Source organism: Carcharodon carcharias, assembly GCF_017639515.1.
Source record: "Carcharodon carcharias isolate sCarCar2 chromosome 24 unlocalized genomic scaffold, sCarCar2.pri SUPER_24_unloc_2, whole genome shotgun sequence".
Classification (NCBI taxonomy): domain Eukaryota; kingdom Metazoa; phylum Chordata; class Chondrichthyes; order Lamniformes; family Lamnidae; genus Carcharodon; species Carcharodon carcharias.
Window position 1 is genome coordinate 1,237,358 of NW_024470595.1, and position 144,179 is coordinate 1,381,536.

Consider the following 144,179-nt stretch of genomic DNA (forward strand, 5'->3'; position numbering starts at 1 on the left):
ACTCTTTGAATTTCCCGCCAAATCGCCCCTTCCCTCGTCTCTCCACGTCTCGTCGGCCTTTCAAGATACTCGTTAGTTTCACTCTTTGACCAAGCTTTAAGCCACCGTCCTAAAAGCTCCCCACGTGTTCACTGCCTAGTTTGATTTTACGGCACTTCCACGAAAGCGCTATATAAATACTTGTTGTTTAGCTGTTGCTGTTTACACCCCATCTTTCCTTAATCGCACAGCTATGGAAGATATGTGCACTTTTTTGCAGTTTAATGGTGTTAAGCATGGAAAACAAATCATTGTAGAAAAATGACAGATAATTGACTGATCACTCATGTTTTACAATATCGTCCCAAGTCGGTAAACCTCCGCCACCACCCCAAAGTGAACCATCCCCCTCCCCCCGATGCACACCACGGCCCCAGCCCCCCGACCCCTGCCATGTGTTATCAGCGTCTGGGCCTCAATGTTGTGGACCGTTCTCTTTTACCAACCCCGTTCCTGAATCCGAACGAACCTGTTACTTCCTAAATGAAATATGTATGAGGTAATTGAGTCTTCAATGAATTACTTGATCCAAAAGAAATGTCGTCAATGCTGGCCGAATATTCTAAAAGGAAACCGTGTTCCGAATTGAAAGTAGCAACAAATCTGTACATTGCCCCACAAATTGTGACCGGAGATTTCTGAGTGCCACACCCAACCCCCAGACTTATTTAACTCTTCTTCCGCTTTCTTACAGTGAATCTTTTGACAATAGTGACCATCTGCAGAGGAAGGTGCCGTCTTTCCATAAGTATCTCCATTCATATGGTGGCCATGGCAGCAGTGGATCTACTGGCCATGCTCCTCTATAGAGTTGCTCATCAAATTCTCAGGGAACGTTTTCCATATTCATTCCTCTCCTACAATGTCATTTGCAAAATTATGCTGTACATGAATTCTACCAACGTCGGCTTGTCCGTGTGGTTTACAGTCTGCTTCACATTTGACCGGTTTGTAGCTATATGTTGTGAGAAACTGAAAAACAGGTATTGCACAGCGAGAACTGCGTCGATCGTCCTAATAATTGTTTCTGTACTTATGTGTTTAGAGAACATCCTTTTTGGTTTGCATTTGAACCTAAAATAATAATCAACAATATTCAGTGGGGTTTCAGCCCCAATGTGGCCTTTTTCAGATCGCCTGCAGGCGGAGCCTACTTCAGATTACAAAGTTTTCTACTTTCATTGGTTCCTTTTGCATTGATATTGCTGTGTAATTGTTTAACGGTCAGGCGCATTGTAGTAACCAATATTGCCCGCAGGAGACTCCGGACTCCCAGGGCTGGGAATCAGCGCGATCAAGAGATGGAGAACCGAAGGAAATCCATTATTTTTCTGTTCGCCGTGTCGGCCAATTTTATATTGTTGAGTCTGACATCGGTGGTGAGTCAGTGGACTGATGCCCTGGTCCTACGTATCCAACAAGAATATACAGTACCTGCATTTATTGCCAATGAGACCGGATATATGCTCACCCAGTTGAAGTCTTGTACAAACACCTGCATTTATGCAGCGACACAAAGAAAGTTCAGGGAAGAGCTCATTAATGTTGTGAAATCTCCTGGGAAATTTATTTTGTCATTGGGTAAAAATATGAAAATTAAAACCCAAACGACCTGCCCAAGTTAGAGCAGAATTACAGACAGTGATTCCGTATAGAATGGCCACCTTCCGTTTGGATCTAAGGGATTTGTTGTCATTGAAAATGAACAGGCATCAGAGAACATTTCCTGACCTTAGAGCGTATGTTTCATGTCTACTACTCCCGGAAACTGTGCAGCTCAATTTCCTGCTGAAACCTTCCACCTTTTACCCCGTATTCAAAGGGAACAGTCATACTCGGGGTTCAGATATGGAGTTGGCGCTTACTGCCTTCCAGTCCAGCAACAGAATTAATAGTCTCTGTTATATTAATTGATAGATTCCTTTAGAATAGAGGCAACGAAGTGGGTGTTGAAATCGTGCTTGTTTATAGTTTACCTGTAATATTCGTGTGAATGTTACAAACCCTCGTCCCCAATTAGGTTCCACTCTCCATTGTTTCCAGGGGGTAAGAGAAGAGCGTCATGTCTTCTGATCAGTATCTAATTATAACGGCAGCAAGTACATGACTCATCGTATTAACTTAAACTCTCAATTGGTCGTGAACATGTCAGTGTGTTATACAGAGCATTCCAAGCAGCCAAACCTTTTGGGCCTTTCCCCTCTAGTAATTTTACCCGCCTTCTATGAACATCACCTGCTTATTTTTTGGGACCAGCTTATTTATTTTCCTCTTTATTTTGGAATAATTTCTGAATCTGCGAATTCCACCATCTCCCAGTGCTCTACGTAAAGACATTTCTTCACCATCATTTCTAAATCGTTCTGACATTTAATATTTTATATCTGTCGTTTAGTTCTTGATCCCTCAACTGACGGGCGCTATCTGCATCTATTTATCTAGTCCTCCTGAATATAATCCACATGGTCACGACTCGACAAATAAAATCAACCTGATATCAATAACCAAACTAGTGAGTGTCTGGGAAGTGGAGTTAAGAGAGTTCATTCGTAGTTCTGTCTTATAGTTTGTTTTGATATTGGTTATACTGATTAATGTGAATATTAGCTTTGATAATTTGAAAATTCCCTAAACATCTGGGTAATGGAGGGCAAGATTCCAAACAAATGACTGCAGGCCATCACCAACACCCACCCATTCCCCCTCCCCTGCCCCCACCCCCACCCCCATATTCTCCTAGACAGCGAGTAAGGAGAGTATTTTCTGTATTGAATATTTTGATATCCATAATCTTGAGGCATCTATGGACGTGCAAAAGTGAAACTATGATCACGAAGCGCCAATGATGATTGAAATGTTCCAAAGAGCAGTTCCAATGTAAGACCATAACTACTAAATAAAATGCTTAACCTGGTTCTGAAGAGTGGAATTCACTAAAGGAGCGGAAGGAGGGCGCAGATATAATATAGGTCGTAGTAAGTATATGATCTTGAGGAGATCTAATTTAGTGTTGAATCTAAATACTTTAACCTCAATAACAGGCACTTAAACAAAAGACAGATGGGCAATAAATTCCTTCTTTCCTGGGACAGCAACATTCCATGAACGAATAAAGAAAACCTTTGCCCCCACCTCTTAAGTCCGGTAGCTGCAAGGCCACCGCCCCACCATCCCCCCCCCCCACCCCCCCACCCCCCCGCCACCCCCACCACCCGGCCTGAGACTCCCAAAACTTACCTGTTGCTGGAATTTTGGGATTTGGGCTCTGGGAGCTGCTTCCAGTCCCGGTCCTTTCCACTCCTGGAGCCTCAGGGACCAGAGACCGCTCGGCCAATCAGGATAGCCAGCAGCTCTCTGAGGCGAGAATTCCTCCCAGTGAGGGGCGGAAGTTTCGCCTGCAGCCAATTGACTCTCATCCCAGAGTGAAATGGCTGCGGGGCAGTGGGAGTTGGCGGGAATGTGCTCACCACCAACTCTTCGGATGGAGGGAAGGGAATCCTGGCCGTGATTACATGAAATAACGGAGCAGGCTGGACGGGCTGTGTGGTTTACTCCTGGTCCTATTTCCTCTGTTCTTGCGTCAAATTTGTCTGCAACCCTCCTGCAACTTGTGACATTTCACTTTGTTAAAAGCGCCCTATAAATGGAAGTTATTGTTGTTGCTGTAGTTATGTATCTTTTATATTTTAATTATGGTCGTTAATGATGAAGTGACGAGAGTGTCTGAACTGCCCTTGTGGATAACCATCAGGAAACGGCTGTTACTGGTCAGGGTCACTGATTCCTTCCTAACCTGGTTAATAATCATAGAGACCATGGGAAAGAGAGCAACAGTTCAGACCTTGTGAGTGTGACAATAAAATAGGATTAACAGGAACAGTCCCAATCAGACAGCTCACAGGCAAGAAAGGCACACTCCCGAACAATGAAGTTTACAGATTATAGAAGAACACAACACAATAATTGTTCACACTGTATTGGACTGGGGAAATTTGGGAATAATAGAGAAGATGATTAACTCTAGGTCCATTAAACAGGAGGCGCAACACAAAATAATTGTTCAGATCTGACAAAGAGAAAGCGCGGGTGTAGCACGTGTTTCTTACTGATCTCTATTGAGAAGGAGCTGGGCCGCTGTGCCATTTTCTTGTGGTCTCAGCTCTTTTAAGAGAGATGTGGTGATACTAACAAGCGCCTCCAAGCTCTGAATTTAGTAAGTTACATATTTTTATTTGCATCTTTTTGAGCATTGCTTGCTTTGCCTTTGCGATTTCGCATGGCCTTGACCCAACATGGGGGTTGGGGGAAGTGGTTGGTCTGGCAACAAATCACCCAAGACTCGTGTCTGCAGCCGCAGAAGGGCCGGCGGTCTCCCTGAACTACAGAATCCCCAATTATTGCACCTCCTCAACCTCGTACAGCTGAACAATCCGTGGTACCATGGGTTTGGCTCTGGCTGCATTCCTCAGTTGATTCGTCATTCTCACCAGTATTCAGGGCTGAATAAATGTTGTAGAGCGAGATGCACTGAGGGGATTAATGTACTACTGGCCTTGTCCTCCTTGACAGCCTGGCACTCATCCATTTCTAATTAGGAAAGACTGGATAGGCTGGGGTTGTTTTCTTTGGAACAGAGGAGACTAAGAGTCCATTTATTTGAGGTGTTGACAATTATGAGGGTAGAGCTGGAGTGGATCGGGAGGAACTATTCTGTATAGTTGCTGGTAGGGTCACACAGGAACATTAATTACACAATCAATAGGCAGGTAAGCAACACAATGAATGAGAGGCTGCCAGTTTAATCTATAGCATCAAAATGTATTCACTAGATCACTGATTATAAAATTATAGTTTAGATCAGGGTCTGAGATTGTTGCAGATTGGGGAGATTCGTTTATTATGAACCATTCAGGAATCTAATTCATCCATTCCGTAGTCTGTGCATATAATACTGTTGATTAGAGAATAGGTTTATCTTGGGATTTTGCCGATAATGGGGGATAGTCAATCGGCCGGACTTTTTGGACTCGGCCCAATACTCTTTTCCATTGTTTGCTGCTTTCCCCGATGAAGCGTTAATCCCTGGCGCTCGAATACAAGAAGATATGGGGAGCTCCCCGTTGCCTGCATGAACATTTATCCCCCAAATTGCTCCACTGGTGAGAAACTGGCATTAGAAATCAGCGGACTCCAGAAAACTTTCAATTTGCATTTCAAGGTTCTGAAATGTTTTACACCTAAGTGACAAGTTCCACCCACTTCCCAGTTGTGGCTGTTGCTGATGAATTCACTGTAATTGTCAACTCAAATTCCCCTGAGATGTCGCCTTTGGGGCATCTCCTTGAATGATCGATGCGACTGTGTGATACAACTAAGCGGAATACTCGGAAACTTCAGAGGCCGCAATCATGACAGTCAATCACATTGGAGAGTCTGGAGTCAGAGACAGGTCAGACCAGATAAGGACGGCACGTTTCCTTTACAAACACTCGGGCAGATTAATGATCAATGACAACAGTTTCTATTTAAAATCCAGCTTCTGTTAAATTGAATTAAAATTCTCAAACTGTCATCTGAACTCATATTCTCTGGCTTATCAGCAAAACCCCTGGATCGTTCGTCCAGCAACATAACCCAATACACAATCCTCCTCTGATAGTTGAAATCGACTCCATTAAATGGGCCACTTATCTCATTGCAATTTGTGGGTATGAGCGTCAATTGGGTGTCAGTGACAACATCACAAAAGCATGTAAAAACCTTTACAAAGTGTATTTTTTTGTATCTGTTACCTTTTCTTAACACTATATCGGTATTAATCTCTCATTACGGTAGGGTGATTATGTGGACATTTCTGAGTTGATTCCGACATGAAACCATAGCGTGGTTTCATATTTCAACTCTTTCTTGCACTCGAACTCAAGTTCTGTCGAAGGGTCATGAGGACTCGAAACGTCAACTCTTTTCTTCTCCGCCGATGTTGCCAGACCTGCTGAGTTTTTCCAGGTAATTCTGTTTTTGTTATGAAACCATAGAGTCTTATCGCTCTGTCCCTTGACCTGTCAGTCTGTGGCCCCAGGAGAAATCTAATACCAGATCATCTTTCTTGTGTGAACCTGTTGTTCGAATCTGGTCATGACTGATTACAAATTATTGGTTCCCATTCCTTGATTTATTGAAGCCTGATGAACACAGTGAAACTTCACCATTTATTGTACCAGAATGAGGGGAGAATAAACAAACTGTATATGATGGGGAATGTAAAATAAATCAGGAAATAATGGCATGTACAACAGGTCCATCAGTATCTGGAAAATTATATACATTCAACAAAGTTACATCTTAAGGAACCTGACCCAGAACATCAAACTATCTTTTCTCTGTTTAAATGCTGGCGATGCTGCTCTGTGTTTCGACCACAATCCATGCATTAGGCCCGCAGAGGTTCAGGCTGTGGGTCCCTACATGGATCCTGTCCATTTACTGCAGTGTAGTTTCCACTGGGTCACTTAACTTCCACAACTTGTTACTCTTTGAGCGGGTGGGTGAATTTACCAGGTCAAATTCTATATTTGACACACTCCAGTCCTCCTTGTCATTCCAGCTGTTTGGAAACTCGCCCTTCAGTGTGTAAATTGCAGCAATATCAATAGGGCAGAGTCTAAATTCAACACATTGTTTCAACAACTGATGCTTTCTTTCTTAGGGACGACAGCAAAGCATTGATACTTTCAGTCTCATCCCTCGCTTACAGAATCCGCTGAAACCTCCCCAATAGGATACTCTCTCTGGGACACCCCATGTAGTGGGTGTTTGTCTCTATTGGACAGTGGGATCTATCCCAGCTGAACAGACCCTGCACCCACCCTGAAGCCACACAGGTTCACTTCCCAGCAGGGTCACTGGGCGGGAGCCCTAGGGGCTTTATCCCCAAACCCAGGAATACTGAATGTAATTGTCAATGTCCCACTGCAGCCCAGACTGATCCCCACCTGGGCCCTCCCTGTCTGTACATTTCCCCAGTGCCCCATTGGGGAACATTTAGCCCCGGATATCCTGCAGAAGCTGCGCCTGTGGGGCCGGGCGGCTGATTCTCGTGACCCTGTTGCTGGGCCTCTGACGTCACAATGGGAGATGACGCTCACTCAGCTCGAGGTGGAAACTGGGAAACGGCCAATAGGATTAAAACCTGGAGCGCGGCCGGTTAAAGGGGAGGGACAGAAACTGGGTTAAAAATGTTCCTACAATGAGAACAGGAATGTTTATAAATCCAAAGGTTCATATTTCACACTCAGTCCAGATCTGGTTCCCTGCAGCGACTTCAGCTGATTTCCTCCATTGAAACTGAACTGATTGCTCCACAGCCTGAAACAGATGAAAGATTAAAGAGGAATAAACAGATTGAACAACAGTGTCAATAACAGGGAGACTGGAGTTAATGGGCCAAATCTCCTGCTCACTGGGTCATCAGAGACCTGACATATGGCTGAAGATGGGCAGAGTGTCCCTGTCATGTCCTGACTCGCGGACCTACGTGGGAATTGCCCCAGAGGTTTAAATTTCCACTGGGTAATACCCCTGCTGCCCGGGACCCTGTGTGAATGTCTCTGACACTGGGTTAGAATCGGAGACTTGGGACAAATCCACAGGACTTACCTGGGTAGTTACCCAGGAAATGTTAGACTGTAAAACCTGGTCTAATACCTGGGTAACTCCACAACCGAGTCCCCCAATCACCCACCCCCACCCCCACTGACCATCATACTGCACACACTATCCGATTAACCCCTCCAACCACCCCCGCCCAACCTGACTACCTCCTGACCCTCCCAACTCTGTCCTTGACCAAATCTGACTAAACCCCCGGCTTTACAGCCCGACCCAACAATGCCGCTGACCCAGCCCCATTAGCCGTCAACCTGACCGCATTAACCCCCCACCGACCCCGCCGTCCCCACTACTCTCCCCTGACCCGACTAGACTCTGCTCGGATGGAGATCCCCGGGGGAGTCACTGCTGAAGGTCCCGGGAGGAAAATGAAGCAGTTTCAGTTTGGGAGAATCTTGTTGAGCAGTGGCAATCCGCTTTTCATTGCTGCTGTTTGATAGATTCAGCACAATTTATATTTTAAAATCCCATTTATATTTTAATGATTACACTAAAAAATTAACACAAACACTCACTCGATCAGATTTAGAGTCCTGCAGGTCAGAATGAGCTGGCGGAGAGCGGGGACAGATTGGTCTGTGAAGCGGTTGAATCCCAGGTTCAGATCCGTCAGTGACCGGTTTGTACTGAAAGCGGAGGCGAGATCCTCGGCACAAGAATCAGTGAGACGGTTACCATATAGACTAAGGATCAGCGGGAGAAAAATAACAGGAATCAGGGTAAATCCACAGTGTTTTAACGAATACTATTAATAATAATATACAGTAAGAGGCATGCCAAAAGCAAAACATCCATTTATAAAGGAAAAAGAAAACACTATTAATGCTGCAAATTAAATATAAATATAATAGACTGCAAATACTCAGCAGATCAGGCAAGTATTTGTGAACAGAGAAACAGAGTTAAACATAGAAACATAGGAAATAGGAGCAGGAGTCGGCCATTCGGCTCTTCAAGCATGCTCCACCATTCATTGGCTGATCATCCAACTCAATAGCCTGCTCCCCCTTTCTCCCCCTATCCTTTGATCCCTTTCACCCCAAGAGCTATATCTAATTCCTTCTTCAAAACATACAAAGCCTTGGCCTCTACCACTTTCTGTGGTAGCGAATTCCACAGGCTCACCAGTCTCTGGGTGAAGAAATTTCTCATCTCAGTCCTAAATAGACTACCCCACAGTACCTAGATAAAAACAAAAAAACTGCGGATGCTGGAAATCCAAAACAAAAACAGAATTACCTGGAAAAACTCAGCAGGTCTGGCAGCATCGGCGGAGAAGAAAAGAGTTGACGTTTCGAGTCCTCATGACCCTTCGACAGAACTTGAGTTCGAGTCCAAGAAAGATTTGAAATATAAGCTGGTTTAAGGTGTTGGGGGGGGGGGGGGGGGGGGGGAGAGACAGAGAGAGAGAAAGAGAGAAGTGGAGGGGGTTGGTGTGGTTGTAGGCAAAAGCAGTGATAGAAGCAGATCATCAAAAGATGTCATAAACAACAGGACAAAAGAACACATAGGTGTTAAAGTTGGTGATATTATCTAAACGAATGAGCTAATTAAGAACGGATGGTACTGCACTCAAGGTATAGCTCTAGTGGGGGTGGGGGGAGCATAAAAGATTTAAAATATTTAAAAATAATGGAAATAGGTGGGAAAAGAAAAATCTATATAATTTATTGGAAAAAAAACAAAAGGAAAGGGGAAACAGAAAAGGGGTTGGGATGGAGGGGGGAGCTTAAGACCTAAAGTTGTTGAATTCAATATTCAGTCCAGAAGGCTGTTAAGTGCCGAGTCGGAAGATGAGGTGTTGTTCCTCCAGTTTGCGTTGGGCTTCACTGGAACAATGCAGCAAGCCAAGGACAGACATGTGGGCAAGAGAGCAAGGTGGAGTGTTAAAATGGCAAGCGACAGGGAGGTTTGGGTCATTCTTGCGGACAGACCTCAGGTGTTCTGCAAAGTGGTCGCCCAGTTTACGTTTGGTCTCTCCAATGTAGAGGAGACCACATTTGGAGCAACGAATGCAGTAGACTAAGTTGGGGGAGATGCAAGTGAAATGCTGCTTCACTTGAAAAGAGTGTTTGGGCTCTTGGACAGTGAGGAGAGAGGAAGTGAAGGGGCAGGTGTTGCATCTTTTGCGTGGGCATGGGGTGGTGCGATAGGAGGGCGTTGAGGAGTAGGGGGTAATGGAGGAGTGGACCAGGGTGTCCCAGAGGGAGCAATCCCTACGGAATGCCAAAGGGGGGGTGAAGGGAAATGTGTTTGGTGGTGGCATCATGCTGGAGTTGGCGGAAATGGGGGAGGATGATCCTTTGAATGCGGAGGCTGGTGGGGTGATAAGTGAGCACAGGGGGGACCCTATCATGTTTCTGGGAGGGAGGAGAAGGCGTGAGGGTGGATGCGCGGGAGATGGGCCGGACACAGTTGAGGGCCCTGTCAACAACCTTGGGTGGAAAACCTCGGTTAAGGAAGAAGGAGGACATGTCAGAGGAACTGTTTTTGAAGGTAGCATCATCGGAACAGATGCGACCGCGGTGAAGGAACTGAGAGAATGGGATGGAGTCCTCACAGGAAGCAGGGTGTGAGGAGCTGTAGTCGAGGTAGCTGTGGGAGTCGGTGGGTTTGTAATGGATATTGGTGGACAGTCTATCACCAGAGATTGAGACAGAGAGGTCAAGGAAGGGAAGGGAAGTGTCAGAGATGGACCATGTGAAAATGATGGAGGGGTGGAGATTGGAAGTAAAATTAATAAATTTTTCCAAGTCCCGCCGAGAGCACGAAGCAGCACCGAAGTAATCATCAATGTACCAGAGAAAGAGTTGTGGAAGGGGGCCGGAGTAGGACTGGAACAAGGAATGTTCCACATACCCCATAAAGAGACAGGCATAGCTGGGGCCCATGCCGGTACCCATAGCCACATCTTTTATTTGGAGGAAGTGAGAGGAGTTGAAGGAGAAATTGTTCAGTGTGAGAACAAGTTCAGCCAGACGGAGGAGAGTAGTGATGGATGGGGATTGTTCGGGCCTCTGTTCGAGGAAGAAGCTAAGGGCCCTCAGACCATCCTGGTGGGGGATGGAGGTGTAGAGGGATTGGACGTCCATGGTGAAGAGGAAGCGGTTGGGGTCAGGGAACTGGAAATTGTTGATGTGACGTAAGGTGTCAGAGGAATCACGGATGTAGGTGGGAAGGGACTGGACAAGGGGAGAGAGAAGGGAGTCAAGATAACAAGAAATGAGTTCTGTGGGGCAGGAGCAAGCTGAGATGATCGGTCTACCGGGGCAGTTCTGTTTGTGGATTTTGGGTAGGAGATAGAAGCGGGCCGTCCAAGGTTGGGTGACTATCAGGTTGCAAGCTGTGGGAGGAAGATTCCCAGAGTAGATGAGGTCAGTGACAGTCCTGGAAACAATGGCTTGATGTTCAGTGGTGGGGTCATGGTCCAGGGAGAGGTAGGAGGAAGTGTCTGAGAGTTGACGCTCAGCTTCCGTGAGGTAGAGGTCAGTGCGCCTGACATCAACAGCACCACCCTTGTCAGCGGGTTTGATGACAATATCAGGGTTGGACCTGAGAGAATGAAGTGCAGTAAGTTCAGAGAGAGAGAGATTAGAATGGTGAGATGAGCAGAGAAATTGAGACGACTAATGTTGCGCCGACAGTTCTCAATGAAAAGATCAAGAGAAGGTAAGAATCCAGAGGGAGGTGTCCAGGTGGAGGAAGAATATTGGAGGTTGGTGAAAGGATCCGTTGAATGGGGAGAGGACTCCTGCCCAAAAAAGTGACCCCGGAGACGAAGACAGCGGAAGAAGAGTTCAGCATCATGCCGAGCCCGAAATTCATTGAGGTGAGGGCGTAAGGGTATGAAACTAAGTCCTTTGCTGAGCACTGAACGTTCAACATCGGAGAGGGGAAGGTCAGGGGGTATGGTGAATACACGGCTGGGGCTGGGATTGGAAGTTGGGGTGGGGACGGAGGGACAGGCAGGGGTGGAGGGTCCTAGATGGGTGTTGGTGTTGATGAGTCATTGGAGCTTGCGTTCCTTAGCACTTGAGAGAAAGAGAAAAAGTTTCTTGTTGAGGCATCGGATGAGCCGAAGAATAAAATGAAACTGGGGGCATGCGCAGCTTTGATAAAGGGTATGGCGATGCTGCTGGAGGGAGAGGTCATGTGTGTTCATATGGCGGCGCATGGCACTGAGTGTGGCTTTCAGAATGTGACAGGAACAGCAGTCTGAGAAACGTTTTATGTCCCGGAGATACCTGTAATCCTGGGTGGGTTCGAAACACGAGGGGTGGAATTTCAGTTGAAATCCACGTGGGATAAGTCGGAGACGGAGACAGTCGCTGAGAAAGGAGATATGGCTGTGAAAGCGGGTTTTAGTAAACACCTTGTCAAACACCAGGAGGGAAATGGAAAGCAATGAAGTTGAGCAAGACAACAGAGAGATACGGAAATCTTGTCGCAGAGAAGAACAGAACTTCTTCAAGGAGGTAGGCATTTCTTGAAGAGCAGTGGCAGTCAATTAAACACAGAGATAAAAACAAAAAAACTGCGGATGCTGGAAATCCAAAACAAAAACAGAATTACCTGGAAAAACTCAGCAGGTCTGGCAGCATCGGCGGAGAAGAAAAGAGTTGACGTTTCGAGTCCTCATGACCCTTCGACAGAACTTGAGTTCGAGTCCAAGAAAGAGTTGAAATATAAGCTGGTTTAAGGTGTTGGACTCATCACTGGCCTTCTTTCCAGCTCTATCTGCCCCCCACCCCCACCCCCGCCACCTCCCCTCTATGGAAGGCCGTGGCCAGTGAGAGTTGACCCTGCTCTGCCGAGACTGAGTGGCCACATGCAGGAGGGTTCCCTGTGGTGACATGATGGACAGTCAGGCTGACATCAGCATAGACTAATGTGTATCTTTGATGGGTGAGTAACAATAGAAATGTATGTGCTTGTAGAAGAGAGCACATGATGTCAGGGAAGGAGCCACTAAGAGTGCTGGCGTCCAGATCTTGCCATCCATACATCAATGGAAATGAGGTGCTGCAGCTGGGAGGCCTGAAGGCAGGGCGGATAGTTGGTGCAGCTGAGAGGTCAAGTGGCTTAATGAACAAGCACAGGAGAGCCTCTGGGCTCCACAAAATAATGCTTCTCTATCCATCACTGGTGTCAGATTGTAGTCTGAAGAACATGTTGGAATATGAACAGAATAACTAGGAGCAGGAGTAGGCCATTCAGCCCCGAAGCCTTCTCCGTCATTTGATAAGATGATGGATGATCTGATTGTGGCTGATCTGATTCTGGCCTGAACTCTGCTTTTCTGTCGATTGGCCATAACCCTCGATTCTCTTGTCAAACAAAAACCTACCTTAACTCAGCCTTGAATATATTCAATGACCCAGCCTCCATTCGCCTCTTGGGAAGAGAATTCCACAGACTAACTAAATTTATTCTCATCTCAGTCTTAAATGGGTGACACTTATTTTTTTGAAGTGTCCCTTAGTTCTACTCCCACAAGAGGAAAGATCCTTTCAGAATACACCCTGTCAAGTCCCCTCAGGATCTGCCAAACTTTGGCCACTCTCTTATCCTCTCTAGATGCCCTTGAAGCATCTTTGCATCCTCCTCACAATTCACACTTCCACCTAATTTCCTGTCACCTGCAAACTTCTAAATATGACATTTAATCCCCACATCCAAATCATTGATATTGATTGTGAATAGCTGCGGCTGTGATCCTTGCGCTACTTCACTGTACCACATCCACGGGTCTCCCCTTATCTATTCTGCTGAATGTATCCTCAAAAAACCCCAACAGGTATGTTACACATGATTTCCCTTTCATAAATCCATGTTGCATCTGCCCAATTCTACCATTATTTTCTATGTGTTCTATTATCACATCCTATATTGCAGAATCTAGCATTTTCCCTGCAACTTATGACAGGCTAACAGATCTATCGTTCCCAGTTTTCTCTCTCCCTCCTTTCTTAAACAACAGGGTTATATTTTCCACCTTCCAATCTGCAGGAACCATTCCAGAGGCTACAGAATTTTGAAATATGATCACCAACGCATCTGCTATCTCTGTAGCCACTTCCTTCAACACTCTGGGATGAGATCATCAGGTTCAGGGAATTTATCTACTTTAAGCCCCATTAATTTATCTAATACTTGTTTTAACAAATATTAATATCTTGCAGTTCCTCGTTTACACTAGTCCCTTGATTCTCCTTTATTTCTGAGTGATATTTTAGTATTTTTCTCTGTGAAGACAGACACAAAATATTTGTTTAATTTCTCTGCCATTTCCTGATTCCACATTGTAAATTTTCATGACTTTGCTTGAAATGGACCCACATTTATTTTGCTAATATTTTCCTTTTTACATACCTACAGAAGCATTTACAATCAGTCTTTGTGTTTCTTGCTAGCTTACTCTCATATTCTATCTTTTCTTCCTTAATCCATTTCTATGTCCTCCTCTGCAGATTTCCAAAATGTTCCCAATTCTCAGGCTTTTCTTTTTTTGGCAACTTTATGCAGCTCTTCCCTTGAAATAATACAATTCTTGATTTCTCTCAGAGATAAAAACAAAAAAACTGTGGATGCTGGAAATCCAAAACAAAAACAGAATTACCTGGAAAAACTCAGCAGGTCTGGCAGTATCGGCGGAGAAGAACAAAGTTGATGTTTCGAGTCCTCATTACCCTTCAACAGAACTAAGTAAAAATAGGAGAGGGGTGAAATATAAGCTGGTTTAAGGTGGGGGTGGGGTGGGGGGAGAGAGGTGGGGGGTGGTGGTTGTAGGGACAAGCAAGCAGTGATAGGAGCAGATAATCAAAAGATGTCACAGACAAAAGAACAAAGAGGTGTTGAAGTTGGTGATATTATCTAAAAGAATGTGTTAATTAAGAATGGTTAGCAGGGACACGCAAGGTACAGCTCTAGTGGGGGTGGGGTGAAATAAGACTAAAAGAGCATAGAAGGAATAGATTTAAAAATAATGTATCCTTTGACAATCCTCTTCACTATCTGCAACTCCTCCAACCTTTTTGTCGTCTGCAAACTTACTAATTAGCCCAATTACATTTTCCTCCAAATCATTTATGTGTACTACAAACAGCAAAGGTCCCAGCACTGATCTCTGCAAACTCCACTAGTCACAGCTCTCCATTCAGAAAAGCAATCTTCCACAGCTACCCTCTGTCTTTTATAACCAAGCCAATTCTGTATCCATCTTGCCAACTCACCTCTGATCCCGTGCTGACTTTACCTTCTGTACCAGTCTGCCATGAGGGACCTTGTAAAAGGCCTTACTGAAATCCATGTATATAACATCCACTGCCCTTCCATCGTCGATCACCTTTGTCACTTCCTCGAAAAACTCAATCACGTTAGTGAGACACAACCTCCCCTTCACAAAACCATGCAGCCTCTCACTAATACGCCCATTTGCTTCCAAATGGTAGTAAATCCTGTCACGAAGAATCTTTTCCAGTAATTTCTCTACCACTGACATAAGGCTCACCTGCCTGTAATCTCCTGGATTATCCCTGCTACCCTTCTTAAACAGTGGAACAACATTGGCCATTCTCCTGTCCTATGGGACCTCACCTCTAGCCAGGGAGGATACCAAGATTTCTGTCAAGGCCCCAGCAATCTCCTCCCTTGCTTCCCTCAGTACTCTGGGGTAGATCCCATCTGGCCCTGGGGACTTAACCACCTTAATATTCTTCAAGACGCCAAACACCTCCTCTTTTTTGATCTTAACGTGATGCAGGCTATCTACACACTCTTCCCTAGACAAATCGACCGCTAAGTCCTTCTCTTTGGTGAATACTGATGAGAAATATTCATTTAGTATCTCTCCCATTTCTCCTGGCTCCACACACACATTACCACCTCTGTCCCTGAGTGGGCTTACCCTTTCCCTGGCTACCCTCTTGCTTTTTACACATGCATAAAAGACCTTGGGATTTTCCTTAATCCTGGTTGCCAGTGACTTTTCATGACCCCTTTTAGCCCTCCTGACTCCTTGCTTAAGTTTCTTCCTACTTTCTTTATATTCTCCATGGGCTTCATCTGTTCCCAGTCTTCTAGCCCTTACGAACGCTTCTCTTTTCTTTTTGACTAATCTCACAATATCCTTCATTATCCAAGGTTCCTGAAACTTGCCATACTTATCCTTCACCCTAGCAGGAACATGCCGGTCCTGAATTCTTATCAACTGACGCTTGAAAGCCCCCCACATGTCAGTTGTTGATTTGCCCTCAAATATCCGCCTCCAGTCTAGATTCCTCAGTTCCTGCCGATTTTGTTATAATTAGCCTTCCCCCAATTAAGCACCTTAACCCAAGGACTCCTGTTTTCCCTATCTACCAGTACCTTGAAACTTACTGAATTATGGTCACTTTTCCCGAAATGCTACCCTACTGAAATTTCAACCATGTGGCCGGGTTCATTCCCTAATACCAGGTCCAGTATTTCCCCTTCCCTAGTTGGACTATCTACATATTGTCTCAGAAGCCCTCCTGGATGCACCTTACAAATTCTGCACCATCCAAACCCCGAGCACTAAGTGATTCCCAGTCAATATAGGGAAAGTTAAAATCACCCACAGCAACCCTATTGCTTTTACATCTTTCCAATATCTGCCTACATAACTGTTCCTCAATCTCCCGCTGGCAATTGGGAGGCCTATAGTAAACCCCCAACATTGTGACTGCAGCCTTCCTAATCTGGAGTTCTACCCTTATTGCCTTGCTGCATGAGCCCAACGAGGTGTCCTCCTCGTGTGCAGCAGTGCAACTCCACCACCTCTTCTACATCCCTCTCTATCCTGCCTGAAACATCTAAATCCTGGAACGTTTATCTGCCAATCTGTCCATCATTCAACCAAGTCTTTGTAATAGCAATAACATCATTGTCTCAAGTACTAATCCAAGTTCTAAGCTCATCAACCTTGCCTGTTATACTTTTCGCATTGAAACAAATGGATTTCAGACCCCCAGTCCCACTGTGTTCCGTAATTTCTCCCTGCCCTTCCTCTTACTCCTACTGGCCATATTCCCTGGCTCCCAGTCATTTATTGCACCTGCTGACCTATTGGTCTGGTTCCCAGCCCCCGCCACACTAGTTTAAGCCCTCCCGAGTGACACTAGCAAACCTTGCAACCAGGATATTGGTGCGTCTCCAGTTTAGATGCAACCCGTCCTTCTTGTACAGGTCCGACCTGCCCCGGAAAAGATCCCACTGATCCAGATATCGGAAACCCTCCCTCCTACACCATCTGTTCAGCCACGTGTTCAGCTGCACTATCTTCCTATTTCTAGCCTCACTGGCACGTGGCACAGAGAGTAATCCTGAGATTACAACCCTAGAGGTCCTGTTTTTTAACATTCTGCCTAACTCCCTGAATCCCGCTGCAGGACCTCATCACTCTTCCTGCCTATGTTGTTAGTACCAATGTGTACCATGACCTCTGGCTGTTCTTCCACCCACTTCAGAATGTCCCAAACATTCTAAATGAACATCTAAATGCACTCAAGGGCTGCTGTGATTGGGGGACAGCCATCCAGAGACATCTTGGACCCTGGCACCAGGGAGGCAACATATCATCCTGGTGTCTCTTTCACGACCACAGAAGCGCCCATCTGAACCTCTGACTATACAGACCCCTATGACAATTGCTCTTCTGTGCTTTGACCCCCACTGAACAACAGAGATAGCCGTGGTGCCACTGCCCAGGCTACTGCTGTTGTTTTCCCCTAATAGGCCATCCCCCTCAACAGTATCCAAAATGGTATACCTGTTAGAGAGGGGGACAGCCACAGGGGATTTCTGCACTGACTGCCTGCCCCTTCTGGTGGTCACCCATCTATCTGTCTGTACCTTGGGTGTGACCACATCTGTAAAACTCATGTCAATGACGCTTTCCGCCACCTGAATGCTCCTAAGTGTATTCAACTGCTGCTCCAACTGATCCATGCGGTCTGTGAGGAGCTGCAGTTGGGTACACTTCCTGCAGATGTAGTTGTCCGGGACACTTGAAGCAACATAGGTTTCCCACATTCCACAGGGGAAGCACTTCAACCCAGCAGCTGCCATTTCTGCAGAGGAAATGCAGTTTCATTTTCATTAATAACATTATCACTGACATTAATAATAATGGACAATGTTTATTTATTTTTCTAATAACACTGCTGAAAATGCACTCAAGGGCTGCTGTGATTGGGGGACAGCCATCCACCTCTGAGGAGGAGGAGAGGACCTCTGGGTGCACCGTCACATTATTCCCCCACACCCTCGGCACAAAAATCTGCTGGACTGACATCCCATAGACTGGGGGTTAGAGAGAGAGAAATAACAGGAGGCAGAGGAAATGCAGTTTCATTTTCATTAATAACATTATTACTGACATTAATAATAATGGACAGTGTTTATTTAGTTTTCTAATAACACTGCTGAAAATGTACTGTTAGACATTCAGTTATTATCAACATAATCTCACAGTTTGGTACTGACCTCAGTGTCTGTATTTTACATTCCAAGTTCCTCAGAGCCACAGACAGTAGTTTCACTCCTGAGTCTCCCAGTCGATTACCACCCAGGTCCAGATCTGTCAGTGACTGGTTTGTACTGAGCACAGAGGCAAGATCCTTGGCACAAGAATCTGTGAGATTGTTATTCCTCAGACTGGAGATAAGGGAGAGAAAACCAGCAGGAATCAGGATAAATCTCCGGTGTCTGAGAGAACACTATTAATGACAATAGTAATGTACAGTGTGAGACACTCCATTATACAGAGGGACAATACTATTGATGATGAAAATCTGAAATATAAATAGAAAATGCTGGAAATACTCAGCAAGTCAGACACTATTTGTGAAGAAAGCATCAGAGATAACAGTTTGAATTTTTAAGCTCACCCGCCAGTGGGTTTTTAAGCAATGGGTGAGAGTAAAATTTTTCGGCTGGGCTTCCCACCAGCCGAGACCTCTCAGCAATTGATGCTGGGGCGGGCGGGGCCTCAGACGGGCCTCAGACCCGCCCTCGCCCCAGTTGAGGCCCTTAAGTGGCCAATTATTGATCACCTGAGGGCCCTTTCCCACCCGGCCTCAATTTTTAGGTTGGCGGGAGGAGTTCCTGGGTCTGGTGGAAGCCCAAAAATAACCGGATTCAGGCCTTTGGTGGAAGGGGCTGGGGGCAGGGAGGTGTCTCCATCAGAAGCCCCCTCTTAACTACGGGCATCCCCCATCCCCAATCCCCCCCGCCGCTAGCTGCCCCACCAAGGTCAAGTGACTGCAGGACCTCCCTCCAACCATCAGTCCCTCACACCCCAATTGCCTACTGTCCAGCCCCCAGGCCTCCCCTATCCTCCCCATCCTGAGACCCCCAAAACTTACCTTTTCCTGGACTCCCAGGACTTAGGATCTGGGGAATGTGTGCAGTCTCAGTCTTGTCCACAGCAGCTTCAGGCACTGCATGAAATAGAGAACTGCCAGCCAAACTGATAGTCTGGCAGGTCTCAGAGACAGGACTTCCTCCCAAGTGAGAAGTGGAAGTCCTGCCTGCAGCCAATTAACACTCATTGGAGTGTGAAATCTCCGTGGGACAGACAGTGTTGACAGAGATGCGTTCCCACCGAATCTTCAGATGGTGGGATGGGAAACATCACCATCCTAAAAACCCTAGCCCAGGTTTCAGTTTGTTGAGCCTTCATCAGAACTGGGAAAAAACAAGGACTTGACAGGTTTTAACCGACAGGGAAATGGGGGAGGGAGGTAAGAAAGGAACAAAATGGAAGTGCAAGAGTGATTAAATGACAAAGGGATGATGGTGCATGAAGGACAGCAATCATTAACTCCTGGTGTGAGACTTTACTTTTTGAGAGCCAAGTTGCAGCATGAAATGTTGTCAAACATCTGTTTCAGGTGAATATTAACACCTGAGTAGGAAAACTGGTTTAGCGTCTGCTAACATTATAATCAGACAGTGGAACAGATAAGCCTGTATGGGTCAACCATCAGCAAGAACTAGCTGGCCTTTGTGCCTCTTGATTAAAGATCGGAAACTGTTTAAAGTGAGTGAGAACATAAGCGAACAAGATCAGCCAACTTGGTCACCAGAGAAAGAGCAATCACCATTTTGTGCAAAGAGCTGTATAAGTATGAACTGAGATCTGCAGTATAATACACACACCTGCAGCCAGAGACAGTCACTGGAAGCAGGATCTACATTCTCATCAGAAGACCAGCCGAGGGGTGATTGTAAGTGTTATATTAGCAACTTTGTGAATAGGTAGCTCAAAGAGGGATAGTCTAGGGACTTGATGTCTCATATATATCACACGTGCGACTAAGTGTAAGCTTACTGTAAATGGAAGTAAAGTGGGAACAGTTCAGTACAGACTGAGAGTTGATTCTGAATCACACATTTGTGTTGTTCTGTTCGGTGTTGAACCACGTCATACTCACTGTAATTCTAGGGTCACAACCTCAAAGGGATAATTTCCCTGCTTGCAAGACTACACCACGGCATCCCCAACTCCTTGCCCGGGGTCGCTAGAGGACATGGAGCATCAGTGATCAGGGGATGGAGTTTGTGGTGGGGATGAGGGTAATGGCCGGGAATGCAGCACACAAGGTGAAGCTTACAGCTTCACTTCTGACTTATGATGAAAGTGAAATTGGTGGAAAGGTCATCCCCACCCAGTCACTGGCAATGCCCAGGCAGCAGCATTGGCTGTTAGAGACATGTCAGCCTCTCTGGAGGGCCCAGTCATTGTTGATTTGTGACGACCAAATGGCTCCATGCAGGACCCATCCCTGTGGTGTCATGATGGACAGTCAGGCTGCACCAGCTTAGGCTCAATCCGGACTTTGATGGAAGGTGAAGCGCTGGAGCTGGGAAGCCTAGAGGCTGGGCGGCAATCAATGATGGTGAGATGGGTTGTGGAGCTGAGAGAGAGAGTGGTCTAATGGATGGACACAGGAGAGCCTCTGGTGACCACAAAACATAGCCATCATGTGTCCATCACTGTTCACACACAGTAATCTGAAGGGTGTGTATTAATGTGCATTTCCCTCGAATCACTCTTCTTGCTCTCGCAAATCAAGGACTCTTGTGACTGGGGGACAGCCCACCTCTGAGGAGGAGGAGGGCACCTCAGAGGGTGCACCATCACTTTATTCCCCTGCACCCACAGCACAAACATCTGTGGGACTGACATCCCATAGATGGGATTAGAGACAGAAATTACAGGAATCAGAGTAAATGGAGATTTTTTTAAATTAATAACTTTATCACCGGCACTGATAAAATTGGACAGTGTTTATTTATTATACCAGTAACACTGCTGACATTGTTTTGTTTTCTATCCTGCTATTATAAACACAATCTCACACAGTCTGTACTTACCACAGTTTCTGTATTTTACAGTCCGGATCCCTCAGAGCCTCAGACAATAGTTTCACCCCTGAATCTCCCAGTTTATTAAGTCCAAGGTTCAGATCCGTCAGAGACCGGTTTGTACTGAGAGCAAAGTTGAGATCCTCGGCACAAGAACCTGTGAGATTGTTACCAAACAGGCTGAAGATCAGAGGGAGAAAGATAACAGGGATCAGGGTAAAGTCAGTGTTTCAAAGACCATTAATGACAATAATAATACATAGTGTGAGAAATTCAAGAAACAACTTCCATTTATCTAGAAGGTAAAATACTATCGTTGGTATAACTCTGAAATCTAAATAGAATATACTGGAAATACTCAGCAGGTCAGGCAATATCTGTTCAGAGAGAAAAAGAGTTAAATGTTTCTATCAAAGTGCTTTCATTGGAATTGAAAAAGAAATCAGCGAACCTACAGGTTTGAAGCAACAAGGAAATGGGGATGGGAGGCCGGCAAGGAAAGGACAATATGAAAAAGGATGATGATACAAAACAAAAGCACAGGTTTCCCATTTCCTTATCCGGGTTGCTAGGGAGGGGAATGGGATGGTCAATAGCTCGGGAATGGAGTTTGTGATGGGCCTGAAGATAATGATTGGAATTTTACCGGAGGCGGCGAAGGCCTGATCAGATTGTAAGTGGGTGTTTGGACGTAGGGTCAGGGTAGTCAGAGTTAACAATGCGATATTATCAGAGCTGACAGGTGGGTGGAGCCGTCCACTTCGGTGGTGCAGACAGGGGATGTCCCAACTCAGACATTGCTGGCGCCATCTGTAAAGGCAGCCAGCAGTACTTTCAAACACAGCAGCTCTGGAGGGACTAGCGAGGGAGCCCTGGTTACTGAATGAAGAGCTGAAATGGCAGAATACAGGTCAAGGGTTGCACGCTGATGAGTGCTGCATGCAGGAGACATGCATGTGGTGCCATGTGGGACAGTCAGGCTGCCACCAGTATAGGCTCGTGTGTCTCTTTGATGGGCGAGGTACATGAAGATTTCTATGCTTGCAGATGAAAACAGCTGTCGAGAGGGCGTGAGCCAACATGGGTCACTGTGTCCCAGACCTTCTCATCCTTACACCCATGGAAATTCAGACACATGAACTGGGAGATCTGGAGGCAGGGTGGGCAATCACTGATGTTGAGGTGGGTTGTCGAGCTGAGAGAATGAGTGCTCTAATGGATGGACACAGGAGACCCTCTGGCAAGCACAAAACAAACATTTCCATAGAAACACTATTTTTTCTTTCACAGATCGAGGGCTGTGACCGCATGACAGCCATCCATCTCTGAGGACGAGAAGGGGACCTCAGAGGGTGCAGTGTCACATTATTCCCCTCGCACCCTCCTCCAGTGCAGGTATTTTCACATCAGGAAAATAGTCGCATTCCATTAGTAAAGGAGTCACAATCTGGTGAACAGCACAGACACGCCCGAGCAGCTGATGGAGACAGTAATAGCCAAGGTCACTCACACTCGGAGGGCTATGGGAGGGAAAGGCAATGTCAAGCTTGAGGCTGATGACATGTCACCAGTATCTTCAACAGGGCAGCAGATGTTGGAACTGCAGCATGAGGTATGTTAACATAAAGAAACTGTGTGTAACCAGACAAAAGGATGTAGGAGTTAATCCAAGCTATGAGTATTGCTGTGTCCTGGGCATGAGTGCATTCTCTACTGAGAGATTGGTGACCTTGATGGACAGTCAATCCAGGAGAACAACGATTGGAGATACACACTGACCTGCATGTCATCACCACCTCCATGAGCAATGGCTGGGTGAGAGGGGGTGAGGTGACTGGAGTCACCACCAAGTCCTCAGACACCTCAGGTGAGCAGGGAGGGTCCAGTGTGCCCTGAAAGTGTATAGGAGTGACTGTCGGCAGCATTTGGTGGCTCTTCTCAAGGTGCTCCTGGATTTGGCAGTGGGTCCTCCACTGCTCTGACCAGAACACCAGCACCTCACAAACCCACGATAACAGAGCCAATTCCAGTATCTGTGCAGGAGGCCCTTGTTATGCTGGGGCCCTCCAAACCTCAGGGAACTAGAGAACAACCACCATGGTCATTGAAATCCTCGGAGGAGAAAAGTCAGCACCTGCCTCCACCTCAGCTGACAGCGCAGGGGGAGTGCAATGTAGGAGCCTCCATCATCACTTTAAAAGGTTCATCTCATTGCACTTGGGGTTCATAGGGTTATATTTTGTTGTGACATATCACCTTGCTGTGTATGTGTCTGCAATGAATTTTAAGATGATGCATCACAAAATTAATCTTTCACCATTATTTTAAAGAACATTACTGGGCCTTTAACAGTACAGTGCCTCCTGCAAAGGGTGACAATGGAAGGACAACACAGAATGAGTTCAACTCATTTGCAACGTTTTTGCCTCATGTGGTAACAGTTCCAGGCAAATGTTAAGGACATTCAAAGAAACAGCAACAGAGCTGCACAAGGTGGATGATTAATTATATTTAATGGATGTCTAAGTAAAGACTCATATGGAACACGTCTGTGTGTTGAATCTCAAGCTTCACTTGCACATTGTGTCCAGGTGACAGTGCAGGGGCGGTGATATAGTTCCAAGTCAGGATGGTGTGTGACTTCGAGGGACACTTGCAGTTTCTGATGCATCTGCTGACCTTCCCTTCCAGGTGGTAGAAGCCACGGTTTTGGAAGTTGCTGCTGAAGGAGTCTTGGTGTGTTGCTGCCGCCAATGTGGGTCGGTGGCGGAGGCAATGGATGATAAGTTGCTCAATGGGATTCTGTTCAAGCATGCTCATATGCTCTGGATGGTGTCGAGCTTCTTGATTCTTGTTAGAGCTGCACTGATCCAGGCAAGTGGAGAGCATTCCTTCATATTCCTGACTTGTGGCCTTCTAGATAGTTAAGAGATTTTGGGGTGTCAGGAGGTGAGTTAATCACTGCAGAATTCCCAGCCTCTATGGGTTGGGATGGGAGTGGTGCTGGTGGTGAGGTGAGATTCTCTCTTGGTGGAGACGGTAATTGCCTGGCTCTTGTGTGGTGCATTTGTTACTTGCCACTTATCAGGCCAAGCCTACGAATTCTCCAGGTCTTGCTGCACAAGAACAAAGAAACAGGAGCCGGAGTAGCCTGCTCAGACAATATGATCATGGATAACCTAGCGCTTCAATTCCACTTTCCCACACACTCCCTATGTTGCTCAATCCCATGAGGGACCAAAAACCTGTCTATCTCAGCCTTAGAATTACTTATTCAATGATGGGGATCCGCAACCCTCTGGGATAGCGGATTCCAAAGGTTCATAATCACTTAAGTGAAGCATCAGTCCTTAAAGCTCAGTAGCCTGTATTGAGACTGTTTCCCTGCAGACAGAAGTTAGGGAGCTAGGTAAGAAATTAGCAAGCGCGGCCTGAAAAGCAGTAATCTCTGGATAACTCCCCGTATCCTGCACAAGTGAAAACAGAACTAAGAGGATAAGCAGATGAATTAGTGGCTGGAAAGATGGTGCAGGGGAAAGGGATTTAGAATTGCTTGGGGCTTTGTAACCAGCTCTGAGGGAGGTAAGACCTCTACAGGCCAGATGGATTGCACCTAAACAGAGCTGGAACTGAGTTCCTGGTGATTTGCTCCTGGTATTGAGGAGGGTTTACACTAATTTGGCAGGAGTGTGGGAACCAGGAGATAATATCAGAGAGGAATACCAAGGAATACTGGGAGAAATTTTAGCGCTAGAGTCGGAAATAGTAATTTATTAAGTCTGTGCACAGTAAGGGAGAAAACAATATAGGGTTACAGAGCATGTTTGTGAATGCATGGAGTGTGGTAAATAAGATTACAGAGTTCCAGGTGTACTTGCCATATGGAAATATGGTGCTGTGTCAGTAATAGAGGCCTCACTCAGCGAATGACAGGGCTGGGTAATAATTGTTCCTGAATATAGAGTGTTCAGGAAAGATAGGAAAGAGAGAAAATGGAATGGGGTGGTTGGAATGATTAAGCAGAATATTTCAGTGCTGGAGAAAGGAGATGATCCAAAGAGGTCAAGGACAGAATTTATATGGCTAGATCGATGGAACAAAAAAGGTGCAATTGCTTTGCTAGTCTATAGGCTACCAACTAGGGGAAAGATGGAGAAGAACAAATTTGCAAGGAAATTCCAGAGAGGTGCAAGAATTACAGAGTAATTATAACGGGGAGCTTTAATTATCAAAATGTAGACTGGTATAGTATTAATGTGACAGGCCGAGAGGGGCAAGAATTCCTGGAGTGACCAGGAAATTGTTCTACAGCAGCTTGTTTTCAGTGTGAGAAAGGATGCACAGCTTGACATGATTCTTTGGAATGAGATAGGCCAAGTGGATCAAGTTTAAAGGACTGATCACTGTATCGTAAGGTTAAGGCTGATTATGGGATGAAACAAAGAACGGTCCAGAGTAAGAATAAGTAATATGGGGAAAGCCAACTTTAACGGTCTAAGAATGGGTCTGACCCAGTTAAATTGGACTGTTTGAGCCGATAATCGTCAGACGTGGCTGGTCTCCCCCATTGAGGATGGGAATATTGGTGGAGCCTTTTCCTCCAGTGAGCTGTTTAATCGCCCGTCACCATTCACAACTGGATGTGACAGGTGTACAAAACTTTGATCTTATCGATTGGTTGTGGGATCACGTGCTTCTCCCATTAGTTGGCCTGCAAGTTGTCCTGGGTTGTAGCTTCACCAGTTTGGCACCTCATTTTTAGCTGCACCCAAGTCTAAGTCATTAGCATATATCAAGAAATGTAATACTGCTCGTCCTGAAGCAACCGGTGTAGAGCTCCACTGTCTGCTTCCTCGAACTGAAAAACAACCATTAACAACTATTTTCTGTTTCCAGTCACTCAGGCAACTTTATATCCATGCTGTCACAGCCCCTTTTATTACTTGGGCTTTAACTTCGCTGCCAAGCTAATTATGTGCCTATTAATAAGTTTTATTTGAAATAACACTCTTCCCAATCCTAATAATAACATACAGTGTTTATGATTCCGATTATTAAATATGGAAATGATTGTCATTGGCAGTTGCACCTTGAGCTCTTCAGGCCCAAGCTTTGGATTCCCCTTCTTATTTCCTTCCACCTCTCTACCCCTCTCTTCTCCTTTAACACTCTTGTTAAAACCTACCTCCCTGACTTGGCTTTCAGTTCCTGTCCTAATATCTCATTTTCCTTGCTGCCCAAGTCTGTTCGATGACACTCCTGTGAAGTGTCTTGGGACAATTAACTATATTAAAGCTGCTATATGAATGAAAGTTTATGTTGTTGTTGATGACACCAAGATTGATACTAATGATACCGAACAGTGTTCGACATCCCGTTATCAGAAACAACATCTCACACAGTTTCTGAATTTTACTGTTGGGTTATTGGGAGCCACAGACTGTGATAGCTTATTCATTTTGATAGTTTATTAACTGCCTTACCAATATATTTATGGAAGTTTTACACTTTTATTACTAACTGAGAAGCTTTCAAGTTTAAAGATCTATAATGTGAATATCTAATTAACCTAAGCTAAAAATGTAAGAATACAATATGGGGCGGAATTTTACGGCATGGGAGGGGCTGTAAATTAGGATGGGTCGTTCACAATCCATTGACTTCGGCGGGGTCTGGAAAATCCCGCTGGCGAGAGGGGCCATAAAGTTCCACCATGGCAATTGTAGAAGCAATAATCGTTTTTTCCATTTTTAAATTATGATTCATGCTGTGAGATTGACATTAAATGATTTTTAAAGGTATTATTCCTGAATCTTGCAGTTTGTTGTAACTCAGGTCCAGACTCATCAGTGCCCAGTTTGTACTGAGAGGGGAGCTATGAATATGTGAGGCTGTTACTATCCAGATGGAGATCAGAGAGAGAAACATTTCATGAATCAGAGTAAATCCAGGGTGTTTATTAATAACACTAATACTTGCAGTAATGATAACGTGCAGTGTTTATTAGTGACACTATTACTGATACTCGTAATAATTTACAGCATCAGACATACAGTTATTATAAACACAATCTCACAATCTGGTACTTTGCTGGGAGTGGGCACGGAGCTGCGGGAGACAGTTAGGGTCCGAGGAGCATCTTTAAATGAAGACAAGGGATTTCAGAGCGGCAGACCTTGCTGGGAGTGGGAGCGGAGCTGCAGGGGGCAGTCGGGAGCTGAGGAATGCCTACAAATAAAGACCAGGGATTGCAGAGCGGCCGAATTTGCTGGGAGTGGGAGCGGAGCTGCAGGGGGCAGTCGGCAGCTGAGGAATGCCTACAGATAAAGACCAGGGATTGCAGAGAGGCCGACCATGCTGGGAGTGGGAGCGGATCTGCAGGGGGCAGGTGTGAGCTGAGGAATTCACCGTTTCAGTTGCTGTCGGGCAGCAGTGGGTGGTAAAGGCAATTGTGACGTCACAGGAAGCCAGTGCGTTGATTGGCCGGTAAGTGCCCAGTGGAAGGGACCGTGTGCGCGCTCAGACTGATGTGGGAGTTAATGCAGATCCATAAATAAAAATAACTGAGATTTTGAAATTAAATAACCCGAAACATTAAAACCGTAAAATTAAAATTTAAACATGCATTAAAAAATAATTAAAACAAACACCTAAAACACATACCTGTGCATTCAAGAAACATATAACATTTTAGTTGCCAGTGGTACTCACATTCAACAAGCACAGAAAATTGTAACATACATAGGGATAAAGTCATTCAGTTAAGTGAACTAAATAACATAGGTTAGAATGGCAGGACAGGTGTTACGTTGCAGCTGTGGGATGTGAGAACACGGGTGCCAAGGCAAGCCATGACAAACATGCCTGCAAAAACTGTAAGCAGCTAGAGGAATTCCTGACCAGGCTTATTGACCCGGAAACCAGGCTCTGCTCAACAAGGGAGAGGGAGAAATGACTGGGCACTTTGTTCCAGAAGATGGTCACACCTCTTAAACTAGGGTCACCTGTTTTGGTCAACAGTGAGGGACAGGATGACGTCACTGTGGGCAAAACAGGTAAAGGGACCAAGCATACAGCAGTGGAGGAGCCTCAGACTTTGCAATTATCAAACAGGTTTGAGGTGCTTACAACCTGTGTGGATGAAAGTGAGGTCTGCAAGGTGGATGAGCAGGCTGGTCATGGTATCATGGTACAGGAAGCCGTTCATGTGTGAGGGAGCAAACAGGAATGTACTTATGATAGGGCATAGTATAGTGAGGGGAATTGACACTCTTCCCTGTGGCAAGGAGTGAGGGTCCAGACAGCTGTGCTCCCTGCCACTGGAAAAATCAGATTGGCAGTGTAGCCTAGATGAGGATTCCTTACAATACTTTCGAGATAGTCTCTTAGAGCAGTATGTTCTGGAACCAACCAGGGAGCAGGTTATATTAGACTTGGTATTGTGTAATGTGACAGGATTAATTAGTGACCTGAAAGTGAAGGCACAACTAAGTAGCAGCGACCACAAAATGATTGAATTTTACATCCAGTTTGAAAGGGAGGAGAATGGGTCTGAGACTCGTACCTTAAATGTAAGTAAGGGCAACTATGTGGGCATGAAAGCTGAGCAAGCAGAAGTGAACTGGGACACTTAACTTTAGGATAAGTCAACAGAGAAACATTAAAGGGGATATTTCAGAATATTCAGAATAAGTATATTCCTACGATAAAGAAAAAAATCCTTAACTTATTTAGATAACCATCCGTGGTTAACTAAAGGAGTTTTGGTAAACATCAAACGTAAGGAAAATGCACATAACAGTGCAAAGATGAGTGGCAGGACAGATGAGCTGTGTTCAGAGCTGGAGAGGAACTTGCAGTGGGAGGGGGAGGATCCAATTGTCATAGAGCATGTAAGTACCAATGACATAGGCCGGAAAAGGAAAGAGGTTCTGCAAAGTCAGTGTGAAGGTCTCAGTACCAAATTCAGAAGCAGAGCGTCAAACGTACTACTTTCTGCGATATTAGCTGAGCCACGTGCAAATTGGCAACAGGCAAATGAAATTAGAGAGACAAATGCGTGGCTCAAAGACTGGTGTGGGAGGAATGGGTTCCAGGTTGTGGGGCACCAGCACCAGTACTGAGGAAAGTTGGGGCTGTACCATGGAACAGTCCACACCTGAACCATGCTGGGATGAGTGTTCCTGTCAATTCCGTAACGCGGGAAGTAGAGAGGGCCTTGAAATAAACAGGGTGCACAGGGAAGGGTTGGGGTTGGGGTGGGGGTGGTGAGTGAGGGATCAAACTTGGCTAGATGTAGCAAATCAAAGGGCAGAGTCAAGAAAGGAAAACAAAATAGTAATATGTGAAACGAGGGACAGAGAATGGCAGGAAAGGCCAAAGGGAAAGGACAGAGAATACACCAACAGTCAAAACGAGATGTTACAAAGATAACAAAGGCAAAACTATTGGCTTTGTATCTGAATGCATGGAGAATTCATAACAAAGTAAATGAATTGATAGAGCAACTGAAGTAAATAAATATGACCTGATAGACATTATGGAGAAGTGGCTGCAGGATGACAAGGATTCAGTCCTGAATACTGAGGGGTGCATGACATTGAAGAAGAATAGGAAGTTCGGTAAAGGTGGAGGGGTAGCACTGGTAATCAAATATAGCATTGGTGCAACAGTTAGAGATGACCTTCCTTTAGGAGATCAGGACATCGAATTGGTTTGAGTGGGAATGAGAAATAGTAGGGGAAAAAGTCACTAGTGGGACTGGTCAACAGGCCCCCTAACACTAACCACAATGGAGGACAAGAAGAAATGTTGGGTGGTTGTGTTAAAGGGACGGCAATAATCATGGGTGATTTTATTCTACATATAAACTGGAAAAATCAGATTGGCAGTGTAGCCTGGATGAGGAGCCCTTACAATGCTTTCGAGATAGTTTCTTGGAGCAGCCTGTTCTGGAACCAACCAGGGAACATGTTATATTAGACTTGGTATTGTGTAACGTGACAAGATTAATTAGCAACCTGAAAGTGAAGGCACAACTAAGTAACAGGGACCACAATATGATTGTATTTTACATCTAGCTTGAAAGGGAGGAGAATGGGTCTGAGCCTAGTACCTTACACTTAAATAAGGGCAACTATGTGGGCATGAAAGCTGAGCAAACAGAAGTGAACTGGGATACTTAGCTTTAGGATATGTCAATAGAGAAACATCAAAGGGGATATTTCAGGATATTCAGAATAAGTATATTCCTACGATAAAGAAAAAAATCCTTAACTTACTTAAATAACCATCCGTGGTTAACTAAAGGAGTTCAGGTAAGCATCAAATGTAAGGAAAATGCATATAACAGTGCAAAGATGAGTGGCAGGACAGATGATTGGTATATAAAGAATGACTAAAAGGTTAAACAGGAGAAATAAATTAGAGCATGAGTGGAAGCTAGCTAGAAATGTAAAAATGGACAACAAGAGTTTCTACAGCTACGTAAAAATGAAACGACTAAGTAAAGTGAGTGTTGGTCCTCTAGAGAGTGACAGTGGGGAGTTATTAGTAGATAATAAAGAAACGGCGAATGAAATGAAGAATATTATATTTCTGTGTCACTGCAGAGGATACAAAAAACATTCCAGTAATAGCTGCAAATCAGAAGGTGAAAGGGAGAGAGGAACTTGGTGAAAATTCAATCACTAAGGAAGTGGTACAGAGCAACCTGATGGAGCTGTGGGCTGACAAGTCTCCTCGCCCTGATGGACGACACCCTTGCATCTTAAAAGTGGTGTGGAACAAGGTATATGGTGTGTTGGTGCCAATTTTCCAAAATTCACTAGATTCTGGAAATGTTCCATCAGATTGGAAAGTTGCAAATATAACCTGTCTAGTGAAGAAGGGAGGGAGGCACAAAACAGGAAAGTATCAGTATTTGTGGTGGGGATAGTTGTCAAAATTGATCATTAAGGGGGTTATAGCTAAACACTGCGATAAACTCGGGTAATCAGGTAGAGTCAGCATGGTTTTGTGGAAGGAAAATCATGGACAGAAATGGATGGGGTTTGGGTGGGGTCGGGCGCAATCCCGATGGGTACCCCAGTTTGAGGCCATGCCACCAATTTACGTGGACGGGACAATTAAAGCTCAGCCAGTGTGACGCACACCCCCGAAACGCTGAACGCTCCCTGTGAGGGGAGTGGGGCTGGGGTTGGATTCCCTGAGTCAGGGCCTGCGCCCTTTCAGACATGCGCGGGTGAAAGAGGCAGAAACCTCCCTGAGGCATGGAGCGGCCTCACCGAGATTACATGCGGAATGAAAGTTTTTATTAATGATGCAAAAAAAAATTTAGACATGTCCCCTCGTGTGATAGCGTTTATCAAATGTTTAAAAATGTTTTATTTAATTAATTCACCCTTCATGAAACCTCATCCCACCCATGGATGGGGTTTCATGAAAAATGTGAAGGCCACCTGGACTCTTTGCCTGTCCTCCAACCTTAAGGTTGGACAGGCAGCATTCTGAACTACTTTAAACACTTTCTTAATGGCCTCAACAGGCTGCTCACCCACCAAACTGAAAATCTAAATAGCGGGCGGTGACGCTGAGACTCCCGTCCGATGTCACCGTGCGTCATTTTATGCATCGGCGACAGGCCCCACCCACGCTCACCAACCCGAAAAATCTGCCCATATTTAACCAGTTTATTGGGAATTATTTGAAGGAGTAATATGCACTGTGGATAAAGGGAGCTTGTAGATATACTGTACTTGAATTTCCAGAAGGTGTTTGATAAGGTGCCATGCCAAAGGTTACTGTGGAAATTAAATGCTTGTGGTGTAGAGGGTAACATATTAGCATGGATAGGAGATTGGTTGGCTGGCAGAAAGGAGAGTATGTATAAATGGGTCTTTTCTCTGAAAAGCAGGATGTCTCGAGTGGAGTCCAGCAGGGATCTGTGCTGGGGTCTCAGCCTTTTACAATTTGCATCAATGATTCACATGAAGGGAGTGATGGCATGGTCGCTAAATTTTCAGATGACGCAAATAATAGGTTGGAAAGTATGTTGTGAAGAGGATAGAAGGAGGTTGCAGATGGATATAGATAAGTTGAATGAGTGAGCAAAAATCTGGCAAACGGATTATAACGTGGGAAAATGTGAAATTGTTCATATTGGCAGGAATAATAAAAAAGTAGAGTATTAATTAAACAGAGAACGACTGCAGAATTCCGAGGTGCAGATGGATATAGGTGTTCTAGTACGAGTCATAAAAAGTTAGGATGCAGGTACAGCAAATAATTCAGAAGCCTAATGGAATGCTGTCCTTTATTAAAGGGGAATTGAACATAGAAGTAATTATGTTATAATTCAGTTACACGGGGCACTGGTAAGACCGTACCTTGAATAGTCTGTAGTTTTGGTCTCCTTATTTATGGAAGGATGTAAATGCATTGGAGACAGTTCATAGGAGGTTTCCTAGATTGATACCTGGAATGAGTGAGCTGTCTTATGGGGAAAGGTTGGACAGAGTGTGCTTGTTTCCACTGGAGTTTAAAATCGTGAGGGGTGATTTGATTTAAGTACATTAGATGCTGAATGGTGTTGATGAGGTGGACATGGAAAAGATTTTTCCTCCTGTGGGTGAGTCCAGAACTCGGGGTCACTGTTTTTAAAATTAAGGTTTTTCACTTCAGGAAAGATATGAGATTTTTTTTCTCTCAGAAAGTTGTGAGCCAGTGGAACTCTCTGCCTCAGAAGGTGGTGGAGGCGGAGTTATTGAATATTTTTAAGGCGGAGCTGGATAGATTCTTGTTAGGCAAGGGAATCAAAGATTATCAGCAGCAGATACGAATGTGAAATTCAAAACACAAGCAGATCAGCCATGATCTTATTGAATAGCAGAGCAGGCTCATGGATCCAAATGACCTACTCCTACTCCTAATCCTATTTCTTATGTTCTTACGTAGTTTCTGTATTTTACTATCTAGATTCCTCAGAGCTGCAGACAGTAGTTTCACTCCAGAATCTTTCAATTTATTATTACTTAGGTCCAGGTTCATCAGTGACTGTTTGTACTGACAGCGGAGGCAAGATCCTTAGCACAAGAATCTGTGAGAGCGTTGTTACAGAGTCTGGAGATCAGAGGGAGGGAAAACAGTGGAAATCTGGACAAAATACAGGCAGGGTGAAAATGGACATGTATGGAGTTACAGAATAGTCAGCACTGCATCGGTCATCTGTGATATGGGTCTACTTCAATAGACCTCAATATCAGTTGTTCCTATAGACACCAGATAATGTGATTTTACCTGTTTTACATCCCTGCCATTTCCATGTCCATTTTCACCCCACTGATTAATATTAATCCTGTTACTGATCCTCATATTAATGTACAGAGTGCCATTAATAACCTAATTCCTGATAATAATTATATACAGTGTCAGACATCCGGTTATTATAAACACAAACTCACACAGTCTGGTACTTACTCCAGTTCCTGTATTTTACAGCCTGGATTCCTCAGGGCCGCAGACAGTAGTTTCACTCCTGAATCTCCCAGATTAATAGAACTCAGTCTAAACAGAGAAGTGAGAACCAGATTAAAACAGGCTGAATTTTCACAATGCTGGTAAGGAACAGGAGCTGGGGTTATTTTGGGTCAGAAACCCACAACCGGTGGGAAAGTGATTAAAGGTATGATTTTTACATGGGGACGTCATTATTTGTCATGGAGTCAGATTTCCTGTTCACTTGGCAGCATCACTGAGGCTGCTGGTTGTCCTGAGGGAGAGATCAGGAGTTTGTACCAAAGCCTTCCACAGCACCAGAGGGAAGTGAGATGTCACAGGGAAGCCCGAGGCTTGGCACCCAGGGCAGGGAATCCCCTCACTTTATCGCTGCCAAACTGGAGGCCATGAGGGAGGGAGCAGGGGAAGCTCCTCTTCCCCGAGGGTGGCAGGAGGAAGCCACCTCATCATGCAGCAGGGGCTCCACTTTGTTCAGCGTCCTCTCCCTTCACCTCCTCTCTCGCTGTTCCCTCGATGAGCTGTGTCATCCCAGTGCCTCATTGTCCTCAAGGTCCACACCTCTCTGGAGAGCCATGTTATGGAGAATGCAGCAGGTTTCCACACTGACAGAGACACTTGCAAGAGGGGATTGGAGGTCCCCACCCGACTGGCCAAGGCACTGGAATCACATCTTCAGAAGCCTGATGTTCTGTTCAATGGTTGTCCAACCATTGTGCCTCTTTCTGGGACTCCCACAGAGAGCTCAGTAACATCACTTGGAGGAATATGCGTTATCCTCTAGGACACACATTTTGGAGGATGAAGTATCGTGGCAGCTGCCAGGAAAGTGAGTGCACACATGGAGGAAGTTTTTGTTGTGGTCACAGAGGAGCCATTGAGGGAGTGGAAGCCCTTCCTGTATGGATTTCCCTGACCAGTCACTGGGTGCCTTGATGGCCAATGGGTACAATCAGTGATACCCTGCTCCTGGGGGAATCCCTGGGTCCCTGCAAAGCCTCCCTGTTATTAAATGAATGCGCTGTCCAGCTCTGGCAAAAAGTGAATCCATGACCTGTGAGATGGCCTGGTGAGCAGCCACATGTGACATGTCTCTAAGGTCCACACCCGATCCTTGGAAGAAGCCAGATGTGAAGGAATTCAATGCCACAATAACCCTGACCAGTGCTGCGAGGTATTCAGCATTGAGGGCACAAATATATGTGGCCACTGCCTGAAGGGTCACAATATCCACCATCACTGGGCCTTGATAACTCCGTCTTCAGCAAGAGTTCCTGCATTGAATGTTTGGCCTCTGTCGCCTTCCTGCCCCTCTTTCCTCTCCCGTGCCCTTCTGATGCCTGGGGTTCTGCCCTCCCTGGGGAGGGTGTTGCCTCTCATCCAACATCTGACAGCTGGAGCCTTCCTTCTAGGAAGGTGTCCTCTCAATTGTTCTTGGCAGCCTTTCTCCCTCTTTTACCTCCGCACTGCTGGGAGTGCCAACTTCATTCAAATCCTGAGTTTCCCTCCGCACTGCTGGGAGTGCCAACCCCATTCAAATCCTGAGTTTCCCTCCGCACTGCTGCGAGTGCCAACCCCATTCAAATTCTGAGTTTCCCTCTGCACTGCTGGGACTGCCAACCCCATTCAAATCCTGAGTTTCCATGCTCCATGCCACCTCCACAGCACCAAGGAACCCCCTTACTAAGTGCCTGTCCCACTGACCTTCTATCGGGCTGTGACAGCCATGGCTGGTTTCCACTCTGTGCCCACTTTCCTTCAGATGAACAGGTAAACTGTCCGCTCCTTTAGAACACTAAATCTCAAACTTTATGATGGGCTTAACAAAGGTCTCAACTGTCTTACTTGAGATTCCTGTCCCAACCCGCCTACTCTTGGTGATTCATGATGAAATGAGCATCAGCATCTTGAAATTGACACACGGCCGGTGCCAGTGTTCTTGGCACTTTCACCTCCTCCCTCCGCTGCCTCTGTTTCCCTCCTTCGGGGAGCCCCGAAATGTAGTTACATTGAATAAAAACTCAGATCAGATTCAATTGTTTTGCCCAATATCACAGGAAACATGGAAGCGACATCAGAAATCAATGCAGAGATTTTACTGTGACTGTAAATTAAATCTATTGGGGGTAATTTGATCTTTTGTGGATAGTTAATGATGGGTGATATTGGATCACCCACCCATACTACAGCTCACCAGATTTTCCTTTCAATTGAACGGAAAAGGAAAGATTGAGCAGTGTAAACTGGTGAACAATTCACTATCACTAATTTGACTACTGGTGAATACCACTTTCACCCCTCTCAATGTTTAATAGATAGAGAGTTGTCTTTGTGCAGCCTCTAAATGTCCCCCAGTTTGGCCTCAATCCCTGATGATCAGAATTACTCTCCTGAAGCTCAGTGACTGGCCCGCCAAGTTTGAGGAAACTTGTTTCATTTCTGTTTTTCATTAATTCTGGTTTTTTATGAGAACGGCCCAATTTTCCAAGAATTAAAGGAGTGATTCCATGTCCTTCATAACTCTGTGTATTACATTGCTCTGTATAATACCTCGGAGTGAATTATATTGTGAAACTCTACTGACTGTTGCTTTAAAATCCATCCCTCTGGATTTTATACAACAAGGAAATGTTATTCTCTCCCCTTAACAAAATTGAAATGTACCTGTTCTCCTCGTTGACAGGGGAGGGGTCTCCCCCACTTTATTTACAATTAAACAGGCTTTACCTTTACTGCAGAAGAGACTATTGCTATAGTTCAGAGAAATTTCCGGGGGTTTCCTAATCCCTCCGAATCCCCACACATGGGGCTGAATAACACACTCCTGTAAGGCGGGGAAGGGGGAACTTGAGCAGAAAGTGGGCGGATCTCTGACACCACCATTCAAACTTGGTGTATGATCCGCTAATTGATCCAATTGCGAACGGAGGGCGGGTTTCAGGCCAACAGGGGGCAAGCATCTGTCCAATCAGTATTGGAGGGCGGCATATCCAGCCTTTGAGGTCATTGGCCTTGACCCGAAATGAAGTCAGTCAGTAATTTAATGGGCCCCCTGGAATGGGGCAGTGTCAGAGGACAGAACAAATGCTGGCATTGTTCACAGCTTGGAGGCTCACTTGGACTTCAGCTATTTCCAGGCTGTTAAGCTGAGTGTTTATTTATGAATCCTGCTGTCTCCATACTTTTCCACTGAGCAGAGCAGGCATTCTTTTTGAACTGTTGCATGGAGGATTTGTCTAGTTGCTGCATGTTTTCCTTCAGAGATGTCAGCGCCATTGGAGCGAGGGGAGAAACAGGGGAGAAGGGCCAAACCAGCCCCTCGATTTAATGAGGACTCACTCAGAGCCCTCGTACATGCAGTGTCCAACCAACATGAGCAGCTGATGCCATCTGGTGGGAAGAGGAAGAAGCCAAGCCAAACACGTGCTGCCTGGGAGCAGGAGCTGAAGAGGTCAGCAATGTTGGGCTTGTCAGGAGAACCTGGCCTCAATGCCAGAAGGGCCTCATTGATCTCATGAAGGTGGCCAGGGTGAGTAAGGCCTCAGTATGTGCAATCTTGTGCCAGTGTGCTGCAGGGCACAGTCATGAAGGCAGGAGGAAAGAGTTTGGCTGGGTCTCCAAGACAACATGATGAACAAAGGCTTCACTGCCATTGACAATGTCTGAGTGTCTTTAAAGCTTTGGTCCAGTAGGAGAGTGGGAGTTTGGTAGAATGTGAAGGTGAGAGATTTGCACAGTATCCAGGCTGCCATGCACTTTACTAATAGAGGGTCCAGCATGTCATTCAGTAATCTGAAATTGTTAACAAGTGGATATTACGCATTCAGGAGGTATGAGCCCACAATGCCCATTTCATAGCCCTATATGATGGACAACAAATAAATACAACACTCAGCAGAACACTAAGCAGACGAAAAAAATGATTCTAATTTATCTGGGTTTGAAATGGCACCTGCACTCCTTAAATTTAGCACTCCCAGCAGTTACTCGTCACATCCTGCCAATCAGAAAAAAGACCCAATGATGCATAGCCTCTGTTTTCTGAAAGCCAGCCAATCTTCTATCCATGCTAATAAGTTAATCCCTACACCATGGTCTTTATTTTATGCAATAACCTTTGATGTGGCACTTTATTAAATGCCTTTGGAAATCCAAGCACAGTATATCTACAGGTTTCCCTCTATCCACTGCACATGTCACTCCTTCAAAGAACTTCATTAAATTGGTTATATATGATTGCCCTTTCAGAAAACCATGTTTACTCTTCCCCATTATCTTGAGTTTCTCTAAGTGCCCAGCTATAACCCCCTTAACGATCGATTCTAACACCTTCCCCACATCAGACGTCAAGCTAGCTGGCTTATGGTTTCCTGCTTCCTGCCTCCCTCCCTACTTGAATAGAGGGGTTATATTTGCTACTTTCCAATCAGATGGAACCTTTCCGGAATCTTGCAAATATTGCAAAATTATCACCAGCGCATACATGACCTCTTTAGCCACCTCTTTTAAGACCCTAAGATGAAGCCCATCAGGACATGGAGTCTTGTCAGCCTGCAGCTCCATCAGTTCACTCAGCACTGCTTCCCTAGTGATTCTAATTTCACCAGGTTCCTCTCTCCCTTCCACGTCTTGATTTCCAGATATTACTGGATATCGTCAAAGTGTGCTAACTGCTGCTGTAAAATCTATCCGCTGGATTTCATGCAACAAGGAAAGTTTATTCTGTCCTGTTACAAAGTTGACATGTCCCTGTTCCCCGAGTTGATATAGGAGGTGTGTTTCCCATGTTGCACCCTATTAACTAACAGTGACATTTACTGCAGGTGCAGCTTTTATTATATTTCAAGGGAATTTCCGCGAGTTCCCTGCTTGCAGCAGTTTCCCAGATGTGGGGTGGATTATCAGAAAATCCTGTTGTAGCTGTTCAACTATCAGTTCTGCCAGAGACTGTCCACTCTGAGTAAGAACCAGTCAATGGTACAGATTCCTGAAATTACTCCCAGTTGTCCAGCGTGTTTCTGCATTCTGGGTATAAACGTGCAATGGGCGACTTCGAACTTATAGATCAGCAGCAGGTTTCTTCATTAAATGAACAGAATTGGGAGCAAATTTAAATAATCAGAATTCGAAAGGTCTTCTTTCGTAATTATCTAAATTTAAGATATTTCACCCTCCCACCAGAAACAATTTGATTAATGATGATGATATATAGGACTTATTTTCCCTTGTGATCAGCACAGCTTACAGTTGATATGGTTTATAATAGTTATTATTATTTAAGTTATTTTATCTCCACTGGTGTTTATTATCCTTAGACTATCTATAATCTGTTCCCTTTGTAAATAATTAGCACTATTTCTTATGATCAAAATCCCACGCTTAAACTATTTAATTGACCATTAAGTATCCCAACAATTTGTTCACAAAGGCATTATTCATATTTTCCAATTTGGAATTTTACACTCATCCTATTTTGTAAAGTTTTTTTCTGACTCGGCCTCTTTTTTCTTGAACTGGAAGTGATTTATTTTTTCATTTGTAAAATAGAAAAAAATACTTCAATAATGAAAATATGAGCCACAGGACCAAACAAGCAATTACCTCAACTTCTGGCATTTGTACAGAATGTTTTCCAGCCGCTGGAGTCCTTCACACTGAATGTTGCACTGGTTTAGATCGAGGCATTTTATTGTATCACAGAGTCCAAGGACATGAGACAGGACCACACAGTCAATCGGGGTCAGTCTCAATCCACTAAATGCAAGTGTTTCCACAGCTCCCAATGTGGCCTGAGCCAGTGCTTTATTCTGAGACTCAAACAGGTAGTGGAATGTATTCAGGAGGTTCCTTTTACCAGTTTCAGTAGCTGTGTTTCCAATCTGACCTTTAACCTTCTCCTTCACCCAGTCAATCACTCGACAGGTTGTTTGATGAAGAAATGGACTCAGAAACTCCTCCAGGGGCCAAGCTGACTGTGGGGAGGAGAGACCAGCAACAAAACGGAGAAATATCTCAAATCTCCCATCTTTTTCACTGTCTGCTTCACTGAGCAGTTTCTGGATGTCCTTGGGATTGGGAGTCAGGAATTGTGCGAGTGCACCTACAAACTCTTGGATGGTGAGGTGTGGGAACGTGTAAACCACATTCTGGGTAGAATCATCTCTCTCCAAAAGTTCCATCAGGAACCCAGACAGGAACTGGGAAGGTTGCAGATTGTACTTGATCAAATCTCCATTTCTAAACACAATCTTCTTCTCAGAGACTCCTGTGAAGGCCATCTCACCAAGCTTCAGGAACACATCACGGGGGCTTTCAATCTCTCGGCCATGGTTTTTCAGAATGTTGTAAATATAGTAGGAATACAGTTGGGTGATGGTCCTGGGAACTTGCTGCTGTTTCCTGTCTCTTTGTGTAAAGAAAGGACCCAGTGACAGACCGAGGATCCAGCAGTAGGAAGGGTTGTAGCACATGGTGTACAAGATCTCGTTCCCCTCCACGTGTTTGAAAACAGCTGCTGCCACCGTCTGATCTTCAAAAAACTTGTTGAAATATTCCTTCCGTTCATCACCAACAAATCCCAGGATTTCAGCCCAGACACTGATCTCAGCCTTTTCCAATAAATGTAATGCAGTGGGGCGGCTGGTCACTAGCACTGAACATCCTGGGAGCAGCTTGTGCTGTATTAAACTGGACACAATGTCAGACACTTCACACCAGCATTCAGGGTCTGTGCACATGAACTGAGGTTCTGTATTTCTCTGATTATCAGCAAAATCAATACTGTCCTTGAATTCATCCAAACCATCGAATATAAACAGCAATCCCTCTGGGTTCTTCCAGAGCTCTCCCAGAACATTCCCAAAGTAAGGATACTGATCCAGGATCAAATTCCTCAAATTTATTCTACTGTTAATATTGTTCAAATCCCGGAATTTAAAACTGAAAACAAATTGAAAGTCTGGAAATATTTTCCCAGTGGCCCAGTCATAAACAATCCTTTGTACCATTGTTGTTTTTCCAATCCCTGGGACTCCACTCACTGCTGCGGAGCTCCCAGATTCAGATTTTCTCAGGGAAAAACTGCTCTGGAATAATTGATCAGTTCGGATTTTTTCCAGTTCTCTCCGGAGATGTTTCTCTCTCCACTCTTCATGGTCCCGGCCTCTTGCCAGCAGTTCATGTTCTACAAGTGTCCGATCTCGAACATTAGAAATGATTGTTAGCTCAGCGTATCGATCAACCAGCTGGAAAATCTTAATCTTCTCCTTTATTAGGATAGTGTTCACTCTCAATGTTTCAGTTTGTACCCGGAGGATCTCCTTGTGTTTCTGCTGAACACCTTCAATTAGAGTAGACAGAAAATATTAGTTGTAGTAACATAAAAGGCTTCTCAATATGATCTTGCTGAATAGGTAGATTCATTTTATGGTTTCAATCGAAGTTTGTGCAGGAATTAAAGCTCAATTATTGGAAACCTCGCTTGAAAGTGAGCAATAGACATGTGAAATTTAAAGTCGTCACTTGGTTCTAATATTTACTGAACATGGAGATTTTATAAAGGCAATATTTTCTCTCTGAGGGTTAACACTTTCTGACCTGCCCTTGCTCTGGACACCTCATTACAAATCCACAAAGGCCCTGGTTATATGGTGGTAGGTGTTCTTGTCAATCAGTTTATGAAATCCTCAGCGAAGCCAATCTTCTGCAGCAATGGTAAATAGGACATTGGATAGGAGTGGGAGAGGGAGTGACTGTAATTGTTCAGGAGTCCCACTGTCATTGCAACCTGCCTTCAGCAAGTTATCTTTGACATCACTGTGCACTTGGAAAGCAAGAGTCCTTCTGGTATTCTGTCAGGCTGTGGGCAGGTTCTCTGAGATATTAGGGCTGATTGGCTCAGTTGACTGAACAGCCAGTGTGGATCAGGTTAGTGCCAACAGCATGGGGTTCGATTCCATTCCAGCTCAAGTGGATCTTGGACCTGCCTCCTTGCCCTACCATGGTTTAGCTGTGAGTTGGACCTGCCTTCGAACAGAGAACTCAAAAAGAATAAATCTTTTCCTGTTGTACTGCGTTTCAGAAACTGCTAACAATTTTTCAGGAGTTTTACACATGCATACATTGATTGTGTTTTTATAATAGTCCTGTCATCTTACTGATCAGAACTAGAAATAGAACTATTTCACTCCATGTAACATTAGAGCAGTAACATTCACAGTTCATTTGAACTGTTTACAAATAATTAGCTTTGCTTCTAGTTTCCCACAATTTAGTGTTTGGAAATTAAAAATATATTTATTCTAATTATTGCATTGGGTTCAAACACAACCCGTGAAATGTTGGATTACTCTTTGAGTAGAATAGTGAGCTCTCTTTCACCGCCATGAGGAAATGGGTCAGTAGATTCCCAGTCACCCTGAATATTCCCTTTCCTCACATTTCTCCATATCAATATTCTGTTGTGTGAATATCTGTAGATATTCTCATTTCAGATCAAAGACTTTCTGACCTCTCATTCTGTTCCGTGAAATAATAAAAATGCAATGTTTCAAATTTCTTTAACATTATCTGTACAATTTAAAAAGGGACAAATGGTGGAAGGGATAATAAGGAATGTTCTTTATGATCACTGGGAAAGGGAAGATGCCTTTAGAAATTCACAACACAACTTCAAATAAATTAGCTTGTGTCGAGAAAATTTGGTGGAGTTTATTGAGGAAGTCACTAGGATAAGGCATGGGAGAAATCTGGTGGACATTGTCACTCTAGACTTTCAGAAAGCCTTTGATAAGCATCCTCACACTAGGTTACTTCATTTGATGGAGTATGAGTTGAAATTTGTAACTCTGGTTTAGGAAGTCTCTTCAATCCCGAACCTCAAATTTAATTTGAAGATATGTTACAAGTGAGCTCTCCCGAGAGCTGGTCCTACACCCATGACTTTTGACAATCTGTAGTCATGAGCTGGACAAGGGTGAAAATATGAATCAGGAGCACAAGTAGTAGGGTGTTAGGAGTACAATATATACGTTTTCAGATGACAAAAACATTGATTTGAAGATTAAGATAGTAGAGGGTGATCAAATCCAATAAAACGTTTAGATGTGCTACAACTGTGGACACACATTGGCAAACAGTGTTCCATTCAGATAACTGTACCTCATACATATTGATTCAGCCAATATTGAATACAAGCATCATTTTCAGGGAACAATACTGAGACAGGGTGAGAGATAAAAAAGATCTTGGTGCTACTGTGTACAGATCACTTAAGGTTCATGATCAATGCAGAAAAACTGTAGTTAAAGCTAACAAAGTATTGAGTTTATATTAATTGAACCAATCAGTGTTAAACAAGGGCTATCACATTGCCTGTCCAGGTTCCCAGTCAGACCACATCTCAATAGTGTGCACAGTTTTGGTTACCCCTACGTGTTGGATAATATAATGCCATTGGAAAAGTTCCAAAGGAGAGCTGCAGGAATGATTCCCAGCTTAGAGAAGCTCAGCTACTCAGACAGGCTGAAGGATTTTAATTTGTTTAATTTCAAGCAGAAAAGATTTACACTAATTTACAGAGACCTAGTAAATACATGGATGCCTGGATAGAGTCCCGATTGATAGATTATGCTAGTTTATCAAATTGGGTAGGACTAGTTTAAACTATGTAAGTGTAGGAATGGACAGCATATTCAGTGTTTCTTTTCTCTGCCAGGAGAATTGTGAGCCTTTGGAATGAGTTTCCAGTTGCTATGGTCAGTGCTGACTCTGAAGAGGGAGCTGGACCAGTTCCTGACTTGGACAGAGATCGCATCATGTAGAAAGTAACTGGCTTATAGGTAACAACTGGACAACACGATTTCCTGAATTGGATTCGATCAACTGAGGAGGTCAGAGAAGAATACGAGGGAACGTTTTCCCACACTGGCTCTGGGCTTTTCTATTTTTGCCTCGACCAGGAGATTGCATGATCCTTGAGAGTGGCAGGGGTGGGGGAGTGGGAGGCAGCAGCAGGAAGAACTGTTTAGCCATCATTGTTGAGCCATTGTGGTGTGGAATTGGCTTGATGGACCTTCTGCGATCTTCCCGCTCAGCATTTGATTTGTTAATGATAGGAATGATTTCTTGGGTGCAGGGAACCCATAACATCTGGCTCAAGGCCCAGCTCTTCACTGTGAGCCCAGAGAATCAGTGCACACACCGGTTCGCATTCTGATTCACAGCATAGTGGGATTCTGGCAGGTGTGTATATAATATCAGAATAGCAAACAGCAGCTGGACTAAGTCAAGAAATGCAATGCCCACATATTTACAGAATACAACAGAAATCATTTCATATGAATTGTAAATTGAATATGTCCATAGTTGAGGATCAATGACAAATCCTCATCATGTTCAATCCTGTTTCCCAGCACTTGATTTTCTGATTTTCAGAATCTGAGAATCTCTAAAACAAAGGTTCCAATCATTCAGATTATCAGAAAGGAGGTGATGGTATTGTCGCTGAACTAGTAACCCAGAGACCCAGAGTACTGCTCTGGGAGCCTGGGTTCGAATCCCGCCATGGTGGATGGGAGAATTTGAATTCAATACAAATCTGGAATTAAAGGCCTAATGATGACCATGAAACCATTGTCGATTGTTGTAAAAACCCATCTGGTTCAACCCATCTGCCGTCCTTACCTGGTCTGGCCTACGTGCACCTTCAGACCCACAGCAATTAGCTCTTTGCAGTTAGCTCTGAAATGGCCTCACACGCAGTTGTAACACAAAATAGGAATGAAACCAGACACAGCACCCGGTATCGACCTAGGAAACTACAACAGCAATCACAGCCCTGTCGACCCTGTAAATTCCTCCTTATTGGGAGAGCTGCCTCACAGGCTGGTCAATCCTCATGGAGATAATGTCCCATATTATCGGATAATATCCATCCTTATCCCTGGGACTGGGATAATACAGGTGTCCTGTCAGCAGAGGTGGCGGCACAGTGGTATTTACCCTGGGTGTCCTCAACATCGACTCCAAGAATTCTCATTGCATCAGGTTAAACGTGGGCAAGGAAACCTCTTGCTGAGCACCATGTGCCGCTCTCCCTCAGCTGATTCCGTTCTCCTCTATGTTGAGTGAAGGAAGCACTGAGGGTGGCAACAGCACAGTACTCTGAGTGGGGGACTTCAATGTCCATCACCAAGAGTGGCTCGGTAGCACCATTACTCACCGAGCTGGCCGAGTCCTAAATGACATAGCTGCTAGATTGGGTCTGCAGCAGGCGGAGAGGGAACCAACAAGAGGGGAAAAACATACTTGACCTCATCCTCACCAACCTGCCTGCCGCTGATGCATCTGTCCATGACAGTATCGGTAGGAGTGATCATCGCACTGTCATTATGCAGACGAAGTCCCGCCTTCACATTGAGGATATCCTCCTTTGTGTTTTGTGGCACTACCACCGTGCTAAATGGGATAGATTTCAATCAGATCCAGCCAACTCAAGACTGGGCATCGATGTGGGCCATCAGCAGCAGCTGAATTGCACTCAAACACAAACTGTAACCTCATGGCCCGGCGTTTCCCCCACTCAACAAATACCATCAAGCCAGGGGTTCAAAGAAGAGTGCAGGAGGGCATGGTTAACAAGTAGCAAGTAACATTCACGCCACACAAGTGTCAGAAAATGACGATGTCCAACAAGAGGGAATTCAACCATCACCCTTTGATGTTCAATGGTAGTACCATCATTGAATCCCCCACTACCAACATCGCAGGGGTTACCATTGACCAGTAACTGAACTGGACTAGCCACAAAAATACTCTAGCTACAAGAGTAGGTCAGAGGCTAAGAATCGTGCAATAAGTAACTCACCTCCTGACTCCACAAAGCTGTCCACCATCTACAAGGCACAAGTCAGGAGTGTGATGGAATACTCCCCACTTGCCTGGATGAGTGCAGCTCCCACAACACAAGAAGCTGGACACCGTCCAGGACAAATCAGTCCGCTTGATTGGCACGACATCCACAAACATTCACTCCCTCCACCACTGACACACAGTAGCAGCAGTGTGTACCATCTACAAGGTGCACTGCAGGAATTCGCCAAGTCTCCAGAGACAGCATCTTCAAAACCCACGACCACTACCACCTATGAGGACCAGGGCAGCAGATAGATGGGAACACGACCACCTGGAGGTTACCCTCCAAGTCCCTCACCATCCTGACTTGGAAATATATTGCTGTTCCTTCACTGTCGCTAGGTCAAAATCCTGGAGCTCCCTTCCTAACAGCACTGTGAGTGTACCTACACCACATGGACTGCAGTGGCTCAAGAAGGCAGCTCACCCCCACCTTCTCAAGGGCAACTAGGGATGGGCAATAAATGCTAGCCCTGCCAGCGAAGCCCACATCCCATGAATGAATTTAAAAAAGTGAAATGGTTTTAAATGTCCATTTCATCTCTTACCTTTCAGGTGACTGGGTACTTCAGATAAGCCTCTTCCAATGTTCATGTAATCAAATGGATCAGAACCTGTTTAAAGCAATTAACATTCATGAAATCAGATTTGTGTCATGTTATAGCAAAATCTGCAATGTTTCAATCTGAAATTGAATTCACTGTGTGATTTTACCGTACCAAGTTCCTGTATTTCTTTTATTATTTTATTCAACTTTGGGACCCCATGATGCACTTTCAGAAAGGATTCCCACATCACCCTTCGGGCCCAAGAGCCTTTCTCCATCACCAGACTTAGGAGAAGCTTGGAACTCTCCGCCCAGTTTCCCTTATCCGTGAGCTCGGTGACTTTCTGCAAAGAATAATAATGAATATATTGAGGATCAGAGTGAAAGATAACCACCGAGAATGAGGAGGAAAGGATCTGCTCAGTGATGGCATTTCCAATTGTTTTGAGCACAATAAACAGTCACTGGGCCGAGAATTGATGCATAATGAACATTCACTAAAAATCATCTTCATCTCATTTCAGTCATTAACATCAAATAAATGTGAATAAACTAAGCCAGAAGTCTGAAATACATTTTGGGGAGAGTGAGGGATCATTGACAATCTGCAGTATTTTAATGTGATCAGTGTGATGAGTCTTATTTGTCAAATTATTGATTGACAATATGATCCACTTGTTTCCTCACACTGACTTCTTGCTGTCATAGTTTCTCATTTACTCAGCAAGAAAATAGCAGCAACTCAGATCTCTGGTGGAAGGGAAGGGACGATTCTGGTCATTAAGTTATATTAACAGAAGAATGGGAATCTTAAAATGAAAACTGGCAGAGAAATCACCATTGTCTGAACCAAACCAGTGCTGTTGATTTATCTGTCAGGAGAATCGACCAATAATAATGGTGAAAAATCCAATCAATCCGATCAATTTCCCCCTCAGTAACTGAAAGTTCAGAAGCTTGGTATTTTTGCAAATTTGCTACGAGTATGAAAACTTGGTAAGGAGTGGGAAGTGGATAGGTTTTGAGAGTGAGTGGGACCCAAGGTAACTGAACACTGTGGTGGTGTGAAGGAGTGACTGATCATAAGGCAAGAGTCAGAGCAATGGAGAATTCCAATGGGAGGTTTCAGGACTCGAGCAGCTTACAAGGAACGAAAGGGTCAAGGTCATTAACTTATTTAAACAGAAGAAGGGGAATTTTAAATTGAAGGCATCTGAGGACTGGGAGATATTATAGGTGAGCACACAAGTGATACCTGGGACCTGGAGTGGTACAGGGTACAGGTAGCAGAATCCAAGTAGCTTAACATTCCAGAGGTTGCAAGGTTACCTTGGTTACCTCCACACTCAACTGTTCCAAATACATGGATGAAGGTTCAGGAGAAGTGTTGCGATAGGGGTAGAGTCATGCAGTGTTTTGTGGAGAGAAGTAGGATATTATTGTGCTGGCAAGTTTGCAGCAAATTGAGTTCAGCTTGAAGGTGGACACTGAAATCACAGATAGCCTGGCTAAGCTTTAGTCAGTGACCAGGCGGACAAATAAAATCAAGTGGTGAGAAGATGGAGTTTGTGGCAGGGATAGCAGACAATGGGGTCAATTTTTCCAATGTCTAACAGTAGGAAAAGGGAGTTACGTTCCACACCAAGAGTATAGAGGCAGGAAATTACACAGTGAATGAACTCAATTACCTGACGTTCACACATGAGGGGTGACTGTCAGAGTGAGAAACAGGGACAGGAATTTTTAAATATTCTTTGACGAGATGTGGGCATCACTGGCTAAGTCAGCATTTGTTACTCATTCTTAAATACCCTAGAGAAGGCAGTGGTGAGCGACCTTCTTGAACTGTTGCAGTCCATCTGGTACCGGTACACCCACAGTGCTGCTGGGAAGGACATTCTCTTTTTGACCTAGTGACAGTGAGGGAACGGCGATAGAGTCCCAAGTCAGAATGGTTGGAGGGGAAGTTGCAGATTGAATGAGTTTAGTTTGCTGAAGCTCCTATGAGGAGTGATGGGTCACACCAGGAAGACAGAGAAAAATAATTTATTCCAGTTGTGTGCAGTTTTGGACACTCCATTATTGAATGAAATATAAACACTGAAGGAACTGTCCTGCAGATTCATCAGCATGTTACCAGGGATGAGGAGTTATTGTTAACGTGGGTATTTGAGAATTTAGGATTCAAGGTGAGCAGATGAAAGGATGAATTGATGAAAGTCTTCAAGCCTCCGAAGCATGAGATAAAATCACAGCATCGATGGGGGAAACGATTGTTTTTTTCTGACCCACAGCATTTCCCTTTGGCTTTCTTTCTTAGTTTGGGTTTTGCACATTTTCAACTCTCCATTGTTTTCAAATGTCTTTTGTTTAACCCACAGGCTTATTTCTGTCATCTACCGTTTCTCAATTTACTGTTTAGAAGTTTTCTGGTAACTCATTGCTTTCCCACTATACCCTCCCTGTTCCCTCCTTTTCCCAGCCTCATCAAACTCTTTCCTTTTATTGTCAGTCCACACCAGAGATAAACCTGAATCATTCCCCTATCATTTTACAGATAATGATGGATCTGCTGGGTGTTTCCAGTTTCATATCATTGTGTCAGATTCACAATATTTACAGTTCGATCCATTTTCCCATTTCTATTCTGTAAGATTTGGTGATTCCGTTATCTAATATGGGAACAATTCTCAGTGGCAGCATGGAAAGCAAATTAGGTGTTGGGGTGCATTAAGAAGGCAATATTGAGCCAAAAGTGAGGTAATTTGCAACTTGCTAAAAACATTGATGTGACCATACTTAGAATACGGTGTATAATCCTGATTGCCTCAGTACAACAAGGTTATGAGAGCAGAAACAGAAAAACAAATACCTGGAAAAACTCAGCATGTCTGGCAGCATCAGCTGAGAGGAGCACAGTTGACGTTTCGAGTCCTCATGACCCTTCAACAAAACGAAGTAAAAATAGTAAATGGGTGAAATATAAGCTGGTTTAAGGAGGTGGTACAAGTAGAGCTGGATAGTGGACCAGTGATAGGTGGAGATAACTAAACGATGTCACAGACAAAAGGACAAAGAGATGTTGAAGGTGGTGATATTATCTAAAGGAATGTGCTAATTAAGAGTAGACAGCAGGACAAACAAGGTACAGATAGACCTAGTGGGGGTGGGATGGGGGGATGGACTACTAAAAGGGCTAAAAGGTAGAGATAAACAACGGGTGGAAATACATTTAAAAATAATGGAAATAGGTGGTAAAAGAAAAATCTATATCAGTTATTGGAAAAAAAGGAGGTGGAAGAAACGGAAAGGGGGTGGGGATGGAGGAGAGAGTTCAAGATCTAAAATTGTTGAACTCAATATTCAGTCCGGAAGGCTGTAAAGTGCCCAGTCGGAAGATGAGGTGCTGTTCCTCCAGTTTGCGTTGAGTTCCACTGGAACAATTCAGCAGGCCAAGGACAGACATATGGGCATGAGAGCAGGGTGGAGTTTTGAAATGGCGAGCAACAGGAGGGTCTGGGTAATGCTTGCAGACAGACCGAAGGTGTTCTGAAAAACGGTCACCCAGTCTGTGTTTGGTCTCTCCAATGTTGAGGAAACCGCATTGGGAGCAACAAATGCAGTAGACTAAGTTGAGGGAAGTGCAAGTGAAATGCTGCTTCACTTGAAAGGAGTGTTTGGGCCCTTGGATGGTGAGGAGAGAGGAAGTGAAGGGGCCGGTGTTGCATCTTCTGCAGTTGCAAGGGAAGGTGCTGTGGGAGGGGGTTGAGGAGTAGGGAGTGATGGAGGAGTGGACCAGGGTATCACGGAGGGAACGATCCCTACAGAATGCTGCCAGGGGGGTGAAGGGAAGATGTGTTTGGTGGGGGCATCATGCTGGAGTTGGCGGAAATGGTGGAGGATGATCCTTTGAATGCGGAGGCTGGTGGGGTGATAAGTGAGGACAAGGAGGACCCTATCATGTTTCTGGGAGGGAGAAGAAGGTGTGAGGGTGGATGCGCGGGAGATGGGCTGGACATGGTTGAGGGCCCTGTCAACCACCGTGGGTGGAAAACCTAGGATAAGGAAGAAGGAAAACATGTCAGAGGAACTGTTTTTGAAAGTGGCAGTGCGACGGAGACAAAGGAACTGAGAGAATGGGATGGAGTCCTTACAGGAAGCGGGGTGTGAGGAGCTGTAGTCGAGGTAGCTGTGGGAGTCGGTGGGCTTGCAATGGATACTGGTGGACAGTCTATCACCAGAAATTGACTGACACTTCCCTTCCCTTCCTTGACCTCTCTGTCTCAATTTCTGGTGATAGACTGTCCAACAATATCCACTACAAGCCTACCGACTCCCACAGCTACCTCGACTTCAGCTCCTTACACCCCACTTATCACCCATTGTTTATCTCTAAGTTTTAGCCCTTTTAGTATTCCTTCACCCCACCCCACCCCCACTAGGTCTATCTGTACCTTGTTTGTCCTGCTGTCTACTCTTGATTAGCACATTCCTTTAGATAATATCACCACCTTCAACACATTTTTGACCTTTGTCTGTGACATCTTTTGGTTATCGCCACCTATTACTAAGCTTCTTGTCCCAACAACCACCCCCTCCCCCCACCACATCCCTTAAACCTTTTTTTCACCCCTTTCCTATTTTTACTTAGTTCCGTTGAAGGGTCATGAGGACTCGAAACGTCAACTGTGCTCCTCTCCGCCGATGCTGCCAGACCTGCTGAGTTTTTCCAGGTATTTCTGTTTCTGTTTTTGTTTTGGATTTCCAGCATCCACAGTTCTTTGCTTTTATCTAAGGTTATGAGAGCTACTGAAGAGAACAACTAGAGCGATTGAGAGGATGGAGGGGTTGGGCGAGGAGCTATTGTGTAAACTGGGCATGTCCTCACTGGAAAAAAAAGATTGAGAAGTAATATGATTGCTGTTTCCCATTGACTTCAATTTTGTGAGGACACCTTGATGCCACATTAGCTCAAATGCTGCCTTGATGTGAAGGGAAAGCACCATCACCTCTCCTTTGGAATTCTTTTGGCCATGTTTGAGCCAAAGCTGCGATTAAGTCTGGAGCAGAGTGGTCCTGGCAAAACCTAAACTGAGTTTTGGTGAGCAGGTTATTGCTGAGTAAGGGCCAGTTCAAAGCACTGTCAACGATACCTTCCATTGTTTTGCTGATGACTCGGAGTAGGCTGATAGAATTGCAATTGCTGACTTAGATTTGTCCTGCTTTTCATGGATAGGATATTCCCGTGCAATTTTACACATTGTCAGGGAGATGCCAGTGTTGCACTGAAACAACTTGACTAGAATTATGGCTAGTCCTGGAGCACTAATCTCCAGCATAACAGCTGGGATATTGTTGGGGACCTTGCATCCAGTGAGCTCGGTTGCTCCTTTTACATCATGTGGAGGGATTTAAATTGGCTGAAGACTTGTTTCAGTGAAGATGGGAACCAAAACCGAGTGGATGAATCATCCACTAAACACTTTGGACTGAAGGTAGTTGCAAAAGCTTCAGCCTTATCTTTTGCACTCGTGCTGGGCTCCCCATCATTGATTATGTGAATGTTTGTGGATTATTCTCCTCCATTTAGTTGTTTAGCTGTTCACCACGATATTACTGGTCTGGCAGGAATGCAAAGCTATATGCACTGATGGTTGTGGGATCACTTGCTTCTTATATCACAGAATCACAAAGTGCAGAAGAGGCCCTTCGTTCCATTGAGTCTGCATCCAAACGTGAGAAACACCTGCCCTACCTACCTAATCCCATTTACCAGCCCATAGCTTTGAATTTTATGACATGCCAAGTGCTCATCCAGGTACTTTTTACAGGGTGTGAGGCAACCCGCCTCCACCACCCTCCCAGGCAGCGCATTCCAGACCATCACCACCTTTTGGGAAAAAATGTGTTTTCTTACAGCCCCCACTAAACCTCCTGCCCCTCACCTTGAACTTGTGCCCTCTCATGACTAACCCTTCAACTAAGGGGAACAGCTGCTCCCTATCCATTCTGTCCATGCCCTTCATAATCTCCTGCCCCACAGAACTCATTTCTCGTTATCTTGACTCCCTTCTCTCTCCCCTTGTCCAGTCCCTTCCCACCTACATCCGTGATTCCTCTGACACCTTACGTCACATCAACAATTTCCAGTTCCCTGGCCCCAACCGCTTCCTCTTCACCATGGATGTCCAATCCCTCTACACCTCCATCCCCCACCAGGATGGTCTGAGGGCCCTTAGCTTCTTCCTCGAACAGAGGCCTGAACAATCCCCATCCACCACTACTCTCCTCCGTCTGGCTGAACTTGTTCTCACACTGAACAATTTCTCCTTCAACTCCTCTCACTTCCTCCAAATAAAAGGTGTGGCTATAGGTACCGGCATGGGCCCCAGCTATGCCTGTCTCTTTATGGGGTACGTGGAACATTCCTTGTTCCAGTCCTACTCCGGCCCCCTTCCACAACTCTTTCTCCGGTACATCGATGATTACTTCGGTGCTGCTTCATGCTCTCGGCGGGACTTGGAAAAATTTATTAATTTTGCTTCCAATCTCCACCTCTCCATCATTTTCACGTGGTCCATCTCTGACACTTCCCTTCCCTTCCTTGACCTTTCTGTCTCAATCTCTGGTGATAGACTGTCCACCAATATCCATTACAAACCCACCAACTCCCACAGCTACCTCGACTACAGCTCCTCATACCCCGCTTCCTGTAAGGACTCCATCCCATTCTCTCAGTTCCTTCGCCTCCGTCGCATCTGTTCCGATGATGCTACCTTCAAAAACGTTTCCTCTGACATGTCCTCCTTCTTCCTTAACCGAGGTTTTCCACCCACGGTCGTTGACAGGGCCCTCAACCGTGTCCGGCCCATCTCCCGTGCATCCGCCCTCACGCCTTCTCCTCCCTCCCAGAAACATGATAGGGTCCCCCTTGTCCTCACTTATCACCCCACCAGCCTCCGCATTCAAAGGATCATCCTCTGCCATTTCCGCCAACTCCAGCATGATGCCACCACCAAACACATCTTCCCTTCACCCCCCCTATCGGCATTCCGTAAGGATCGCTCCCTCCTGGACACCCTGGTCCACTCCTCCGTCACCCCCTACTCCTCAACCCCCTCCTATGGCACCACCCCATGCCCACGCAAAAGATGCAACACCTGCCCCTTCACTTCCTCTCTCCTCACCGTCCAAGGGCCCAAACACTCCTTTCAAGTGAAGCAGCATTTCACTTGCATTTCCCCCAACGTAGTCTACTGCATTCGTTGCTCCCAATGTGGTCTCCTCTACATTGGAGAGACCAAACGTAAACTGGGCGACCGCTTTGCAGAACATCTGCGGTCTGTCCGCAAGAATGACCCAAACCTCCCTGTCGCTTGCCATTTTAACACTCCACCCTGCTCTCTTGCCCACATATCTGTCCTTGGCTTGCTGCATTGTTCCAGTGAAGCCCAACGCAAACTGGAGGAACAACACCTCATCTTCCGACTAGGCACTTTACAGCCTTCCGGAGTGAATATTGAATTCAACAACTTTAGGTCTTGAGCTCCCTCCCCCATCCCCATCCCCTTTCTGTTTCCCCCTTTTTGTTTTTTCCAATAAATTATATAGATTTTTCTTTTCCCACCTATTTCCATTATTTTTAAATATTTTAAAATATTTTATGCTCTCCCCACCCCCACTAGAGCTATACCTTGAGTGCCCTACCATCCATTCTTAATTAGCACATTTGTTTAGATAATATCACCAACTTTAACACTTATGTGTTCTTTTGTTCTATTGTTGGTGACATCTTTTGATGATCTGCTTCTATCACTGCTTGTTTGTCCCTACAACCACATCAACCCCCTCCACTTCTCTCTCTCTCTCTCCGCACCCCCCCCCCCCCCACCCCCCCCACACACCTTAAACCAGCTTATATTTCAACTCTTTCTTGGACTCGAACTCAAGTTCAGTCGAAGGGTCATGAGGACTCGAAACGTCAACTCTTTTCTTCTCCGCCGATGCTGCCAGACCTGCTGAGTTTTTCCAGGTAATTCTGTTTTTGTTTTGGATTTCCAGCATCCGCAGTTTTTTTGTTTTTATCCCTTCATAATCTTGTACACCTCAATCAGGTCATCCCTCAGTCTTCTCTGTCCAATGAAAACAACCCAAGTCTATCCAACATCTCTTCATAACTTAAATATTTCTTACCAGGCAACATCCTGGTGAACCTCCTCTGCACCCCCTTCAGTGCAATCACATTTTTCCTATAATGTGGCAACCAGAACTGCACAAAGTACTCCAGCTGTGGCCTCACCAAAGTTCTATACAACTCCAGCATGACCTCCCTACTTTTGTAATCTATGCCTCGATTGATAAAGGCAAGTGTCCCATATGCCTTTTTCACCATCTCACTAACATGCCCCTCCACCTTCAGAGATCTATAGACACACACGCTGAGGTCCCTTTGTTCCTCAGAACTTCCTGGTGCCATGCCGTTCATTGAGTACTTCCTTGTCAAATTACTCCTTCCAAATTGTATCACCTCACACTTTTCAGGGTTAAATTCCATCTGCCACTTATCTGCCCATTTGACCATCCCGCTTACATCTTCCTGTAGCCCAAGACATTCATCCTCACTGTTAACCACCCGGCCAATCTTTGTGTCATCCGCAAACTTACTAATCATACCCCCTACATAGTCATCTATGTTGTTTATATAAATGACGAATAATAGGGGACCCAGCACAGATCCCTGTGTACGCCACTGGACACGGGCTTCCTGTCACTAAAATATCCTTCTGTCATCACCCTCTGTCTCCGACAATTAAGCAAATTTTAAATCCACCTCATCAAATTACCCTGTACCCCATGTGCATTTGCCTTCTTTATAAGTCTCCCATGTGGGACGTTGTCAAAGGCTTTGCTGAAATCCACATAAACTACATCAACTGCACTACCCTCATCTACACACCTGGTCACCTCCTCAATAAATTAGATTAAATTTGTTAGGCATGACCTCCCTTTGACAAAGCCATGCTGACTATCCCTGATCAAACCTTGCCTCTTCAAGTGGAGATAGATTCTCGCCTTCAGAATTTTTTCCAATAGTTTCCCTACCACTGAAGTTAGGCTACGGCCTGTAGATCCCTGGCTTCTCCCTTAAAACCCTTCTTAAATAGCAAAACCACATTAGCTGTTCTGCAGTCCTCTGGCACTTTCCCCGTGGCCAGAGAGGAATTAAAAATTTGGGTCAGAGCGCCTGCGACCTCCCCCCTTGCCTCCCTCAGCAGTCTGGGACACAAATCATCCGGACCTGGAGATGTGTCCACATTCAAGCCTGCCAACACCTCCAATACCTTGTCACTCCCTATATAGATTTGCTCAAGAACCTTGCAGTCTCTCTCCCCATGTTCGATACCTTCATCCACATTCTCTTGGGTGAAGACAGATGTGAAGTATATATGTTATGGTGATATGTTGTAGCCTCACCAGGTTGCCATCTCATGTTTATATACCCCTGATGCTGATCCTGCAACGCTCTCCTACACATTAATTGGACCAGGGTTGAGCCCCTGGTTTGATTGAAATGGTGGAGTGATGGATATGCCTTACCACAATTCTGAAGCTGATGGCCCACAGCGCTTTGTGGATAGTCAGTTTAGAGACAGTCGATCTATTGTGTATCCATCACATTTAGCACGGTGATACTATCGCACAACACAATGAGAGGTATCTTCAGTTTGAAGACGGTACTTTGTTTCTTACACAGACCGTGCAGTGGTCACTCCTATAGTATCATAGACAGATGCATCTGCAATAGGTAGATGGGTGAGGACAAATAGGGTTTTATCTCCTGTTGGTTCTCTGGCCAACTGCTGCAAGCCCAGTCTGGCAGATATGTCTTTCAAGACTCAGAAAGCACCGTCATTAGTGGTGCTACTGAGCCATTCTTGATGGGAGAAATTAAGTCCCCACCTATAGTGAATTCTCTGCCCTTGCTTTTTCTAATTAACCTGGAGGAGTCCATATTCATCAACTGAAGGAGGGCAATAATCAGATGGTGGTTTTGTTGTCTATCTTTGGTCTCATGCCAAGAGATTTCCTGGGGTTCTGAATCTATATTGAGGACTCTTCCTGGTTACTGTATCCCCCTAGGCTGCCATCTGTGGTGGATCCATCTAGTGGGAAAGGGCATACCCAGGAATAGTAGCAGAAGAGGCTGGGATGGCGTTTGATGGTCATATTGACAGGATTATTCTTATGTCAGGCTGTTGTTTTATTAGTCACATTTGTTACAAGTCCTTCAATGTTAGTGGGGACTTTGCATGGACGACTGAGCTGTGACTGAATCCAATGCTGTGGGCTCTTTTTACACCTATTTGTAGCTGTGTTGCATGTTGTTCTAGACCATTTCAGAGGGCAGTGAAGAGTCAGCCATGTTGCTGGGTGTCTGGAGCCATATACAGGTCAGGATGAGTAAGAACGGCAGGTTTCCTTCCCTAAAGGATATCAGTGAACCGGATGGCTTTTGACGAAAGTTCAATATTATCCTATTTCCTTAGTTCAAATTCACAAACTGTCAAAGTGAGATCTAAGCTCAGGTCTCTGGAGTATGAGTCCAGGCTACTAGTTTGCTAATTCAGTAACATAATCACAATGCTGCTGTATCTGTATGTGGTAAGTGTTGTATGCTTGGAAAATTCAGTTCACTTTGGATCGACGGTTCACAAAGCTCTCTACCTCTGAGGCTTTCCTCACCTCATGCTTGGTTCTGGTGTGGACTAATTATTGGAGGTTGATTTATCACCATTATCAGCATGTGACTGCCTGGGTGTTAGAAGATGATCTAGATAGATCTTGGTCTTCTATCATCCTTACATTCTGCAAGTTCTGTAATATTTAAATAATCCTAACTCATTGCAACCGTCCCACTTACCCGATGTTCTTGTCCATTAAAAATCCGCTCGAATGTTAACAATGAGCTGAGTCCATCCACCCCTTCTTCAATCGCCTGTTCTAGTCTGTCCCAGTAAAATTTTGTCAACTGGAACAGCTGGAAATCATCCCATTTTGTCAAGATCTCAGTGATTCTGGAGTTTGGATCTGTGAACACAAAATGGAGAAAAATAAACATAATTGAATTTCTAGCCACATTGTTCTACTTCCTTTAAAGGAAGCGACTGAATCCTCCTGTGAGCCACATTATCAAACAAAGTGTGAAAATCCAGAAACATTAAGTGATAGCATAGTTGATTTGTGACCTAATTCCTAACCTTGCCCCAAATCCCTTTATACCCATGGTTAACAAGAAGCTCTCAATCGCAAATTTAAAACCAGCAATTTTCTTTATTGTTTGCTGGATGTGGGAGTCCTTGGCAAGGCCAGCATTTGTTGTCTATCCCAAATTGCCCCAGAGAAGGAGGTGGTGAGACACCTTCTTGAGCCACTGCAATATTTCTGGTGCATATATGCCCACAGCACTTCTGGGAAGGGAGTCCCAGTATTTTGACCCAGTGACAGTAAAGGAACAGTGATATTGTTCCAGGTCAGGATAGTGTTTGGCCTGGAGAGGAAGTTGCAGGTCTGGTGCTCCCATGCATCTGTTGCTCTTGTTCTTCTTGGTGGCAAATGTCATGGATTTAGAAGGTGCAGTCAAAGGAGCCTTGGTGAGTTGCTGCGGTGCATCTTGTAGATGCACTACACACTGCTGCCACTGTGCGTAAGTGGTGGAAGGCGCTAATGTCTTCACATTGAGGATTCCCTCCATCATCATGCTAATTGGGATAGATTTCAAACAGATCTAGCAACTCAAGACAGGGCAGCCATGAGGCACTGTGAGCGATCAGCAGCAGCAGAACTGAACTCAACCACAATCTATAACCTAATGGCCCGGTATTTCCCACTCTCTACCATTACCACCAAGCCAGGGAATTAACCTTGGATCAATGAAAAGTGCAGGAGGGCATCCCTGGAGCAGCATCTGGCATACCTAAAGATGAATTGTCAAGCTGGTGACACTATAACACTGGACTACTTGTGTGCCGAACAGCATAATCAGCAAGTAACACAGAACTAAGTAATTATCTAACCAATGAGTCACATCTAAGCTCTGCAATCCTGCCATGTCCAGTCATGAATGATGGCGGACAATTAAACTACTCACTGGAGGAGGAGGCTCCACAAATATCCCCATCCTCAATGATGGGGGAGTCCAGTACATCAGTGCAAAAGATAAAGCTGAAGCATTTGCTACAATTTTGAAGCAAAAATGCCGAGTGGATGATCCATCTCGGCCTCCTCCAGATGCCCTCAGCATCACAGATGCCAGTCTTCAGCCAATTCAATTCACTCCACGTGATATCAAGAAACAGCTGAAGGCACTAGATACTGCAAAGGCTATGGGCCCTGACAATATTCCAGCAACAGTATTGAAGGCTTGTGCTCCAGAGCTTGCCGCGCCCCTAGCCAAGCTGTTTCAGTGCAGCTACAATACTGGCATCTGCCCAACAATGTGAAAAATCGCTTAGGCATGTCTTGTACACAAAAAGCAGGACAAATCCAACCCGGCCAATTACCCATCAGTCTACTCGCGACCATCAGAAATGTAAAGGAAGGGGTCATCAACAGTGCTTTCAAGCGGCAATTGCTCAGCAATAACCTGCTCACTGACACTCATTTGGGTTCCGCCAGGGTCACTCAGCTCCTTTCCTCATTCCAGTCTTGTTTCAAACATGGACAAAAGGGCTGAGCTCCAGAGGTGGGATGAAAGTGACTGCCCTTGACATCAATGCAGCATTTGACTGGATTTGGCATCACAAAACCTTAGCAAAACTGTAGTCAATGGGAATCATTGGGAAAACTCTCCGCTGGTTGGAGTCAGACCAAGCACAAATGTAGATGGTTGTGGTTGTTGGAGGTCAATCATCTCAGTTCCAGGACATCACTGCAGGAGTTCCACAGGGTAGTGTCCTAGGCCCAACCATCTCCAGCTGCTTCATCAATGACCTTCATTCCATCATAAGGTCTGAAGTGGAGATGTTCACTGATGATTGTGCAATGTTCAGCATCATTCACAATGCCTCAAATACTGAGGCAGTCCATGTCCACATGCAGCAAGACCTGGATGATATTCAGGCTTGGGCTGACAAGTGGCGAGTAACATTTGTGCCAGACAAGGACCAGGCAATGACCATCTCCAGCAAGAGATGACCTAAGCATCACCCCTTGAAATTCAATGGCATTACCATTGCCGAATTATCCACCATCAACATCCTGGTGGATACCATTGATCAGAAAGTGAACTGAACTAGCTACGTAAATACAGTGGCTAGAGGAGCAGGTCAGAGGATAGGAATGCTGCAGTGAGTAACTCAGGTGCTGAATCGCCAAAGGCCGTCCACCACCACCATCTACAAGGCACAGGTCAGCAGTGTAATAGAATACTCTCCACTTGCCTGGATGAGTACAGCTCCATGAATATACACGAAGCTTGGCAGCATCCAAGTCAAAGCAACCCGGTTGATTTGCAGCCCATCCACAAACATTCACTCCCTCCACCACTGACACATGGTAGCAGCCGTGTATATGATGAACAGAATGCACTGCAGGAACTCACCAAGGCTCCTTAGACAGCACGTTCCCTCCCACGGCCGCTACCATCTAGGAGGACAAGGGCAGCAATAGGTAGGAGCAACACCACGTGGATATTCTCTTTCAAGCCACTCAGCATCTTGGCTTGGAAATAGAACTCCATTCCTTCACTGTCGCTGGAACTCCCTCCCTAACAGCGCTGTGGATATACCTGTGCCATATGAACTGCAGCAGTTCAAGGCGGGTGCTCACCACCATCATCTCAAGGGCTATTTAGAAATCAGGATGGGCAATAAATGCTGGCCTATCCAGTGAAGCCCACAACCCATTAATTAATATTTTAAAAAATGTTTTAAGTGGTGGATGGGATGCCAATCAAGTGGGCTCTTTGTTCTGGATGGTGTAAATTTTCATGAGTGTTGTTGGAGCTGCAGACATCTAGGCAAGGGGAGAATATTCCATTGCACTCCTAAGTTGTGCTTTGCAGATGGTGGACAGACTTTGAGAAGACAGGAGTGAGATACTCTCCTCATATTTCCCAGCTTCTGACATGCCCTTATAGCTACAGTATTTATATGGCGAATCCAGTTCAGTTACTGATCAATGGTAACCCCCAGGATGTTGAGAGCGGGCGATTCAATGATGGTGATGCCATTACATGTCAAGTGGAGATGGTTATATTCTATCTTGTTGGAGATCATCATTGCTTGGCACTTGTATGGCATGAATGCTACTTGCCATTTTATTAGCAGGTAGCTCTCGGAGTTAGGAAATCCTTTCTGATAGCAGCTTAAGTCTTGTTCTGAGCCAATTAATGGCGCTATGGCAGTTAATGTGGCTCGGACACTCCCAGTCACATGGAGCTTGGTGCAGCTAAATTTTAAGCCAGGGAGGTGGTTCAGGTCACTTCCCCCCATGGCTCTATGACTAGGGAGTATAGTAAAAACGATTGGAGCCAGACCTTTCAGGAGTGAAATTATAATAAAAACTTCAATACAAGGGAACCGTCTTCTGTAAGCAGCCAACTGATTCTAGATCTGAGGTGAGGTGAGGTGACTGTCCCTGCCATTATAGCAGCATTTGACCACACATGGCACCAATGTCAGGTATCTACTCAACAGTTCCAGAACTCAACCTGTGACTGTGATGCCCCTTTAGAGGGTCACTCATTTAACTCCTTCTACTCGGCCCCTGTCCTGTTCCCTCTTCCTGTCTGAGCTGCAGGTCTTGCACAAGATATGGTCAATCTATAAGCATAGAAATTTTATTCTGAAGTATTTTGTGAACCTACCTGTGGCCATTCTTATTCCTGTTGTTGTTCGATATTCTGTCTTGTTCTAACCTTCAGCCATGGTGATGCCAGATGTTCCCAGATTAGGATGTTCTGTCAAAAATACAACATTAATACAAGGATTAGATGGATATATTAAAATCTGAGGAATATTGACAGCTTCAAACAGTGAGGTGATGCGCAGAATTTATTTGCAGGATATCTATAGGGATTTTACAATCCCACAAATGCCACGGTGATACAGATGGTAGATTTTTTGTCTGCTCGGCTACATATGAGGTGCTGTCACCCTTCTCTTCAAACAATCCACCCTTGACCCCTTTGTTCTTGCAAAAAACTGCACTCCAGTCTCCTTTTCCCTCCTCAAAAACACCCACTGACCCAGCCCCACACCCGCCCCCCACTGACCCAGCCCCACACCCCCCACTGACCCAGCCCCACACCCGCCTCCCACTGACCCAGCCCCACACCCGCCCCCCACTGACCCAGCCCCACACCCGCCTCCCACTGACCCAGCCCCACACCCCCCACTGACCCAGCCCCACACCCCCCACTGACCCAAACCACACACCCCCCACTGACCCAGCCCCACACCCCCCACTGACCCAGCCCCACACCCCCCACTGACCCAGCCCCACACCCACGGACCCAGCCCCCCACCCCCCACTGACCCAGCCCCACACCCCCCACTGACCCAGCCCCACACCCGCCCCCCACTGACCCAGCCCCGCACCCACCTCCCACTGACCCAGCCCCGCACCCGCCTCCCACTGACCCAGCCCCGCACCCACCTCCCACTGACCCAGCCCCACACCCGCCTCCCACTGACCCAGCCCCCCACCCCTCACTGACCCAGCTCCACACCCGCCTCCCACTGACCCAGCCCCCCACCCGCCTCCCACTGACCCAGCCCCACACCCCCCACTGACCCAGCCCCACACCCCCCACTGACCCAGCCCCACACCCCCCACTGACCCAGCCCCACACCCCACTGACCCAGCCCCACACCCCCCACTGACCCAGCCCCGCACCCCCCACTGACCCAGCCCCACACCCCCCACTGACCCAGCCCCACACCCGCCTCCCACTGACCCAGCCCCACACCCCCCACTGACCCAGCCCCACACCCCCCACTGACCCAGCCCCACACCCCACTGACCCAGCCCCACACCCCCCACTGACCCAGCCCCGCATCCCCACTGACCCAGACCCACACACCCCACTGACCCAGCCCCACACCCCCCACTGACCCAGCCCCGCACCCCTCACTGACCCAGCCCCGCACCCCCCACTGACCCAGCCCTGCACCCCCCATTGATCAAGCCCCACATGCCCACTGACCCAACCCCGCACTTCCCACTGACCCAGCTTTGTCCTCTCTTCATTCCATTTGCCTTCCTAATCACTGGCTGAACTTACATTCTAACCTTCAGTGATTCATTTACCAGTGCACTCAAATCCCTCTGTACCATAGAGCTCTGCAACCTCGCTTAATTTAAATAATATTCTGCTTTTATATTCTTCCTGCCAAAATGGACAAGTTCATATTTTTTGTATATTGTATGCCATCTGCCAAATTTTTGCCCATTCACTTAACCTATCTATATTCCGTCGTAAACTGTGACGTTCTCTGAACAACTTATTTTCCTACCTATTCTTGTGTCATCAGCAAACTTAAGCTAACATGTGTTCAGTTCCTTCATCCAAGTTGTTGATTAAAATTGCTTATAGTTCAGGCCCCAGCACTGATCCCTGTGGCACTCCACTAGTTGCAACTTGCCAACCTAAAATTGAACCACTTATTCTGACCCCCTGCATCTTGTTACCTAACCAATCCTCTACCATGTTAATGTGTTACCCCCTACATCATGAGCTCCTCTTTTGTGCTGTAACCTTTAATGTGGCACCTTATCATATGCCTTTTGGAAATCCAAGTGCACCACATCTACAGATTCCCCTTTATCGTCCTTGCTTGTAAGTTTGAACCATAGAAAGGTTACAGCACAGGGGAAGGCCATTCAGCACATCATGGCTGCGCAGACTGAGAAAGAAATAATAAAAAGAACTAGCTGCCCATTCTAATGCCACCTTCCAGCACCTGGTCCATAGCCTTGCAGGTTACATCACTTCAGGTGTGGATCTAGGTACCTGTTAAATGAGTTGAGGGTTTCTGCCTCCACCACCAAATTAGTGAATTCCAGACACACACCACCCTCTGGGTGAGGAAGATTTTGCTCATGTCCCCACTGACCCTTCTACCAATCAGTTTAAGTCTGTACCCACTGGTATTTGACCCCACAGCTAGGGGGAAAACAGGTCTTTCCTGTCTACCCTATCTAGGCCCCTCATAATCTTGTGCACCTCAATGATGTCACTCCCCCCAGCCTCCTCAGTTCCAAGGAACTCAATCCCAGCCTATCCAGTCTTTCCTCACAGCTGAAATTTTCAAGCTCTTGCAACATTCTTGTAAATCTCCTCTGTACTCCCCACAGAGCAATTATGTCCTTCCTGCAATATGGTGATCAGAATTGGACACAAAATTCCAGCTGTAGCCTAACCAGCATTTTATACAGTTCTAGCATTACTTCCCTGCTTTTGTATTCTATACCTCGTCCAATAAAGGAAAGAATTCCATATGATTTCTTTACCACCTTTTCCATCTGTCCTGCCACCTTCAAGGACCTGTGGACATATACTGCAAGGTCTCTCACTACTTCTACCCCTCTCAAAATTCTCCCATTTTTTGTGTATTCCATGGCTTGTTTGCCCTCCCCAAATTCATTACCTCACAGCTTTCTGGATTGAATTCCATCTGTCACCACCGCTCACTCAACCAAATCATTGAGATCAATCTGGAGACAAGAACTCTCCTCTTCACTATCAACTACGCAGCCCAGTTAACTTCATCAAAGAATTGCAATAAATTTGTGAAACACAATTTCCCTTACACAAAACCACGTTGACTTGTACGTATTAAGATTTTTGAAAAATTCTTTTATTACTTCATTAATAATGGATTTGTGCATCTTCCCTAAGACAGATATTAGGCTAACTGACCTATAGTTTCCTGCTTTTTGTCTCCCTCCTTCTTGAATAGAGATGTTACATATCTGATTTTCCAATTCCAGATCACAACCAATGCACCGACGATCACTGCAGCCATTTCTTTTAGTACCCTAGGATGCAGGCCATCAGTTCCACAGTCAGCCTTTAGTTCTAATAGTTTTCCAAGCACCTTTTCCCTCGGGATTGTGATTGGTTTAAGTTCCTCCCTTCCTTGTACCTCTTTTATCAAGCATTCAGGTTTTAATTGGTTTGGGTTTTGATAATTTCAAATACACTGGGAAGCAGATGCTGGCCTTCTATTTGATGTTGATTTTGAGGCACATTTCCTGAGCGTAGAATAATTCATTTCTCAGCTCAATCTCCCATTTGTTGTGCTACCAGATCAAAGCCAATTTAACACTGAAATCTGAAGAAGTTGATGTGAGTTAAGCCCCAGCGAACAAACAGACGCATGTCCATCTGCTGGGTTGTGCCTCAGACTGGAGTCACCTCTTAGATCAAATCATTTTACTCTAAAATACTCACAAGATTCAATTATGACTTTGTGTTTCAGTACAGAAAATGGATCTTACTTCACATTCCAGTACATAGCCTCATGCTGGATAATTGTACTTGGTGGTCAGACTCTCCCAGTTTCACACTCACCACTTCCTGCCTTACCTTGTAACCTTTGTGCACTGTCTACAGGATCAGTGTTTAGCAGAGTAAATGGAACTTTCTCTTACCTTTCTCTCCAGTCAATCTATGGAAGCTTTTTGAATTGGAAGGGTTCTCCCTGGTTGGTGCTCCCACAATCCTGTGCTGGGTCACCTGCTGTTGATCTTCAGTCTGCAACCCCTATTTCCTTTCAGCTGTGGACCTTTCTCCTCACTCTATCATTCACTGCGGGATCTAATTATGGCAGGGTAGAAAACGAGACAAATACAAAGTGATGTAAATGTAATGTAGACTTTTTGCTTCATCTGTCTAAATACAAACATGGGGCAGGAGAAGGCCACTCGGCCCATCGAGCTTGCTCCATTCAATAACATCATGGCTAATCTGATAGTAACCTCAACCTCACGTTCCTGTCTACCCCCAATAACCGTTCACCCCCTTGTTAGCCAAGGATCGAGACAGCTCTGCCTTCAAATATTAAAAATAAAGAAGCTAAGCCATGTCTTTCTGTTCCATTTTGGTCAGTTACTCAGGTCCCAATACACCAGCCACTAAATCTTGAGAAGACTGGGGCACCAGGTGGAAAACTAACAAATCCACCGACCTCTTCAAACATGTACTGACCGGTCTCACTGGCTCCATCCTCTCTGGGTTACTCACTGTCCGGTCTCACTGGCTCCATCCTCCCTGGGTTACTCACTGTCCGGTCTCACTGGCTCCATCCTCCCCGGGTTACTCACTGTCTGATCTCACTGATTCCATTCTCCCCGGGTTACACACTGTCTGATCTCACTGGCTCAATCCTCCCCAGTTTACACACTGTCCGATCTCACTAGCTCCATCCTCCCCGAGTTACAAACTGTCCGATCTCACTGGCTCCATCCTCGCCGGGTTACACACTGTCCAATCTCACTGGCTCCATCCTCCCCGGCTTACTTACTGTCTGATCTCACTGGCTCCGTCCTCCCCGGGTTACACACTGTCCGATCTCACTGTCTCCATCCTCCCCGGGTTACACACTGCCCGATATCACTGGCTCCTCATTGTTTGATTGCATTTGATTCATATTCTGCGTCCAAGACGGTGCTAAGTGGCACACTTCTCAGAGGCGGCACAGTGCAAGTACTGTGTCTCTCCAGAAGTTGAGGTGACCTAAAGCAGTTTGACGTTACACTTGTCACGTGCGAGGCATGGCAGCGGGAAGGGAGAGAAAGTGAGTGAGCTTTCAATCAGAGGAGCTGAAGCGTGCAGACCTCATTCAGCGAGTTGGAAGATACATTTTAAGGCACCATCTGATGCTCTGAAATTAAAACATGAATTTATACAACAAAAGTGAAAATACTGCAGCATACCTGTGGAGTTTTCGACTCCAGTGAATGTTGAGAGTCCTGAACCATTTACCCGAGCTTCCATCTCTCTGTTACTTCAAAAAAAATCTATACAGAAATATACATAATCCATGTTCTCCTTTAGTAGGATTCAGCTGGTATTCTTATTGTTATTAAGCTGATAGGCATGTATTTCACAGACATTGTGTGTTCCTCTTAAACCCACATGACCTTAGCCAACCGTCAGCACTTTTACATTAATCCTTCATTGCAAATTACTGAGTTGTTATAATGGGAAACTTTAACAATCCAAATATAGACTGGGATCACTGTAGTGTAAAGGGCAGAAAGAGGTAAGAATTTTTGGAGTGTATTCCGGATTATTTTCTACACCTTTTCAAGTGTCGGTAGACCTGCTTCTTGGGAATGAGATAGGCCAAGTGGATCAAGCGTCATCAGAGACATAGCGATTATGGTATCATAAGGTTTAGGTTGGATTTGGAAAAGTACAAGGAGCAACCCAGAGTAAGAATAATTAGTTGTTGGAACGCAAACTTCAAAGTGGTGCGAATGGAGGTGATTCACATAAATTGGAACCAAAGATTGGCAGGAAGGACCGTAGCTGAATAATGGACTGTCTTTAAAGACAAAATAGTTCAGGCACAGTCAAGTTATATTGCCACAAACTGATAGTTAAGGACACAAAATGATAGATCACTGGATGACAAAAGAGAGTGAGCTAACACGAAGAACGGAGAGACTTCTTATGACAGATGTCGGCTGGTTAATACAAACAAGAGCCAAGCTTAACATTGAGGCTCAAAGGGGATTGAAAGAGTAAATAAGAGAAACAACGAGAGGATATGCATAAACACTAGCAGCTAAAATAAAAAGTAATCCAAATCTCTTAGATAGGAATAGAATTAGTACAATGTTTGTAGGAGGAGTGGTGGGGCCAATTAGGGAGCACAAAAGAGGTTTATGAATAGAAGCAGGAGCCATTGATGAAGTATGAAGTAAATGTATTGCATCTGTCTTTACCAAGGAAGGTGAGGCTGCACAAGTCATGGTGAAATATGACATAGTTCAGACGCTTGAAAGACTGACTGTTTAAAACAAATATTATTCACACCTATCAAGGAGGTTTTCATTGAAGGATTCATTTTCATATGGACAAGTCCATAAGACCATAAGACATAGGAGCAGAAATTAGGCCAATCGGCCCTTCGGTTCTGCTCCGCCATTCAATCATGGCTGATAAGTTTCTCAACCCCATTCTCCCGCCTTCTCCTTGTAACCTTTGATCCACTTACCAATCAAGAACCTATCTATCTCGGTCTTAAATACACTCAATGACCTGGCCTCCACAGCCTTCTGTGGCAATGAATTCCACAGATTTACCACTCTGGCTGAAGAAGTTTCTCCACATCTCTGTTCTAAAAGGTCTTCCCTATACTCTGAGGGTGTGCCCTTGGGTCCTAGTCTCTCCTACTAATGGAAACATCTTCCCCACGTCCACTCTATCCAGGCCGTTCAGTATTCTGTAAGTTTCAATCAGATCCCCCCTCCTCCTTCTAAACTCCATCGAGTATAGACCCAGAGTCCTCAAATGTTCCTCATATGTTAAGCCTTTCATTCCTGGACTCGGTCTCGTGAACCTTCTCAGGACCCTCTCCATGGCCAGCACATCATTCCTGAGATACGGGGCCTACAGTCATCCAAAAGTCATCCCAAGTCATCCCAAATACCTCTACCCAACCACAACAACTAAAATATATCCCAATTATATATTATTCAGAATATAACAGTGTTAAATATGGAGAGTTCTAATAATGCTTTGAAGAGAGCATTGAGATATCGGTGAGCTAGGTGCTTCACACTGCAATGTCTGTCTCTCCTTGGTAGGAGCAGGTAGACAGCAGGGTCCTGTAGGGATCTGGGAAAGAAGACAGGACTGGAGAGAGCAGGAATGTGGACAGACAGGAACACAGAGATAGCAGGTGCCTGTACAGGGATGGATCATGGAGAGGGTAGGAACCCGGAGAGATTAAGAACACGGCACGAAGGTGCAAGGAGAGAGAAGGGAGCAGGAGAATGAAGGTACCTGCAATGTTCAGGAGCATCGACAGCATAGGAATATGGACAGACAGGAGCACAGAGGGAACAGGGTCCCGGGGGGAGGAGAAACCCCAAGGGAGCCGGGACCCAGAGACCGCAGAAACAAATCAGGGCAGTTCACAGGAGAAGACGAGAGGACCAGAGGATAAGTCACTCACTTTGAATTCCCTGAACACGTTGACTTCCTGCAAGGCCTGTCCTCCGTCATGGAATTGATGGAAAGATTCTGCTGACCCCAGGGTCGACAGAGCCCAGTTTGAGAACCACCGATGTATAAAGGCACTTACTGACTTTATGACACGATCTCTACCCGTCAGTAACTGCTGTAACTTCCTGTTCGAGGGGGCAGTGAGTTAACACCCACCACAACAGCTAGCAATATATTCCAGCGGCTCAGTTCTTGCACAAATTAAAACTCCAGCTCCAGGCCCTCCCAATCTAAACAACAGGAGCTTTTATCCATCGGTATGCAATCCACACCTTTGTATAATTTACAGACCTTATCAGCTTGCTCTAAACCTCCACCTTGAAATTGCAGGAATCTCACACTTGCACTTATCTGATAAGCTGAGGGAGTTTAATGTTGAAAGTAAACATATTTTTAAAGAGACTGGCTGAGAAATCTGCATGAATAGATAGCCATGTAAGGGACATGCTCAAATCAATCAACCAGATAGAGGGTAGACACGATCATTCAATCAGGAACTGCAGCAGGAGAATGGTCCATAAATTGGTGACAGAGAGGGAGAAACAGATAGAGAGAGTGGCAGAGCAGAGAGGGACAAAGAAAGAGAGGTAGTCAGTGAAAGGTCCAGATACATACAGAACATCAGGGAGACGGAGACACACAGAAACAGAAACACCAGTAACAGAGACTGGTGGTGAGATCACTCAAATACAAATTCAGTTGCATTTGCCATTGGGAGCTATGGGTAGTGAGGATGGAGATTGACCAGCAATCTCTCCTTGATATTAGTGTGTTGGAGTATTTTCACTTTGATACTCAAAGGCATTTGGGTTCGTGCTGAGAGTCCTTCCTTGGCGCAGCCCTGGGGTGTAATTCAAACTTGGAAAGTCTCACTGAGAGGCAGAGGCACAACACACTGCTCTACAAGACCAGAATATGTTCCAGCTGAGTATGGAGCCAAACAGACAAAGAGTACAATAAGGAACAGATGAATGCCAAGAAAATCAATATGGTATCAAATAACTTGACATTTCCTAATAGCATGGCGCCAGACTTTAGGTAGCATCTTAAGGGAGGAGAGCGGTTCGGGGGTGTTCAGAGAAATCCCGCTGCAGGCAGCTGAAAACATGTTGCCAAAGGTCGAGCGCTGAAAAGCACGAATAGCGAAGAGGCCAGCACTGGAGGAGCGGAGGTTTCTCTGAGTTTTTGCAGCTGAATGAGAGGACAGTGATAGGGATGTTTATAAGGCTGGGGGAGATTACAGAGATAGGGAATGTTGCAGGACTCAAGGAGATTATAAAGATTGGCAGGGCTGTAGGGGATTATAGAGGAAATGAGGATTATAGAGTCATAGAATAGGAAAGCAGAGAAGGAGGCCTTCTGACTTATCATGTGTATGCCGTTCTTTCAAAGAACCATTTGTTTAGTTGTACTGCACCACTCCTTCTGCTATCTCTAGATTTGCTTCCCTTTCAGTTGACTCTGTTTTGAATGTAACTGTTGACTCTCAATTCCCCACCCTATCGAGCAATACATTCCCAGTTCTAATCACTCAAGTCTATTGATACTCCTCATGCTGCCTCTTGTTATTTTACAGTCACCTTCAATCTGTGTCCTCTGGATATCGACCCTTCAATGCCAGAAGTGTTTGTTTTATTTACTCTATCCAAGCCCTTATGATTTTAAATCGCTCCATCCAATCCCCTCAGCCTTCAGTGTTCTAAGGAAAACAAGACCGATTCTCCAGTTAATCCAGGTAACTGTCATCCCTCATTTCTCTTACAATTCTAGGAGATTTATTTTGAACCCTGCCTAAAGCCTTCACCTTCTTCCTAAGGTTTTGTGCCCAGAATTGAAAATGATAATTCAGATGGGGGCGAATTAGACTTTGTAAAGAATTAAACAGACAGATTTAAACAGAACACTGTGACCTGAGGTTTAAATGCAGAATGAGTGAAGTTTCCACAATATCTCAGAGGCTGAATCCCAGGCTTATATAAGGTACCCAGAGGTTGAGAAACGCACAATGAATCGCACACAACACACAGAGCTAGGGAGTGACAGGTACAGGATGAATCCAAAACTCACATATGGTGCCAGAGGCGGACTGGTGAAGAATGTTCGATGCTTGCAATATGCCAGTGGCTAACATCTACTAAATGGAAGGGACCGCTACCCATTACACACAAATCCAAACATCACACTGTCTGAAACTGAATTGTACAGTATCGATTCCAACAGTTGTTCCTGGCTGAGCTACACATTGGACACCAGGCCAACAAATTTGAACACTCAGACTGAAAGCACATCCTAATAATATAGACTAAGCTGCATATTACATGTGCCATGAACATGTAATAATTTTCTTAATATTATATTCATGGTAAAAGTGAGTTAATAACGGTGCTTGGATAGTGCCTCAGTGTGTGTGTGTGTGCATGGGATTTAACTGAATTGAAGACAGCAAGTCTGAGATTTTGAGTTATCGAAAGGAAAGCTAGGTTTCAATGTAAAATATGTAAACATGGCTGAAGCATTGGAATGTAAGGTGTGAGGAAAATTTGCATTTTTAGACACATTAGATTAGTTTCAATTTCAAAGGGATGGTAAGATGTTACACCTAGCTAAAAGAAGCTAAGCCAAACAGTGTGTTTAATTTTCCCCAAAGGTTACTGATAATATGAGTACAATGAAAGATTTAGATAATGAGAAAAGTAAAGTGGCAAAGACATATTAGAGCAATGAAATTTATATGAAAAAGGGAGAAAAAAACATAAAGGAGATGAGCTTATGTATAAGGTGGAAGGTGTTCTAAGATCTAACAAGTGTGAAAAGTCTCCAGCCTCTATGCATCAAGCTGCTGTCTGCAGGAACCAAAACTCAGAAGAATCATTCTAAAAATCCCTGTCCAGGATATTGTGTGCTTTGCCTGGGTCGGTTGAAATCTATATTGTTTTCCTGTTGCTTTAACAGAGGTGGAACTGGGAGTCAGATAAATTAAGGGATTTAGGAGTTATGAACGTAGTAACTTGTAGACCTAAGAATGTGCCTGGCATCTTTCGTTTTTAATTAAATATTTATTTTAGTTTTGCAAAAAACCTCTAAGTCTCGGTGGCCGTATTGATACTGAATTCAAGGCATGGCATCTTGTAATAAAATACAAATTGCAAAACAGTTGTGGCAACTGTTTCAAGTTTCCTTCTGGGATTTGAGCAGCTTGGCATTTACCATCCACCATGCCAAAACAAAATTAGGGACTCTTTGTAAGATATATTTGAAATTTCTTGAATGGTTTGCAATTGATGAATCTTAAAGTTATGACTACGAGAAACACTTTGATTCAGGAGTTGGTGCCAGGTTTTTTTTTTAAGCGGTGAGACTGAAGTATGGCTTCAAAGTTGCTAAGACTTGACTGGGAGTTGAAGTTTTAACTTTGGTTGGTTTATGAAAGGTACATAAAGCTCGGTTAATGGAATTGGCAGATAAATTACAACCTGCAGGGGTAAGGATAGCAGAAGGTATAGCACAGCATTTAAAATTGGAACGAATCCCCAAGGGACCAAGTTCCCCAAGGGGTGGGTCATTGGACTGGGCTCAAATTCAGTTGCAAATGAAAAAAAAATCTTCAGCTTGGGGCAAAAAGGAAAGGGAACAAGCAATCCCAACGGAGTTACAAATGGCGAGGAGAGAGAAAAAGAGAGAGGCAGAGAATTCCATCTTCAAATGCTAGCAGTTAAAAAAAAAGAGGTGAGAGGGACTTATTTCCAAGTCAGAACCCACTGGGGAGATGTTAACATTTGTACAAGCTCCTCCAAGTTTTGAAGAAAGAGATGGTGAGAAAAACAAATGGAATATTTTCAGAATTGTGAGAATGTAGGAGCCATGATGGGAATTTTCCTGAGCTCACAGATCAATAAAGTGTTGTTTGTTGGTACAAAAGACATCAACAGGATTCATCAAATATTTGTGGCCAGTTATACACTGGTCTTTTATAAACATTCTGTCCAAATGAATGGAAAATAAATCCAGCAGTCTATGAGGGGAGGCTGATCAATGACCATCTTTTCTCACCCGAGTCTTAGGGGGATTTTGGAGGTAATGGTACAGGATAGAAGAGAAGCCATTTCTGGTGGTGTTCAGACACCAACTGATTGGTAACAATGGAAACAGACAAGGGCTTATCCTCTCAGTCACACACTGAGTGCAGTTATTGAAGGAGCCTCATTGATTTCAGGAAGGGAGTTTTGGAAAGGTCAGTTCAGATTTGGGGGGCAAAACATAGAAAGACTGGAGAGGAAAGGGGAGATAGGAGACTGGACAGTTTGCAAGTGCCAAAGGTTCAATTGTGAGTTTGTTGATGAGGGATAAAGAAGGAATATTTTGAGGCACTAGTACAGCACCTGAGGGGATTGCCCAGTTTATAATATCCTGGGGCCCAGAACAGGGAGCTCAGGAGTTTAGTGGAATTGAGTCCAAAGAATGGGAGCTGAATCTCATCAGCAAGGTGAACTCAAAGAGGGGCAAAAATAAAAACAAAAAACTGTGGATGCTGGAAATCCAAAACAAAAACAGAATTACCTGGAAAAACTCAGCAGGTCTGGCAGTGTCGGTGGAGAAGAAAAGAGTTGACGTTTCGAGTCCTCATGACCCTTCGACAGAACCAGGTGAATCCAAGGAAGGGGTGAAGTATAAGCTGGTTTAAGGTGTGATGGTGGGGGGGGGGGGGGGGGGGGGGGGGTGGTGGGTGTGTGTGTTGGGGGTGGGTGGGGGGGGGGATGGGTGGGGAGAGAGAAGTGGAGGGGGGTGGTGTGGTTGTAGGGCCAGACAAGCAGTGATAGAAGCAGATCATCAAAAGATGTCACAGACAACTGAACAAAAGAACACATAGGTGTCGAAGTTGGTGTTATTATCTAAACGAATGTGCTAATTAAGAATGGATGGTAGGGCACTCAAGGTATAGCTCTAGTGGGGGTGGGGGGAACATAAAAGATTTAAAAATATTTAAAAATAATGGAAATAGGTGGGAAAAAGAAAAATCTATATAATTTATTGGAAAAAAAAACAAAAGGAAGGGGGAAGAAACAGAAAGGGGTTGGGGATGGAGGAGGGAACTCAAGATCTAAAGTTGTTGAATTCAATATTCAGTCCGGAAGGCTGTAAAGTGCCTAGTCGGAAGATGAGGTGTTGTTCCTCCAGTTTGCATTGGGCTTCACTGGAACAATGCAGCAAGCCAAAGACAGACATGTGGGCAAGAGAGCAGGGTGGAGTGTTAAAATGGCAAGCGACAGGGAGGTTTGGGTCATTCTTGCGGACAGACCGCAGGTGGTCTGCAAAGCGGTTGCCCAGTTTACGTTTGGTCTCTCCAATGTAGAGGAGACCGCATTGGGAGCAAAGAATGCAGTAGACTAAGTTGTGGGAAATGCAAGTGAAATGTTGCTTCACTTGAAAGAAGTGTTTGGGCCCTTGGACGGTGAGGAGAGAGGAAGTGAAGGGGCAGGTGTTACATCTTTTGCGTGGGCATGGGGTGGTGCCATAGGTGGGGGTTGAGGAGTAGGGAGTGATGGAGTAGGGTGTCCTGGAGGGAACGATCCCTATGGAATGTGGACAGTGGGGGTGAAGGGAAGATGTGTTTGGTAGTGGCATCATGCTGGAGTTGGCAGAAATGGCGGAGGATGATCCTTTGAATGCGGAGGCTGGTGGGGTGATAAGTGAGGACAAGGGGGACCCTATCATGTTTCTGGAAGGGAAGAGAAGGCGTGAGGGCGGATGCGTGGGAGATGGGCCGGACACGGTTGAGGGCCCTGTCAACGACCGTGGGTGGAAAACCTTGGTTAAGGAAGAAGGAAGACATGTCAGAGGAACTGTTTTTGAAAGTAGCATCATCAGAACAGATGCGACGGAGATGAAGGAACTGAGAGAATGGGATGGAGTCCTTACAGGAAGCGGGGTGTGAGGAGCTGTAGTCGAGATAGCTGTGGGACTCGGTAGGCTTGTAATAGATATTGGTGGACAGTCTATCACCAGAGATTGAGACAGCGAGGTCAAGGAAGGGAAGTGTAAGAGATGGACCACATGAAAATGATGGACGGTTGGAGATTGGAAGCAAAATTAATAAATTTTTCCAAGTCACGACAAGAGCACGAAGCAGCACTGAAGTAATGATCGATGTACCGGAGAAAGAGTTGTGGAAGGGGGCCGGAGTAGGACTGGAACAAGGAATGTTCCACATACCCCATAAAGAGACAGGCAGAGCTGGGGCCCATGAAGGTACCCATAGCCACACCTTTTATTTGGAGGAAGAAAGAGGAGTTGAAGGAGAAATTGTTTAGAGTGAGAACAAGTTCAGCCAGATGGAGGAGAGTATTGGTGGATGGAGATTGTTCGGGCCTCTGTTCGAGGAAGAAGCTAATGGCCCTCAGACCATCCTGGTGGGGGATGGAGGTGTAGAGGGATTGGACGTCCATGGTGAAGAGGAAACGGTTGGGGCCAGGGAACTGGAAATTGTTGATGCGACGTAAGGTGTCAGAGGAATCACGGATGTAGGTGGGAAGGGACTGGACAACGGGAGAGAGAAGGGAGTCAAGTTAACGAGAAATTAGTTCTGTGGGGCAGGAGCAAGCTGACATGATCGGTCTACCGGTACAGTTCTGTTTGTGTATTTTGGGTAGGAGGTAGAAGCGGGCCGTCTGAGGTTGGGCGACTGTCAGGTTGGAAGCTGTGGGAGGAAGATCCCCAGAGGAGATGAGGTCAGTGACAGTCCTGGAAACAATGGCTTGATGTTCAGTGGTGGGGTCATGGTCCAGGGAGAGGTAGGAGGAAGTGTCTGCGAGTTTGACTTGGAGAAGGATGGTCTGGTGTGAGGGACCGAATGTGGTTCCTTTGTTCTGAGCCCACCACTGAGAATCAAAGAGGGGCTTCATGGGAGATAGGAGTTAAACACGCTAATGATGCTTGAGCGATGGGGGAACGGGAGGCGGGGGTGTGGTTGTTGAAAAGTTTGGCTTTGTGAGAAAAGGGAATGAAGAAATGTGTTCAAAGACAGCAAAGCAATCTCCGTGATGAAGGAGTGCCACAGCTCCTCATACATGTTGTTTTAAATGAGGCAGGGAAGCCTGACAATGAAGTACTCCAGAAGACACCTAGGAGCTGAGATGAAAAATTAGCGTTAGTCTGGGACTGGGAGATGCTGCTGGAGCAATAAACAGTTTATAAAGACCAGCAATGGCCAGAAATGGTGATTAATGGCTGAACCTATTCCCATCATAAGCTTCCCAGTAAGCAGCATTTGGGCTTAACGGAGCAGAGACTGGGCCATACGGAACTGTAGGGGTTTTATTCTAGACTAGGAAATGGAAGGTGGAGCTTGAGAGTGCGGCTCAGCAGGTCAATTGGGGGTCAGAAGTATTGTGACAAAGGGAGAGCAGAAGACACAACAGTTGAGAATCTGGAAGGGTGTTGTGGTGACGTGTGGGAAAGATATTCTTTCCAGGATCAGGAAAAGCAGGGGATTAGAAGGGAATGAATGTGAGCGTGAAGAGTGATCCAAAATGGCATCATCACTGGTTGAGAGGATGCGAGTAGAGACATCCAGGTGCTAAGAACTGATGTTCTGGAACAGGGAAGATTCTCATTGGTGGGCTCAGAACAAAGGAACCACATTCAGTCCCTCACTCCAGACCATCCCTCTTCAAGTCCCAACCCAGTGCTGAGGAGGAGCATTTGATGGGGACCCACACCCAGTTTCACTCCATGTCTACCTAGTCGTGAACTCTTAAACAAGCTCTCAGCCATTTTACAAAAATCTTGAAAGAAGAGTTACTATCTCCCAACTTCCACAATGCCATCATTGTTTCGCTTGGTCCTCTGTCCACTAAGGTGAAGATTCTCACATGAATGATCCTGAACCGCCTCTTACCCTTCAGTGCAGGCATAGCGCCAGAGGCTCAATGATGTTTAATGCCATCCAGTAGAATCATGGACATGATGTTATCACTCGATAAATCTCAGAAAACGATATGAAACAAAGCAAAAAGCTTCTAAATGGCCGTTATTAATCTGTCAAAGGTCTTTGACTCCATCGACAGTGAAGCCATTTGCAAAGTCCTATAGTGTACTATCCCGTGATCCCTACATGAAGCTAAGACAACGGTCCTTTGCAATGGATTAGAGACCAAGCCTTTCATATCCAGGTGGGCGTCAAGCAAGGCTGAGTGATTGTGCCAACTCTCTTTACTATCTTCCTCAACCTGGCCATGAAACTCCTTCTGGACCAACTTGCACAAGGGGTCATGACTGAGTTTCAACCTGATAGGAAGCTGTTCAACTTCAAAAAGCTGAGAGTGAAGACCAAGGTCTTGGTGATCCTCCAGTACATCCACAACCCACAATATTCCAACGATTGCTCAGTTGTGGCCCATAATGCAAGTGGCATTCAGGTCAACCTCAACCTCTTCGCCTCCACATACAAAACAATTTGGCCTCTCGGTCAACTCAGTAAGACCAAAATACTCCACCAGCCCTCCCCCAGACAAGAACCTACTCCTCCAATTTTAGCTTCTGATGACGAGATTTTAGAACATTTTTGAACACCTTCCATTTCTTGCCAGTTACCTTTTTCAAAATGTCACCAACGAACAGGAGATCTAGCACAGATTCAGCTGTGCCAGGGCAACCTTCCAAAAATTGCACAACCCGGTTTTCAACAATTGAAAACAAGAGGTTTTAGTCTACAATGCTGTTGCTGTCACCACTCTTCTATACGGCAGTGAGACTTGGTCGCATATGAAAGACATCTCCAGGTGCTGGAGAATTTCCACCAAGTGTGACTTTACAGGACACTGAAAGTCAAGTTGAAGACAGGAGAACAAACCCCCAACATCTTCACTGATGTTCATTCATCCACGATTGCAAACAGGATCATGTGAATTCAGCTCCACTGGTCTGGACACTGCATCCACATGCCAAATAATCAGCTTCGGAAGCAGATCCTATTTTCACAGCTTATGGATGGATAGAGAAACTATTTTAAGAAAACTCTGAAGGCTTCATTGGAAAGGGGAGAATTCACATGGATGCCTCAGAGGAACTTGCTGCAAACTGGGCCATGTGATGGCTCTTAATCCAACAAGTTGCAACACACTCATAAACTGACCACATAAACTCTGCTCTGGTGAAGCGACACAAGCAGCAGACAGCAGAACCTGGCTTGTGCAGCCCCCTTCCTCAGAGCAACTTCCCCATGTCATCTCTGTCCAAAGTCCAGGCTTGACCTGCTGCATCACCTGAGGGCACACAAATCATCAAGCCTGGCCCATGTCATCCTTATTTCGAGGGACTGGCGATGACATCTGTCCATATCCCAGGCCTCAGACTGTGATGCAATGACATGAACTGCCTGCATGCCCAGTGCTCTAGTTGTACTCACTCGGATTCTGTTCCAATGGTTCCTGATACCAACAGAGCCTTGCTGCGTGATAGGGAGAATATATCTTGGTGAGTTTGACTGTTTGTGTGACTGTGTGTATGAGAAAGAGAGGGGGTTGTTGCCTGTAAGAGAGAGAACGTGTGTGAGTTTATGAGAAAGAATATATCTGTGCCACTGGGTGGTATGTGTCTGAGAGAGAGAGAATGTGTGCCTGTGTGTGTGTGAGGGAGAATATATCTGTGATAGTGATCGTGTGTGTATATGAGAGAGAGGGAGAGATAATCGGTGTCCGTAAAAGAGAGAAAGTGTGTCCATGTAAGAGAGAATATATTTGTCTGCATGGTTGTGTGTGCGTGGTTGTGTGTGTGAGTGAGCGTGTGTGTGAGAGAGAGAATAGTGTGTCTGTGTGTGAAAGAGAATATGTGAGTGTGACTGTGAGTGTGCGTGTCTGCGAGTATGAGAGAATATATTTGTGCACTTCTGTGAGAGAGGGAGAGAATGTGTGTGAGAGGGAGAATATATCTTGGTGGGTTTGACTGTGTATGAGAGAGAGAGAAAGAGAGAGGGTTAGTGTCTGTAAGAGAGAGAGAATGTGTGTATGTGAGAGGGAATATATCTGTGTGAGAGTGATAGTGTGTGTGTGTGTATGAAAAATAATATGCTTGTGTGAGTGTGTGTGAGGGTATGTTTGCGTGCCTGTGTGTGTGCGTGTATGAGAAAGAATATATCTGTGCTATTGGGTGTGTATGTCTGAGAGAGAGAGAATGTGTACATGTGTGTGTGAGGGAGAATATATCTGTGAATGTGATTGTGTGTGCATGTGTGTGTGTGAGGGAGAATATATCTGTGAAAGTGATTGTCTGTGTGTGTGTGTGTGTGTGTGTGTGTGTGTATGAAAGAGAGAGAGAACCTGTGTCCGTAAAAGAGAGTGTGTGCACATGAGAGAATATATCTGTGTGAGTGTGACTGTGTGTGTGTATGAGAAAGAATATATCTGTGTGAGTGTGTGAGAGAGAGAGAGAGAGAATGTGTGTGCATGAGAAAGAGTATATCTGCCTTTGTGTGTGTAAAAGAGAATATATCTGTGTGAGTGCCACTGTGTGGGGATGTATGTGTGTGTGTGTGTGTGTGTGTGTCTGTGTGTATAAGAAAATATGGCTGTGTGATTGTGTGTCTGTGTGTGTGAGAGAAAATATATATGTGAGTGTGCCCACATGTGTGTGAAAGAGAGAGAATGTGTGTGCATGAGAGTGAAAGAGAAAATATATCTGTGTGAGTGTGAATGCGTCTGGTTGTGTGTATGTGTGGGTGAGAGTGGGAGAGAGAGAGAGAACGTATGTGCGTGTGTGAGAGAGGGAGAATATATTTGTGCGAATGTGAGTGAATCTATGTGTGTGTGTATGTGTGTGTTGGTGGTGTGCGCGTGTGTGTGTGCACGCGCATGTGTGTGAGAGAGAAATCTTTGTGAGTGCGACTGTGTTTGTGTGTGTTTGTGTCTATCTATGAAAAAGAATATATCTTTGTGAGTGTGTCTGCACGTGTGTATGTGCATGTGTTTGTGAGTGTTTATGTGTGAAAAAGAATATATCTGCATATGTGTGACTGTGTGTGAGGGTGTCTGTGTGTCTGCGTTATGAGGGAATATAGCTGTGCACGTGTGTGTGTGAGAGAATGTATATGTCTGAGTGAGATAGAAGGAGAGAGAGTGAGCGTGTGTGTGCGAGTGAAAGAGAGAGAATGTATGTGTATGTGAGTGCGAGAGGGAGAATACATCTGAGCGTGAATGTGTGTGGGTGTTTGAGAGAGAGATTTAGTGTCTATATGATAGAGAATGTGTCTGTATGTGTGTGTGAGGGAGAATATATCTGTGTGAGTGTGACTGTGTGTATTTGTGCATGAGAAATAATATGCCTGTGAGAGTGTGTATGTGAGAGAGGGAGAGAACGTGCGTGTGTGTGTGGTATGTATGAAAAAGAATATATCTGTGTAAGTGTGTGAGAGGATGTGTGTGCGTGTGAGAAAGTGAAAATATCTAATTAGCGTGACTGTGTGTAAGGGTGTGTGTGTGTCTGCGTGTATGAGAGAATATATCTGCGCACGTGTGTGTGTGAGAGAGAATGTGGATGTAAGTGAGATAGAGGGAGAGAAAGTGTGAGTGACTGTGTGTGAGGGAGAGAGATAATATGTGTGTGTGACTATGTGTGCACGCATGTGTCTATGTATGAGAAAGAATATATGTGTGTGTGTGTTTGTGTGACAGAATGTGCGTGTGTGTGTGTGTGTGCGTGTGAGTGAGAGAGGGTGGGTATGTATGTGTGTGTGTGTGTGTGTGTGAGTGAGAGAGGGTGGGTATGTATGAGTATGTATGTGCGTGCATGAGTGTGTGTGTGTGTGTGTGTGTGTGTGTGTATGAGAGGGTGGGTATGTATGTGCATGCATGTGTGTGTGTGTGAGAGAGAGAGGGTGGGTATGTATGTGTGTGCATGTGTGTGTGTGTGTGTGCGTGTGTGTGAGTGAGAGAGGGTGGGTATGTATGTGTGTGCATGTGTGTGTGTGTGTGTGTGTGATTGTGTGTGTGAGTGAGAGAGGGTGAGTATGTATGTGTGGGCATGTGTTTGTGTGTGTGTGTGTGAGTGAGAGAGGGTGGGTATGTATGTGCATGAATGTGTGTGTGTGTGTGTGTGAGTGAGAGAGGGTGGGTATGTATGTGTGTGCATGTGTGTGTGTGTGTGTGTGTGTGTGATTGTGTGTGTGAGTGAGAGAGGGTGGGTATGTATGTGTGGGCATGTGTTTGTGTGTGTGTGTGTGAGTGAGAGAGCGTGGGTATGTATGTGCATGAATGTGTGTGTGTGTGATTGTGTGTGTGTGAGAGAGCGTGGGTATGTATGTGTGTGCATGTGTGTGGGTGTGTGTGTGTGTGTGAGTGAGAGAGGGTGGGTATGTATGTGTGTGCATGTGTGTGTGTGTGTGTGAATGAGAGAGGGTGGGTATGTATGTGTGTGCATGTGTGTGTGTGTGTGTGTGTGTGTGTAAGCGAGTGAGAGAGGATGGGTATGTATGTGTGTGCGTGCAGGTGTGTGAGTGTGTGTGTGTGTGGGTGAGTGAGAGAGGGTGGGTATGTATGTATGTGCGTGTATGTGTGTGTGTGTGAGTGTGAGTGAGTGAGAGAGGGTGGGTTTGTATGTATTTGTGTGTGTGAGAGAGTGAGAGAGGGTGGGTACATGTGTGTGTGTGAGTGAGAGAGGGTGGGTAAGTATGTGTGTGTATGTGTGTGTGTGAGGGAGTGAGATGGGGTGGGTATGTATGTATGTGTGTGTGTGTGTGTGAGTGAGAGAGGGTGGGTATGTATGTGTGTGTGTGTGTGTGTGTGTGTGTGTGTGTGAGTGAGAGAGGGGGGTATGTATGTGTGTGCATGTGTATGTGTGAGAGAGAAGGTGGGTATGTATGTGCATGAATGTGTGTGTGTGTGTGATTGTGTGTGTGAGTGAGAGAGCGTGGGTATGTATGTATGTGTGTGTGTGCGTGTGTGTGTGTGTGCGATTTTGTGTGTGAGTGAGAGAGCGTGGGTATGTGTGTGTGTGTGTGTGTGAATGAGAGAGGGTGGGTATGTGTGTGTGTGTGTGTGTGTGTGTGAATGAGAGAGGGTGGGTATGTATGTGTGTGCATATGTGTGTGTGTGTGAGTGAGAGAGGGTGGGTATGTATGTGTGTGCATGTGTGTGTGTGTGTGAGTGAGAGAGGGTGGGTATATATGTGCATGAATGTGTGTGTGTGTGTGTGTGTGTGTGTGTGTGTGTGATTGTGTGTGTGAGTGAGAGAGGCTGGGTATGTATGTGCATGAATGTGTGTGCATGTGTGTGTGTGTGTGTGTGTGTCTGTGTGTGTGTGAGGAAGGAGATCCCTTCTCCAACTTTAAAATGGAAGGAGATTCCTTCTCCAACTTGTGATGTGAATGTGCTGGAACCGACAATGGAGCAAAGAGGAAAGATTATTTGAGGTTGAAGCTGAAGCAGAAGCTGACACTGAGACACACACAACAACAACTTGCCTTTATATAGCACCTGGAACGGAATTGTCCCAAGATGCTTCACCAGAGATTTATCATGAAAAGTTTAACCCCGAGCCACCGGAGTTTGGAGACACAGGCCCAAAGTTATGGTCAAAAGGGGTTGGTGTTATCAATGGAGGAAAGGGAGGTATTAAGATGGAGAGGTTTAGGGAAGGAATCCCAGAGTTAGAGCCCAGGCAGGAGAAGGCACGGCCACCAATGGTGAAACGATTGAAATTGGGGATGCTCAGAGAGCACGAGTTAAAGGAAAACTGATATCGGAGGCTGGTGGGCCAGGAGGAGATAGGGAGGGGCCATTTACAGAAGTTCTACATCCCCTTGTGTGAAGAAGTCTTTCTTAATTTCACTCTTGAAAGGGCTTCAGACTATTGTAAATATTTAGCCTACGATCCTAGTCCTAGGCTCCACAACCAGTGGGCATTTCTCTCTATCTACCTATCAGTTTCCATTATTCTCTGGAAATCTTTGATCAAGTTGCCCCTGATCATTCGATATTCCAAGGAATACAATTCTCACTGGCGTTTGCATTGCTGTGTCTCTGTCATGTTTAAAGTACTAATGATACCTTAGTGAGGAGACAAATCATTAATGTGTCAGTGCTGTGCTCAAATAAAATGGCCACTGTAAACAAACCTAAAACGGCTGAGTGAGATTTGTGCTTATTTTACACATTCCCAGAGAGAGAGGGAAGGGGAGAGACTAAGAGAAGTCACAGGCCGAGCAAGTGGGAAAAAGCGAGAAACACCAATCGAGACGGGGAGTGAGTGACAGAGAGTGAAAGAAGGATATTGGTCAGAGCACAATATTGGTCATATACTCCCCAATCAGCAGAAAGAAGTTACCCTTTTTGAACCCAATTCCTTTCCATTCTTATTTTGAATCATTTGATCAAAATGGAGGGAAATCCCTCCTCCATCGGTGTGTGTGTGTGTGTCTGCATGTGTGAGAAAGAATATATCTGTGTGTGTTTGTGTGAGAGAGAATGTGTGTGTGAGGGAGAATATATCTGAGTGTTACTGTGTGTGTGTGTCTGTGTATATGATAAAGAATATATCTGTTTGTTTGAGAGAGGGAGCATGTGTGTGTGTGTGTGTGTGAGAGAGAGAGAGAACGAGAATGTGTGTGTGATGGAGAATATATCTGTGAGTGTTACTGTGTGTGTGAGGCTGGGTGGGTGTGTGTGAGTGAAAGAGTGAGAGACAATATGTGTGTGTGTGTGTGTGTGTGTGTGTGAGTGAGAGACAATGTGTGTGTGTGTGTGTGAGGGACAATATATTATGAGTGTGACTGTGTGTCTGTGAGAATATGTGAATGTGTGTTTGTCAGTGTATGAGAAAGAATATATCTGTGCGAGTTTGTGTGTGCGTGGAAGAGAGACAGAATGTGTGTGTGTGATTGTGTGAGCGAGAGAAAATGTGCATGTGTGTCAGAGAGAGAATATATCTGTGTGTGTGTGTGTCTATGCATGAGAAAGAATACATCTGTGTGGATGTGTTTGTGTGAGAGAGAGAATGTGTGCATGTTTGTGTGTGAGATAACGTATATCTGTGTGTGTGCCCACACGCGCATGTTTGTGTGTGTGCGAGAGAAAATGTGTGTGTATGTGTTTGATAGAGAATGTGTATGTATGTGTGTGATAGAGAACGTGTATGTGCGCAAAAGGTAGAATATATCTTTCTGTGACCATGTGTGTGTGTGAGAGAGAGAGAGAATTGGTGTATGTAAGAGAGAGAATGTGTGTGCGTGTGAGAGAGAATGTGTGTGTGTGTGCGTGTCTGTATGAGAATGAATATATCTGTGTGTGTGTGCATGTGAGAGAGAGAAAATGTATGAGCTTGTGTCTCCTCATTTATACATTAACAAATGACTTAGCAACAAGTGCTCTTTGCAATTGGCTTTCATTGCCAGATATTTGGTGTACAAGAGTAAATCTTGCTCCAATGTGACATAGATTTGGGGAGAAAATGGCCACTGTGAAGAAACTTAAAATGGCTGACTGATGTTTCTGAATTCTCTTTTTTACAGATTCCCAGAGAGAGAGAGACAAAGAGAGGTCAATAACCAGGGAATATCGATTATTAACAGGGGCATAGAGTACAAGAGCAAGGAGGTTATGTTGAATCTGTATCAGGCATGAGTTAGGCCTCACTGGATTCCTCTTCAAAAGAGCCAGCTCATCTGGATGGGCCAAATAGCCTCCTCCAGTACTCGAATATTCTCTCACTCTATCTCTGAGCCTTTTCCGATCACTGTGATTTCTTTATTTCATCTTTGAAAAGGATTCAGACTGATGTTAAAATTTTAGATTGTGATCCTAGTCCGAATCCCCAAAACCAGCAAGAAGCCTTTCTCTCTATCTACCCTATCCGATTCCATTATTCTCCTGAAATCTTTGATCAAATCACCCCTGATCCGTCGGAATTCCAGGGAATACAACCCTCGTTTGTGTTATTACACCTCTTTGTAATTTAACCCTTGCTGTCTAGGTATCATTCTGATAAATCTACACTGACACAAATGGACAGGGACTCCCAAGTCTCTTTGGACCTCCACTGTTTCCAGCTTCTCACCATTTATAAAGTAATCTGTTCTAACCCATCTTTCTCTATTTTGCCCGTTAGCTTAAGACATTCATATCCCTTTGTCATCTGAAGCTTCCAGCTACAATGCTGACAATGCTGCCTCTTTTTGTGCGCTTTGGAAAACTTGTGGCATTCTATCCTGTTATCTTAAACCCTTAATAAATACAGAGAAGCTGAGACACACACACGGGCTTTGCAGCAACGGAGAGAATGTGAATAATTCTATCTTGGAGCTTTATTCATTCCAGATTCAATTTTAGAAAATTCAGAATTCAAAATCACAACAGCAAAGTGTGGGATTGGAACCTGCTGCTTTCTGAATCACTAGCTCAGCTTTAAAGATTAAAATATAAAAATTCACATTGTGAAATAGAAGAGGGCCTCACAACTTCAATTCTGTGATTCTCTGACATTGCATGTTTTGTACATTCCAATCTCTCTGCCTGTTTCATGTGTCTGAAGACTTGGAAAGTCATTTAGACATTGGGAACCATTTCATATCTTTCGGGACTTTTCCTGTGAACAGCTACTGCAACAAGACACAATTCACAGTTTCTGCAATCAACCAAACCCAGAATCTCCATTCAAACAATCTTCTGTCTGTCTAAAGAGAACTCACAATTCCACCAGGCAGGAACGTCAGCTTTTATCACATTCCCCAACACCATTGCTAACAGTTTCTCAGGATGAGAAAAGTAGCTTCAATGGACAGATTCTGAGCCCCACATTGAACCTAAGATATAAAAATGAAACTTAACCCCAGATCTCTCGGCACCCATTTTAACCTGGTCCGATTTAGTTTATACGGCTTCTCCACAGTCCAAAATGCATCACTTTGCATTTCTCAGCATTGAATTTAACTGCTGTGTGTCTGTCTGTTTCATTTCAAGAGAATGTGTGCGTGAGGTGTAATGTATCTGTGAGTGTGACTGTGTGTGTGCCAGAGTATAAGAAGGAATATATCTTTGTAAGTCTGTGTTTGTGTGTGAGAGAGAAAATATGTGTGTGTGCCCACGTGTGTGAGAGAGAAAATTCTGAGAGAATGTGTGTGTGTGTGTGCGTGCAAGAGGGAGAATGCATCTTGGTGAGTTTGACTATGTCTGTGTGATGGTGTGTATGAGAGACAGAAAGAGAGAGCATTGGTGTCTGTAAGAGAGAGAATGTATATGCGTGTGAGAGAGAAGATATTTGTGTGGGTGTGTTTGTGTGAGAGAGAGAACGTGTGCATGTTTGTGTGTGTGAGGGCATATATGTGTCTGTTTCTCTATGTGTGTGTGGAATGGAAAATATGCCTGTGTGAGTGTGACTGTGTGTTTGAGGGCATGTGTGTGTGTGTGTGTGAGAGAAAGATTGTATGTGTGTTTGTGTGTGTGAGAGAGGGAATATGTGTGTATGTGTCCGTGTGTGAGGGTGTTTATGTGTGCCTCTGTGTGTGTGAGAGAGATAATTGGAGTATGTGAGAGAGAATGTGTGCATGTGACAGAGAATATATGTGTGTGTGTGTGTGTATATGATAGAATATATCTGTGTGAGTATGTGTGTGAGAGAGTTTGTGTGTGTATGAGAAAGAATATATCTGTGTGCGTGAGAGAATGTGTGTGTTTCTCTATGTGTGTGCGGAAGGGAGAATATGCCTGTGTGAGTGTGACAGTGTATTGAAGGCGTATGTGTGTGTGTGCATGTGTATATAAGAAATAATGTATCTGTGCGAGTGAGTCTTTGAGAGAGTGTGCATGTTTCTGAGTGTGTTTGTGTGTGTGAAAGAGGGAAAGAGAGAGTGTATCTGTGAGAGGGATAATATATCTGTGACTGTGTGTGTGAAGGTGTCTGTTGTGTGTGTGAGAGAGAGAGAATTGGTGTCTATAAGAAGAGAATGTGTGTGTGTGAGGGAGCATATATTTGTGTGCAAGTGAGGGTGTGTATGTGTGTGTGACTGTGCATGGTGAAGAATATATCTGTGTGTGTCTGTGTTTGTGTGTGAGAGAGAATGTGTGTGTGATTCTGAGAGTGAGAGAAAATGTGTGTGTCACAGAGAGAATATGTCTGTGTGTGTGAGCGAGGGAGAGAATGTGTGTGTATGTGTGCGAGAGGGAAGATATATCTTTGAGATTGTGACTGTAAGAGAGAGAATCTGTGTGTGTGTGAGAGAATATATCTGGGAATGTGACTGTGTGTGTGTGTGTGTGGGGTATGTATGTGTGTGTGACTGTGCATGGGGAAGAATATATCTGTGAGTGTCTGTGTTTGTGTGTGAGAGAGAATATGTGTGTGTGTGATTGTGAGAGAGAAAGAGAAAATGTGTGTGTCACAGAGAGAATATATCTGTGTGCATGTGTGTGTGTGAGAATGTATCTGTGTGAGTGTGACTGCTTTTCTGTGTGTTTGAAGAGAAAGAATATGTGTGTGTGTGTGAGTGAGAGAGAGAATGTGTGTGTTTGTGTGCGAGAGAGAAGATATATCTTTGAGAGTGTGAAGGTAAGAGAGAGAATCTGTGTGTGTGTGAGAATATATCTGTGAGTGTGACTTTGTGTGTGAGGGTAGTTATGTGTGTGTGATTGTGCATGGGGAAGAATATACCTGTGTGTGTCTGTGTTTGTGTGAGAGAGAAAATATATCTATGTGAGTGTGCCTGCATGAGTGTGAGAGAGAGAATATGTGTGTGTGTGTGTCTGCGTGTACGAGAGAATATATCTCTGCAAGTTTGTATGTGTGTGTGTGTGTCTGCGTGTACGAGAGAATATATCTCTGCAAGGTTGTGTGTGTGTGTGTATGAGAGAGATAATGTGTGTGTGTGTGAGATTTTGTGTGAGAGAGAGAAAATGTGTGTGTCACAGAAAGAATATATCTGTGTGGGTGTGTTTTTGTGAGAGAAAGAATGTGTGCATGTTTGTGTGTGAGGCCAGAAATCTGTGTCTGTGTGTTTGTATGTGTATGAGAGAGAGAGAAAGAACGTGTTTGTGTGACAGAGAGAAAATGTGTGTGTATTTGTGTGTGTGAGAGAGAATGTGTGAGTGTGCGATTGTGTGAGAGAAAGAAAATGTGTGTCACAGAGAGAATATATCTGTGTGTGTGTGTGTGTGTGTGTGTGAGAGAGAGAGAGAATATGTGTGTATGTGTGCGAGAGGGAAGATATATCTTTGTGATTGTGACTGTGTAAGAGAGAGAATCTGTGTCTGTGTGAGAGAATGTATCTGTGTGAGTGTGACTGTTTTTCAGTGTGTGTGTGTATGAGAAAGAATATGTCTATATGAGTGTGTGTGATAGAGAATGTATGTGTTTGTGTGCATGTATGAGAAAAATATATCTGTGCGTGTGTGTCTGACAGAGATGAGACAGAGAGAATGTGTGTGTATGTGTGTGAGAGAGCGAAGGAGAGAATCGCTGTATGTAAGAGAGAGAATCTGTGTCTGTGTGAGAGAATGTATCTGTGTGAGTGTGACTGCTTTTCTGTGTGTGTGTGTATGAGAAAGAATATGTCTGTGAGTATGTGTGAGAGAGAAAGTGTGTGTATGAGAAAGAATATATCTATCTGAGTGTGTGTGTGATAGAGAATGTATGTGTTTGTGTGCATGTATGAGAAAAATATATCTGTGCGTGTGTGTCTGACAGAGAGATGAGACAGAGAGAATGTGTGTGTATGTGTGTGAGAGAGCGAGAGAGAGAATCGCTGTATGGAAGAGAGAGAATCTGTGTCTGTGTGAGAGAATGTATCTGTGTGAGTGTGACTGCTTTTCTGTGTGTGTGTGTGTATGAGAAAGAATATGTCTGTGTGAGTGTGTGTGTGATAGAGAATGTATGTGTTTGTGTGCATGTATGAGAAAAATATACCTGTGAGTGTGTGTCTGACAGAGAGAATGTGTGTGTATGTGTGTGAGAGAGGGAGAGCTAGAGAGAGAATCGCTGTATGTGAGAGAGAATGAGTGTGCACGTGAGAGCAAAAATACCTGTGTGAGTGTGACTGTTTGTGTGTGCAGTGTGTGTGTGTGAGAGAGAATATATGTGTGTGTGTGTGAGTTAGAGAGTTTGTGTGTGTGTGTGTGTGTGTGTGTGTGTGTGTTTGTGTGTGTGTGTGTATGAGAAAGAATATATCTGTGTGAGTGTGTGCATGAGAGAATGTGTGTGTTTCACTATGTGTGTGTAAAAGGGAGAACTAAGAGGGGGGAGAGAGATGGGGCAAGAGGGAGAGGGAGTTGGGGTGAGGGGGTGAGAGAGTTGGGGTGAGAGGGAGGGAGAGATGGTGTGAGAGGGAGGGAGAGTTCGGGTGAGAGACATGGGGCAAGAGTAGGGAGGTCATGTTGGAGTTGTATAGAACCTTGATGAGGCCACAGCTGGAGTACTGTGTGCAGTTCTAGTCGCCACATTATAGGAAGGATGTGATTGCATTGGAGGGGGTGCAAAGGAGATTCACCAAGTTAAAAACAAAAACTGCGGGTGCTGGAAATCCAAAACAAAAACAGAATTACCTGGAAAAACTCAGCAGGTCTGGCAGCATCGGCAGAGAAGAAAAAAACCAGACCTGCTGAGTTTTTCCAGGTAATTCAGATTCACCAGGATGTTGCCTGGGATGAAACATCTAAGTTATGAAGAGAGGTTTGATAGACTTGGGTTGTTTTCGTTGGAGCAGAGAAGACTGAGGGGCGACCTGATCGAGGTGTACAAGGTTATGAGGGGCATGGGCAGGGTGGATAGGGGGCAGCTGTTCCTCTTAGTTGAAGGATCAGTCACGAGGGGACACAAGTTCAAGGTTTGTGAGCAATTTTGGGCCCTGTATCTCAGGAAGGATGTGCTGGCTCTGGAGAGGGCCCAGAGGAGATTCATGAGAATGATCCCAGGAATGAAAGGCTTAACATATGAGGAACGTTTGAGGATGCTGGGTCTATACTCGTTGGAGCTTAGAAGGATGAGGGGGGATCTGATTGAAATTTGCAGAACACTGAAAGGCCTGGATAGAGTGGACGTGGGGAAGATGTTTCCATTAGTAGGAGAGACCAGGACCAAAGGGCACAGCCTCAGAGTAAAGGAAAGACCTTTTAGAACAGAGATGAGGAGAAACTTCTTTAGCCAGAGAGTGGTGAATCTATGGAATTCATTGCCACAGAAGGCTGTGGAGGCCAGGTCATTGAGTGTACTTAAGAGCGAGATAGATAGGTTCTTGATTGGTAAGAGGATCAAAGGTTACGGGGAGAAGGCGGGAGAATGGGGTTGAGAAAATTATCAGCCATGATTGAATGACAGAGCAGACTTGATGGGCCGAATGGCCTAATTTCCGCTCCTATGTCTTATGGTCTTATTCTTTCCACCAGGAATATGATAAAACCTGCTTACTAGAATATCCACCCAGATGATTGGCATATGAAGCATCGCTAAAAATGACTAACTTTACATTTTCTGGATCACTCAAGGCTGGGAACTTGAGTACACATTTCTCTGAATTTAATTTCATTAATGTTTTATTTGCTCTCAAAATTTCCTCAACTGTAGCATGTTTCATCATAGTACTCAGTTCCAATACGTTATAACTAGCAATAGATCTAGTCTGAGTGCACAACCAGTTCAACCGGTCCAAAGCTTCTTGATTGGTATATTTCTTCCTTGGCTGCAGGATCCCTTTATGTGGGGACCTGGCCTGATTTACTGAAATGTGACTGACATTTTCTAAATAACACTGATTTAAGTTCAGTCCTAACTTACTCTGCTTGATGCCTAACCCTATATATTTTAAGGCCCCTGACATCCAATCTTAAACTCTTTCTTCATTTTATCTGTCACCCGTTGCTCAAATTCTGCAAAACCTCCTCACAGAAAATCATCAATGTGCATCATAAAGATGCCTGTCAGTTTCTCCTTGAGATGCCAGTAGAACATTGCTCGGTCTGCTTTTGGCTGAATACAACCCGGTTTCTGCAGGAGGGACCAAACTAAGAAATACCAAACCCTTCAGACATCATTCAAGCCATAAACACACTTGTTTAATTTACAGTTTCGCTTCTGTATCACCAGCTTCTTTTAGGTTTTTCCTTTTTTCAAAAACACTTCCCTTTGAAATTTGGATTTTCCAGTGGCCTTTCCTGCTTTCCCTCTAATGGTAGCATCCCTCCATTCACTGGCCACTCGTGGCATATTTATTATTCTTGAGTCAACTTTGGATAGTTGTCTTTTGGGAGAAATAGCTTTATTCTGTGTTTCAGTATTCCTTTGTCCATATTCAGTCAGCCCTCTATCTGCCATAATCTGCCTCTTGTAATTGTCCAGCATATGTGAAGTGTATGGTGTATGTGAAGTGCATGGTGTATGTGAAGTGCATGGTGTATGTGAAGTGCATGGTGTATGTGAAGTGTATGGTGTATGTGAAGTGCATGGTGTATGTGAAGTGCATGGTGTCTCATCGCTTCCTAATGCTTTCTATTGTTTAGATTCTGTACAGTTATAATCAGTGCTAATTAGCCTCAAAGAATGTACTCTAACAGTTTGATTTGCCATGTTATAAAACGACTGATTTTCCATCACTGCCTTTAACCTTATCTGGGTCATTCCGCTCTTTCTGCCCTTTTGTAATATACCATGTCGCCTGAAATTAAATTTATTTCTGATCACCTTATGCGGTGCTGTAAGGCTTGCTGAATTTTCTCTGAAACCTGAGCCTTGATAAATCACCTTCTCCCTGCATGTAGAGCATTCAAGTGCTCAGGATAAAATTAACTAACTGAAGTGCCTTCCAAGGCTGGGGGATGATCCCACATCACCAAAGCTATTTTGGAATTTCTCCCATGAACTAATTGATAGGGACAGTAACCCCCAAACATTTAAAGTGAATTCTTCACGGGGACTGCCCATGCCAGAGCAGAAGTCAGTTTATAGCTTGGTTGGTCAGCTAAGATTTAGTGAAGCATCTCATCAATTAAATGCAAGTCTTTTTTCACCAACCCCATTACCAAAGGGCCTTTCTGCTGCTTGTTCATGACTGCAGTGCTCATATTTTCAGTTAGCAATTTAGCCAGTGCTTCCAACCCAGTTCCGATCCATTTTCCTATTTCTTGTCCACAATTACCTTTTTGTCTTTACTATACATTACTGTGAACAGACTGAATCTAGTTTTGCCATGTCTATGAAGTGTAAGAGAAAAATGATCTTTTCCTTGTTACGTATCTTCAAGTCCATTGCTGGAAATTCATTGAAGCCTCTTGCTAATGGGAGACTCACTACAGGCCGTGATGGTGTCCTTCGATTTTTTTTTTTTTTACACACATTGCATTTCTCACTGATCTCTCTATAAGTTTAATATATTCAGCGTCCACTGCCTCTGCAACCTTTAGTAGGATTTTTAACCTATGACAAGATGCATGGGCAAACTGCCAAAGTAATTTTAAAACAATTTGCCCTTTTCCCTTTAAAATCCTACCTACCATCTGATGTCATCAACACTTGTTTAACATGGTGATTTGAAATGTTAGGTCTTGTTAAGGAGATTCAATAATGTCCTGACTGCGAAAACTGTAAGTCTACAGATTTATCAAAAATAATTGCCTTATCGTCTTCCATGTCTAATTTCATTTGAGTCTTTTTCATAGTCAGCTCACTAAACAGTAACGGTATTTCACTGGAAACTACATCTGTGCTGTAAAATGTTTTATCCCAGCTATTTTACAAGGAATCATCACCCTCTTTAGTAACTTTAATGTGTTATCGACCCCGATCCTGAAGTAAGTAGAACTTTCATATTCCTTAACCTTACCTCAGTCTTTACTGTTTAGAGAATCCAGGTAACATGGATGGTTAACCAATTCCCTCCACATACTGTGGGACATGCACCCGCTGTCTAACACAGCACAACTGAATGAGTTCACAACTGGAACATCCATCACCGGACTAAACGTTCTGGTAATCAGTTCAATTCCTTCTGATTGATCAGTATCGTCATCTTCCCCTTCCACTCCTTCTATGTCATGTGTCATTCTAAAGCCCTGTTATTTTATTTCAGACAATGCATTGCATAATGATATTCCGAGTCACATCTGAAACACCTGTTTACTATTCCTTGGTTATTCCTAGGGTTCATTCTTCAGCTGTATTAACCCAATTCCTGTCATCCGATAGAGCTACCAAAAGGGTCTGTATCCTCATTCCTTTTGTTTGTGGTTCTTCTTTCATATTGACGTTTGCTCCCCATATATAAACAGACTTGAAATGCTGCCAGCATTGAATTCTCCATCTTTTGTGTTCCTGCTGAATGTCCCATGGGTGCCATGAAAGTGGCAGCAAATGAATGTTTCTCCAGAATTTTTTTTAAGCTTCAGTAATCTGTTCCAACAGTCTATCTCTTTCTGAGAACCTAACTCCATTCCGAAGCCTATCCATGCTGGATACTTTAGCACAATCCAACAATTTGAAAGCAAATACTGAAATAGGGATCTCCAAATTGAATTTCTGCAGTTTTGCACCTAATTTGTTAAATTCCATGACATATTCTTCTTTGGAATAGCTATACATACTTCTAAGTTTGCCAAAGTATGACCATGCCTCATATGCATTTCACAGATCACTATTCATATACATTTTGGTCATAATTTTTTTAGAGTCTATCCAAACCTTCCTCGATGTCCAAATGATGAGCTTCTAAATCTCAAAATACTTTGCCCTGATCCTGCTTCTGGTGGGAAGTGAAAATGCCAAGGTCATACTTTGTTCTTGCTTTGGTAAGGACGTAATCCATGTCCAGAGATCACTTCATTCTTTCACTGGTCATGAGGTTCAGTTTCATAGAACAATGGTGCAAAATCAAACCCTGACACCTTACACTTGGTTTCAGCCATTCTTCTCCAAAGTAACTCCAATTCCAACCTTCTGTCTGAAAATAAGTCTTAGTTTCAAATCTTCACCTTTAGGCCCACCATTCTCTGCTACCAATGTCTCTAGAATCCAAGCTGGTTGGTGGGGTCAAACCAAGACACAGCACGTTTTTTACTGAGAAAGCTTATTGACTTTGTTAAGTCTCATAACTCTCCTTTCACACCCAGTGTCCCAGCTCTCCCCCATTTAAATGTGCTCAAACTACTTAAGTAAACACACCCTTCACCTGTGCATCATAACAATATAATTAACATACCATTAACAATGGATTTGGGTGGCAAAAACATGTTAAAGAACTTTGGAGAGAAAAGGTAGACTGGAGATGGGGTGGTTGTTTGCAAGGAGAGGTCAAGATGGATTTCCTGAGGAGAGGAATTATGGCGGAATATTTGAAGTGTGAGAAAGACAATAACTGACAGGAAAAAATTGGGAAGAATAGAGTCAGGAAAGGAAATTGGTGATCATCAGTTTGGTGGAAATGGTGTCAAAGGAGTAGAAGATTAGTCTCGTAGACAAGTTGAGCTCAGAGACAGCAAGAAGGGAGATGGGATAGATTCTAGGGCTGGATCAGGGCTGGGTCAACAGGGAACATGAAAGGAAATGTTGCCAGTTGGGCTAGGGGAAGGGAGTGTAACAGAGGTGGCTGAATGGATGGTTCTCATACTGAGGACAATAAATCCATGGGTACATCGCACTTATCACTGGAGGCGAGTGTGGAGAAGGCACAGGATGTTGAGTAAAGAACATGGTTTTTGATGGTGAAGAGAAGCAGTTTTGGAAAAGGAGATGAGGACCTAAAAGTCCTATATATAGTCCAATCAGATGTGGCAATAGATAGTTGAGGCAGTTAGGCAGCCTAGACTTTCAATTCAGTGTTCCTGGGACTGAAGAGAATGGAAACTAACGTAACACAGAAATGGACCATGCTGAGAAAGAATAATGGTTTTAATAGGGACAATGGCATCAAAAATGGACCAGATCAATGGCTGTGAAAATGTTATGATGAATGGGAGGGCCAAAGGCTAGACCATTGGGAAATTTAAAATGCAATTTTAGGTGAGTTAGGAGAGAGTACCTGTTTGGTGTACAGACACAGAATGAAATGGTAATGGTAGGAAGAATAGGGAAATACTTTGAAAGTGACATTGGCAAGTGATCAGAGATTACATGATAGGAACAGCGAGGTCACATGAGGCGATGAGGTTTATAGGGCTGTCCTCAATATTGGTATGGGCAGTTTATATGGAGGGTGAGATTTATGGAGGCAATGAGCAAGTGAACTCAGAGAAGACAAGAGTGTGATTTGAGATAGAGATGGAAATCACCCAGGTTGAGAATTGCTTGATGTAGACATTGATGGGAAAAAACAGTGAAGTTATTTCTGGGAAACCTGACATGGCTTTTGTGGGGTGGCTGAGAAATGGGGTTTTAAATAAGAGGTGTGAGCGGCAGAATAAGGTGAGACACTCAAAGGAGGGAAAGTTGCCAGCGGATTAGCGAGGCAGACCAACGTATGATTTAGAGATAAGGGCCACAGCATTACTGGGGCAGATCGAGAAGAGAAAATAATGAACGGCCTCATTAAAGAGAAAGTAAGGTTTTCACGCTCCTCAGTCCAATTTCACTAAAGGCCATTATTTTGCTGTGATCATTCACAATAATCTCATTCTTTGGTTTTTTGAGCACCTTCCTCCAATTGCACTGCTACTCATGGTTGTAAAATAGTTTTTGTTGTTTCTCGAGGGATACTGCTGATGTCCCACCGTGTTACAGAGAGGTTAGGGTATCTATCAGGAAACTCTATCCAAGTTAATACAAGAACGAGGTTGGGAATGTTGGACCTAATTTCATCACAGGAGGCAACCGTTAAAAGACAATGGAGATTATTGTTATGCGATTCAGAGTTGCTTTGCTCCATCATAGTTTAAATCTTCTTAGCTGAAAGATCTGTAACTTGTTCTTATTGTTTGCTTTCACAGAGCATTGATCCTTGCTCTGCTGTTAACACATTCTGCTATCTTACCTTTGTACCATTATTAGCACCTTATTTAGTCTTTAACACTACCATTGTGATGGGGCCATGACATCTTTGTCAATCTCTCCTGAGCTCCCACTTATCCCTGACTTTCTATTTTGCTCCACCTGTTCTCCCCCTTCTTCACCAACATAAACTCCATCATGTTTCTACCTCTCTTCAGCTCTGAAGGAGAGTCATATGGACTCAAAACGTTAACTCTGTTTCTCGCTCTACAGATGCTGCCAGACCTGCTGTGTTTTTCCAGCATTTTCTGGTTCTATTTCAGATTTCCAGCATCCAGAGTATTTTGTTTGTATTTTAACTAAATTTGATATCAAGAAGCTTTCCCTGGAATATATGAACAGACTGGAATGATTCTGACATTTTACTGTCCTGGCCAACATTTTTGCTTGAGATTTTTCCACTTCGGTGTCCCTGATGCCGGCTGCATCTCTCAATCCCTGGTTTTCCATTCACTGATTTCAATGTGAAGAAAATGACAGACTGGCATTGGGCAATAGCTCCTGTGCCATTGCAGGACCATTACTGCAGTGCTCTGGATAGTCTTTACTAGCATGGATGTTTAGAGCACAGAATTCAACCAGAAGGGCTCTTTGTGAGAACAAATTTCAACTAATCTCACTGTCAGATATTCCACCATGGATCTGTATCTGCAATTGTTTATCCAATTTTGCATAAAAGATGCAACGGTCTTTTTTGAACTGTTTCCCACCAACCCATTGCAATGTACTGTTAGATCCAACAACTTCCACTTTGTGATACCGCAATTAATCTATCATGTATCACTGAGTGGGTAAGAGCTCCACAACTGCACAACACTTTACAACACAAACTGCATTTTTTCTTTTATCAGTTTTTAACTGTTATCATTTTAATATTCCATCCATTATTTTCTGGTTTGTCCAAACAGGGTTAACAATCTTTACCTGCTCATGTTTAACATGAAGGGAATTGACAGAATATTACAGACAAGGAATTATCAGTGCAGGTAAATCAGAACAAGGGGGAAATAATAAATTAAACACCGATCTATCCCTGGAAATATAATTAAATTGACCGAATCTATGATCATAGGTCAGTCCCTTCATCTCAGGTATTAACCTAAACAATTACAAATGGGCTCCTTCCAGAGCCCCTATCTTCTTCCTGGGATAGACATCCAAAGCTAAACACACCGAGTTCCATTTAACATAACTGCAGTGGACCTTTGAGAATTATTTTAGAATTTGAATCTAATGTTTAATGATTTCTGCATCGAGAGTCAAACTCAGTTTGACCATCTCCCAGTAATTCTCCACTAACCCTGTATTTCCAATCTGTATATTTTAAATTCTCGTGCATTGTCTCATATTGAGCCACATGAAACTACTTCCAGTCACATCACTATCTGCCTTAACATCTCTGACTGGCGGAATCTCTGCACTCTATGTCCCTGGTTAATCTTCTACTATCCCTTTTAAGAATGAGAGGGATGGTAGCGAATAGGGGCAGGTTGAGCCGGAGGCCTCTGCATTGAACAGACCATTTCTCAGTCACTGTCCGAGCATGCAGTTAGACAATGACCATCGCTGCAAAGGGATGGATTTGGCACAGGAGGCCTGAGCACATAATCATCCTGGGAGAAGACAGCTTTAAACGGAAAGAGGAAAGAATGAACAGAGAGACTCACAATCAGGTTCAGGAACGATATTCACTTTGCTTCGATCCCAATGACTTTTCTGTAACTCTGCACATTCTGTCTTTGTCAATTCACTGCAGCCAATTCCTGGTTATCTCAGGGTAAATCACATTCTGATCATTTCAGCCTATCCCTGTTTGTCATTCTTCTGCCTCAGTTTCCACCACTGGTGAGATTGACTTTAGCTGAAGATATCTTTATTTAGGGCGGTGTTTCTAGTAAAGAAAAACAAACTGAACAGGTTGGACAAGTCCTCACCCGCCCAGTTTAGCTGTAAACAAAATGTTCAAATGTTTTTTTTTATCATTCCCTGTTCATGATTTTCAGTAAAATAGACAAAATATTGAAATAATTCCCATCTGGAGCATTGTCAAAAGTCCTACTGATTACTTCTTTTCTGAGTTTTAGTCAAACTCTCGAGACCACTTTCAGGGCTTGAAATGCTGAGCATTGAGTGGAGCGGGGAAAATACACACGGCTAAATTCTGTGCGTCCAGACTGCCAGAGTTCCTGAACTTGGTCCACTATAACTTTGAAAAATTCACTAAAAGATGCAGTATGTGTTATGGTAAACATCCAGAGAGTGGAAGAGGAGCCCAGGGTTCATCCCCATCAGAGCTGTCTAAGACAGGGAAACATTCAGAGTCTGATTCGTCTCACTCCATTCCTCTAAAAAAAATGTAAGAAAATGTAGAACAGGAGCAAGCTGATTCTAGGATCCTCAGATCATCTTTAGTCACTGTCTGAGCACACACTTAGCGAATGTCATAATCACAAGGAAAAGCAATGGCTACAACAACTTGTGCAACATAATCTCATCACGGGAAATAGGCTTTCAAAGGAAGATTAAAGAAAGAAATAGAATAAAGGCTTGGAAACAATATTAACCTTACCTTGACCTGCAGATTCTCTGTTAATGCCTGGATCCTCCAGTTCCGTCCTTGTAAACTTGTTACGACCAATTCCGGGGTTGTTCCTGATTTTCTTTCAGCAAATCACAGTTTGGTAATTGGAGTTGATCACTGTAATTTGAGATTTGTGTCAGAGCTTCACCCTCTGACTGGAAGCTGCTTTTTAAAAAATATGTAGAATTGAACCGATTTAACAACTCAGTCAACTGTGAACAAAGTTAGTTACAAACAAATCGATAAGTACTGTTTCATGACCAGTTCCATAAGGGAGACAATTCTAAAAATGTATTTTTACCTTTCTATCTGAAACTGTATGAAGCTGTCCATGTTTGGACTTAGATGCTTAAAGGTCAGTGTGTGATGTTTCAATATGGTGAGAGCAGTTCCACCTCAAAAGGTGAACACATTAATCATTTAAACTGTTGAATGAAGTGCTGTTGAACGGACAGGATATTATATCTCCATTGTCGTTCCTATCATGTGACCGGATCACTTACAGTCCATCTATTTGTTCAGCCTTCACCCATGTCCTCACTGACTGGTCCTGTTCTTGAAATGTCTCAATTTTAAAGTTCTCATTCTTGTGTTTAATTCTTTCAATGGTTTAGCTTATCTCTAAGTAACCTCATTGTGCTCCAAGATCACTGCACTCCTCCAATTCTGCATTCTTCTATATCCCTGATTTCCTTTCCGCCTCCATTGGCAACTATGCCTTCAGTTGCCTCGGCCTTAGCTCTGGAATTTGTGCTGTAAGGCTCAGAGCCTGATCCAACCAGCTCTTCATTCTTAAAGATAATCTTTAAAATCTACTTCTTTAAGCAAGCTTTTACCCACCTGTCCTAAATTTCTCCATGTGAATCGGTGTTAAACTTGTCTGTTTATACGACTGTGAAGGATCCTGGGATGTTTTAATACATGATATGGACCACAGGAATGCAAGTTGTTCTTGTTGAAGCTGAGTGCGTGTCACCTGGGCAGCACCAGGGCCTCCAGCCAGACTTAACCCTTCACTGGTCTATGCTTTGTGTTGGATCTGTGCTGCTCCCTGGCCTTTAAACATTTTTCAATGAATTGCAACTGGTCCCAAACACGGCGAACAAACAGAAAAAAATGGACACACAGCAAGAGTCCGATCCCCACCACCCCACAACTAAACTGGAAAGAAATGGTGAGGAATGAACACAAAGATAAAAGCAAAAAACTGCGGATGTTGGAAATTCAAAACAAAAACAAAAATAGCTGGAAAAACTCAGCAGGTCTGCCAGCATCTGCGGAGAGGAACACAGTTAAAGTTTCGAGTCCGAATGAATCTTCAACAGAACTAAGGAAAAATAGAAGAGAGGTGAAACATAAGCTGGTTTAAGTGGGGGTGAGTGTGGGGGTGGGGACAAGAAGAGCTGGATAGAGGGCCAGTGAGAGTTAGAGCTCCGCCCTCTGTGTGAACGCTGCGACCCATCCTCAAGATGATTTCAATTCAAACATTCCTCACTTGCTTCAGAGCAGGGAGGGGCCTTTCTAGTGAAATCAAATCCAACCAGTTCCACAACTTGTGGCCAATTCAACCCTGAACAAATTTTGTTAGAAGTTTTAATTTAACTCTTCTTGTTCCAGAGATGTTCAGTTAAACAGACAAATGGTTAGGAACAAATTGTTGCTTTCCATCTGGGACATTGGAAATTTTAACAAATATCAATTTCCAGATATAAAAGCAAAATGCTACGGATGCTGGAAATCTGAAATAAAAACAGAAAATGCTGAAAGAATTCAGCAAGTCTGCAGCATTTTTGGAGAGGAACATAGCGTTAACATTTTGAGTCTGTATGACGCTTCTTCAGAATGTTTTGATTTTCTGAAGTTTGTGTTGGGACCTAGAGCCAAGGAGCCAGTGCCTGTCAATCAGCTGAGGGAAAGATAGTTTCTGTACATGAGGTAGTTAACCATGTACCCGCCAAATTAAACTGTTTCTGAGCAACAATGGCTGCAGTTGTTGGGGGAATTAGTACTAACATTCCACAGTTACATTTATCATTGTAAATCAGCAGCAGATACACTGAAAGGGTGGATTTTGGCTCATTGAATTATTCAGGAAGGAGATGGTCAGATTTTCATTAGTTCAGGTTAACAAATGAACTGAATCAAAGGCAGGTCAGCATTGGCTGTCCTTTGATTCGAGGATGACATCTGCTCAGGGTAGATGGAGTTAGGTTACAGATCAGGCCTACGTTAATTAAATAGGGCAATGAGTTCAAAAGGCAGATTGACAGCCCCCTGTTCCTACATTTAAACATTGCCTGAATAGTAAATTGCAGCATTTAATAAATGTAAAGTTACTGGAAAATTTGAATGTTACTTTTAACTGGATGACATTGGCCTTTTTTATTTCAGGTTGATGAGCATTTTTGTGAAATTCACAGAATTCCAATGAAGATCAGATAATCCATTCAAGAGGGAAAACTTTGTAAATTATAGTTTACCAAAACATGGCAAATGCTCCATTCTGTGTCCAGTCAGAGTTAAAGAGCAAAGCCCCAAAACTTACTGATATTTTATTTCAGGATCAACCAAAAGCTCTGAACAAGAGATTCTCCATCGAGAAACTTTAATTATAAGATTCTGAAAATGCTGATTTCTGCCCAGAAGCAGATCCAATGTGTGCAGGAATCTGGATTGCAAGCTATACCCCCTCAATATTAAAGAATGATCTTGCTGTAAAATTGATCTGAGACAGGACAGAGCAATCTGCACACTGGCACTGTTTCAAACGCTCTGCCTCTGCCAGGCGAGTTCCAGCCATTCTCCTGTACCTACTTTACACAGAATGTTGTTTCTCTATGTGTGAACTGCAGACACGGTGCACTCCTATTAACTGATCAACTTTAACCACAGCAATACACACAAGTAAGGTCCGCCTGCTCCAAATACTTTATTTGTGCAATGTTAAGATCCACTGTGGCGCTATGACCTGTGCCTAGTTTTCTTTCCTTAACTTAGTCTGATCCTTTGGGAAGATGTCACAATCTCGGTGTTCTGTTCTGGCATTTAATTCCTTTCACTGCTGGCCTCGCTTTATCAATTCACTTTAGTGCCTCAGGAATCACTGACACCGTTAGTCATAAGAACTCATTAAATGTGTCCATTAAGAACAGAATTAGTTCCAACCTCCTCTGTAACAAAGAGGGCTATCAGAGATTAAAAGAGCATCCAGGATCCTGCTACTGCCAGGTGTATACGGGGTTTCACAGTGTCTCAGGATCCTGCCAGGTTCGTACAAGGTTTCACACTGTTTCAGGATCCTGCCAGGTGTGTACGGGGTTTCACAGTGTCTCAGGATCCTGCCAGGTGTGTAAGGGGTTTCACAGTGTATCAGGATCCTGCCAGGTATATACGGGGATCACAGTGTCTCAGGATTCTGCCAGGTGTTTATGGGGTTTCACACTGTATCAGGATTCTGCCAGGTGTATACAGGGTTTCACAGTGTCTCAGGATTCTGCCAGGTGTGTACGGGGTTTCACAGTGTATCAGGATCCTGCCAGGTGTGTACGGGGTTTCACAGTGTATCAGGATCCTGCCAGGTGTGTATGGGGTTTCAAAGTGTATCAGCATCCTGCCAGATGTGTACAGGGTTTCACAGTGTATCAGTATCCTGCCAGGTGTGTACAGGCTTTCACAGTGTATCAGTATCCTGCCAGGTGTGTACAGGGTTTCACAGTGTATCAGGATCCCGCCAGGTGTGTATGGGGTTTCAAAGTGTATCAGCATCCTGCCAGGTGTGTACAGGGTTTCACAGTGTATCAGTATCCTGCCAGGTGTGTACAGGGTTTCACAGTGTATCAGTATCCTGCCAGGTGTGTACAGGCTTTCACAGTGTATCAGGATCCTGCCAGGTGTGTTTGCGGTTTAACAGTGTATCAGGTTCCTGCCAGGTGTGTTTGAGGTTTAACAATGTATCAGGATCCTGCCAGGTGTGTATGTTTTTCCCTGGCGTATCATTTCAGCCCCAGGATATCGCTGCAGCAATTCCTCAATGGCAGTGACCTTGGCATCACCGTCTTAAGGTGGTTCATCATAAAGTCAGAAGTGGCGATGTTTGTTGATGGTTGCATAGTGCTCAGTTCCATTCACAAACTTCAGAAAATGAATTAATAAATGCTAGCATGCAGCAAGACCCAGACAACAATTTACTGATACTCGTACCACACAAGTGCCAGCCAATTGCCTTCTCCCATCAGAGCACTTACAGCTCCCTTTGTAATTCAGTGGAATTACCCTCACTGATTTCTTCTGTGTCAAAAATGCTCTAACTACATAAAGTATGTGATTACGAGAGCAGGCCAGAGGCTGGGTATTCTGTGGATCGTGGCTCATCTTCTGACTCCCCAAAGTCTGGTCAACGCACTGCCCTGTGTCAGATGGAATATTCCCCAGTTGCCTAGAAGCTTGCAACAGTGACACTGAAGAAAGTCTACATTGTTCAGGACTCATGGGCGTTTACAGCACAGAAGGAAGCCATTTGGCCCATCATGTCCATGCCAGTCAACAAAGATCTGACAACACTCATCCCATTTTCCAGCACTTGGCCCATAGCCCTGGAGGCTATGGCAATGCAAGTGAATATCTAAATACTTCTTAAATGTTACAATTGTTTCAGACTCAACCACCCTTTCAGGCAGTGAGATTCAGATTTTCACCATACTCTGGGTGAAAAATTTTCTCCTCAACTTGCCTCCTTCAATCTATGCTCCTTGGTTATTGACCCCTCCACTAATGGAAAAAGTGCTTTCCTATCCACCCTATCTATGCCCCTCATAATCTTATACACCTCTATCAACCTTCACTGCTCCAACGAAAACAACCCCAGCCTATCCAATATTTCCTCATAGCTCAGAGCCTCTGCCCAGGCAGTATCCTGGGCTGGTAAAACAATCCATTTTATCAGCAGCCTATCCATCAGTTTAATCATTCACTCCCTCCAACACAGGTGAACACTGGCTGCAGTGTGTACTATCTATGTAATGCACTGCAGCAATATGCCACAGGTTCTTTGACAGCATCTCCCAAATCCACAAAGGATAATGGTAGCAGACACAGGGGTACATCAGCATATTCAAGTCACATACCATCCTGACTTGGTAATAGATCACCATTCCTTTATCATCTCTTTGTCAAAATCCTGGAACTGACTATCAGCACTCTGGGGGTACTTTCATTATTCAAAATCCAGCAGCATTAGAGGTGTTTCAGCATCACCTTCACAAGAGAAACTAGAGATGGACAAGTGGGCAATAGATGTTGGTCTTGTGATGCCATTGTCCCGGGAACAAAAAACAAAAGAGAAAGCAAAAGATATCAGTCAGAGAATCTGTGAAGTATTGCAGTGGTGTATTTTGCAGATCGCACACACTGTAGACATGGTGTACCTGTGGTGGAGAGAGTGGATGTTTAAACTGGTGGATAAGCTGCTGATGAAGTGGACTTGCTTTCTCCTGAATAATATAGATTTTCTTCAGTGTTGTTGCTGAAAGCTTCCAGACAACTAGAGAATATTCCATCATTCACTGGGCAGCACCGTAGAGAGGCTTTGGGAAGTCAAGAGATTCACCACTAGTTACAGAATATCCAGCCTCTGGCCTGCTCTTGTAATCACAGCATTTATGTAGTTAGAGCAGTTTTCAGCAGATATTACTCAGGAGAGCAAAAACTAAATGAAAGTGCTAAACCTTACAGAGGATATGAGGGCCGATTTGTCTAACTTTCAAATCAATGCTATGTGGGCCTTCAGCAACTGGATGCTCTGATACCACTGCTGCAGTGAGGGGAGTACAAGAGCCCAGAGTCAAAGGACTATTATAGGGCTGCAGAAAAGTTGGTTTGGGGAGTGTGGTGGGGGTTGGGGTGGGTGATGTGGAGTGGTTGCCAGGTCATGAAGGAATTTAAATAGAAAAATGGAAATTTTAAATTGTAGACATTAAAGGACCAGGAGCCACTGGGTGAAAGAGTACACAAGTGAAAGCTCAGCATGGCCTGGGAAACTGGGACAGGATATACAGGATCAGAGTTTTGGATGTGCTAAAATGTATGTCGGGAAGAGCAGATGAGACCATCCAGATAATCATTTAAATGAGTGAGTCTAAAAGATGACAAATGCACAGATGAGGGGTTCAGCAGTCAGTAAGCTGAATCAGGAGAGCAGACATTTTATTTAATTGGAAGCTTGTTTTATTTGTAATGGAAGTGATAAACCCTCAGTTTGAGAGTAAATAGGAGGGGATAAGTTGTGAACAGTCAGGGTCAGCCACAGATAGTGGCCAAAGTTGGAGATGAAATGAAGTGGCGATGAGGTGGAGATTGTGACAGGAATAAAAGACAATGATTCCAGATTCTCAAAGTTTAAGTAAAGGAAAATTCAAACTACAAACTGTCACTCTGTAACCAAAATGGATCAGAAATCCATCCAATAAAATTAATGGATGACCAAGTAGAGACTGAATGAGTTCAACTTGCTGATGGTTCCCTGGGGTAGTCACGTTCCACACAGAGCACAGGAGCAGAACATTTGTCCATTGTGTCATGTTTATGCAATCCATTATCAGAAGCAAGTAAAAGCAATGGAAAGACTGTCAGCAGATTCATTCGGCTATGAACAGTAATGTGGAGTTACTACTATCAGAGAGAGATTTGAAATTTGGGGCTCGTTCCAGCAGAAGTGAACAGATTAAGTGAGGAATAGCTGCAAGTCTTCATATTCTGATCAAATAAAGTTTTATCAATTATTTCAACAAAGTAACCAGAATGCAAAATTTCGGCTAATTTGAAGAATTTGGGTGAATTTGGATAGATTTCTTCATACACAAGGCAGCTAGAAAGCATAATGCACTCCTATTGACCACTTTGGGAACAAATGGACAATCCTTCATAAAAGATTATTCTATTATTGTGTGGATAAAAAGGAAAACTAAAGAATGGGGAATAAACAGAAGATTGGGCCTGAATTCTGTGGGATATTTAACGTGAAAGGGATGTCACAGGAAGTTGGTCTTCCATTTCTTGCCCATCCTTAATTGCCCTTGAGTAGGTGATGGTGAGCTGCATTCTTGAACATCTGCAGTCATTGTACTGTCGATACACCCAACAGAGCGCTGTTAGAGAGGGAGTTCCAGACATTTGAACCAGTGACAGTGAAGGATCGCCAATATATTTCCAAGGCAGAATTGTCTGTGACTCAGAGGAGAACTTTCAGGTGGTGCTGTTCTCACATTCTCCTGCCCTTGTTCTTTTAGGTGGTAGAGTTCACAGGTTTGGAAGGTGCTGCTGGAGGTGGCTTGGTGGGTTGCTGCACTTCATATTGTAGGTGACGCTCACTGCTGCCATGTTGCTCTGGTGGTGGAGAGAGTCAAGATTTAAGTTGATGGATTTGGTGCAGATCAAGTGGCTTGTGCTATCCTGGATGGCACTGAGTTTCCTGAATGCTTTTGAGGCTCCACTCACCCAGGCAAGTGGAGATATTTCACCACACTCCTGACTTGGACTTTGTAGATGGTGGAAAGACTCAGGGGAGTCAGGGGGTGATTTACTCACCTCTGAACAACTAGCCTCTGACTGGGAGTAAATGGTGGCTGTCCAAGTTTCTGGTTAATGGTTAGACTCAGGATGTCGATGCCTGATGATTCAACAAAAGCTTTGCTGTTCTGTGTCAAGGGGAGTTGGGTAGATTCTCTCCTCTTGAAGGTGGAACTTGTGTGGTATGAATGCTTCTTGTTACTTATCAGCTCAAGCTTGAATTATATTCCTTCATGCAGCTATGGATTGCTTCATTATTTTTGAGGAGTTGCGAAAGTAACTTAATGGTAAGAAATCAGAAAAAATAGGAACAGAGTTAGGACATTTGGCCCATCAAGCAAACTCCACCATTCAATAAGATCATGGCTGATCTGATTATGGCCTCAATTAAGTTTCATTATCTCTCATAACCCATGGCTCCCTTGTCAATCAAAAATCAAACTCAGCCTTGAATATATTCATTGACCCATCCTCCACTGCACTCTGTGAAAGAGAATTTTAAAAGATTAATGAACCGCTAAGAGAAGAAATTCCTCCTCATCTCAGTCTTAAATGGGCGACCCATTATTTCTAAACTGTGCCTCCTGGTTCTAGTTTCCTCCACAGGGGGAACCATGCTCTCAGCATCAATCTTGCTGAGCCCCTTCAGAGTCTTATAACTTTCAATAAGATCATTTCTCATTTTTCTAAACTACTATGATTAAAGGTACAAACTGCTCAACCTTTCCCCATAAGACAATCTTTCACCCCAACAATAAGGCTTGTGAACTTTCTCTGAACTGTTTCCAATGCAACTATACCTCCGTCCCCTCCACCCCCTTAAGTAAGCAGACTAGGACAACACAGTACACGAGGTGCTGTCTCACCAATTCGCTGTGCAGTTGAAGCAAGGCTTCCCTACTTCTTGACACCATCCATCCCATTTCCAATACAGGCCAACAGTCCATTTCTTTTCCTAATTACTTGCTCTACCTGCATGCATATTGTATGTGATTAATGTACAATAACACCCATATCCCTTTGCACCACAGCATTCTGCAGTCTCTCACCAATTTAATAATATTCAGAGTTTTGATTCCTGTCAACAAAATGGGCCACCTCACAGTTTCCCAAATTATTCAGCATCTGTCAAATTTTGCTAACTCACATAACTTAGCTATATCCCTTTGCACACTCATATGTAACCTCCTCACAACTTGCTTTCCTACCTACCTGTTATCATCTGAAAATGTGGCTCCCATTGTAAATAGTTGAAGCCACAGCACTGATCTCTGTGGCACACCATTAGTTACAGTTTACCAACATGAGAAAGAACAATTTATCCCGACTCTCTTATTTCTTGTCAGTTAGTCAATCCTCTATCCATGATATATATAACTCTCCACACCATGGGCTCTTACCTTGTGCAGCAGCATTTTATGTGACACCTTATCAAACATTTGAAAATGCAAATACGCTGCATCTACTGGTTCCCCTTTATCCACCCTGCTTGTGATTTCCTCAAAAAACTCTAATAAATTTGTCAAACACTAGTTGCCTTTCAGAAAACTATGTTAACTCTGTCTCATTGTGTTCTAATTTTCTCAATGTCCTGCTACTACCTCTTTCATATTGGATTTGAGCATTTTCCCAATGACAGATGTTAGACTAACTGCCCTCTGTTCTCCTGCTTTCTGTCTCTCCTTTCTTTCACTGGACCTTTCCAGAATCAAATGAATTTCGAAGATTACAACCGATGCACCTATTACACACGCCCGCTGGCTCGCTCAAACACACACGCTCACTCACTCACTCACACACATGCTCGCTCACACACACGCTCACTCACTCACACACACACATGCTCGCTCACACACACACGCTCACTCACTCACACACACACATGCTCGCTCAAACACACACGCTCACTCACACACACACGCTCGCTTTCTCTCTCAAACACACACTCATTCACCCAATCTCTCTCACGCACTTACTCTCATATACACTTTCTCACTAACTCTCTCACATGCACGCTCATACTCCCACTCTCACACACAATTAGTCACTCACTGTCACACACAATTGTTCACTCACATGTGTCAGTATGTAAAAAGGGGCTCTCCATCTGTGTGTCAGTACGGACAAGGGGTTCTCCATCTGTGTCTTTGTGGACAAGTGGTTCTTCAGCAGTGTGTCAGTGTGGACAAGTAGTATTCCAGCTCGGTGTCAAAATGGACCAGGGTTTGTAAGGCTGTATGTCAATATAGACATATAGTTCTCCAACTGTGTGTAAATATTGATACGGGTTTCTCCAGCTGTGTGTAAAAAGGGACAAGTTGTCATCCAGCTGTGTGTCAGTATGGAAATGGGGTTCTCAAGCTGTGTGATGGTGTGGACAAGGGGTTCTCCAGTTCTTTGTTGGTGTGGACGAGGGGTACTCCGGCTGTGTCATTATGGACAAGGGGTACTCCAGCTGTATCATTGTGGTCAAGGGATTCTCCAGCTGTGTGTCAGTGTGGACAAGGGGTACTCCAGCTGTGTGTCAATATGGACAAGTGGTTCTCCAGCTGAGTGTCACTGTGGGCAAGGCATTCTCCAGCTTTGTATCAGTGTGGACAAGGTGTTCTCCAGCTCTGTGTCCGTGTGGACAAGTGGATCTCCAGCTTTGTGTCAGTATGGAGGCAAGGTTCTCCAGCTGCATGTCATCATGGACAAGATGTACTCCAGCTGTGTGTCAGTGTCGACAAGGGGATTTCCAGCTGGGAGTCAGTATGTGCAAGTAGTTCTCCACCTTTGTGTCAGCATGAACATGGACAGGTTCTACAGATGTTTGTCAGTGCAGACAAACGGTTGACCAGCTGAATATCAGTATGGACAATGGGTTCTCCAGCTGTTTGAAAGTGTGGACAAGTGGTTCTCCATCTATGTGTCATTGTGGGCAATGGGCTCTCCAGCTCAGTGTCAAAATGGACAAGGGATTCTCCAGCTGCGCGTTAGTGTGTACACGGGCTTCTCCAGCTGTTTTTTCAATGTAGACAAGTGGTTCTCCAGCTGTGTGTCAGTGCTGACAATGAGTTCTGCAGCTGTGTGACAATATGGACAATGGGTTTTCCAGCTGTGTGACAGTATGGACAAGGGGTCCTCCAGCTGTGTGTTAAGATAGACAAGGGGTTCACCAGCTGAGTGTCAGTATGGACAAGGGGTTCTAGAGCTGTGCGTCAATATGGTCAAGGGTTTCTCCAGCTGTGTGACCATATGGACCACAGATTCTCCAGATGTTTATCTGTATGGACAAGGGTTTCTCAGATATTTGTCAACATGGACAAGATGTTCACCATCTGTTTTTAAATATGGACAAATGTTTCTCCTGCTGTGTATCAGTATGGACAAAGGTGATCCAGCTGTGTGTCAATATGGACAAGAGGTCCTCCAGCTGTGTGTCAGTATGGACAATGGGTTCTCCAGTTGTTTGTCAGTGTGGACAAGGGGTACACCAGCTGTGTGTCAGTGTGGACAAGTTGTTCTCCAGCTGTGTGTCAGTGTAGGCAAGGGATTCTCTAGCTGTGTGTCAGTGTGTACAAGGGGTTCTCCTGCCTTGTGTCATTATTGACAAGGGTTTCTCCATCCGCGTTTCAGTTTATCAAGAGCTTTTCCAGTTTTGTGCTGGTGCAGAAAAGGTGTTCTCCAGCTGTGTGTCATTATGGACAAGGGATTCTCCAGCTGTGTGTCAGTATGGAGAACGGGTTCTCCAGATGTGTCACAGTATGTACAAAGGGGCTTTCCAGATGTGTGTCAGTACAGACTAGGGTTTTCTCCATCTGTGTTTTTGTGGACAAGTGGTTCTCCAGCAGTGTGTCAGTATGGAAACGTGGTATTCCAGCGCTCTGTCAAATTGAACCAGGGTTTCTAAAGCTTTGTGTCAATATGGACATGTAGTTCTCCAACTGCATGTCAATATGGACAAGGGTTTCTCCATCTGTGTGTAAAAATGGAAATGTGGTTCACCAGCTGTGTGTCAATATGAACAAGTGGTTCTCCAGCTGAGAGTCAGTGTTGTCAAGGGGTTCTCCAGCTGTATGTCAGTATGTAAAAGGGGTTCTCAAGCTGTGTAACAGTATGGATAATGGGTTCACCAGCTGTCTGTCAGTATGGACAAGGGGTTCCCCAGCTGTGTGCATGTGTGGATGTTTGGTTCTCCAGCTGTGTGTCCGTATGAAGAATCGGTTCTCCAGTTGTGTGCCAGTGTGGACAGGGGGTTCTCCAGCTGTGTGTCAGTCTGAACAATTTGGTCTCAAGATGTGTCTCAGTATGGACAAGAAGTCCTCCAGCTGTGTGCCAGTATGGACAATGGGTTCTCCAGTTGTTTGTCAGTGTGGACAAGGGGTACACCAGCTGTGTGTCAGTGTGGACAAGGTGTTCTCCAGCTGTGTGTCAGTGTGGGCAAGGGATTCTCCAGCTGTGTGTCAGTGTGTACAAGGGGTTCTCCAGCCTTGTGTCATTATTGACAAGGGTTTCTCCATCCGCATTTCAGTTTGTCAAGAGCTTTTCCAGTTTTGTATTGGTGCAGGAAAGGTGTTCTCCAGCTGTGTGTCATTATGGACAAGGGATTCTCCAGCTGTGTGTCAGTTTGGAGAACGGGTTCTCCAGATGAGTCTCAGTATGTACAAAGGGGCTCTCCAGATGTGTGTCAGTACAGACTAGGGGTTCTCCATCTGTGTCATTGTGGACAAGTGGTTCTCCAGCAGTGTGTCAGTGTGGACACGTGGTATTCCAGCGCTCTGTCAAAATGTACCAGGGTTTCTAAAGCTTTGTGTCAATGTGGACATGTAGTTCTCCAACTGCGTGTCAATATGGACAAGGGTTTCTCCATCTGTGTGTAAAAATGGAAATGTGGTTCACCAGCTGTGTGTCAATATGAACAAGTGGTTCTCCAGCTGAAAGTCAGTGTTGTCAAGGGGTTCTCCAGCTGTATGTCAGTATGTAAAAGGGGTTCTCAAGCTGTGTGACAGTATGGATAATGGGTTCACCAGCTGACTGTCAGTATGGACAAGGGGTTCTCCAGCTGTGTGCATGTGTGGACATATGGTTCTCCAGCTGTGTGTCCATATGGAGAATGGGTTCTTCAGTTGTATGCCAGTGTGGACAGGGCGTTCTTCAGCTGTGTGTCAGTCTGAACAATTTAGTCTCCAGATGTGTCTCAGTATGGACAAGGGGTTCTCAGCTGCGTGTCAGTATGGAAAAGAGGTGCCCCAGTGGGTGTCATTATAGGCAAGGGTAACACCATCTGTGTGTCCTTGTGGAAAAGGGCTTGTCCAGGTGTGTGTCAGTGTGGACAAGGTGTTCTCCAGCTCTTTGTCGGTGTGGACAAGTGGTACTCTGGCTGTGTCATTATGGACAATGTGTACTCCGGCTGTGTCATTGTGGACAAGGGGTTCTCCAGCTGCGTGTCAGTGTGGACAAGGGGTTCTCCAGCTGTGTGTCAGTGTGGACAAGGGGTTCTCCGGTTATGTGTCAATATGGACAAGGGTTTCTCCAGCTGTGTGTCAAAATGGACAAGGTTTTATCCAGATGTATGTCAGTATGGACATGGGGTTCTCCAGCTGTGTGCCTGTATGGACAAGGGTTTCTCTAGCTGTGTGTCAGTACAGAGAAGGTGGTCGCCAGCTTTGTATCAAAATGGACAAGTGGTTCTCCAGCTGAGTGTCACTGCAGACAAGGGGTTCTCCAGCTTTGTATCAGTGTGTACAAGGTGTTCTCCAGCTGTGTGTCAGTATGGACAAGGGTTCACCATCTGAGTGTCTGAGTAGCCAATGTTTTCTCCAGCTGTGTCATTATGGAAAAGTTATTGTCCAGCTGTGTCAGTGTGGACAAGTGGTTCTCCAACAGTGTGTCATTATGGGGAATGGGTTCTCCAGCTCTGTGTCAGAATGGACAAGGGATTCTCCAGCTGTCTGTCAGTATGGACGAGGCGTTCCCCAGCTGTGTGATGTGTGGAAAGTGGTTCTCCAACTGTGTGTCATTATGGGCAATGGGTTCTCCAGCTGTGTGTCAGTATGGACAAAGGATTCTCCAGCTGTGCATCAGTGTGTAAACGGGATATTCCAACTGTGTTTCAGTGTGGACAAGGTTTTCTCCAAGCTGTGTGTTAGTGTGGACAAGGACTTCTCCAGCTGTGTGTCATTGTGGACAAGGGGTTCTCGAGCTCTATTTTGGTGTGGACAAGGGATACTCCAGCTGTGTCATCCTGGAAAAGGTGTTCTCCAGCTGTGTGTCAGTGTGGACAAGGGGTAATCCAGCTGTGTGTCAAAATGGACCAGGGTGTCTCCAACTGTGTGTCAGTATAGTCAAGTTGGTCTCCAGCTTTGTATCAATATGGACAAGTGGTTCTCCAGCTTTGTGTCAGTATGGTGACGTGGTTCTCCAGCTGCATGTCAGTATGGACAAGGAGTACTCCAGCTGTGTGTCAGTGTCGGCAAGGGGATATCCAGCTGGGTGTCAGAATTGACAAGGTGTCCTCCACCTTTGTGTCAGTATGGACACGGGGCTCTCCTGCTGTGTGTCAGTATGGCCGAGAGGTTCTCCAGCTATTTGACAGTATGGACAAGGACTTCTCCAACTGTGTGTCATGTGGACAAGGAGTTCTCCAGCTGCATGTCAGTATGGACAAGGTGTTTTCCACCTGTCTGTCAGTATGGACAAGGGTTCAATATCTGTGTGTCCGAGAAGCCAAAATTTTCTCCAGCTGTGTCAGTATGGAAAAGTTGTTGTCCAGCTGTGTCAGTGTGGACAAGTGGTTCTCCAACTGTGTGTCATTATGAGGAATGGGTTCTCCAGCTCTGTGTCAGAATGGACATGGGATTCTCCAGCTGTCTGTCAGTATGGACAAGGCGTTCCCCAGCTGTGTGCATGTGTGGAAAGTGGTTCTCCAGCTGTGTGTCATTATGGGCAATGTGTTCTCCAGCTGTGTGTCAGTATGGACAAAGGATTCTCCAGCTGCGCATTAGTGTGTAAATAGGGTTCTCCAACTGTGTTTCAATGTGGACAAGGGGTTCCCCAGCTGCGTGTAAGTATGGAAAGCAGGTGCCTCGGTGGGTGTCAATATAGGCAAGGGTCACAACAGCTATGTGTTCGTGTGGACAAGAGCTTATCCAGCTGTGTGTCATTGTGGACAAGGGGGTATCCTTCTCTCTGTGGTGTGGACAAGGGGTTCCCCGGCTGTGTCATTGTGGACAAGGGGTAATCCAGCTGGTATCAAAGAGGACCAGGTTTTATAAAGCTGCGTGTCAATACGGACAAGTCGTTCTTTCTGTGTGTCATTATGGACAAGTGTTTCTCCAGCTGTGTGTCAAAATGAACAAGGGTTTATCCAGATGTGTGTCCGTATGGTCAACATGTTCTACAGCTGTGTTTCCGTTTGGACAAGGAGTTCTCCAGCGTTGTGTCAGTATGGACAAGGGGTTCTGCAGTTATGTGTCAGTATGGACAAGATGTTATCCAGCTGTGTGACAGTATGGACAAGGGTTCACCATCTGTCTGTCCGAGTAGCCAACGTTTTCTCCAGCTGTGTCATTATGGAAAAGTTATTGTCCAGCTGTGTCAGTGTGAACAAGTTGTTCTCCAACAGTGTGTCATTATGGGGAATGGGTTCTCCAGCTCTGTGTCAGAATGGACAAGGGATTCTTCAGCTGTCTGTCAGTTTGGACAAGGCATTCCCCAGCTTCCAACTGTGTGTCATTATGGGCAATAGGTTCGCCAGCTGTGTGTCAGTATGGACAAAGGATTCTCCAGCTGCGCATTAGTATGTAAACGGGATATTCCAACTGTGTTTCAATGTGGACAAGGTTTTCTTCAGCTGTGTGCCAGTATGGACAAATTGGTCTCCAGATGTATGTCAGTATGCGCAAGGGGTTCTCCAGTTGCATGTAAATATGGAAAACAGGTGTCTCGGTGGGTGTCAATAGGCAAGGGTAACAACAGCTATGTGTCCGTGTGGACAGGGGCTTCTCCAGCTGTGTGTCATTGTGGACAAGGGGTTCTCCTTCTCTCTGTGGTGTGGACAAGGGGTACTCCGGCTGTGTCATTGTGGACAAGGGGTAATGCAGCTGTGTGTCAAAATGGACAACGTTTTATAAAGCTACGTGTCAATATGGACAAGTCGTTCTCTCTGTGTGTCAATATGGACAAGGGTTTCTCCCGCTGTGTGTCAAAATGGGCGTGTTTATCCAGATGTGTGTCAGTATGGTCAACAGGTTCTCCAGCTGTGTTTCCGTGTGGACAAGGGGTTCTCCAGCGTTGTGTCAGTATGGACAAGGGGTTCTGCAGCTGTGTGTCAGTATGGACAATGGGTTTTCCAGCTGAGTGTCAGTATGGTCTAGGGGATATTCAGCTGTGTCAGTATGGATAAAGGTTTCTCCGTCTGTGTGTCAGTAAGGACAACGGGTTCTCCAGCTCTGTCAGTGTGGACAAGGTGCTTTCCAACTGTGTGCCATTGTGGACACGGTGTTCCCCAGCTGTGTGTTAGTATGGACAAGGGGTGCTCCAGCTTTGTGTCAGTATGGACAATGGGTTTTCCATCTTGGTGTCAGTGTGGACAATGGATATTCCAGCTGTGTGTCATTGTGTACAAGGGGTTCTCCAGCTCTGTGTCAGTATTGACAAAAGGTATCTCCAGCTGTGTGTCATTATGTGCAAGGTGATCTCCAGCTGTGTGTCAGTACAGACTAGGTGTTCTCCATCTGTGTCTTTGTGGACCAGTGGTTCATCAGCTGTGTGTCAAAACGCACCAGGGTTTCTAACGCTCTGTGTCAATATGGATAAGTAGCTCTCCAACTTTGTGTCAATATGGACAAGGGTTCCTCCAGCTCTGTGTAAAAATGGACAAGGTGTTCTTCAGCTGAGTGTCAGTGTGGACAAGGGATTCTCCAGCTGTGTGTCAGTGTGGACAAGGGATTCTCCAACTCTGTGTCAGTATGGACAACTGGTTCACCAGCTGTCTGTCATTATGGACAAGGGGTCGCCCACCTGTGTGCATGTGTGGACAAGTGGTTCTCCACCTGTCTGTCAGTATGGAGAATGGGTTCTCCAGCTGTGTGTCAGTATGGACAAGTTGGTCTGAAGATGTGTGTCAGTATGGACATGGTGTTTTCCAGCTACGTGTCAGTATGGAAAAGAGGTGTAATTATAGGCAAGGGTAACACCAGCTGTGTGTCGGTGTGGAAAAGAGCCTCTCCAGCTTTGCGATATTTTGGACATGGGGTTCTCAAGCTCTGTGTCGGTGTGGACAAGGGGTACTCCGGCTCTATCATGGTGGACAAGGGGTCTCCAGCTGTGTGACAGTGTGGGCAAGGGGTACTCCAGCTGTGTGTCAAAAAGGACCAGGGTTTCTAATACTGTGTGCCAATATGGACAAGTAGTTCTCCAGCTGCGTGTCACTATGGACAAGGGTTTCTCCAGCTGTGTGCCAAAATGAACAAGGGTTTATACAGATGTGTGTCATTATGGATAATGGGTTCTCCAGCTGTCTTTCCGTGTGGACAAGGGGTTCTCCAGTTTTGTGCCAGTATGGACGAGGGGTTCACCAGCTGTGTGTCATTGTGGAAAATGTGTTCTCCGGCTGTTTGTGAGTACAGACTAGGGCTTCTCCATCTGTGTCACTGTGGACAAGGGGTTCTCCAGCTTTTTAGCGGTATGTACAATGGGTTCTCTAGCTGTATGTCAGGAAGGACAATGTACTCTCCAGCTGTGTGTCCGTGTGGACAAGTAGATCTCCAGGTTTGAGTCAGTATGGTGACGTGGTTCTCCAGCTGCATATCAGTGTGGACAAGGGGTACTCCAGCTGTGTGTCAGATTTGGCAAGGTGTTCTCCATCTTTGTGTCAGTATGAACACAAGGTTTTCCAGCTGTGTGGCAGTGTGGACAAAAGGTTGACCAGCTGAGTGTCAGTATGGACAAGTGCTTCTCCAACTGTGGATACGTATGGAAAAAGGGTTCTCCAGCTGTTTGGCAGTATGGACAAGGGTTCGCCAGTTGTGTGTCCGAGTAGTCAATGTTTTCTCCAGCTCTGTATCAGTATGTACAAGATGTTGTCCAGCTATGTTAGAGTGGACACGTGGCTCTACAGCTGTGTGTCATTGTGGGAAATGGGTTCTCCAGCTCTGTGACAGAATGGACAAGGGATTATCCAGCTGTGTGCTAGTGTGTACACAGGGTTCTCCAGCTGTGTTTCAATGTGGACAAGTGGTTATCCAGCTGTGTGTCAGTGTGGACAACGGGTTCTGCAGCTGTGTGATATTATGCACAAGGGGTTTACCAGCTGTGTGTCAGTACGGACAAGGCGTCCTCCAGCTGTGTGTCAAGATGGACAATGTGTTCTCTAGCTGAATGTCAGTATGGACAAGAGTTTCTAGAGTTGTGTGTCAATATGGACAAGTGTGTTTCTAGATGTTTGTCAGTAGGGACAAGGTTTTCTCAGATGTTTGTCAATATGGACAAGTATTTATCCATCTGAATGTCAGTGAGGACAATGGGTTCTCCAATCGTTTGTCTGTATGGACAAGAGGTTCTCCAGCTGTGTATCAATATGTACAATGGTTTCTCCTGCTGTGTATCAGTGTGGACAAGGGTTATCCAGCTGTGTGCCAGTATGGACAAGGTGTTCTCCAGCTGTGTGTCAGTATGGACAAGGGGTTCTCCAGCTATCTGTCATTGTGGACAAGGGCTTCTCCAGCTGTGTGTCAGCGCGGACAAAGTTTACTCCAGTTGTGTTTCATTCAGGACAAGGGGTTCTCCAGCTGGGTGTCTGTGTGGGCAAGGGTTTCTCCAGCTGTGTGTCACTGTGTACAAGGTGTCCTCCAGCTGTGTTAGTATAGACAAGGGGTTCTCCAGCTGTGCTTCAGTGTGGACAATGGGTTCTCCAGGTGTGTGTCAGTGTGGACAAGTGGCATTCCAGCTTTGTGTCAAAATATTCCAAGGTTTCTAAAGCTTGGTGTCAATATGGCCAAGTTTTTCTCCAGCTGTTTGTCAATACGATCAAGGGTTTCTCCAGGTGTGTGCAAAAAAGGACATGGGGTTCTCCCGCTGTGTGTCAATATGAACGAGTGGTTCTCCAGCTGAGTGTCCATGTGGACAAGGGGTTTCCAGATGTGTGTCAGTATGGAAAAGGTGTTCTCCAGCTGTGTGTCAGTATGGACAAGGCTTATCCAGCTGTGTGTCAGTATGGACAAGAGGTTATCCAGCTGTGTGTCAGTCTGGACAAGGTGTTTTCCAGATATGTGTCATTGTGTACAAGGGGTTCTCCAGCTGTGTGTCAGTGTGGACAAGTGGTACTCCAGCTTTGTGTCAAAATATTCCAAGGTTTCTAAAGCTTGGTGTCAATATGGCCAAGTTTTTATCCAGCTGTGTGTCGATACGATCAAGGGTTTCTCCAGCTGTGTGCAAAAAAGGACACGGGGTTCTCCCGCTGTGTGTCAATATGAACGAGTGGTTCTCCAGCTGAGTGTCCGTGTGGACAAGGGGTTTCCAGATGTGTGTCAGTGTGGACAATGGGTTCTCCAGCTGTGTGTCAGTATGTAAAAGCGGATCTCCAGCTGTATGTCAGTATGGACAAGGGGTTCCCCAGCTGTGTGCATCTATGGACAAATGGTTCTCCAGCTGTGTGTCAGTATGGACAATGGGTTCTCCAGCTGTGTTTCCATGTGGACAAGGGGTTTTCCAGCTTTGTGTCAGTACAGACAAGGGCTCCTCCAGCTCTGTGCCAAGATGGACAAGGGGTTCTTCAGCTGAATGTCAGTATGGACAAGGGTTTCTAGAGCTGTTTCTCAATATGGACAAGGTTTTCTCCAGATATTTGTCAATATGGACAAGTATTATCCATCCGTGTGTCAGTGATGATAATGGGTTCTCAAGTTGCTTGTCTGTATGGACAAGTGGTTCGCCAGCTGTGTATCAATGTGGACAAATGTTTCTCCAGCTGTGTATCAGTATGGACAAGGCGTATCCAGCTGTGTGTCAGTATGGAAAAGGGGTTCCCAGCTGCGTGTCACTATGGACAAGCTGATTTCCAGATATGTGTCATTGCGTACAATTGGGTTCTCCAGCTGTGTGTCAGTACAGACAAAGTGTTCCTCAGCTGTGTCAGTGATGGCAAGCGTTTCTCTAGCTTTGTGTCAGTCTGTGCAAGGTGTTCTCCTGCTGTGCTTTAGTATGGACAAGGGGCTGTCCAGCTGTGCGTCAGTGTGGACGATGGGTTCTCAAGTAGTGTGTCAGTTTGGACAAGGGGTTCATCAGCTGGGTGTCAGTGTGGACATGGGGTTCTCCAGCTGTGTGTCAGTGTGGACATGGGGTTCTCCAGCTGTGTGTCAGTTTGGACAAGGGGTTCGTCAGCTGGGTGTCAGTGTGGACAAGTGGTTCTCTCTGTCTCTGACTCTCGGTCCCCCCCCTCTCTCTCTCTCCTCTTTGACTCTCTCTGTGTCTCTTTCTCTCTTCTTCTCTCTCTCTTCACACTCTCTGCCTGTCTCTCTCTCTCTCTCACTTCACACTCTCTGCCTGTCTCTCTCTGTCTCTCTCTCTCTCTCCCACTATCGCTTTTTCTCTTTGTGTTTCTCTCTCACCATCTCTCTGTCTCTTGCTGTCTCTCCCTCTCTGTCTCTGCCTCTCTGTCTCTCCCTCTGTCTCTACTTCTGTGTCTCTCTCTGTCTCTCTGTCTCTCTGTCTCTCTCTCTCTCCCCCCCTCTATGTAATTTCCTCTATGTCTCTTCCTCTATGGCACTCCATCTCTGTCTCGCTCTCTCTCTATTTCTCTTTCTCTCTCTCTACCTCTCGTTCATGCTATTTGTTTATCTCTCTCAGCCTCTCCTTCTCTGTCTGTCTGTCTCCCTCTCTCTCTGTCTCTCTCTGCCTCTCTCTCTTTATGTGTCTCTGTCTCTTTTTAACTCTCTCTGTCACTGTCACTCCCTCTGTCTCTCTCTCTGTCTCTCTCTCTCTGGGTCTCTCCCTATCTCTCTCTGTCTCTCTCTCTCTATGTCTCTATGTCGCTCTCCCTGTTTGTTGCACTGTCACTGTCTCACTCTGTCCCTCTCTGTCTCTCCATCTATGTCGCTCCCTCTCTCTGTTTGTGCCCCTCTGTCTCTGACTCTCTCTATCTCTCTCTCACTCTCTCTCTCACTCTCTACCTGTCTCTCGCTCTTTCTGTCTCTGTGTGTCTCCATCTATGGTGCTCTCTCTGTCTCCAACTCACTCTGTCTCTTTCACTCAGTCTCTGTCTCTGTCTCTTTCTGCCACTCGCTCTCTCTGAATCTCTCTCTGTCTCTGTCTCTCTCTCTCCTCTCTCTCTGTCTCTCTCTCTAACCATCTTTCTCTCTGTATTTCTCTCTCACTATCTGTCTCTCTCTGTCACTATCTGTCTGTCTCTCTCTGTCTGTCTCTCTCTGTCTCTCCCTGTCTGTCTTTCCCTCCCTTTCTCTCTCTCCCTCTCAGCCTCCCTTTCAGTCTTTCTGTTTCTCTGTCTCTGTCTCTGACCCTTTCTCTGTCTCTACCACTCTGTCCCTGTCTCTCTGTCCCTCCCTCTGTCTCTGCCTGTTCCTCTATCTCTCTGTTTCTCTCTCTCTCACTCTCTCTCCCTCTTTGTCTCTCTCTCTGTCTCTCTCCCTGTCCCTCTCTGTCTCTGCATCTATGTCCTTCCATTTCTCTCTCTGTTTGTCAGTCTCTGTCTCTGACTCTCTGTCTCTGTCTCTATTTCAATATATCTCTCTCTCTCTGTCTCCCTCTCTGTCTCTCTCTCATTCTTTCCCTATCCCTCTCTGTCTCTCCATCTATTTCCTTCACTTTCTCTCTCTGTTGGTCCGTCTTTGTCTCTGTATCTCTCTCTCTCCCTCTGCGTCTCCCTCTCCGTCTCTCTCTCTCTCTCTCCAAGTCCTTCTCTGTCTTTCCATCTATGTCCTTTTCTTTCTCTCTCTCTGTTTGTCCGTCTCTGTCTCTGACTCTCTCTCTCTCTCTCTATGTCTCTCAATCTCTCTCTATGTCTCTCACTCTCTGTATCTTTCTCTCTCTATCCCCCCTTCTCTGTCTCTCCATCTATGTTTCTCTTTCTTGGTCTCCATATCATTGTCTGTCTCCCAGCTTCTGTCTCTCTCTCTCTCTCTCTCTCTTTTTCTGCCTCTATCTCTCTCTCTCTCTCTCTCTCTGACTCTGTCTGTGTCTCTGGCTCTCTCTCTCTTCTCTCTTCTCTCTCTGTCTCTCTCTCTCTCTCTCTCGCACTATTTCTCTTTCTCTCTCTGTCTCTCTCTCTGTCAATATCTATCTCTCTCTGTCTCTCTCTTTCCCTTCTGTCTCTCCCCCCATCTCTCCCTCCCTGTCTCTCCCTCTCTGTCTCTCCCTCCCTGTCTCTCCCTCCCTGTCTCTCTCTCACTCACTGGGTTTCTCTGTCTCTGTCCCTCTCACTGTCTCTACCTCTTTCTCTGACTCTCTGTCTCTGTCTCTCTCTCACGCCATCTATGTCTCTTCCTCTATGACTCTTCCTCTATGTCTCTTCCTCTATGGCACTCCATCTCTGTCTCGCTCTCTGTTTCCCTTTCTCTCTCTCTGGCTCTCTCTTTCTCCCTCTCTCTGCCTCTCGTTCATGCTATTTGTTTATATCTCTCAGCCTCTCCCTCTCTGTCTGTCTGCCTCTCTCTATCCATCTCTCTCTCTCTCTCTCTCTGCCTCTCTCTTTCTGTGTCTCTGTCTCTTGTTAACTCTCTGTGTCACTGTCACTCTCTCTGTCTCTCTCTCTATGTCTCTCTCCCTGTCTATCTCACTGTCACTGTCTCTCTCTCTGTCCCTCTCTGTCTCACACTCTCTGTCTCTCCAATTATGTCTCTCCCTCTCTCTGTTTGTTCCTCTCTGTCTCTGACCCTCTCTCTCTTTCTCTCTCTCTCTCTACCCATTTCTCTCTCTGTCTTTCTCTTTGTCTCTCCATCTATGTCTCTCTCTCTCTGTCTCCATCTCACTCTTTGTCTCTTTCTCTCAGTCTGTCTCTTTCTGCCTCTGTCTCACTCTCTCTCAGACTCTCTCTTGCTCTCGCTCTTCTCTCTTCTCCCTCTCTTCTTGCTCTCTCCCTCTCTGTCTCTAACCATCTTTCTCTCCCTGTATTTCTCTCTCACTATCTGTCTGTCTCTCTCTCTGTCACCATCTGTCTGTCTCTCTCTCTGTCACTATCTGTCTGTCTCTCTCTCTGTCTCTCCCTCTCTGTCTGTCTCTCTGTCTCTCACTGTCTGTCTCTCCCCTCTCTCTCCCACTCTCTCTCCCTCTCTCGCTCTCCCTCTCAGCCTCTCTCTCACTCTTTCTGTTTCTCTGTCTCTGTCTCTGACCCTCTCTGTCTTTACCACTCTGTCCCTGTCTCTCTGCCCCGCCCTCTGTCTCTGCCTCTTCCTCTCTCTGTCTCCACTCTGTCTCTCACTCACGCTATCTGTTTATCTCTCTCAGCCTCTCCCTCTCTGTCTCTCTCTTTCTATCTATCTCTCTGTCCCTGTCTCTCTCTACCTCTCTCTGTCTGTGTCTGTCTCTTTTTCTCTCTCTATGTCACTGTTACTCTCTCTCTGTCTCTCCCTCTGTCTCTCTCTCTGTCACTGTCTCTCTCTCTGTCCCTATCTCACCCTCTCCGTCTCTCCCTTTCTGTCTCTCTGTCTCTGACTCTCTCTCTCTCTCTGCCTGTCTATCTTTCTCTGTATCTCTCCGTGCGTCCCTGTTTCTCCATCTCTGTCTCTCTCTGTCTCACTCTCTCTCTGTCTCCATCTCACTCTCTAGCTTTGTCTCTCAGTCTCTGTCTCTTTCTGCCTCTGTGTCTCTCTATCTCACTCTCTCTCTCTGTACCTCTGTTTCTCTCTCGATCTCTCTCTCCTTCTCTCTCTCTTTGTGTCCCTGTCTCTTTTTAACTCTCTCTATCACTGTCACTCCCTCTGCCTCTCTCTCTCTGTCTCTCTCTCTCTATGTCTCTCTCCAAGTCTGCCTCACTGTCACTCTTTCTCTCTGCCCCTCTCTGTCTTTCCATCGCTGTCTCTCCCTCTCTGTTTGTTCCTCTCTGTCTCTGACTCTCTCTATCTCTCTTGCTCTCTGCCTGTCTCTCTCTCTCTCTCTCTCTCTCTGTCTCTCTGAGTGTCTCTCCATCTATGTCTCTCTCTCTCTCTCTCTGTCTCCATCTCACTCTGTCTGTTTCCTCTCAGTCTCTCTCTCTCTTCTCGCTCTCTCCCTCTCTCTATGTTTCTCTCTGTCTCTGTCTCTCTCTTACAATCTCTCTTTCTCTCTATCTGTCTGTCTCTCCCTCTGTCTGTCTCTCTGTCTCTCCCTGTCTGTCTCTACCTCTCTCTCTCCCTCTCACTCTCTCTGTTTCTGTCTCTGACCCTCTCTCTGTCTCCACCACTCTGTCCCTGTCTCTCTGTCCCTCCCTCTATCTCTGCCTCTTCCTCTCTCTGTCTCTCTGATTCTTTTTCTCTCTCTCTCTTTCTATCTCTCTGTCTCTCCCTCTATGGGACTCCATGTCTGTCTCTCTCTCTCTGTTTCGCTTTCTCTCTCTCTCTGGCTCTCTCTGTCTCTCGCTCATGCCATCTGTTTATATCTCCCAGCCTCTCCCTCTCTGTCTCTCTCTCTCTCCCTCTATCTATCTTTCTATTCCTGTCTCCCTCTCTACCTCTCTCTCTGTGTCTGTCTCTTTTTCTCTCTCTATGTCACTGTCACTCTCTCTCTCTCTGTCTCTCCCTCTGTCTCTCTCTCTCGCTGTCACTGTCTCTCTCTGTCCCTCTCTGTCTCACTGTCTCCGTCTCTCCCTCTCTGTCTCTCTCTGTTTGTCCCTCTCTGTCTATGACTCTCTCTCTCTGCCTGTCTATCTTTCTCTGTATCTCTCTCTGTGTGTCCCTGTCTCTCCATTTATGTCTCTCTCTCTCTCTGTCTCCATTTCACTCTCTGTCTTTGTTTCTCAGTCTCTGTCTCTGTCTATTTGTGCCTGTGTGTGTGTCTCTCTCACTCTCTCTCTGTATCTCTGTCTCTTTCTCTCTCTCTTCCTGCTCACTTCTCGCTCTCTTTTCGCTCTCTTCTCAGGCTCTACCTCTCTGTGTCTCTCGCTGGCTCTCTCACTCACTATCTCTCTTTCTCTCTCTGTCACTATCTCTCTGTCCCCCTCTGTCTCTCTGTCCGTCTCCCTTTGTCTCTCTCTCTCTTTCTGTAACTTTCTCTGTAATTCTCTTTCTGTCTCTATATCTGTCTCTCCATCTCTGTTTCTCTCTCTCAGCCTCTGTCTCTCTCTCTCTTTCTGCCTCTGTCTCTCTTTCTGACTCTCTCTGTCTCTCTCTCTCTTGATATTTCTCTCTCTCTCTTCTCTCTCTCTCTCTTATCGCTCTCTCCCTATCTCTATGTTTCTCTCTGTCTCTGTCTCTCTCTTACAATCTCTCTTTCTCTCTCACTATCTGTCTCTCTCTGTCTGTCTCTCTCTCTGTCTCTCCCTGTCTGTCTCTCCCTGTCTGTCTCTACCTCTCTCTCTCCCTCCCCCTCTCTCTCTCCCTCTCACTCTCTCTGTTTTTCTGTCTCTGACCCTCTCTCTGTCTCTACCACTCTGTCCCTGTCTCTCTGTCCCTCCCTCTGTCTCTGCCTCTTCCTCTCTCTGTCTCTCCCTCTGTCTCTCTCTCTCGCTGTCACTGTCTCTCTGTCCCTCTCTGTCTCACTCTCTCTGTCTCACTCTCTCCGTCTCTCCCTGTTTGTCCCTCTCTGTCTCTGACTCTCTCTCTCTCTGCCTGTCTATCTTTCTCTGTATCTCTCTCTGTGTGTCCCTGTCTCTCCATTTATGTCTCTCTCTCTCTCTCTCTCTGTCTCCATTTCACTCTCTGTCTTTGTCTCTCAGTCTCTGTCTCTGTCTATTTGTGCCTGTGTGTGTCTCTCTCTCACTCTCTCTCTGTATCTCTGTATCTCTGTCTCTCTCTCTCTCTCTCTCTCTTCCCACTCACTTCTCGCTCTCTTTTCGCTCTCTTCTCACGCTCTACCTCTCTGTGTCTCTCGCTGGCTCTCTCACTCACTATGTCTCTTTCTCTCTCTGTCACTATCTCTTTGTCCCCCTCTGTCTCTCTCTCTCGCTCTCTGTCTGTCTCTCCCTCTCTGTCTCCGTCTCTTTCTTTCTCTCTCTCTGTCTGTCTCTCTGTCTCTCCCTCTCTGTCTCCCCCTCTCTATGTCTCCGTCTCTTTCTTTCTCTCTCTGTCTCTTCGTCTCTCTCTCTCTCTGCCTCTCTCCCCCTCCCTGTCTATCTCTCTCTGTCTCCCTATTTCTGTCTCTCCCTCTCTATGACTGTCTCTTTCTTTCTCTATCTGCCTCTCTCTATCTCTGTCTCTTCGTCTCTCTCTCTCTCTCTGCCTCTCTCCCCTTCCCTGTCTGTCCCTCTCTGTCTCCCCCCTGTTTCTCCCTCTCTGTCTGTCTCTCTCTGTCTGTGCCTCTCTCTCTCTCTCCCTCTTTCTCCCTCTCTCTAATTCCCATTTAACCCCCAATGCTGACCCTGAATTGACGTCCTATCCTTTAACACATTAGCCCAGCTCGCTGCCCCTTTATGACCCCTCATCCTATGACCTCTCACCGCTTTTCTCTCTGCAAATGTTTCTCCCGTTGTTCGATAGACGGATTCCTGTCCAATCAGTTTCTGTGTTCGCGCTGATGGAAAGAATGCCCAGCCAATCGGTGCAGTGAGCTGTTTGGAGGTGGGTTTTTAGCTTCAGTCAGCCTGAGGGATGCAATGACAGACATGAACCTCGGCCAATAGCAGTGTGGATATATTCCGAGATGGAATTTCTGTCAAATCACTGACCGGTACTAATGACGGACAGGCAGCCCAGCCAATGGAAGGGCAGTAATTTCATGATGTTTATTTTCTGTCCAATCAGTGAGGGGCATCCAGGATGGGCAAAACAGCCCGGCCAATAGGAAGGAAGTAATTTATTGACGTAGGTTGCTCTTTCCAATCAGTGAGAGATATCCATGATGTACAGGCAGCCCGACCAATGGGAACTCTCAGTGATTGAGTTCCTCTCATCATTGAATGAATTGAAGAATTGGAATAAAGGGATATTTCAGCACATTCTTCAACTGCTGCCTGAACTGAGTCTGTGTCACGGCGTAAATCCCAGTGTTAGTGCAGCAGCTCAGGAGCTGCAGCATGAAGCCTAATTCCTGAATATACTCGTATAAATAAACAGACCAAAACCCCAAATCCCACATTCGCCTCCACAGAGAAAACACTACTAATGTTGACCATAACAGGATGAAATTAGCCGAGATAACAAACAATAAAGTTATGGATTTCCTTCTACTCTCCATCTCTGGGTCTCTGGGAGTCTCCCCAGTGCTGTGAGCCCGGAGTCTCCTGCGGGCTCTGCTGCTCATTAAAATGTGTCTGACGGTGAGAACATTGAGCAGCAGAATCAGGACAAATGGGACACCCGGGGTTAGAATGTGATGGATGAACACGATTGTTCCCCAGACCGGGGAGCGCTGAACATCGATTGTTCAACAAAACCAGGGGGTGTTCGACATCCGATACCGGCTTCCGAACATAAAATACCAGAAAACGTTCTTTAAACAGCTCAGCTCAGTCACTGTTCCCAGAACCACAGCCGCCGTTTTCTCGCTGCAATATTTACTTTTCAGCTTCGGGCAACAAATGGCCACAAATCGATCAAAGGTGAAAGTGATGGTGAACCAGACAGAACAGTCAGTGGCTGCATAAAGCAGGACGGAGTGGATATTACACACGCGAAGGAACAGAACGAAATAAAACTTGCGCCGAAAAGCAATCGGAATTTGTCTGAATATCAGGTCCAGTATGATGACCAGTAAATCCGCCACTGCCATGGCCACCAGATAACAAGTGACACATTTGGTCAGACCACAGTTTTTCCACTTCAGTATCACAATTGTGATTAAATTCACTGTAAGGAAGGGAAATAAGCAATGACATTATTCATCAGGCTGTGGAATTAATACCAGTTCGCGTGAGGAGTTGTTGATATTTTCAAATCTGTGATTGCATCCAGTGATGTATTGAATTTAATAGACATGAAGGGACATAAGAGGAGGGTCTTGATAAAATGGATGGAAACAGACATTAAACAAGAAACATTGGCTGCGAGGAAGGACGATTGGGAAGAGTGATAGGAAGTCAGACAGAAAAAGGGGACAGAACGGTGATTTGGGAATGACGGCATAATGAGAGTATTCAGAGGCAACGGGGAGAAGTCATGAGTGATGAGAGGAAGAGGGTGAATGTGTAAAACCAGAGGTGATAACAGTGTTAGAGGCTGGGTAGTAATTCAGAATAATTTATTATTATTCCCTCTTCTCTACTGACTCCAACATGATGCATTTATGCGAAAGATTGTTTAACACCTCCAGTGTTGTAGCTTTTAAAAACAGTCATAAAGAAGATTTTCTTGTCATTTTAAAAATCATGTGAAAATATAAAAATGTGTTTAGCGCAACAGCGGAGAGGCAATGCATAACAATTACTGACTCAATTAACACACAGACAACAAAATATGTAAATATTTTCTAGAAATGTAATACACACTTAGATTATTAGACGTTTGAATCAAAAACTCGTCACTTTTCTACAGTCCTTTAGGATGTGGTTCCAAACTTTTGCAGGCCTGAATGATTCTCCCCTGATTCTTGAAGATAAATAAGGTCTGTTACGGAATGCTTTCGTAAGTCTGTAACGCAATGTCAATTATTATATATATTTTTAATTAACTGCCTCCCTGTGACCGTAATGTAGGATTTCCTTTGTCTACACATTAACATTCCAGTTATGAACAAGCTCCGAATCTCTACTCCATCCTCACAACAACGTCACGGGAATGTGACGCGACTGTAACAGGAATACCTGGAGACCATGTCGGGATTGATGGGGGGAGCGAGGAGTTACAGGAGGAAGCCAGATTCAGAGTTCACCGCGACATACCCCCAGCGATGCAAAATCTGACTCGCACCCCAGAGGAGAGACAGACACACTGACCGAACCACCCAGACAGAAACCCCATTTTCTGTCCCGCTCTCTCTCTTTCTCCCTCGCTGTCTCTCTGCACCTCTCTCTCTCTCTCTCACCCACAAACACACTAACACACACAGATAAACACAAACTCACGTATATGCACACACCAACAGACTAGCACACATAAATGTACGCACACGCACACAGACACTCGTGCTAAACATCCCTCACATGCATCACACACACACACACGCAAACAAACAGAACCACATGCATACACTCACACACGCACATGCACAGGCTCACACATAAGCATACATAAACAACATAACCTTCTCAAGTGTAATTAGACATGCAAAAGAAAGGCTGCCCTCGCCAGAGACGCCAACATCAACACACACACACACACACACACACACAGTCATTCACACAAAAAGGCACTGGTGCGCACACTCACTCCCACACATACACACGAACATACACACACATGCATGAACACACACATATAAAAACACACACGTGCACAAAATAATGCACACACAAAGTGTAACACATGCACTCACACGCAATTCCACACATGGAGGAACACACCCTTAGGCAGGCGAACATAAATAGGCACTCACATGCAGGCTGACACTCAAACACTCTCTTCACCTCTGTTACACACACACACACACACACACATGAATGCACACATGCACAGACTGAAATATGCAACAACACACACAACTCACACAAACACAGTGTCTCTCTCTCTTACACGCACACACAAACACACAGACATGCATGCACAGATGCACTGACACAAAAGAAACGCACATGCCTGCAAACAGTCGCACATACATACACACAGGCATATACACACAGTCACAAACAGGCACACACATAAACACACACACACACACTCTCGTACAAAGCCACAGGCTCTTTTTCTCCCTACCCCCCACACGCACATGCACACACGCAATCCTGCACATGCAGATATACACGGACAGAAATGCACACATAAAAAAAAACAGAAACAGGCACATGTACAGAATCAAACAGACTAACACATTGACAAAAACACCTGCACAGAAACAGTACAGTAATATTCACAGAAAAAACACAGACAGCTCTCTCTATCTCTATCACTCTCTCTCTCACACAGCCACACACACTAACACACACACACACACACAGGCATACACATGTGCACACAGGCACTTGGACATACATGCACAGGTGCATCGACACACAAGCACACATGCCTACACACAGTCTCACATGCATGTATGCACACATTATCACACACACAGATACCTACACACACACGCACGCACGGGCACAAAGACTCACCGACACACCTACAAACAGGGTCGCACACAGAGACACAGATGGACTCGGACACAGACTCAAACGCAAACAGGCACGTATATGCACATGGGCATGCATGAACAGATGCACTGAAACACAAGAAGTGCACGCGCCTGCACACAGTCACTTGTATGCACACCCACACACACACACACACACAAACACACACGTACAAGCACACAGACCCCCTCTCACAGACTCACACACAGACGGGCACAGACACACAAACACGCATGGACAGACAAGCACACACACAAACACACGCAAACCATGACAGACACAGGAACACAATACAAACTGAAGCTCGCACAAACACAAACACACACACACAGGTACACACACTGAGAAGCTCCACACACAAACGCACACATACACAAATGTAAACACAAAACAATCACATGCACATACACACATAATCACACAGTCACACACAGAAACACACAAGCAGTTTCCAAGGGCAATTAGGGTTAGCATCTAAATGCTGGCTCAGACAGCGAAACACACATCCCTTAAAAGATGCATTAAAAAACTCACACACGCACATTTGCACACACACACACTCACTTGGAGAAAAACACAAGCACTCCTACGCAAACATGTACATGCACACACACACAAGCACAAACTCTCACATGCACACAAATATGGTCATACTGATTCACATATGAAGAAACACACAAAATTACAAACTCTCACTCCTTCTCGCACGCGCGCACATACACAGACACACACACTCACAAACGCACACACACTGTCACAGACACACATAATGTCAAAGACTCACATCCGGTCACAAACACCCATATACTCTCACATTCACACACATATGGACATGCATATCCAAAGACACAGAAACAAGCACATACACACAAACATAGAAACACACCAACATTATCACACTTCTCAACGGCAATATGGGAAATAACTGCAGGCCTAGCCAACGAAGCCCACAACCTGTAAAAACGAATTTGAAACAAACACATACACTTACACAACACAATCAAACATCCACACACAAAAACACATTCATTGACACACAAATGAACACACACACACACACACACACTGTCACACACATGCATGCATGTGCAGACACACACTCAAACACATGCACATACAAACACACGCATGCAAACACAAAGGCAATAACTTATTCAATTCAATACACAGAAATGCACACGTGAACACACACATGTACACACACACTCACATACACAAGCACAAATCCACAGACTCCCATCAGATACAGATATACTCACACGCATAAAGGTGCACACATGCTCATACACTTAATTAGAGAAACAGACTCACTCACAAGCACATACGGAAAAACTCTCATAAACAATCTCTGACAGACAAATGCAAAGAAAATAACATGCATGCACATTAAGAGAAACACATAAAAACAAGAACATAAACACAAACAGAAACTTTCACTTACAGATAAATTTGCACACAAACGCAAGTACTCACACATACAATAATATTCACAGGAAAACACATATGGCTCCCTCTCTATCTCTTACACAGGCACCAGTGCATGAACACAGACATGCAGGCACACATATGGAAACACACACAAACACATAGAAACACACAGAAGCATTCATGCACACGCACACATGCACTCATGCTCACTCACTCAAACAATCCCATACAAGCAACACACACACATGTACACACACACGTGCACACACACACATTCACACACACACACATACACCCACATACACACACATATCCATAGATATCCATATCGATTCACACATATTCACATGCATAAAAATGCACACATACTCACACACTTAATTACAGAAACAGACACACTCACAGGCACACATAGAAAAACTCTCACAAACAATCTCTGACAGACAAACGCAATGAAAGCCCCACACATACACCCAAAGCGAAACACACAAAAACAAGACACAAACACACACAGAAACTTTCACACACGGAGAAATTTCCACACAAACATAAGCAACTACACATACTGTAATATTCACAGAATAATGAAAGAACACACGTCTCTCTATCCTCTCTCTTTGTCTATCACTCTTACCCCGGCACACGTTCATGAAAACAGATATGCAGACACACATATGTAGACACACAGAAACACAAACACACAGAACAACATACAAACGCATTCATGCACATGGTTACACGCACTCATGCTGATTCACACAAATGATCCCATACAAGAAACACAAACACACACACTCAGAGAAGCAAACAAGCACATAAACATACACATGTACATGCACCCGTAAACAGACACACACACACACAAATTCTAACATTCCCAAACAGATGGACACACTGATTCACATATAAAGAAACACACGCAAACAAACATACACAAACAAAAACAAACTCACAAACTCTCTCTCGCATGCAAACACACACAAACACACACACACACACACATATGCAATGAAGCACACTCTCGCTCAGATGCATGCATGCACAGGAACACGCACACAGAACCAGGCACACACGTAAGCACACACACACAAACACAAAGGCACATGCACACACACAAAAGCACACACACACACGCACATAAACACACAAGTGCTTGTCAAGGGCAGTTAGGGCTGGGATATAAATGCTGGCACAGACAACGAAGCCAACATTCATTAAAAATGCATTACAAAACCTCACATATACGCACACATAAACAGCAAAACACAAGCGCAAAAAGACACACATCTGCATGCTCTCACACAAGCACGCACACACACACACACACACACACACAAACACAAACTCTCACACGTACACACATATGGACACTTATATTCACATACACAGAAACACAAAAACACACACTGACACACGGTCTTTCTCTCTCTGCCTCTCCCTCACACACACACACATGCACACAGAAACCATCATGCTCTCACATGCACACACATGTGGGCATACATATTCACATATCCAGAAACAAGAAAACACACACTCAAACACAGAAACACATCATGGCACTCGCAGTTCTAAAGGGCTGTAAGTCACGGGAAATAATTGGTAGCACAACCAGCGAAGGCCTCATTCTGTAAAAATGAATTTTAAACAGACACAAACACACACACACACACACACACGCACATACGCACACAAACACACACATACACGCGCACATGCACACACGCACACACACACGCATACACGCACATGCACATACGCATACACGCACACACACACACGTGCATACACGCACACACACGCACACAAACACACACACACACACACACACACAAATCCCCACCTGCAAAGACAGAGGCACTGAAACACTCATACATAGAAACACACATGAGCACACACAATCTCAGACACACACTCACAAAAATTTGTGTACACACACGTGCACACACAAAAACAAGTGCATATCCAATCTATATAAGAGGAACACACATGTGCACACACACAAACACACACAAAGTCATTCACCCAGACACATACAGGAGCAAACACTGACTCTAACATGACCACAGTTAATAGCAAAAGGACACACACACGCACAAACACAGAGAGAGACAAACATGGAAGATCACATGGATACACACTCACACTCAGACAAACAACAGCTCACCAATACAGACAGATGCACGGTCAGCCACACACACACCTACACACACGCACACTCATATTAGCGCACACTCATTCACACACACACACACAAGCAGACACAAACACAATGTGAAACACATGCACTCAAATGCATTTGTCCACATGCAGGAGCATGCCCACATGCATGAATGCATACACATTAGACACATGCAGATGGACGCACACACTAAAGCACTCTCTCGCTCTCACTTATACAATCACATATGAACACACACGTACACACACCTAAACACAAAGTGACACACAGACATGCACACACACTCAAACACACACCCACAAATCCACAGACACACATTTGGATGCACACATACTCACATACATAATTACAGAAACAGGCACACTCCATAACACACACAGAAAAACTCTCACCAACAATCTCTGACACACAAACACCCAGATAAAAATAGACATGCACTTAAAGAGAAACACATAAAAACAAGAACATAAACACACAGAGAAACTTAAACTGACAGAGAAACTTCCACAAAAACTCAAGCACTCACATATACAGTAACATTCTCAGGATAACACACACGGCTCTCTCTCTCTCTCTCTCTTATACGGGCACACGTTCATGAACACACACCTGCAGACACACATACGCAGACACATTCAATCACAAACACACAGAAGCTGCACACAGACGCAGTCATGCACAGGCACGCATGCACTCACGCTCATTCACACAAATAATCCCATACAAGACCACACACATGTGCACGCACACACGTAGACACACACATGTACAAACACACGCACACGTGCTCTCTCAAACAAACACAAATCCACAGGCACCCACACGGATACACATATACTCACATGCATAAATGTGCACACATACTCACACATTTTATTGCAGAAATATATACACTCACACAGACAGAAAAACTCTCACAATTACTCTGTAACACACAAATGCAAAGAAAATCCCACGCACACACACAAAGAGAAACGCATAAAAACAAGCACATAAACACACACAGAAACTTTCACAGACGGAGAAACTTCCACACAAACGCAAGCACCCGCACATACAGTAATATTCACAGAATAAAAAAAAAACATACGTCTCTCTCTCTCCTCTCTCTTTCTCTATCTCTCTTACACAGGTACATGTTCATGAACACAGACATGCAGTGACACATACGCAGACTCGCACAAACTGGAACATATAGAAACACACACACACACACACACACACATGCGTTCATGCACACACACAAATGCACTCACTCTCATTCACACAAATAATCCCATACAAGAAACACAAACACACACTCGGAGAAACACACAATCGTACAAACATACACATGTACATGCACATATATACACACAGACACAAACTCTAATCTGTGCACACCGATGGACACAGTGATTCACATATTGAGAAACACACACAAACACAAACTCACAATGTCTCTCTTGTTTGCAGACAAACAAGCACACACAAACACACACACATGCACTGAAGCAGACACACGCTCAGATGCACACACACATGCATGCACAGAAACACGTGCACAGAAAAAGGCACATGCGTAGGCACACAGTCAAACGAACAAGCACACATACACGTGTGTGCAGAAACACACAAGCAATTGTCAAGGGGAATTCGGGGTGGGATATAAACACTGGCACAGACAGTGAAGTCACATTCATTAAAATGCATTAAGAAACGTCACATATGCACATACACATATAGTTGGAAAAATACAAGTGCACAAAGACATACATGTGCATGCACACTCAAGCACACACACACAGAGACACACACACACACATACACACCATCTCTCACATGTACACACATGTGGGCATATATATTCAGATATACAGAACCAAGTACTCACACACTAAATCACAGAAACACACCCAGGTACAAACACTTCTCATGGGAAATAATTGCTGGCCTAACAAGCACAGCCATCATCCCGCAAAAACAAATTTGAAACAGTCTCTCTCTCATACACACACACTGACATTGACACACAAACACACACACACACACACACACACAAACACAGACATTGACACACACACACACACAAACACAGACATTGCCACAAGCACACAGATGAACACATGAGGCTTTAAAATTAATTCCATATGCAGAAACACACACGTGCATATACAATATCAGATACACTGTCACAGACATTTTGCAGCCCACACACACACACACACACGCATGCACACACAAATAGAAATACATACTGAATCAATATCAGAGGAAGACACACACACAAACGCTCACCATTCACCAATTCACATCCAGGAGCTTGCACTCATTCTCGCACGGCCACAGAGAGTAGCACACGGGCACACACACGCACAAATGCAGAGAGACACAGATACAGAAGATCAGAGGGATCATCAGTCACACTCAGACAAACATAAGCTTACAAATATACACAGATGCACGGGCAAACACACACACAAACTCAGAGAAACACACACATTCTCGCACACACAGGTACACACACACACAAACGCACACACACACACACACACACACACACAGCAACACAAAGTGAAACACATGCACTCAAATGTGCTTGTTCACATGCAAGAACACGTCCATATACATGCATACATATAGACACAGCCACATGCAGACGGACACTCACACTCAAGCGCTCTCTCATTCTCCCTCATACAATCACACTTGAACGCCCACATGCACGCACCTAAACACAAACTGACAGACACACGCACACACCCACACATACACACACACTCTCAATTCCACAAACACCCACACAAATGCACACAAACTCACAGAAATAATTACAGAAACAGACACACTAATATGAATACACAGACAAACTCTCATAAACACACTCTGAAACACAAACACACAGCAAATCACACGCACACACAAAGAGAAACAGATTAAAACAAACCCACAAACACAGGCATAAACTTTCACACACAGAAAAACTGTCACACAAATGTACACACTCACATATAAAGTAATATTCACAGAAAAAAAAAACACATGGCTCTCTCCCTCTCTCAAAGAAACACTGGTTCCCCTGAACACACACATGCAGAAACACAAACATGGGCAGATGCAAACACAAACACACAGAACCACATGCACACACTCGCATTCATGCATATGCACACATGCACTCACGCTCATTGATGCAAATAATCCCATGCAAGAAGCACAAACACGGACACAAACACACACACGCAAACACAGACACACACATAAAAGCACTAAATAAAACGCACACACTCACAAGCATGCACACATGCACACTCACAAACACATGCACATAAACAGGCACACAGAAAGGCACACACACAAACACACAATCACACGCACACACACACACAAGCACACATACACACACATACACAGAAACACAAGCAGTTGTCAAGGGCAGTTAGAGGTGGGCTATAAATGCTGGCGAAGACAGCGAAACAGACAGTACTTAAAAATGCATTAAAACAAACTCACACAGTTGTCCAAACACACACACACACACACCTATACACACACATACACACACACACACACTCTGAGAAACACACAATCGGTCAAGCACACACAGAAACATGTGCACACACATGCACACAATCCCGAACTCTCTCATGCGCACACATATGACCATGTTGATTCACATACAGAGAAATACATACAAACAAACACAAAATCATAACTCCCTCGCCCTCTCACACGCATGCGCACAGATGCGCACACACACACACACACACACACACACACACACTGCCACAGGCATACACACTGTCACAGACACACACATACTCTCATATGCACAAAATGTGGACATGCATACTCACATATACAGAATCAAGCATGCACACATTCAAGCACAGAAACACACCAAAATAACATAATCCTCAGGGGCAATAAGTCATGGGAAATAATTGCTGGCCAAGCCAGCGAAACCCTCATCACGTAAAAACAAATTTGAAACACACACATACAGTGACACGAGCACACACAGTCACACACACACACACACATATACACACACAGTCACACACATGCATGCGCACACACACACGCACTCAATTACATGCAAACACAAATGCACGCATGCACATGCAAAGTCAGTCACACACTGAATCCAATACACAGAAATGCAAAAACGAGCAAACAGAAACTTTTACACACATTCACACACATGTGCGAACACACATGTACTAACACAGACATGCACACACAAAGGCACTCACGTACTCAATCGAATTTACAGAAAAACAAGCGAGAACACGCAAACGTACACACAAACACACACAAATCCAAAGACACCCATACGCATACACACATACTCACCTGCAAAAACGTGCACACATACTCACATGCTTAAGTACAGAAACAGACATACAAACAAGCACACAGAAAAACTCTTGCACACAACCTCTGACAAACAAACACACAGAAAAAACACGTGTGCACACAAAGTGAAGCACACAAAAGCAAGAGCACAAAACACACACAGGAACATTCACCCACAGGTAAACATCCACACCAACGCAAGCACTCACATATACAGGAATATTGACAGAAAAACACACACGTCACTTTCTCTCTCTCTCTCTCACTTTCTCTCTCTTACACAGGCACACGTTCATGAACACACACACGCAGACACACATATGCAGACAGACAAACACAAACACACCGAACACCACACAGAGACACATTCATGCACAGGCACGCATGCACTCACGTTCATCACACAAAAAATCCTATACAAGAAACACACAAACGTCCACACACAAACACACATACGTGCAAACAAACACACACACAGAAACACAAACTCTGACGTGCACACATGTGGGCACACTGATTCAAATAGAGAGAAATGGACACAAACAAACACAAACTCGCAAACTCTCTCTCTATCTCACATGCACATACACACGCACACACACACACACACACACACACAGAAGCAAACACATGCACACACAGAAACGCATACACAGAAACAGGCCCATGCATATGCACACACACAATCACACAATCACCTGCACACAAACACACAAACACACATACACACGTTCGCAGAAACACACAATCACATGTCAAGGGCAATTACGGGTGGGATGTAAATGCTGGCAGAGAAGTCCACATTCCTTAAGAATCTATTAAAAAAACCGCATGCACACACCCACACATACACAGTCACATACGCAGAAACACCACACAGTCACATATGTGCATCCTCACCCACACAAACACACACACACACACACAAACACAAATTCTCACATGTGCACACATATCGGCACACTGACTCACACAGAGAGAAAGAACACAATCTCACAAACAATCTCTTGCTCATGCACACACACACACACATGCACAGAATTAAACACACACGTACATGCATGCAGATAAACACGTACGCAGAAACAGGCACATGCATAGGCACACACAAGCACATGCACACTCATATACAAGCGCACATACACATGTGCACATAAATACACGGGCATTGTCAAGGGCAAATAGGAGTGGGATGTAAATGCTGGCAGAGAGAGCAAATCTCACAATCCTTAAGAATCTATTAAAAAAGCGCACACACACAACCGCACATACACACTCCCATACGCAGAAACACATAGCGCACAGTCACATATGCACAGCCACGCAGACATGCACACACACACGTACACACATACATTCACAGAAACACAAGCTCAGATATGTGACACGTATGGACAAACTGATTCACAGATACAGAAACACACACACACACTTTCACAAACTTTCGCTCTCTCTCTATCTCCCTCACACACACTCATACACACACTCACACATACATACACATGCACACAGACACCCACATGCTCTCACATGCCCTCACACGTGGGCATACGTATTCACATATACAGAAACAAGCATACCCACACTGAAGCACAGAAACACACCAGGGAACAAACACTTCTCAAGAGCAGTAAGGCACAGGAAACAATTGTTGGCCTAACCAGTGAAACCCTCATCCCGGAAACACCAATTTGAAACAGTCACACACACACACATACACACACACACGCACACACATACACATCATCTCACACGCATTCTCACACAGACAGAGGCACTGAAACATTCAGTCCAATACGTAGAAACACACTAGTGCACTAACAAACTCAGGCACACACTCACACATTGTCGCACAAACACAGATGCACACACAAAGACAATTGCACACTCAATCCATATCAGAGGAACACACATGTGCACACACACACACACACACACACACACACACACATGCACACAAAGACATTTGCCCAGACACACTCAGGAGCACGCACTCACTCTCACACGACCACAGAGAATCGAACAGGACACACACATGCGAGAACACAGAGAGACAAAAATGCAGAAGATTACATGGATACACACTCACACTCAGACAAACTCACAAATACACACAGATGCACGGCCAAACAGACACACACACACATACACACGCACACCCAGAGAAACACATGCACCCACGCACACCAACACTTAGTGAAACACATGCATCAAATGCACGTTTACACATGCAGGAACACGCCCACAGTCGCACATACATAAACACACAGTTCATGCAGACAGACACACATGCTGAAGTGCACTCACAATCTCCAATATATACTCACACATGAACACACACAGGCACACACCTAGACAAAACGTCACACATAAAGACACACAGACAAACAAACACACACACACAATGGCACACTGCAGGGCCTCTTTGAACTGCACTAGAGTGTTGAGTTGGAGTTTGGTGACTGAGGGGACTTAAGGCTAATTTCTATCTAAAGTTTAATCTTAATTTAAATTTATAATTAATTAAAAGTGCTATTTGGTGTGGAAGTAGTTGAGTCCAGGCCAGCTTTTAAGCGGTGTTTACACAGGCTCTTCTTGCAGATACAACTATTTGATTACATATCTGGCTAAAACAGGTTTTCAGAGTCTAGATTCAGAAAGAATAAAAACAGGCCATCTTAAAGTGCTGACTTTGCCTGCACTGGAGTGCTGCTTTCAGCTGCAGTAGAGTACTTAAGTTGAAGTTGGTGACAGAGGGAAAGAGGTGATCCTTTGAGCACAATGAGGACGGTCAGTTAAGAATTTACTACTTTTATGGAATAAAGTTTTTAAGGATTTTGTTTGTTATTCATCATTTGTAAAGGCCATATTCTGTAACAACGAGGAGCGGGGATGAAGGGCCATAGAGCAATTGATATTATTTTAGATTAAGTGTCTCCCAAAAGGTTCAATTTAATTTTCAGCTGTAAATCATGGCAGTAGAGCTCCAGGCTGTGGAGCACTACTCCTGCTAAACGTGCGAAGCCGGGAACATTTCCAGTGCCCGGGCCCAGCATGTGTGCAGAAGGCATCTCAAGCTGGAACTCTTAGAAGCCTGGGTTTCGGAGCTGTAGAGGCGGCTGGGGACAATCTGGAGCATCCACGAGATGGAGAGAACTGTGGGCTAAGTGTCCACAGGCAGGAAGGGAATGGGTGACCACCAGGCAAAGCAAGAGGACTAGGCAGACAGTGCAGCAATCTCCTGTGTCTATTCCCCTGCAAAACAGATATACCGTTTTTCACACTGTTGAGGGGAATTGCCTCTCAGGTGAAAGCAGCAGCACCCAAATTTGATGCACCATGTTTGGCTCTGCTGCACAGGGGAGGAGTAAAAAGTGTGGGAATGCAATAGTTATAGAGGTTTCAGCTGTATGGGGAATAAATAGGCATTTCTGTGTCTGCAAACGAGGCTCTGGGATGGCATGGTCCCTCTCTGGTGCTAGGGTCAGGGATGTCTCAGAGCAGCTTCAGGGCATTCTGTAGGGGAAGGATGAACAGCCAGTGGTCGTGGTGAACATTGGTAGAAACGACATAGGTAAGATAATGATTTGGTCCTGAAAGCAGAATATAGGGAGTTAGGAAGTAAGTTGAAAAGCAGGACCTCAAATATAGCAATCTCAGGTTTACTACCAGTGCCCCGTGCCAGTCAGAGTAGAAATAGCAGGATATATCAGGTGATTATGTGGCAGAAGAGATGGACTGGGAGGGAGGGTTTCAGATTCCTGGGACATTGCACCAGTTCTGCAGGAGGTGGGGCCAGTACAAACAGGATGGGTTACACCTGGGAAGTTCTGGGAATGATGTCCTGGGGTGAATATTTGCTCAAGAGGTTGGGGAGGTTTTAACTAAAATGGCATGGTGGTGGGAACCTATGCAAGGAGTCAGAGGAGGGGGAATCTATTTCAAGAACAAAAGACAGGAAGGGGAATAAGATAAGTGATAGTCCAAGAAATGAAAGGCAAGAATCAAACAGGGGCCTCAGTGAAATGAAATGGGAATGGGAGAATATTGTGATGAGCATTCGCAAAGTGAATAAATTAACCGTGCAAGTGGGTGTAAAGGTATGATATATTCGGGATTACAGAGACATGGCTGCTGGGTGACCAGGAATGGGAACAGGACAACCAGGGGTATTCAGTATACAGGCAGGACAGACAAAATTTAAGATGCGGTGGGGTTGCATTGCAGATTAATGAGGTGATTACTCAATAGTGAGGAATGATATTAGCTCCGATGGTCTGGAACCTATGTGGGTAAAGCTGAGAAACACGAAGGGGAACAAATGTGTTAGTTCACTTTTATATTCTATATAGACACCCAAACTGTCGTGGTGATGTTGGGAACGTTATTAAACAGCAAGGTAGAGCCGCATGCAATAAGGGGGCATCTGGAATTATGGGTGATTTAATCTCCATATATATTGTGCAAATCAAATTCGTAGCAATACCGTAGAGGAGGAAATCCTGGAGTGTCTACGGGATGGATTTCTGGACCAATACGTTGTGGAACCAACATGAGAAAGGAAAGATTGGCAATCTAGTTGTCCAAAGCCCATGGGGATTAGGGGCCATAACTTGATAAAATTCATCATCAAGATGGAGAGTGGTGTAATTGAGTCTGACACAATGGTCCTGAATCTTACTAAAGGAAACTACGATGGTATGAGGCGTGAGTTGGCTATGATGGATTGGGAAACGTTACTTAAAGGAATGATGGTGGATAAGCAATGGCGTACTTTCAAAGAGTGCATGGGTGAGAATAATTCATTATTCCTGTCCGGCACAAAAGTGAAAGAGGAATTTGGCCGGAGCAGGCCTACAAGTGAAATTAGAGGTAGTACCAGATCCAAGGAAGAGGCGTACCAATTGACCAGAGAAAACAACAGGCCTGTGGATTAGGATCCGTTTAAAATTCAGCAAATGCAGACCAAGGGAATGATTAAGTAGGGGGAAATAGAGTACTAGAGTAAGCTTTCAGGGAACATTAAAAACAGCTGTACAAGCTTCAGTAGGTATTTAAAGAGTTAAAGATTGGTGAAGACAAATGGGGGTCCCTTACATTGAGAAACAGTGAGCAGGAGGAACTGAAGAAAATCAGTATTAGTAGGGAAATGGCATTCGGCAAATTGATGGGATGCAAGGCCGATAAATCCCCAGGGCATGATAATCTGCACCCCAGAGTACTTAAGGAAGTGACACTAGAAATAGTGGATGCATTGGAATAGACTTTGGAACAGTTCCTACATATTGGAGTGTAGGTAATGTAAACACACTATTTAAAAAGGGAGGTAGCGAGAAAGCATGGTCTTATATACCAGTCAGCCTGACATCGGTAATGGGGAAAAACCTGGAGTCCATTACAAAAGATTTATTAGCTGAGCATTTGGGAAACAGTGGCAGAATCGGACATAGTAAGCATGGATTTAGAAAGGGAAATCATGCTTGACAAATCTCCTGGAATTTATTGAGGATGTAAGTAGTAAAGTTGAAGAGGGAGAGCCAGTGGATGTGGCTTATTTGGACTTTCATTATGCTTTCGACAAAGTCCCACATAAGAGATCAGTGTGTAAAATTCCAGCATCTGCAGTTTTTTTGCTTTTATCTTTGTAAAATGAAAGTGTTTGGGATTGAAGGTAATGTATGGATATGGATAGAAAACTGGTTGGCAGACAAGAAACAAAGAGTAAGAATAAAGGGGTCTTTTTTTTCTGAATGGCAGGCAGTGACTAGAGGGGTACCACAGGGATCGGTGTTGGGACCCCAGTTATTCATAATATATATGAATGATTTAGATGAGGGAGCTGAATGTAACATCTCCACATTTTCAGATGACACAAAGCCGGTTTGCAGGTTGAGCTGTAAGGAAAATGTGAAGACACTGCAGTGTGATTTGGACAAGCTGAATGAGTGAGCAAATGCATTTCAGATGTAGTATCATGTGGATAATTGTGAGGTTATCCACTTTGGTTGCAAAAACAGGAAGGCAGATTATTATCTGAATGGCTATAAATTGGGAGAGGGGAATGAACAACAAGACCTTGGGTGTCCTAGTACACCAGTCGCTGAAGGTAAGCATGCAGGTGCAGCAGATGGTAAAGAAGGCAAATGGTATGTTGGCCTTCATAGTGAGAGGATTCGAGTACAGGAGCAGGGATGTCTTGCAGCAATTATACAGGGTCTTGGTGAGACCACACCTGAATTATTGTGAACAGTTTTGGTCTCCTTACCTGAGGAAGGATGTTCTTGATATAGAGGGAGTGCAGCGAAGCTTTACCACACTGATTCCTGGGATGGCGGGACTGACATATGAGGGGAAAATGCCTCTGATAGGATTATATTTCGCTGGAGTTCAGAAGAATGAGGGGGATCTCATAGAAACAAATAAAAGTCGAACAGGACTAAACAGCGTCAATACAGGAAGGATGTTTCCGATGGTGGGGGAGCACAGAACTGGGGTCACATTCTGAGGATACGGGATAGACCATTAAGGACTGAGAGGAGGAGAAATTTCTTCACCCAGAGAGTAGGGAGCCTGTGGAACTCGCTACCACATAAAGTAGTGCAGACCAAAACATTGCGTGTTTTCAAGAAGGAGTTTGCTATAGCTATTGAGGCGAAAGGGATCGAAGGATATGGGGGGGAAATGGGAGCAGGCTGTTGGGTTGGATGATCAGCCATGATCATATTGAATGGTGGAGCAGGCTCGAAGTGGCAAATGGCATACTCCTGATCCTATTTTCTATATTTCTATGTTCTTATGTTTCACACAAACTCTCTCTCTCACTCCCCCTCTCGCTCTCTCTGTCTCTCTCTCTCTCTGTCTCTGTCTCTATCCATCACTATCTCTCTCTCACACACAAATACAAACACACAAACACACAATCACACAGAGACACACAGAAGCACACACACACACACATACAGCACACACACAGAGACCCAAACAAACATACATACGCTCAAATGCACAGACATACATACAAATGCACACATAATCACGAACAAAATGATGCATACGTGCTCACAAAATTACTCTCACAAACAGAGATACTCATGCACACACACAGGATCTCACAAGCACTCCCTGACACTCAAACACACAGAAAAGCACACGTGCACATGCAAACAGCAGCACATATAAAACAGGCACACAGATGCACTCATAATTTTTGACACTCTCAGAAAATTTCAGACAGACGCACGTTCTCACACACACAGTGTTATAGACAGAAACACACAGACACAAGTCTCCGTCTCTCTCTAACACACACCCACGTTCATGATCACACAAATGCAAACACACACACACACACACAAACACACACACACATGTGTGTATGCACACACAGACAAAAACAAACACATTAACTCTCACACAGCACACATACTTCAGATAAAGCCCTTCAGGCTCCAATAAGGACAATGATCCTCCAATGTACATGACCGTGTGTGTCCACTCGGGTGACTGCAGAAGTGTTTGGAATATCCGAATACCCTTTTCCTGTGACCTCAGCAGCACGAGATCCACATGCCGTGGTGGTTGCCACTGCCACACAACAGGACCCTGAAAGCAAGCCGAGGACCTCCAGTTCCCGGCCCTCCGTAGCCTGCCCGTCAAGCACATCACAGTCACTAGGCTGCATCCTCCTCCACTCTGAATTTCACGGTCCATCAATGCGTATCGGTAGAGTTAGGGAGGTTTGGGAGATGTTGTTGTACAGCTTGGGCAAATGTGTTCATCTCTTCTACTTCACTTGTGTATATTACCTCCCCAGAATATGCCTTTCATATGTCTCCTTGTTGTGATGAGCAGCGTTTGTGTCACTCGGATGTGAAACTTTGATTTGTTCACAAGGTAAATGCTGGGGCATCAGAGCAGGGCCACTTCCCTGTGCTTTGTGCAGCCATCAAACCAAAGTGATTGTCCAGCTTCACACTCAGTGACACATCACTGATATCTGATCATGGACTCTGCTTGGCATTGCATCCAGAATGTCGTGTGTTGGCATGACAGAGATCCATCATTCTCTCTGTATGATCCCAGGGTCTTTAATCTGGTGCTGGCCTCCATCACATCATCATCTGTGGCCGGAGACGCTGTGATCCTAAAGGGGTCAGGTGCTGAAGGCTGACAAAGGATCAGGTACATCAAAGTTCCATGGCTGCATATCCATGATATAACCCTAATCCCAGAGCGCAAGTGAGCTGCCCTCAGCCAGACAGGAGTCAGGCATTCAGAGGGTAGATGTGAAGATCTATGAAGTGTCCACAATGCATGTCATCATCATCCTCCTGGCATCGAGCGATTATTGGGGCCTCCACTGCAACTTCATGACAGAGGGTATGTGTGCTGTGATCAGCCAGACTGGACTCGAACATTCACAGATGCAATGTGAGGTTCAATGGTGTTTCCTTACTGCATTGGGTATATTAGGGGGAGCTTCTTCACTCAGAGAGTGGTGAG

At 44.8% G+C, this 144,179-nt stretch overlaps 1 protein-coding gene across 5 annotated transcripts; it reads right to left on the reverse strand.

The window, feature by feature from the left end:
• Window positions 1-6,234: 6,234 nt before the first annotated feature.
• On the reverse strand, window positions 6,235-98,745 carry LOC121273517 (NACHT, LRR and PYD domains-containing protein 3-like). 5 transcript variants are annotated; one of them, XM_041180682.1, is made up of 13 exons: window positions 98,677-98,745; window positions 97,825-97,998; window positions 64,730-64,895; window positions 60,939-61,031; window positions 56,994-57,160; window positions 46,245-46,416; window positions 46,074-46,139; window positions 39,214-40,951; window positions 33,577-33,663; window positions 21,109-21,279; window positions 18,214-18,384; window positions 8,223-8,390; window positions 6,235-7,404 (listed from the first exon to the last, which is right to left on the reverse strand). In XM_041180682.1, the coding sequence occupies exons 4-13, from the start codon at window positions 60,946-60,948 to the stop codon at window positions 7,302-7,304; spliced, it is 2,853 nt and encodes a 950-aa protein (XP_041036616.1). In that variant the 5' UTR covers window positions 60,949-61,031; window positions 64,730-64,895; window positions 97,825-97,998; window positions 98,677-98,745; the 3' UTR covers window positions 6,235-7,301. The 5 variants fall into 5 exon arrangements, with proteins under 5 accessions (XP_041036616.1, XP_041036617.1, XP_041036618.1 ...); XM_041180683.1 differs by lacking the exons at window positions 97,825-97,998; window positions 98,677-98,745 and adding an exon at window positions 96,923-97,146; XM_041180684.1 differs by lacking the exons at window positions 97,825-97,998; window positions 98,677-98,745 and adding an exon at window positions 66,014-66,097.
• Between the last annotated feature and the right edge of the window lie 45,434 nt (window positions 98,746-144,179).

Coding starts and splice junctions, on each gene's coding strand:
- LOC121273517 (XM_041180682.1), bottom strand. Junction 33,664..39,213: donor TACAAATGCCAGAAGTTGAG/GTAATTGCTTGT, acceptor TTCTCTGTTTAG/ACTGAGTTCTATTAATCTGG. Junction 21,280..33,576: donor TGTAAAATACAGGAACTGGA/GTAAGTACCAGA, acceptor TCTGATCTTCAG/CCTGTTTGGTAACAATCTCA.